The following is a 126,120-nucleotide window of genomic DNA, read 5'->3' on the forward strand; positions in this document are numbered from 1 at the left end:
GCAAACTGAACCCTTTGACTCTCAAGTTATCGAGCGCAAAGAGGTAAGATCGCGTCGATGGTTCGAGATGTGAAGGGTTGCGGCGGGGCAGGAACAACCGGGAGGAGAGAGTCGGCGCGGTTTTGGGAGGAACCTGGAAGAGGCGTCACGATGTTTTTGGATGCACGCGCTAGGCAAGCAGGACCGACAGCGGCGATGGCGGGAGATGGAGGTACTGGAGATATCGCGAACTATCCCAGAAAGAGATTCGAGATTGCGCCGACGATGAGTGACGATGCGCAATTGATTATATGGTAGTGTCGCAAGTTGAGGCGATCGTCGGTTGCAGCGACGATGAAATGGGCGAAATGGTTAATCCGGCCGTGTCGCGTCGCGAATGGGCAGGTGCGAGGTACTTTTTTTGGCGATACGGGAAGGTGGAGGACCTGGGCGGAGGAAATCGCGTGCACGTCAGTGGTTTTTGGCCGAGATGGCGGCGCGTCCTATTTATGAGAAAGAACGAGCTTGGGAAGGGTGGTCCCCGGACAGCCGGTTATCTGGCCTTATCGGAGGAAGGCGCGCACTCGCGACTGGGCGACGGGTCCTGCTTCAGAAGGGGGTGCAGCCTGAAAACAGCGGCAGAGGAAGAAAAAAAAAAAAAAATTAAGTAGTGGCGTAGCGTTGGGCAGGAAGCCACGGGTGACAAGACGACGAGAAAGAGGCGGGAAGGAGACCAGGGGGGGAGGTCAGAGAGGGAAAGAGTGAGTGAGGGAGAAGGTGGTCAGTGCGTCTGGGTGATCGACGACTGGGGGTATGGGTGGTTGAAGCCAGAAGCGTCAGGCAGGAAAGAGGTCCGAGTTGGGAGGAGGCACGGAGGACGGGAAGGACTTGGGAAAAAAAAGAGGGAAGAGATCGTGAATTTGCGAGGAAATGGTTGGAAGAGCAGTTGAAGGAGGACGAGAGCGGAGCAGGGGGGAGGGGGCCACAAGGTGACATAAAATGCATATTTATGCAAGTTATGGAGACACTGGCCAATGAGGTGCTTTCTCAGCTCCCGGATCTGGCCTAAACGCGCGAGGCTGGGAAATGTGACTGGGGCCTGGGATGCCATGTGGACCGTGTCCGCGTGGGACGTGGGAAATATTGAATGTGTGATGCGAGACGGGAAGGCGTCTTCTCTTGTTGACCGACCATTGAGGATTTGGCGGTCGAGGACGAAGGATAATTGTGCTGACGGAAAGAAATCCAAACTCACCTTGAGAGAGTTCGACGCGTGTTTGTGATGTGTTGCTTCTGGGTTCCCTTTCAACTATTGTTTGCTTCCTAGTATCTAAACACCCATCAATGGTTAGCATCGGCATCGTAGTGTAAGTACGCAGTGCGTGCAGCAGTAGGTAATGCAAGCTGAGGTGTGGCTGAGCTTGTCGATCGTGTAAGAGGTGCGTGAGGCTGGTGGAGTGATGAGTGAGCCAAGTCATGGAGCGCGCAACAAATGCCAGCCATCGCGACAGATTCCAGACAAAAGGAGCCAGGCAAGTCGCGACATCAATGTAAGTTGTGCAAGAGCAAACGTGGTTTCTCATTTCTGAATGTACAATAAAGGTCCATAGTCATGCAATGGTACTGGTGACAGGTCCTCTCTTGATGTGAGGTACCTAGCCAACGCGGTCCGTCCGTCGCATCGGTGGGAAGAAGATGATATTTCGGGAGATGCAAACACCGGGAGAACAGCCCAACACGACTTGAACGCGATGTAATCATGCAACTCCAAGTGAGGTAAGGCGTGTTTGGTGGCAGTTGAGAAAAGCAGAAAAGAATTGGCTTTGATGGATGCGACAGGAAACAAAATCGGTACGTACCGGAGTGATCCCCAATCGAATAACGGGAAAGAAGCTCTGAGCCACGTCCGCACCGAGGTGTCTGTGATTCTTGGAGGTCTCGTGACAGATCAGATGACCAAATGTCAGGCTTCTTTGGACTTTTTCCAGGACTTTTCTGCATCAGAAGCGCAAAATTCAGAAATCGGGGCCACTTCTTATTTGTAGGAACCCGCCAAGTCGCGTTGACCCCAGTCAGAGCTCGACAGACTACCCTTGCCAGGGCATACGACAGGGATAGCTGCATTGTCTTGAACCAATCATATTCTGGTGGTGGATCATGGTGAGACAAATATGGCATAGCACAGAGAGACGGGACCAAGCCTTCTTGAGAACCGTGTCAGCCAATCAATACCCAGCGCTCATTGCGGCGCAAAAGCTCTGGATCGAGGGTAGCTGGACAGCAGCGACCATGTACCAATCACCTTTTTCGTCTGCTTGTGAGCTTCTGATGGTCCGGCGTCCACGGTCCAGACTCTATTGCTCTAGCCTGAGGCTTTTGATACTTTTTGTGAATAGCTTCCACAAGATCCTGGCTTGCGCACTGTCGTGTCACCGCTTGCTTGACTCATCCTAGAACTTGCGTCAACCGTACCAGGCTTCGAGTCTAGACAAACTGCGCGAGTCCTGGATTCAGACAAATAGTCAAATCGAGGAGTCATCAACAGACTGCCCTTCAAAGTCAATAATGATCCCGTTGCTTACCTAGGTAGTGGTAGTTTTAGTGACATGCGCAGGTGCATCTCGACCTCGATGGATAGAAGCGAGCCTCCAATGGCATAAGCAATCGGCCAGTGAATCTCTCGGTGAAAGGTCTTTCCGGAAACCGAGATTTTCACCTCTTCGAGACTTGACAGCCCCACCTTGATTCATTATGTCAGCGTGACCCCCCGCGGGCGGTCGTGTGCATCGAGCCGGCAAAAAAATTGGTTGGCGGCAGAAAAAAAAAGTTCAAGCAGGTCTGTCGTTGCTGGAGGAGAGGTCCTAGATCACGACTTTTCCCACCTTTTTTTCTTACCACCCCATTCCCTCGAGATACCCCCCAAAACCCGTCACCATGTCCTCAAGGCGGAGATCTTCCGGCAAATTCACGGCTCCAGTCGTCAAGTCGACTCCCAAGGCTTCCAAGACCACAATTGACGAGAGCAGAGCCGCCGTCTCCGCGACAGACTCTCTGCAGGCCGCGCTCAAGGGCAACACCAACGAAGCGATTGAGATTTCTTCCGGCGAGGAGAGCGATGAGGATGTTTCGGACGAGGAAATGGAAGGCGCCGAGGTCGAGACCGGCAACGCAAAGAAAACCGTGAACGGCACCGCCACAGAAGAAACCACCACCACACAAACCAAGGCCGATGCCGAAGCCGGCGTCGCAGAGGACGAGGAGGAGGCAGGGTCGCCCACCTTTGGCGAGCTGATCCGCGGCACAATCGACGTCCCTGCCATGCTGGCGCAACAAGAGGACGCCAACAGCAAGGCCCTCGTCTCGCAATCATCAAGAAAGGGCCTCGAACCCGTGTCGCTATCCTCTCTGAGCACCGTCCTCACCCAGGCGCTCAAGACCGACGACACCGACCTCCTCGAGAACTGCCTGCAGACTAGCCAGCCCGAAGGCATCAAGCAGACGATTGAGCGCCTCGACAGCAGCCTTGCCGGCATCCTCCTCACCAAGCTCTCCGCCCGATTCCACAGACGGCCCGGTCGCGCGGGCAGCCTCATGGACTGGGTCAAGTGGACGCTCATTGTACACGGCGGCGTGTTGGCGACCCAGACCAAGGCCCTGGAGCGGTTAGTCACGCTACAAAAGGTCCTCAGCGAGCGCTCGCGCGGTCTGCCGAGCCTGCTCGCCCTCAAGGGCAAGCTGGACATGTTGCACGCGCAGATGGAGCTCAGAAACGGACGGCCACGTAGGGGTGACGCCGCGAGACAGCTCGAGGACGCGGATGACGAAGACGAGGAGGAGGAAGGCGCCATCTATGTTGAGGGCGAGGAGGACGCCGAGACGGCCAACGGCGCAAGGAATGCGCTGCTGGGAGACGACGATGACGACGAGGTCCCTGCTGCCAATGGCTTCGTTGGCGACTCGGATGACGAAGATGATGAGGAGGAGGCTGTGGCGGCGGAGGACGAGAGTTCGGGCGAGGAGGTTATTGACGAGGATGAGGTCGACCACAATGATGTTGAGGATTCGGATGAGGACGATGACAGCGACGCGGAGGCGGCACCGCCGACAAAGGTTCAGAAGACTGCTTCTTCGTTCGCAAAGAGAAAATAAAGGGGATGAGTAGGCTTCATGGGGAGTAGAGGACGGCGGGGTAGAAACGGCACATAGACTTGGCTTGGCCGACAATTGACATAATATTGTGCAATAGGGCAGAGATTGCGTCGTATGGAGTTATTGGTCAATCAAAATCAATGGGTATTTGGCAAGCAGCATCTCGTTCTGGTGAATTCGGTGATGACTATCGAACTCGTCGATACTGGGCCTTTGAGATTTGTGCTCATACCGCCGACAACAACAGGATCAGCTGTTTCACAGATTGATCTGAATTCACCTGGATTGTGTAATCAGTCAATTGTCTGTATCGTTTTCGAAGAAGACATCGCGAGCATAATCCGCATTCTCGGACTTCTCGCATCGATGAGACCCGGCTCACCACGGCTCCACATTCCCGCTTTGGGAAACGGAGCCACGAACCTCCATGGTTCATCTCCACCGACGATCTCCTCAGGCTCTACAACACCATCCCCGCCAACCACGCGCAAGAAATGCAACCTCAATCAATTGCAATACCAGTTGAACCAGTCAAATGAAGCACCATGAAGAGCCATCAAATACTAACCCTTCTTCTACCCGTATGCCCGGTATCGCGGGGTGACCGGGGTAGCTCTTCCCAAAGCACATAAGAAGCAGCTCCAATCCCACTGCAAAAGGAACACCAGCCCTCCCCTTGGCATCTCTCCCAGATCGCAGTTCCAAGACGCAGAGTTACCCCAGGCACATCCAAAATGCCCCCCCGTCTAGCCTGGGCAACAGCCCTCCTCCCAGCTCTCACAAGCGCCGCCTCCCTCCAACACATCACAACCGACTTTGGCCCCAACCCCACCAACGTCTCTTTCTACCTCTACGTCCCCGACTCCCTCATCCCTTCCGCGCCTCTCCTCGTCTTTCCGCACTGGTGCCACGGCAACGCGACCGACGCCTTCAACTATAAGCCCTGGCGTCCCCTCGCCGACACACTCGGCTTCGTCACGATATACCCCTCCACACCGCACACCGCAGATTACTGCTGGGACGTATCCTCGCCGCAGACGCTCTCCCACGACGCCGGCGGCGATTCCTTGGGTATCGTGAGCATGGTCCGCTGGACGCTTCAGAATTACGACGTCGATCCGGATCGGGTTTTCGTTACTGGGGTGAGTTCCGGCGCCATGATGACGAATGTTCTCGTAGGGGCGTACCCGGACGTCTTTGCCGCTGGCTCGGCGTTCGCAGGCGTGCCGTTTGGGTGTTATGCTGCGGATGGTATTGCCGTTTGGTCTGATGACTGCGCGAGCGGGCGGATCACGCATACTGGGGAAGAGTGGGCTTCCATCGTGGAGGCTGCGTATCCGGGGTACGCCGGTCCGAGGCCCAAGTTGCAGGTTCTGCACGGGGACGTAGATAATGTGCTGAATGTGACGAATTTCTACGAGGAGATCAAGATGTGGACTACGGTGCTGGGGACGGGAGTCACGCCGACAGAGGTCGTTGAGGATGATCCTGTTGAAGGGTGGACGAAGAGCGTGTATGGGACGAAGGGGCTTTTTGAGGCGTTTTTGGCACATGGGATTGATCATAATATTCCTGACCAGGCGGATGAGGTTGTGAGATTCTTTGACTTGGATTGTGTTGGGGAGAGTTGCTTCTCGCGCAAGTCGTTGCCTGTGCCGGGCACTTGTGCCAAGAGACGGCGCTCCTTAAGGGCTTACTAGCCTACCTCGAATATCTTGGATATGTGTGAGCGAAGTACTAGATAGTAAGACATGAGCTTCACATGGCAAGTTATACTTATATGCGCGCTATGTGTATTATACCAGTGGCGTATGGTGGTGCCCATTTTCAGCAATCAAGATTCGCGAGCCAAATTCATGATTTGCGGCTGCGGCCTTCAGAGACGAAGTCTGCTTGTCGAAAGCCACTAGATAGTCGAAACCTAAGGTAATTATAATACTTAGGGTTCAGAGAGACCACGATCAAGCAAGTTGAGCCTGCGGTTCGTTCAAGTCAAACAGAAAAGAGAGTTCACCCCCCAGGTGTTGAACTGGGGGCTACATCTCTTGGTGCACATGCTGGGATTTGTTGTTGACCATATACCACTCCACCACTCATCCTAGTTTGACCTGACCCGTCGACCTAGACGGGCGCCTGCTGGTTGTGGTGACGGAATTGGGATTGGGGGGGGGGGGGGGGGGGGGGGATTATATAGGCTTCTTGTGGCAAGATCTGGAAAGTACGGGCTTGCTTAGTCGACTAGGTATATTTTACGGAAGGTGAGGATGTTCTTGTGCACGCCTTCCTCTGAATACTCAGGTAACTACCAACAAACACCAGACTGCGTATGCCCAAAACTCTTCACATCATTCCAAGCCGGCGCCTTCTTCGTCTCATTCAGCACTACCATGGCACAATGCTTCGCATGCTCCCACGCGTGAACAACCATATCCGCCTTCGTACCCAAATTCAGCGCCGCAGCGGCCTGCAGCAAAAGATACATGCAGTGCGTCATATGATGCCCAACAGTCGTCCAAGCCGGTGTCAAAATCTCAAACTCATCCAGCTCGTCATCTGTTATCTCCGCCCCTGGTTTACCGTCCTCATCCCTGTAGAATACGAATTCCGGCTCCTCGCCACCGCCGAGTGCTTCAAAGACGGCTTGTCGGGCGTGCTCGAAGTCTTGCGTGCAGGCTGGTGGCATCCATCTGTTGTGCAGCTTGTTAAAGGCGCAGCCTCTGCGTTTGGCTTCGATGGTTGAATTGCCGCACCAGAAGTGGCCTTGGGCGACTTCGGCTTCCTTCATCCATTTGAGGACGTTGTCTTCGCCGTCTTCTGGCTGGGGGTAGCCATCTCGGACGGATTTCGGGGCCTGGGCGGAGAACGGGAGCCAGGATATGATCAAGGCTATGATGAGCACTGCCGTGGCACAACGCCATCTCCAGAGGGAGGCTTTGCTTCTCTTTAATTCTTGCGCCCATGCATCCCCTGCATCTCCCTTTTCGTCGGAATCGTCTAGCGGTATGTACTGTAGGTTTTCAGAGGACCACCAGCGGTGTTTCTTGTTGTTTTGGATGCTTTTTTGTTACCCCTGCCGTTCGGGGGACCTTCTTCGGTGCTCCTCTCCGCGCAAAGGTGATTCATCCATCATGAACACAAATCAACGAGGTTTTTTGTTCTGTTGGGTGGGCTCACTGGGTGCTCTGCGAATATCAGTAAGAGTTCTTGTGACTTTGGCAATGCAATCTTTCCCATAACATATATGCAACATCAAGGAACTAGGGGGTGGGAAACGGTACAGTATAGCACGCCTTCAATGTCGTCACTTACAAATGACCAATGGACGCGAAGTCTTTCGTTGGTAGAATCTTAACGCAAAGTTTCCGATGTAGATGCCTCATATATGATAATCCTGTGGAGTGAGATTTAATTCTACTTTTCTCGAGAATGCCTCTCAGTTATCATAATTCACAAAGTCAAGGTCGTCTCATAATTGACATTCTCTTAATGCACTACTTCAATACTGAAGGTGGGCTAACATTATGTTAAACTATTATTGGTAGTTCAATTGACTCTCGGTCCGAAGGTTCTTAATGGCCAATTCGGACCGCAGTTGCTCCACTCTAGACTAAGTTGGTTCTTGGGAGTCGAGATAGGAAGTGGTTTCCACATGCACGATTCAGGGATCAGAGGCGTCAGCGACAGCAAGTTGTTAACTCCGGGATGATGCAATAGTTTCGCGTCTCTTGTTGATAACTTCTGTTAACCATTGTGCCCTCCTACTTGTCTTTCTGAATAAATCTCTCTTCCACTGGTCAACACCATGACCATCCCTCACGCATTTCCATCTGATTTCTCATTATCTATGGTCCCGTGCCGACGGCTGCGCAAATGCTTGAGCAACACAAAAAGCATCATCGCCAGCCATGCTTGAAGATGCCACGATAAGACCCCGCCGGTGGAGTCGATCAACAAGTGGATGCATTACCTGCGCGCGATCGAAGGTCAAATGCTCAGAAGACCGGCCTACCTGTCAGCGATGCAGCCGCCTACAGCGACACTGTCAGTGGCGGGGAGACTATGTTTCCCTCCGAGAACGAAGGCGTGGGTTTGGCCCTGTCAAATCCCGCCTTCAATACGTGCCTCCTCCGATCTTGCCATCGAACAACATTACCAGGCATACCATCCAGGATACGCCCGAAAGCGACGAAAGCCCAATCGACTGGGGAGAGTGTCCCCCCTTGACATCAGTGGAAGAAATCGAGTCGACGACTACGACTTATTCTGTTATGAACAATACAACGCACTTTGACGAGCGTGTGGCCTTGGAGGTTATATTTGGTCAGAACGCGGCAGTGGCGTCACCTTTGGCAATGCTGAGCGCTCGACATATACCGTCCCGATGTTCAATTCTCTTTGACCCCCTGGAGCAGGACGCTCTCTACTTCTTCGAGAATGTGTTCGCAAAGTGTAGTCCCAAGACCTTTCTGTGGTCCAAGCTGGCTATCCTGCTTCACCATGCCTACGACGACGCCACGGTCATGCACCTATTGCTGGCTTCGTGTCTTGGTACCGTTGCTCGGAATCACCCAGACCGTATGGTTTTGACCTCCGCCAAGTCTCATTTCAAAATGGGTACTAGCAAATTTATTGACCGAACCCAAGACCCGACATGCAATTACACCAAAACCTTGATGGCCTTCTGGCTGTTACAGCTGACGTACCGTGCAATCTGGGACGATAAATGCCGTCGGGCTATGAAGAAGCTCAGTTCCGCCATGGCAGACTATATTCATAAGCATCGCCTTCTGAAGCTCTTCCATCCCGGGGAGAGCCCTATCGGAAATCTCTCTGGCAGCACGTCTCCTGGAAAGGACTCCGTCTTTGACACGCTGTCTATTCATCTGGTAATGCCTGCAAACAAAAGTCTTGTCGCGAGTCTCTTGCTATTCATTGCGTACGAGGACCTAGACTCTGAAACTTGCGGCTTTGGAGGCGACGTTTCTCGCCTGGTTCTTTCCGGCGATGATACATCTCGCTCCCTATTTGCGTGTTCTCGGAATGTCCACGTTGACTTCTTTGGGTCATTGTATCCATGTGAGGAGCTGATGGATGACGTGGAGCGGTCGAAGCCGCTGGAATTCCACTTCTTCGCAAACGTCTGCCTTGATCGACTGCACCGACTCCGCGCATCATCCGGCGATGATGTAGACAAGCTCAAGGGCATAGTTACCACGCTGCATCGCCTACGAGAGGTAAGAAAATAGTCTTTCCTGAACTTCACTTTACATCCTGAAGAACACACGCTGGCACGAGCGACAACACTGGCTGACCTTCTGTGGCCTTTCTCCGGGGGGCTGAACAGGAACATTCGACCATATTCCGCTTGGCAGAAGCCCCAAATTCAGCTGACGCAAAGTTGATCACAACATCCTACAACATCGTGGCCCACTTCCATGCTGTGCTAGTCTGTGTTCTAAGTACCATGGCTTCCTCTTCGCCATCCGAATCACTCCAACGAGATCTTGCCGTCGCTAAGGACGATCTCCTCCGCATGATATTCCGGATGATTACACAAAGCCCAGACAGACCGTTCATGTGGAGAAATCAGTGGGCGGTGTTCATAATGGCGAAAGAAACCGACGACATAATCCATCGGGATTGGTTGTTACAAAAGCTTCGTGACAGTAGCTACGCCGTGTTATTGAAAGAGGGCAGTGAGTAGAACTCTAATCTGGCGGCCTAGCTATCGAGTAATCCTTGCTCAAGCCCTGTTGCCACAAGAGCAAAGCTTCCTGACAGGTGCGCTGATCCTAGAGGAATCCTTCGTAATGAGAGACATTTCCTCCTCGAGAGAAATCTTTAACCTCCTCTCCGTTACATTTTCTTCAAACTCCCGTTGAACCTTGGACGCAACCCCGTCGTCGGTCAACACAGCCCATGCAGATCTTGCTAGAGCATTGGCAACAACAAGAGTTCGCTCGTGTGCTGATTCGGCTCCGGCAGCTTCCGTGAAACCGGCAGTATGATTACTCTGCCCTTCCTTGGCCTCAATTCCGTAGATGGGGTGAATAACAGGGACGACACAGCCAACATTCCCCTGATCAGTTGCGCCAGAGATGACGTCCTTAGTGTCCACATCACACCACATGGGAATACCCAAATCTGCCGCAGCATCGGCAAACACTAGAGAGAGCTGCTTGTTTGGGCGCAGGGGCGCATAGAAGACATCATTCTCAACCTGCATCTCGCAGCCCGTGGCGATAGCGCCAGCCCGGTAATTCGTAATTACACGATCACGCAGCTCTTTGGTCTGTTCAATGGTTGGCGCACGTACAGTGTAGTCGACAGCAGTAAAATCAGGAATGATGTTGCTTTTGACGCCGGCATCCGTGAAAATGCCATGGACGGTGGCATCCTTCGTCATCTGCTGCCTCATCATGCTGACGCCGTTGTAGCCGAGAACAGCAGCGTCGAGAGCATTTACGCCCTCCCATGGCGACACAGCCGCGTGCGCAGGCTTGCCCTTGAACTTGATTCTGAAGCTAATGGCCGAAACGTGGTTGACAAAGACGTCGCCTTGTTGGCCTTCGTTGCCGTAGGCAAATAGGGGAGCCGGGTGGGCCATCACGCAGGCCGCGACACCGTCATATGCCCCCTTACCGACGAGCATGCCCTTGCCACAGCCGCCTTCCTCGGCCGGAGTACCGAGGAGTCTCACGCGTCCAGGTTTGCCGGACGCCTTCAGGGCGGCGACTGTGGCGAGGAAGCCCGCTAGGGATGCGGTTGCGATGAGGTTATGGCCGCATGCGTGGCCGATTTCAGGGAGCGCGTCGTACTCGGCGTTGAAGACGACCAGACGACCGCCTTCTCCGAATTCGGTCTCCAGAGATGTAGGAATGCCGTATGCGTGAGGGGTGACTTTGAAGCCAAGCCTCTCCAGTGCCTTGATGAGGGCGTCGTGCGCGTGGAACTCTTCGTAGTTGAGTTCAGGATGGTGGAATATCTACAATTTCGAAACCATAATTAGCTAAAATACACCATCTGCGGTCGTAGTTGTGCCTCCACTGGTTGGCCTCAAACGGCGGTCATTGGGACGACTCACGTCTAAGTTTACCTCTCTCAACAAGGTTTTGGCATTGCTGATGGCTTTCTCCATTGCAACAGCAACCTCTGGGGTCATGGTGGTCATGTTGGGGACGGATTGAGATGTTACAGGAAGGACGCGAATGTTCATGTTGGCTTGGTAGACTGAGATAGATTGATGCTGTCTGCCGCTTGTTGAACAGGGCCAACCTCATTACTTCAACATGCGGCGGGAAGGTCATCTTTAAATAGAACCCTCACAGCTGGCTAGCACAGGACTGATTTGCAATGACTTCAATTTCTTCTACTAAGGATGATCGAGCAAAATTGCGACATGCCGCGTCCAAATTGTCGTCGGATTACAACTTGGGACTACAGATAGGATGTGGCCCATGACTGGTCAGAATTGCCGACCGAAACAATCGTTGACTCCACTTTATGCTATCGTTCCTGGAGAACTGATTGTCGCGTGACATCCCAGTAATCTCTTCGTCACCTAATAACCTCGGAGATGTATGTTTGCCTAGATCTTGGGGTGACTTTGTCTAGTTATCATCAATGACAAGAAGCAAAGGGGCTCAGTAGTATATTATCGAACGTCACTACACCCCAAAGGTTTTGCGCGCGGGGCTGCAGAATGCAATTCCAATACACACAGTTGCGTTGTTCCTGGATTGAAGCTAAGCACAAAAGGTTTCGATCTTTTCAAGAAATTGGCCATATGATCAGAATATCCCCACCTAGTCCACTGGGGATCAAATCTGCTGTGAAGGAATCGACGCACTGTTTTCTCACACTTCCTCCCAACTCTCCACTCATCCATTTCCCCGCTCGTTGCTCATTCCTCGGCGGCCATCTGATGGCAGCACGACGATTTTCCCCAAGTTACCCTCATGATCTGTGCAAAAGTCTTATGGAGGCAGAAATCAAGGCGAAATCCCCGGACCGCTCTGGTCTCAGGTGGGTGCGGAACAATCTGGACTATCTCGAGCCTCGATGGACAATCAATCCTGACATGACAGCCATCATGGAGACCGCAAAGAGGACCCTCGACATCCAAGGTCCTTGCAGCATCGGGTTCCTGACAGATAGTACCTTCAATAAGCTTTATGTCGTCGAGTCTGCGGGTCAGGAGGTCGTGGTACGGGTAACACTCCCTATTGAACCATGGTTGAAAACCCTGAGTGAGATTGCAACGTTAAGTTGGGTCCGCCAGAACACCAGTCTACCTGTCCCAGATATCTTGGCTTACACAGCCGATCGCTCCAATCCCATAGAGTTCGAATGGATCATCATGAACAAGATACCGGGCGAGCCTCTGGCTGATGTATGGAAAGAGATCCCCTACTCAGCCAAGGAACAGCTTATTCTCCGCATTGCTTTGTTCTTCTCCGAAACCTTCGAAAGTCAAATGCGAGGCATCGGCAATATCTTCCCGGACGTGCCCTCAAGGCAGACTTCAACTTTGTCCAAACTTGATGCAGCAACAATCTCCTGTGCACTATCCAATCTCTCTGCGGCAGCCGACTTTCCTAGCCAACGGCCACATGAGAACTGTGAGCAGTTTGGTCAAGGTGATGACCTATTAGCAGAGGTTGGGACATCTTCTGCGCCTAGCTTCACTGTTCAGAGGTTGGTATCTTATTCTTTCATCGGCGAGCATCCTTACTCAAAACTTTCCTGCGGTCCTTTCGCATCCAGCAAAGAATGAATGTCAGCTCGACTGGACTTTGTAGAGCTCGATTGCAGTATTCGTCTGCGTCGTTTCCAGAATTCAGACCGCCATTACCGGCCCGGGGAGAATAAGATCAAGGAAGACAACCAAATCCGAGCAACAGCGAAGGAAGACGACGCCAAAGAGGAGATCGAGCATGCGGTGGCCGAGGAACACACAAATCAAAAAGAAGAAGAAGAAGAAGAAGATAGAGAGGCGGACGACGAAAACGAAGAAGGTCACGATGATGTGGAGTTCCTTGAGACAGCTATGATTCTTATTACAAGGCTTCGGAACCATCTGAAAGATGCATTTCCTTCCACCGGAATCGAAATGGCGTCGACAGTCATCTTTCATGGTAACATGGATAGCCGCAAAATTTTGGTTGATAAAGTGGGAAATCTCACAGCCGTGGTTGACTGGGAATGCGTTTCAGCTCTACCATTATGGATGGCCTGCCAGTATCCGCCCCTCCTACAAAGCAAACCACGTGATGTCGAGCCAAATAAGAGCAGTTATCAGCACGACGAGAACGGAGAAGTGACGGCGCTCTTCTGGGAACATCTGGAGCATTATGAACTTACTCAGTTACGTCGGGTATTTATCGTGGAAATGGAAAGGCTACAGCCTGAGTGGGTGGCCATTCATAAGTATACTCACCATCAGAGAGATTTTGAGCTCGCTGTTACACTATGCGATGATGAACTCTTTATGAATAGAGTTCGGAAATGGTTGGATGACCTGGATTCGGGCGCTGAAGTAGTTGTTGGGCTTAGAGAACGCCTAGATACTGCGTGTGATCTTTGAGAGAGCTGTTATCTTGGTTGCGGTTCGAGATAATACGATTGTAGTTGTGTCTCGAAAAGTTTACTAAGTCTTAGACACGATGAGAGGCTTCTATCCAACTAATCTTGCTATGATTATGTTCGTTGACTTAAAACATTGAAATCGTTTTCGCAGATACAAGAGAACCTCACACGGGCCAACGACATGCATGAGATCAAAAATCTCGCCAAGAATCTTTCCGTCGCAGTGGATCAAAACCTGTTGATTACATCCCTGCACGCTGTTGGGATCTGCCAACTTCGCCAGGGTACGGTGGAAGCGGCTTTATAAACCGGGCACGCCTGCTACCGCCCCCTTCGCCTTCGCTATACGGTGGCCCCGGAAAATGGCCTTGGCCATAGACATGCCTGCCATTTCCGGTGATCCCTCGCCGGTCTTCGAGGGCCACGGCGTTGCTAACATAATCGTTGTACCTGTGCATAGTGGCTTCCTCTCCAGTCTTGGCTCTCAGCCTGCCCCATACCATCAGTATTAGAAAGACAAATACTATGGCAACTAGAGAGATGCCGGCGATTGGGCCTGGGCGTATGTTGTTCCTGTAATCGTCGCCAATTTCTCGTTTGACATGGTGATTCGTGGTTATAAAGGCCATGTAAGATATTCGAATTCCGAAGGTTTTCAGGATGTTGAGAGCGGCTAACGGTGGCATTGAGACTGTAAAGTAATCCGATGCTCTTTGCACGATGTCAAGAGTTGGAAATGTTATGGAATGCAAGCTGTCTTCTTAACTTCGGTGTCAGCTTTCGCAGTGGCAGCCGGGAAAGCAATCGGCATTAGTACAAGATGTCGAATCTACGTTTTCCATTGCAACAGCCACACTTGTAGTTCAATCGTTCCACTGCTCTTATATAGAAACTTGAAGACTATTAAGGCTGACTGTCAAAAGCCTCTGCTGGTAGACCCAGATGAAGGTCTCATCAATGGTCTCATGGCCTCAAATCGGGCGAAATGCTCTGCCCGGAAGGCTGGACAACTTCTAGCAGTGGCAAAAAGCGGCCAGACGATGTTTAAATCTGTTCGCCTTGCTACGCATTTGATTCGTTAAAACATAATATGACACCAGAATCAATGGGCCTGTCGCCAACCAACGCTGAGTGCTGATGGTCGCAGCTCCCCGCCTCATTTGCACCGCCGCAGCCACGAATTCTGCCTGCTTGGCTGGCCATGACTTTTGCCCGGGCATAGTCAGATGCAGATTTCGGAAAGTTTTAAAATGCCGAAGAGCCTTCATCAGAGTGGAACCACGTAACCCTGCACAAGTTACTGGGAATTCTGGTAAATTTGAGAGGCTTCTGGGATACATGATAGCCGCAGTGATACATAGCGATCAGCCTGATAACACATGCGGCAGAAACGATGAAATCACCGCAATATCCAGGTAACCTGGCAGTCGTGCTGAAATTATACAGTCCTGATTATCTATTCAAATCCAGGCTCTGTAATGAAGACAATTACGATGCCTTCAGCTTCTCCTCCTCCTTAAGCTCGTGAACCAGAACGCGGGGGCCCTTAGGAATAATAAGCGGCCCAGTGATCCCCAACACTCTCGTCCTCGCACCACCATACCCTTCCTTAAATCTCGAAACCCACGTATCCGTCGTACTGAAGAACGCGCCATGCGTCCTCCCGCTCTGATCCCAGTACAACCTTCTGAACCAAAGGTGCAGGTTCGGGTAATCGTTTCGGATCGTGCCCAGATTACACATGAAGATCGGGACATACGCGACGTCAAAGCGAGCAATCGTCGGGAATAAGCGGACATCAGCCTCAGTAATATGATCGCCAGTCAGAAAAGGCCGGTCCTTGAGGATATCCTCCAAGCGATCCAGGGATTTGAACAAGGCGTCGACGTTCTCCTCGTAAGCGGACTGTGTAAACGCAAACCCGCTCTTGTAAACACCGTTATTAACAGTGTGATACACCCACTCATTGATCTCATCAATCTCCTTACGCTTCACCTCAGGGTACAGCCCCCCGCCGGGTCTACTCCCCTCGCGATCCGCCTCGGGAAGGAGGTGGTCAAACTCGGTGTAGAGCATGCGGATGATCTCGCTAGACTCGTTGCTGACGAGCGTGTGTGCCTTTTTATCCCAGAGAACAGGCACTGTGACGCGCCCGTCGTAGCCAGGACTCGCTTTGAGGTAGAGCTCCTTGATCGTCATGAAACCGTAAACAGGGTCGCGTGGGAGGACGCCGAATTTGGCTGCCTCGGGGCTGTCTGTGAAGTGCCAGCCTTCCTTGCCCATGCCCATGTCGGCGATGTAGAGGTCTACGACGTCCTCTAGGCGCTTGAGAGCGCGGACGATCATGACCCGATGGCACTGGTTGACGGTCGTATTAGCATGGGGTGCCTAACTTGACGAGCGCTTGGTCATCATGTGGGTTCTTGTTCTGTTTGAGTACTTGCCCATGGACACCCTGGGCTGACGTAAAGCGCATAGCGACCTTTCTCAGCTGGAAAGTCGGAGTTGGTATCTTTCGAGATGAAGCTGCGGAATTTAGCTTCGGTGCGCTCGAAGCTCCCGCCTTTCCCGGGCTGGTATCGGATGGGGTCTTTCTGTAATGAAGTCATTAGCGTGCATGTTTTTGGAATCATTGAATACATGCAGCCGTACCTCTTCACTCATATTAAGTTAGTGGTAAAAGAATAGTTTTTGAGTAAGAAGGGATGTGGAATCCTCGATAGTTGATCAATGGGCGATATCAGATCTCATATAAGTGCGATCACGTATTAACACAACTTGAACCGGTGGGATTCAAAGTGTACTGTGGCGTGATGAGGGGTCTTCTATTAGCGGCCTAGGTGGATTGCTTTCTTAAGAAGCACATGAAGGGAGTAGACGTGCTTCCAAAGGTGAAGATGACGTAAAAATAGACTTCTTCAACTTCCCCGCTCTGGAACGCTGCATCAGTCCCGCGCGGTTCGGAACTCCGAGCGCTCGTGGCGCGCGGGACCGGCAGAAGTAGTTGGGATGGAAGTCCAATTTGTCAGCTTTGTCTTCACGAGTCTACCGGTAGTCTGAAGTTCATAAGCTTTTAGCATTGTAGGAATGATTACCTTTTTGACTTCCCACATGCATCAAATGCACAGCATCGACTGTCAGATGTCGAGAGCAAACAGTCTCAAGTAATTCCTTGAGTTAAGAAAATCTGACTTGAAATCATACGGTAGCTCTTTTCTACCGGTAGTGTGCTCTAACTAAAGCAGTCTCTTTCCAGCCCGTGTCTAGACACGGTCTATCGTAAGGCATCTAGTCTAAACCTTTGGCTTAAGCCCATCAAACATGACGTCTACTCCTCTTTGACATCAAAGTCGTTGCGGCCTTAAATGACATCCCTCACAACAACTTTCCCTCCTCATCGAGCCCAGCTTTCCAAGCCTTGTAGTCAAACCCAAGCTCCTCCAACGTCGTGACCTCGTGCCTCCTCTCCCCTAACTTCCTCGACGCAATCTTGATCAAAGGAAACCGCTCCCTCGTCCATCGCTTCTCATCATCCCAGTACGGCGGGATCTTTCCCACTCCATCATTCTCAAGACCCTCCTTCTTCTCCGCCTCCAGGCTCCGCGTGTGGAGCATGTTGATGTACTCTAGATCCTTGGGAAACGCCAAGTTATGCAACATCTTACTCTCCCCCTTTTCCTTCAGCATCTTTACCTCCCACTCCCTCATCTCGCCGCGAGTCGGTAGCCGCAGACGATCCGCCCACGCGCGCGCAACGTACGCCGCCTGACCCTCCGATACAGGGAACGGCACGATGCGCTGCGGGATACCTGCGAACGCGAGCGTCGGGTCGTCAATGTAGAGGAGATGCTCGTACAAGTTCCGCGCGTAGGCACCGTCCGTGACCACGGGAGGGGAGAGATCGCGGAGGAAGGGGAAGCTGTAGAAATAGCCCGTACAGAAGACGACGCCATCGATACCCGATTCGGTCTCGCCGTTGGCGAAGCGGACTTGCCTGTTCTCAGGAATGAATTCGAGTATCTCGGGGACGGGCCTTGCCCAGGACGAACGGTCTTCTGCGGGGGTGTTGGGGACGGTCTTTTCGGAGATGATGATGGGGAGGGCGCAGACTGTTGAGATTTGAGCGCTTAGGTCGATGCCCGAGGCCGAGTTGCCGACGATGACGACTTTCTGTGATGGTGTAAGTAACTATGAGCAGGACAAGGGGCTAGACTCATGGCTCATCTCACTTTTCCCTCGTACTGTGCGGCATTTCTGTAAAACTTTGAGTGTGAGATGGAGCCTGGGTGTGCCTCATCGAACTCGGCGAGGCCAGGGATGTCTGGGATAAAAGGGTCGTTGTAGTGTCCGCTCGCTACGAAGACAGCGTCGAACTGCGCTTTGCTCGTCTCATGTGTCTGAAGGTCCAGGCTCTCAATCTCCCAATAGACCTCACTGCCGCTCGAGGACTTTCTGACTGAGATGATTTGCGTCGACAGAGAGATGATGGGTTTCAGCTCATCGGCATAGTCTTCCAGATACTTCTTCACTATTTGATGGGGAGGGAAAAGCGAGGCGTCCGAGGGGAACTTTTTATCTGAATAGTTCATGAGGGTGTGGGGGATGTTTGTCTCCAAGTAATCGTACACGGGAGAGACGAATTGCTTGGCATCGTGTCCCTCGACTGCGATGGCCGTATCCGGGTTCTTGGTTGGCTGTGTTCTGGGAATGCTGAAGTCGCCATCAGTGACGTTCAAGGGGCTGTATATCCAGACGCCGCCAACAGTATCTCTCTGCTCAAATATTTGGACCTTGGAGAACTTCTTCTCCGCTAGCAGGTACCTGATAAGGCACAAGTAAAGCAAGTAAGTATAAGGTTGTTAGATTCGTCGGCTGGGGCCGGATCGGCGGGCTTACTTTGCAGCAGCCAGACCGCACGGCCCGGCGCCGATGACGGCGACCCGATCAATGTTAAGCTTGTCTTCCAGGTACATGGGCGACATGATGGCGGCGGAGTCAGGCCGGGTCTGGACGTGAGGAGGGGTTGTAGAGAAGCGAGAAAGCGATAATATGGAGGGGTATCTGTGCAGCACCACTGATGAAACCCTCGGACGATGACAACGAAAAGAAGACTCGGCTTTATGGAAAGAGTGACGAGCAACTCTGAGCGATTTGTGCTTTATGCTCCGCATGAGCATCAGCCGATTTACACTCTTGGGTCTTTAGATTTCTGACGAGAGTATCCGTACAGAGACTACAGACGAACCTTGGTTCGGCGATATGCTTCTGCTGGTCGGACGAACGGCCCACTAAGTCGCAGCAAAAGGAATGACTGCCAACACGAGTCGGACTTGGCCCGACCACGTCAGTGCCAGCGCCAGGCTCGGTAGGTGTTTGTGCGAGTCGGGGGCGTGTTGGGCGGGTGGGGGAAGATCACAACCGCTCTAGAGCGTTCTTGGGATGAACATTTGTTTCTCATGCAAGTCATAGTTATTTAGCTACTGTTTCTCCAGTTTCTATGTCAAACTGTTTTTGCTTTCAAGTACTCCGTAGTTGATGCTTCACTTGAAGCTCTGAGTTGCCGACTTTGACAATTTAGCAGCACAACCCCAACTGCCGGCCGGCCCCTTATCTTTCACTCTCCCTTCTCCCCCCCTTCAACACGAAGAAAAAATAATGAGGAAATATTAACTCCGAATGACGCATCCCCGACAGCGGGGCCAAACTGGGCCGACTAAACTAGAAAAACCGCTCTAGGGAGGCTTCTTATTCGTCGCCCCTGAACAGGCCGTGGTAATGGCGTGCTCTACGCCCGCTTGAGTCGTGGTCTTCCACCATCGGCAACTGTCTGGTACTCGGGTACTTTTGTACTGTACTCCGTACTCCTGGTCTCTCTATTGCCGGCCGGTTCAAGGCCTCCCAGTCCCAGCCCCAGGCTCAGTGACTATCGGATCTGCGCGGAGAGTGACCTGGGCAGAAGCAGAGATGGTGTGTACGTGTATCCGTAGTGTGTGCTAAGGTAGGACAGCCTCGTTGCGACGCTGGGGAGGGGAGAGAAGAGAATTTTCACTCTTCTTTTCTTTGCAAAGAATGATTATCACTCAACAAAAAGATCGCCATCATACTACGAGTCCCGTAGCCATGGAAACGCACAGCCGCTGAAGAACTCTCTGCCTCTGCCCTGCAGATGACGATCCATTGAGAAAGTAAAGCAAGGTGACCACAAGCGGAGAGGTTCCCGACTCAGCTCCAGTCTCGCTTCTGTTCGAAAAGGGATCCCACTCCCAGCCGACCAACCGGTTGTGTATGCGACGTGTCCAGCGTAGAAACGCCCCCAAAGTCCCCGACAGCCCCGACACGAAACGGGCGTTCAGTCGGCGTCTCGCCGTCGCCCAGTCCATTGGCATTCCCGCACCGTCGCAATGTCGCCCGAACATATCAGATCGAACATTCATCGCTTTCGCGTCCGACAGACATCCCCATCCTCGTCAGCCCTGCGTCGCTCAGCTTCCCCTCCTGCCGTACGCCCTCCACTGCCGCCCCAGACACCGTCCTCAGCAGCCCACCCGGGACCTCCGGATACCGTCCCCGATGTCTCATCGTCAGCAACAGCAGTAGCAGCCATCGCGGCGTCAGTCTCGGGCTCGGCCCCAGCGCCGCCGTCTTCAGGTCCAATCTCACCGGCGCTGACGGGTCAAAGTCCTACCGCAATTCCTAGTGCCGCCAACATCTCCGCTTCCGTAGCAGCATCAGCATCGGCGGCGGCGGCGGCGTCGTCATCCATCTCAGCATCGTCGCCAAAGGTCGCCCGCGACATCCCCGCCTGCGACCGCTGCCGCAGCTTCAAGAAGAAATGCAGCCGCACTTTTCCCATCTGCACCCTCTGCGCCAACGCGGGACACAAGTGCTCCTTCTCCACGCCCGCCGCCTCCACTGCTGCCCAGACGCACCATCTGCGCGCCCGGATAGAATGGCTCTCACGCTTCATCAACGAGAACCTCCCTGTCGCCGGCGCCCCTGGCGTAGAGACCCTTGATACAGGCACGGATATCGCCTCCGTCTTGGGATCCTCGCCGGCTGCTACCACGACAACCACAGCCGTGGGTCAGCCGATGGAAATTCTTCCAGCCACGCCGGCGGCGAATGGGGCCACGCCCGGGTCTATCATTAGTGCTGAGAGTAATCGTGGGGAACCGCGGGACACTTTCGCCGTGCACCAACAACCGCTTGGGACATCGGGGTCGATTCTGTTTGACCAGAGGAGTCTCGCGGTCAACGTAGAGTCGGAATTATCATCGTCAAGGGGCAATGATCACATGCGAGCTCTGCTTCAGCCCGCACCGGAGCCCGGAAGGATTCTTGGCATTGAGAGCCTGCGCGACGGAGAAGGCTTCACGTCATCGAGCTTGCCCCGCGACGCCATTGCTCGTAGGTTCGTTGACGCCTACTTCCGCAACGTCAACCGGGCGTACCCTTTTGTCAACAGGACAAAGGTCCTCCGGGACCTCGAGTCACTCGGCGAATCGTCCAAGCGGCGCAGGGATGCCGACTCTACTTTACTGTATCTCATCATGGCGATTGGGTGCACCACCCTACAGCGCGCCGGCCAAATCCCCAACGACACGGCCTCCAAGTTCGACGTGGCCTATGCCGACATCATCCAGGAGTGTCTTGTAAGAGAGGACCTCGAGTCGATCCAGATCCTCGTCCTAGTGGCACTGTATTCACTCTTCGACCCAAAGGGCATCTCCACGTGGTCTATAGCAGGCATCGTCTCCCGGCAGGCCATGCTCCTCGGCCTGAGCAGGAGATCCTCCGAGGACAAGAACCTTTCGGCCATGGACATTGAACTTCGGCACCGCCTATTCTGGAGCATTTACGTCCTAGACCGGATGATGGCCATCTCTCTGGGTCTCCCCGTAGCCCTCATTGACGAAAACGTCGATGTCCCGCTACCAGGCCTCACAATCGAAGAGTTCGCCTCCCCGGACCGTCAACACTTCGCCTCCATCCTCCAGACAAATCGCCACGTCATCCAGCTCAGGCAGCTCGAAGACCGTATTCTCAAACAGATTCACACCCGCAAACAATCAGAGGTCGCTGCGCTCTCGCAAGCAGACAGGCGCGCCATCGTGCAGAACATCCGCTCCGAAATCGAGAATTGGTACAGCAACGGGTGCCTCGTCTCACCCCTGGAACCAGACAACGTCCCCATTCACAACTCAGTTACCTGGCTCAGCGCGCGGTACTACCATCTTCTCCTCCTCCTTCACTACCCCTGCCATTTCAACTCGTGCGGCTCCATCGTCTCCGCCGTCGAGCTGCTGCGTTTCGCCCAGAAACACCTCCAGTCGACCTCGGTCCTCCTCCAGCAGCGCCAGTTACCCCTGAACCGCGTTACTCTATGCCGCCTCTTTCCCGTCGGTCTAGTCCTAATTCACAGCTTCATCGCCTGCGCCGCAGAATGCACCTCTTTTTCGGCGCGCGACGAGGTCGCCGTCATCGTCAGCATCCTCGAGGCCTTCCCCGAGGGCTGGAACCAGGCGCGACAGGCAGCCCAGGTCTTTCGGCAGTTCATGGGCCTCATTTCTGGCGTGCCTAATAACGGGTACACGACGCTGCATTTTCCCGGGAACAACAACGTGTACGGCGGCGGCGGCGGCGGCGGCGGCCAGTTCTCGTCTAGAGAATCGTACCAGGCTATGGTGCGGCCGCTCATCACACGGCTAGTCGCGCTGATGCAGGAGGTCCTCGGCCGGTCGACGTGTTATGCCTTTCATGAGTTCCCAGACGATTGTGGTGGGCAGCCTTCGGCGCCGGCGGGGTTTAGGGGCCAGACTGCGTTTTCGCCCACAGGGCCTACGCGGCATTCGGCAGCGATGGGGAATGATGAGTCAGCCATGGACTATGGCTGGGGTTCTTTGGAACTGGGGTTTCTCTGAGATGATGTTGTCTTGTAATAGCCAGCTGATGGTTTCACTTCCTTTCGTGCCTAGATACCTTAATGTGTTGTAGCGATGAATCAATTTTGACTTTACTGATATTGCCACACCTCTGATTCTCCAGACATGTTCAAATCATCCTGGCGTAGTGATTACATCAAATATCACAATTCTTTAGTGTCAGGAATAGCCTAGTATGGGGATGGAGAGCCTTGGCTTCCAATTTGGACTTCGCCAGGGCCTGTCTGGATCACTCATCATGATAAGAACCTGTTCATATTCCGTCCGCACCCAGAATCGTGGCATATCCACCGGAGGGCAAGGGGCTTTGCTCGAGTAGGAGGAAAGAGCATCCTGCAGTAAACTCCCCGGAATGGAGGCGTCAAACGGGCTGGGGTCACGGATTACTGTGAACTTGTACCCATAAGTCTGAGTAGTGAGGGTCTAGGAGCAAGGGGAAACCCAAGAACGCTCTAAGCGAGGGGCACCAGGGAGTCGCGTCAATCACATCATTATCTACGAAGTACTCCGTACCCTATCGGTACTTTCTGTGGAAATACCAGCCATTTGAAGTCTCCTTCACACGTCTGCAGCGTCCAACTCTCATCCAATTAGCCTATACCACTACTCCGTACTTTTGACCTAATTACTTGACCGCATGCCCTTCTCTGCAATCATGCCCATGAAGTTGAGCTCCGCCTCCATGGCCTTGGTGCCTGCGCCCATAGGGCTAGCCGTCGGGTACAGAGCCTCCAACTGTACCTCCTTGGTATGAATCTTGGGCTCCTCCTTGCTGCCGACCATCATGATCTCGAGCACGTTGCCGTTGCCGTATTGCTCCTCTGTCAATAGCGAGAACATTGCATTGGCGAGGTCCTCGGACGATAGGGCGAGGTCTTCAGCTGGCAGGCGGTCGCGGCAGAATTCTTGATCAAAGAGGGGTGTCTGCGATTAGGTTAGTTTCTGTTATTATTTGAACAGGCTTGAAGGTGCTCAACGTACCCTCGTAGGTCCAGGACAGATGACAGAGTTCCTAATCCCCACCAACTTCTTCAGCCCCTGGAGAGACTTGACGACGCTCAAAACAGCCGCCTTACTCGCAAAGTAGAATGGCGTCTGGATGGAGTGAATGTAGCCACCCATACTCGACACCCAGAGGAGATTCCCCTTCACCTCGCGGTTCTGCAGCCAGTAGTCGATGGCGATCTGCGCCAGGCGGATCGGGCCGATGGTATTGACGTTGAAGATGTGGTAGGACCCCACCTCGGCGTCCGCATCGTCCTTGGATTCTGGCGAGACGCCGGGCGGGTTCCAGAACGACGACCAAGGCGGCTCGAAGATGCCGGCGTTATTGACGACGATGTCGACGCGGCCGAATGTCGCAAGGGTTGCGGCCCAAAGGGATTTGAGCTGCGCCCAGTTTGTTGTGTCTGTTTTGTGGAAGGCGGCCGAGGGTTTGTCCGGGGAAGGGGAAGGGTGAGGGAATTTTGCGATGGTGGTCTCGGCCTCGGGGCGTAGGGCGAGGTCTGCTATCACTACGGAGCAGCCTTCGTTGAGGAGACGCTGGGCGATGGCTAGACCGATGCCTACATAGAGGATTCAGGTTTCAGTGTACTCCGTAAGCCGGTGATCAATGTGTATCGTCACTGCAAGTTAGGTAGAAATGGAAACTGCGTACCAGATCCGGCTCCTGTAACCAGGGCTACCTTTCCCTTGACCTCGTATTCGATAGTCATGTTAAGTCGTCAAAGTGCGAGCTCGATGGTATAGATTCTAAGTGCGGATCTGACTCGCTTCCGTCTGTTGATGAATAGGAAATGCACAACCATATGTTCTTCGGCACACTGGGTTGGTTCAAAGAGCAGGAAGAAAGGGGGATCAATTACATGACTTGCTAGGTAACATCAAAACCGTTGCCGGATGGTCTTATAGGATGAGGATCTTCGTCCCAGGGCCCTTTTCCAGATATGCTAAGGAAGGTCAAGACGGACGGACTTTTCAGGAGGATGGGCGGTCAACGACCAGGGCCCCGACTCTAGTTATCTCCAAGACGACAACTTGATTTGACCCCGCGTTCCTGCATCCATCCTAGGTCCAGCTGTCAAACGGGGGTAATGCGGGCGGGTGTTGGGTCAGGCCATCCGCGGGCTGGGTATCCATCCTGTTGGACTTCGAATGCCTACTCCACCCCGCATAAGTTGTGCGTGGTAGATAGTTCGAGGTCGAAAACGATCGCTGTCATGGAACTTGGACAAATGCCCATATCCCACACACTTTTAGTTAACAGTACTATTAATCTCTAGCACCTTGAATAAAAGCCAGAAAGCATCACATCAGAAAACCAAGAAAAGTCCTATCTACAGGCGGAGTCCCCCTCGCTCCCTGTTGCCAAGATGTTGTTGGTGCCGGGTTTCTATATGCCACCTTTCGCTTTGACGTCTCCCATCCCCATGCCACATGTCTAGGGCCCCTGTCAGCCACCGCATCCTATCACACACCCAACATCCCACACTGATGCATGTGCTGGGGGTTCCAATCCGTCTAATTCTCCAACAAACTCTTTGGGATTGACCCTAGCTTGAGGTATTCGTACCTGACGCGGTTCGCAGCTGCAGCTGAATCAGGCAAACGCACATGGGAACACGCTCCTTCAAGTTCAGACCAGGGATGTCAGGGGCCAAGTTACGTTGAAGAATTTTGGTCCCAGCCATGAGTGACCACGGTCACGACCTCCGCTCCAGTGGCAAGGTTTGCTGTCTGTACATTTTTTTCGGATTTCTCTTTGCTACTCGTACTAGTCTTTACAGAATGTAGAAACTGATTCAACTCCTCTTTGAGACTCGTCCCGGAAAACCGCCTTTGATCCCGTCTCAACTACCACGGAATCGACGGAGTGGACGCGTTATGTCGAGTGCGGCCGCAGACGATACGTGGCAGGCCATCGAGCCTCAGGGGCTCGCGCTGGGTCTTTTGGTCACTACCGTCACGTTGGCGATTCTAACGACTATCGTCATGGCCATGCGCATGTTTATTCGATTCAAGACGAACAAAATCGGCTCCGACGACTGGGCCATGTTGACAGGATTCGTAAGTAGACCATACTCCTGTCGGTAGACAGAGGCTAACTGAGAGAACGTCTGTTTAGTCTGTTAACTTGGGCCAATCCGCTGTTGCGATTTACGGGTCTTTTACCGGTATTGCGAGTAGAGATGAGACAATGAATCAGGCGACGAGCATTGAGGGCTACAAGGTACGCCATGACGGCATGGCGCAGACCTATCTCATACAAATTAATTGATCTAGAGTTGCTAACACTATTTCGTCAACGGCGACTAGACACTATTGATCTGGCAAGCTTTCTACGCCGGCAGCTTGTGCTTCATCAAATCCAGCATCTGCATCACCCTCATGCGCATCACGAACCAAAAAGTCTACCTGTGGATCCTGCGAGGATTGATAGGTCTCTCCTTTCTGATGAGCGGTTCTGGCCTTATCGTCATTCTGAATCAGTGTCACCCCCTCGATAAGTACTGGGACAAGAGGATACCGGGCACCTGCTGGCCACCGATCGTAGCCACCGCGCTCTCTTACGGGGCCTCCGTCGCCAACGTCATCACCGACTTCAGCGTTGCGGCAATTCCGTTCTTTCTGCTTCGGCATGTACAGATGCGTTCTCGACTCAAATTCTACGTACGGCTAATTCTGGGATTGGGTCTCTTGTAAGCTTGATACCTCGAGAGCTCTGTCATATGAAAGAGTTTGCACACAAGAGGCTTTTGACTAATTACCTTGGTGACAGGGCTGGTATCGCGAGCATCATCCGAGTCCCTTTTACGAATGCTTACATGAAAGCCAGTGATATTCTGTGTAAGAAACATGGCTACCCCGAGTAGTCTCCCAGTACTTGTTCGAGGCAGTATACTGACAGCCCGGCTACTGTAGACCACGCAGGTAACATAGTCCTCTGGACTATCGTCGAATGTGGCCTAGGCATCATTGCTGGCTCGCTACCGATGCTACGAGCCTTCTTCAAGCGGCTGGCCAAGGATACCAGCACACAGGAACCCTACAATCGTTCGGGTGATACCAATCTCGTAACCTTTGGGCAGGGCAAGGGACGACAGGGGCCGATATACGAAACGGATTTGGGAGTGACGGTGATCGGAGGAGCTGGGGATAATGAGAGCAACAACAGCAACCATGACGATGACGCGGAGAGCACGCGGCGAATCATTAAGGTCACGAGAGAAGTACGGCATAGTGTTACTGAAGAGAGGGAGACTTTACCGGTGAAGAGGTGACGCGTGTATGATTCAGAGTTGATAAGAGCGTCTGTGAATGAATAGGTACTCGTACCCAAGTAACATGGAACCTCTTGTCTACAAGATGGAGGGTGTTCCAGACAGGAATGCGACGCCATCCGTCAAGGCGTGCTGTCGCTGCGCATGGAATTCGCATGAGACTCTAATTGGTGTACCGCAGCCATTATACGCAAACCAAATTCGACCACTTGTGACTTCATTGGGACTAGATATTCAAGTGTGTTCTGATCTCTCCCAAAACCACCTCTGGCTTTTCGGCATGAACACCATGATTGGCACCCTCAACTAACAGAAGTTTGGCGCCGGGAATTCTTTCAGCAATCAACTTGGAGTTTTCTGCAACGCCATTAGCTTAACGTTGGTCAAGCTCCTCGACAACTTTGGTAAATTTCTTACCTGGAGGACAAATCCAATCCTTGTCACCAACTACTACCAATGTCTTGGCTGTGATCTTGGATAGTTGCTCGGTATAGTCAAAGTACTTCTCTTTCTCAGAATAGAGATCATCTGAGTCGATTGTTAAAAAGCCTGCACATTGAACAGATACACCTTGAGCGGGGATGTTCACTTACTGTGAGATTCGGCAACGTAAACTCCATCAAGGTTGCTTTTCAACGCTGCATCGGGGTCGAACGTTTCTCTATACAGCGGCATCATGGCGAAGTAAATCATCTGAAACTCGCGATCGCTTTCATATGCACCAAAGACCTTGTTCTTCAACATGTCGACGGAGAAGCTGGGAACTTTGTGTATCCTCGCCTCTAAAGTTCTGATGGCGCCGGCCTCATCTGGTAGTGGTTTTGTCAATACTCAGCCCCTGTACAGCTAGTGCAGATTTCAGAACTCACGGTGATGAGACGCTGCAGTTCCTCTGAGAATCAGATGTGATACCTTCGGGGCGTATTTGATGGCATAGTGTTGCGCCAGGAACCCGCCGAAACTACCGCCGCAGACGATGACCTGATCATCAGCGACGAAATGCTGCCTTACCCCTTCGATATCGTCGACAATTTGCTCAAAGGTGTAAGGCTTAGTCAAAGAACTTTGACCATGCCCACGGTAATCGAAGGAAAGAACTCGAATCCTATCGCTTAGTTGGCTGTAGATTTTGAAGTCGGACTTGTGATCACCTAGAAAGGACAAATTCTTAATCAGTAAGCCTGTCTTGGTATGCGGAGATTACAGTAATTGTACCCATTCCACGACCGCCATGTAGCGTGATCATGAGCGGTGCATTTTCTGGCCCAGTTATGCGGTATGCCAGACGGGCGCCATTGATGTTTACAAAGTCTACCATCTTGTCTTGAGCCCCGGGTTAGTGGTTTGAGAGTAGCGCCTATGTTTCCAAGGACTCATCAGAAATCCCTCAAGCTCACGTACAAGGTAGATCTTTTGCCTATAGACTTGGAGGCTTCTATCACGTCAGTCCATCCTAGTGTTGAGGACTTCTTTCGAGACGCCTTTCTGTTATCCGATAGGCGTATCGCATGAAAAGCCGAAGAAGCGGGGAGAGATCCAGCGAGACGAAGCAAGGGGATTAGCCCGGGATCTGCTTGGCGTGCGAGTAAGGAGTCACTAAGGACCGGAACTAGCCCGACAAAAACTGCCAAAAGGGGTAAAGACACGAGGCCCCATTCCGATACCACATCGGAAGGAAAAAAGATTTTGTCCTCAATGGCGCTTTGTTCGCCGCCAATGGTGAGTCGGTGACGGCACATTTTGGTCAATTCGACTTGAAGAAACGACTGCTGATGTCGTGCTCGACCCAGTAAAAATCGTTATCAAGTCTCTTTTTCGGACTATCGACCGATTCTCGAGTGTCTCTAGGGAGGGATATGCTATGATAAAGAAACTTCTGCCCAGGTTCAATCTTCACTTTGCCCAGGGAAGCTCCAATAGCTTGGCTCAATTCACCGACCGTAGGCCGTGTTGAAGCTGTCTTGTCATCGTGCGACGAAATCAGAGTCAGTAACAGCTGCATATCGAACCAGGATGGCGCTGCACCTCGATACCAACGCGGCCAATGCCATTAAGACCGTCGACCCAACCAACCGGAGCCACGTCAAGGACGGCGTTTCCGCGACCTCCGCCGTTGCCGAGGCCGATACCAAGCCGGAGCCCCCACAGCAACCTGAAGCTGCCGGATGGTTCCACTGGCACGAACCCGGCACGTCGCCGGAAGAGAAGAAGCTGATCTTCAAACTGGATTGGTTTCTACTCTCATTCTCTTGTCTTATGTTCTTCATTAAACAGGTGAGCATGTACTTCCCGGCCCCAAGAGTCGCATTTTGTTGGTTTGCTAACTCCAGTACCCCTCTGTAGCTTGACCAGAACAACATTTCTAATGCCTACGTATCCGGCATGTCGGAAGAGCTCGGCTTCGGTCCTGGCAACGAACTCTCCTGGATGAATACGTACTTCAACATTGGAACAATCATTGGCGGTTCTTTTGCCAATCTAATCATCACTGTCGTCCGGCCGCGCTTCTGGCTGACCGGATGCCTCTGCACTTGGTCTCTCTTCGTACTCTTCCTCTTCAAGTGCCAGAACGCTACTCAATTCTACGTCCTGCGTTTCTTCATCGGCTTGTTCGAGTCTGCAGCCTGGCCCGGCGTCATGTACGTTCTTGGATCGTGGTACCGCAAAAGCGAGCTGTCTCGCCGTTCCGGCCTCTTTGTCATGAGCGGTGTCTTGGGGCAGATGTTCTCTGGCTATCTTCAATCTGCCTTGTATTCGGGCATGGGCGGAAAGGGTGGCTTATCGGCGTGGCGATGGCTTTTTGTCTTTGACTTCATTCTTGCCATCCCAGTGGTGATCTATGGTGTCGTGAGTACCCTTCTTCAGCATCGTCGTATCTTTCTAACCCCATTGCCAGATTTGCTTCCCCGACACCCCTCACACTACAAAGGCTTTCTACCTAAACGACTGGGAAAAGCAGCGCGCCCGCGAGCGCATTGAAGAAGAGGGTCGCAAGCCCGTCGGCAAGATGAACTGGTCCGTCATTAGCCGCGTCTTCGGCTCGTGGCAGGTTTACGCCTTCACCGCAGCCTACTCTTTCTGGACTTTGACCTGCGGCTCCTACATCATTCAATACTTCACTCTATACCTGAAGTCTACAAAGATGTACACTGTGCCGGAGATCAACAACATCCCCACCTGCGTCGGCGCCATCAACTTCGTCTTTATGGTTTCCACAGGCTACGTCTCCGACAAGATTGGTCGGCGCGGGCCCGTCTGTTTCGCTGTCGGGTGTCTCCTCACGTTCGTGTATGCCGTTCTCGCAGCGTGGAGCGTGCCGCATATGCTGCGCATGGCCGTGTTCATCCTCGCAGGATGCTATGGTTGTTACACACCTTTACTGGCTGGATGGGCGAACGAGGCCTGCGGTGGCGATCAGCAGAAGCGTGCCTTTGTGCTTGGCTTCATGGTTTCGGTCGGCCAGGCTGTTGTAATTCCCTTCCAACAGCTGCAGATGCCGAGCGGACAAGCCCCTGCATTTGCCAAGACCCATGGGTGGGAGAGCGCGCTTGCGTTTGTGGTGTCATTGACTGTCTGGACTGGCGTTGGTCTGCCGTTGCTTCAAAAATGGAGAGAATCTCGGGTGAAGTTCAGCACTCACGAGAGTCATAGCGATGAGGCTTAATTGGTTTGCAAAGTGAAGGATCAAGAACGGGAGAATGTATGATCGAGAACAGGTTCTTAAAGCGCTCATGTCAATGTGTTTTCAGGGTAATGGGGTACTAGTGGAGTTTCCAAACGTGGGCGAGATGAGACACTTATACCTTTATGATAGACATCATGTGAGTAATTAGTTTTGCAGTTTGAAGTAAGAATCAGTGCCATTGACTAGGTTGGTGTATTCAATACAAGAAGGTTAAAGCCATACTGTGAAGAAAGGAAAGTTCCAGACATCCCATCGTGTATCCATGCCACAAATCCAGGGCTCCCTTCAAGCATCTACAAGTAGATACTCCTCTGATCAAGACGCATATGCCCTACTGAAATTGCACTTAGGCGAGGGCAGTCTTGAGGAAAGTGCCTGCGGTGTTGACATCAGAGCCATAACCAAGGTGACCAGAGGCGCTAGCGCTCGAGCAGCTTCCGGAGCTGGCGCAGCCACCAGCAGAGCATACGCCGTCGCCAGCAGCGCAGAAGCTCCTGAACTTGGCGGTAGCGACACCAGTGACGGCTTGGCCCTTGAACGGGTCACCAAAGGTGACGGCCGCGGCGACGGCCTTGCCCGAGAGCTTCTTAGCGGCGTTGTGGACGACCATGCCGCCCTGGCTGTAGCCGGTGAGGACGATCTTGGTCTGGGGGCACTTGCTCAGCCACGAGTTGGCCTGGTTAGCCATGGCGACGCTGCCAGGGCCGGAGCCAGTGCTCTCAGACATGATGCCGCCCATGTCAGCCGGGTAGGTGGTGCCCTCAAAGACGGAGTCCGGGACATTGGAGGCAACGGCCTTTTGAAGACCGGGGCCGACGACGCTGCCGAGGGTGCCCATCTCGGTGGTGCCGCGAGCGAAGAGGACGGTGAAAGCTTTGCAGCCTGAGGTCTGGCGGATCTCAACGGGGCTGGCAGCCGCAAGGGCGGCGAAGATGACGGTGGTGATGGCGGCGGTCTTCATATTTGGTGAGGTTGTTTGGTTGTTTGTCGTGGTTTTAGAAGTGAATGTCTTGTCAAAAGAGCGATGTTTATTATGGCGATAGTCGAAAGAGTGTGTGCTGCACTTGGTTGGCAGATGTGTGACTAAAAAAAGCGAAGGTAAGAAGTCGTGAAGGGACTGGATGGTTCTTGATGTTCCTGATGATCCTTCAACATCTTGTCTTATGCTCAGTGATATCTCATGCTCTTATACCTCAAGGCCTGTCAGTCCAACTCCCGAAGCTCAAAGTCTTCACATATCGATAGGAGGATCAGGGATAGCCTCATAGGAATCACGATGTCATCCCAAGTTTGAGGCGATGGAGCCTAGTTCGTCCAAAAACGATGTTTCTTGCGATTCCCCCGTTTCATACTGATTGGTGGCTTCGTCCGGAGACACCAATGTCTCAACCTGTCGTTCGCAATCAAAAAATATCGGGAAGCATCTGTGCGGATTGACACGGCACTCCCGTCGAGGATCAATGCGGCTTGACACTGGTCTCTCTGCGGCAATACCACCGGACGGAAGACCGTGCATAATGTTCTGTTCCTGTTGGAATGCAGGCATCCTGACAAGCCAGAACTGCCTTAGAGCGCTTGGACTCAGCCATCACACCTGTCAGACCCAGTTGATTGGTTCTTAGTTGGTCTGTCTGGTCGCACCATTCACGGGGTTCAGGAGATATTTCCCATTTCTCAATATGCAAATCGTTTCTTCTCCAACACCCATGGGCTCACAAACGGGCGATGTGGGCACAGCTACCACACCGTTGTCTTGGCCATGAAGACAAAACAGGGAGGTTTCCCTTTTTCATACCCCACAGTCAAGTTGGTTGCTCCGAACTAACCGACTATTGGTAAAAAAAATACTGGAGATTCTCGAAAGGGAACCATTCATTGGATTGTTCTGGACCGAGGCTCTGAAGCCTTAGTGCGCCGCTCGGTCGGTAAGGAGGATGCCGGGAAAGATCCTCCCTGAAGGAAGATCACGGATCAAGTGGGCGCCAATCGCATCTCATCCTCCTCGATATCAGGCTCGAAAAGTTCCGAAACAAGGATATCCATCTTTGTTGTACTCAATGAGTCGTTCTCAACTTGATTTACATATCACATATCTCAATCATGTGCATTTGATGTGGAGGGCTCGTGTATAGACACAAGCAAGTTTGATGATGTGGCGGGCGTCATTGCAATAAATTGAAGTGGGAAAACAATATGAATCATAATGGTTGTCCTATTATATGTGGAAGGACTAGAACGTTCATATTGGCACCGGTCGGCATGAAAAGGATGTTGATCCAAGGCCCGGCAGATAAGCATACAACCCACCGTGACTTATCGATCCTCTTAATTGCAGGGGTAAGTCAAGCTATTCAGGTTCATCTCCGTCGATGGACACTAGAAGAAACACGCTGGTGGCCTGGAACTATTCTAAGCCATCTTCGTACTTGGCTCTATGATCATGAGCTCTGGAAGGATTATTAGAGCCGATCATGAATTAATCAATCAGAAGTGGCTTGATCTTCTTCGCCACTGTCCCTGCAACCCCTCACCCAGTATTTGCCCGCACCGCCTCACGTCAAAGTAAGCCTTCCTTGCAAAGGTTCGGCAGGTTTGAGAGAACAACTCAGCCTCTACAGACCCTGGCCTGTATGGCAAAAGCCTCACGTCACAGGCATACTCATGATACCCAAAGCAGACTCGGAAATCGCCAGCGGAAAGGCATCACCGACGCAATGAGTGCTTCTCGCCCTGTCTGACTCAGAATAATATCGTCCTGCCTCACTCTGAAGGTGCCTAGTCTAGACAAAGCAAGGCTTACGAGTGTGTCAAACATCGATACGACCTTCCTCTTCATCGCAGAGTAGCCCTTGTGTCCATCAAGGTGACGAATGCCGTCCATTCCGCGATCAACCTCGGTTCGTTGCAGTTGAAAGACACGTACCAGTGGATCATCACAGTCCCAACTGTCACAGAGGTCGATCCAGACGTTCTTCATGACGGGAAGGAGCCTGTTAGTCACCTGCACCAAGGCAACGTATGCCCAAATTCAAAGGTCGCTCAGATTGGAGGGTAGGAATCTGCCCAACGCTATTACAGTCCTTAAAGGATCAAACTGCAGCAGAATGTCTTGGTAACATGCTCCCATGAAATCAAATAAATCGGCCTTCGTTCTTCATCTAAGCACCGCCAAGCCCTACATGAAGCGTGGCGTGGGCAGCATTTTAACGAGTATTTTGCTTTTATTTACGCCCCACAGCGTTATTGCCATATGCCGAGAGCCGAAGAGAATGAAAGGGGGTTCGTTCCTGGTCTGCAGAGCCGTTTGGACCACCTGGAAAAAGCAACAATAAGACACCTTGTGGGACGAGGCTAGGTTCTGGATGCCCACAGTCCGAGCCCATTCCCAGAGCGTTCCACCCCAACGCTCTCCCACCATCTTCTCACAGACTTGGCGCCCGAAATTGTCCCCTTGTAAAGGCTCAGAGAGACACGCACCCATCCGCGCTGTTTTCGACAAAGATGCCACCCAGTATTTGTCCCTCGTTGAGATTGCTCTCCTGGAATCCATCGTTTACAACTGTCTTGGTCTCGGTGGGCTTTTTGAGCAAACCGATCTGCAACGCGCCGCCGCCTGCGTTGTTGTTCGGGAGGACCTCGGTGACGGACTTAAGCGGATCGTTTCCTTCCGAGAAGAAGACTTGGATTGTGCTAACGAATCATTAGACACCGAACAAGACCTACATCCTTCCGAAGCAACGAGGATGGGACGATTAAACTTACTTTTTGGGGACATCGAGGGTGACCGCCCAGTTTTGCCAGACATCAAACTTGAGGGCAGTCGAAAAGATAACGCTGTTATTCCTGTCCAGCATCTTCCAGTCGGTTGAAGACGGCCCGCCTGCTGTGCTATTCTGGCCGAGGGGTGTGCCAATCTGCAGAGCAAATTGCGCACCACCCGAGTCGTTCGTCTCGTGGAAGGACGTTAGGTACTCGTGCGTCAGGTTCAGCTTTCGGGTCGAGTCTTGCATGGAGCTCCAGTGCGTCGTCATGACACCCTGATTCGAAGCATCGGAGCCGTTTCCAAGCAGCAGTCCGGCGCGGCGGCAGCCCAGCTGCGGGCTGTTGCCGCTTGGATTGAAGAGGGACTGATCATTGATGGTGACTTCGAGGGGCTTAAAGTTGCCAGTCGCATTGGAGGCGTCGAATCGCGAGGGCGTCGGCACTGTCGGGAACAAGAGGATCTCAGACCACGGCGCGGGGCCCTTGGTGAATCCCGGGTTGAATGGGCTGGCACTGGTGTCAAAAACCTCCAAGGTGAAGTTCTGCGGGATTCGCCCGTCTAGGACCACTGGGCACTTGACGGGGGAATCGAGAGATGCGCGGGGCGCGTTCAGCGCAAGCGCCTGCAAGGAACGGACAGCTGCATGTGGCAGAATCATATTGGTAAGAGTTTGAATAGAAAAGAATGACTGAAGTTTGTATTGTAAAGAAGCGAATGACGACTGAACCTGCGAGAACCTATCCTAGACTTTGGTCATCTTTGGTGATGTTGATGAGAAGTTATACGGAACATCTTGGTAGTCGGCTTCGCCCCACTCATCTGATACTCAACTTTATTGTGGTAAATAAAGGGGAGAAAGCTTATTTGACATCGTCTGAAGATCATTCCCAGGATGCCGCACATGGACTGGAGCCGCAACCGTTGAACTTTGCTTGTTTCAGTGTCTTTGGGAAAAGTTGATAGCGGGGCTTTAGGCTATTCCCAATGACTCCGGCGGACTACTCCAGATTAAAACACAGAAGGAAAGCTGTTTTTTCCTCTTGGCAGAACGTCTTGAGTCATGGCTTCAGGGATCATGGGCAGAACGGGCAGAAAGCTCGGCATCGTGATGTTACCGCATTCCCGCTTGAGGCGGTACGGTCCGAGCTTTCAATTTATTTGGTGGAATTGCATACTGCATCCAGCAGCCAAGTCCACCAAGAAGCAGTGTATAGTATCAAGTAAGGACAGTCCTCCAAGAGAGCAGGTGCTAGAACTCTTCTAGCTGATAGGACTTAGTTTATACTCTAGTGCCAAATGCTAGGCTTTTTCCATAGCAGCATTTAGTTGCCAAGCTTAAAACATCAGTTTCCAGGACGAAAGACATATCTCCCGGGTCCACCGCCATTGTGCTCGATATTATACTGTATACTGTATTCCACGTATCCAAATCGTTCTTCCAGGCAGTAACCGGATTGTCCCAGTCGATCAGTTTCTTCTAATATGCTCACATCCTGCTAGGACATAGTGAGTAGCATTTCCGAGGCCCAGCAAAATAAGGTACGAGAATGTTGTTACAAAATCTCAATGAAGCGTTGGGTAAAGATCCTCGATAGTATATGGTTAAAAAAGATGGACCTTTGTGAGGTACTCAAGGTAGTCAAGGCTTCACGGCTAGAGTATGACAGCATGCGAACAAGCAATATCAAAAAGGCACATAATTATAGTCGTTAGTTATAAGTGTAACGGTCAGAGCGTCCAAGCTGAACTTCATTGAATGTACTTGCGCTTCTCCATCTGGGATTAAGTGAGGGTAACGGGGGTGGTACAGAGGTGGTACGGAGTTGGTTGCTGGAATCAAATCAAAATTACAGCCGAGCTTGAAATATGCGGAAGACTGACCGTGAGTTCCGTGACAAGAAAGAGTCTATGTCTTGTTTGGAACCGGAAAACGGGCTATCCGCAACTTATACCATGATATAGTTGCTGAGACGAAAGGCGACTATGTGCACCTGAGTCTTCTCGGGTTCGGTGCTAAGTCTCCGTGCGCTTGCGAAGTTTTGATTTAGGATGTAGCGACAAGCAAATACCGATCGTAAGTGTATCGGCCCGTGTGGGATATTCAAGTAGGCAGGCCTAGATGGTGCGGTAAAGACCTCATTGATACAGACGGATAGAGAGTGGCATCTTAGCAGTCCTCAATTCCACCAACGCCGATGTATTACAATATCATGATATTTCTCCTGTCTTCGGGCTTTCAGAGTGTCCTTTTTGTCCTTAGAAAGCCAGTTCTCCTTCGACGATGCCGATCACGATCATTGCTGGGCGGAGCTATTGCATACTTACCCTAGTCTGAAATCATACCAACAGGTATTATACGGTACCAACCATGTGCAGCTGCAGGAACAATACATCAACCATTCATCTTTACCCTATTAATCAGTAAAATGGGTACGAAAGAATTTGACCTTCCCGGTTGGGAAAGTCATGCGAGCTTGAAATTCGTTGGTTGTTGGTTCTACATGTACCATCCATTGAATGTGACATATTATCCCTACATCCCCTTCGGCTAACAACCATAAATATGCCCCCTCACCGTTAACCGCCAGAACACTTTATTTACAGAATTACTTCTGGGTGGCTATGAGAGGAAATTCTCAGATTCTTCACCACTACAGATCGGGGCACATATTGACGATTGCATCGACTAAGCAGCTCCGGAACCATGCTCTTCACCGATCCAGTCGTGGTGTTCGGGGCATTCCTGACCATCTGCGTGCTTGGTCTCTTGCGGGTAAGTCAGATCCTCAGCCTCAAATCAGATATGACTTCTGATGAACACTTAGCTCTATTCTCTATGGCTGGGAAACCCTCTCAAAAATATCCCAGGGCCATGGCACACCCGCATCACGCACTACGCGCTTAAATGGCAAACCATGATCGGTCGGCGAATGTACTACGTTCACTCTCTTCACGAAAAGTACGGCACCGTCGTACGAATCTCGCCTTATCAGGTCGCAATCTCCGATCCCGACGGCTTCGTCGCGATCCACCGCATCGGATCCGGCTTCCTTAAGTCACCATGGTACGAAGAGTTCGTTGGAGATTCAGGCATCGGGGTTGGTGTTTTTGCCACGGTGGACCCGGTAAAACACGCAGCCATGCGGAAACTGTTCTCTCGAGCCTTCTCTGCTACCAGCCTCCGTCAGAACTGTGAGGTTGTGGTGAGGGAGAAGGTGGCAAAAGCCGTTCAGCGGATCAAGGGCGAGGCCCTCCATGGATCGGTTGATGTTCTTCATTGGTTAATTCTCATGACTTCGGATGTGGTTGGTCAGCTGTGTTTTGGTGAATCCTTCGAATTATTGGAATCCGGCAAGGTGAGTCTCGATACTATTGACGCAGCCATGATTCTGCTCTATCATGCGTTGATCATGCATCTCCTGCTAATAACAGATATCAACAGAAAAATGAATACATCGAGACGTTCCAAATGGTCGGGGTAGGAAGTTTCCTAAAGCACGAGCTTCCGTGGCTTTACTCGATCTCTCAATACATCCCGGTCAAGTCATTTCAACGAATGCTCAATGCTGGAAACTCTATCCATCAATACGGTGGCCGAGCTGTCGAAAACTTGAAGAGACATCGCGATAACAAGTCGAATCTCTTTGCCACTGCGTTAGCAGAGTCCGATGCCGGGGAGAAATTCCAGCTCTCGGAGAAATACATCCAGATCGAGGCGTCTAATTTGATCTTTGCTGGAGCAGATACAACGGCGTCTACTCTTACCTATCTTGTCTGGGCTGTCCTTAAGAAGCCGGATCTCCAAGCCCGCTTGGAAGCAGAGGTTGCTGCAGTTGATGAGATCAATCTTTTCAATGATGCGTTTCTCGAGAAGCTTCCTCTTCTCAATGCCGTCATCGACGAGACTCTCCGCCTTTACGGCAGTATTCCAAGTAATTTGCCACGAGTTGTTCCACCAAAGGGTGCCAAGCTTGGAGGCTATGATATTCCTGGAGGGCTAGAGGTCGAGACTCAAGCTTACACTCTACATCGGGATGGCAATGTGTTTCCGAACCCACTCGAGTAAGTCGTCGGTTCACGTGAGCTGCGCCAGTCTGCCAACTAATATGAAACAGGTTTGACGAGTCGCGCTGGATTGACCCGACTGTGCTCACACCTTATCAGAAAAGCAGCTTCTGCCCTTTTGGTGCCGGTGCGCGAATTTGCATCGGTCAGCACCTTGCCCGCATGGAGCTTCGGATGGGTGCTGCTGTCTTGTTCAACAAGTGCCCTGGCCTGAAGTTGTCCAGCAGTACGACGGACGCGATGATGGAGATGGAAAACTTCTTTGTTGTTGCGCCTATTGGGCATCGTTGCGATGTCACGATGCAATAGCCCCGTTTCTTTGGGTCAAGCCTTTCTCTTTTCACACGCGCGGGCCATGTAGGCGTTGGGGATTGCAACGGACTCTTACGATATTCGGATATTGTAAGATTTTCTCCTAGCTACTCATGATAAACCCGTTTGATCCAACGGTCTGGTCCAATCAGCGCCACGAGACCGTTCAAGATATAATTTCCTCGCTTGCTGCGTGACTACGGCGGCCGCCCCCAATGCATATCCCACAAAAACCCCCTGCCACTGATCATTGAGAAATAGCGCACCCCAGCTAGGGCCCTCACCAAGCGTAGGCTTTTCACTTGTCGCGACGCTTTCTGGTGCTAAAGCAGGTGAGCAGAGAGTCCGAAGTGGCCGCTTTTCCGCGTCCCTAGCTTGAAAATGGACTTGGCTACACCGCATACAGTCCGAATCCCGGTCTGAGTTCCATTCGAAGAGCGACACGTCGCACGACATCACAGTTGCCTGGTATCTGGGAGGGGTTGAAGAACGTCTGCAAGTGACTGGGTCTGGGGTGAGTTCGCTATTAATATCGACTCCGCAAGCCTCGCCAAGCCACGTGTGTTGCAACTCCTTCCAGTCTCAACGACATCGCATTCGTGTGCACCAACAACATGGCTGAATTTCTCATCGAAGACAAGGACTTGGCCGGCCTCAAAGGCAAGGTGGCCATCGTGACAGGCGGATCATCAGGCATTGGCCTCGCTGCAGTCAACACATTGCTCGCCCAGGGTGCCTCCGTCGTCAATGCAGATATTCAACCGCCAGCTGAGCAACCCGAAAGCTCTTACACCTTTGTCAAGACCGATGTCATAGTCTGGGCTGAACAAATCGCACTCTTCAAGAAGGCAAAAGAGGTTTACGGGCGTATCGACCATGTCTTTGCCAACGCTGGTCTCGGCCCTCGCGCCAACTACTTATCTACGGAAGTAGATGAGAACGGCGATCTGAAGGAACCTACACATCAGCTTCTGGATGTCAGTCTCACGGGTGTAATGCACACGGCTACGATTGCGATTTACTATATGCGGCAACAAGCCGAGGGTGGCAGCATCGTCATCAACGGTTCTACAACAGGTCTTCAACGGCTTCGTGCCGTGGACTACTGTGAGTTTGGAAGCTTTTTCAGGCTAGTTTTCTCAGCTAACAACGAGTTTAGCCACGGCCAAGCATGCGGTGCTTGGATTCGGACGTGGTCTGATCCCGCTCATCGCATCTGCCAACCTGCCCATCCGAGTCAACACCTTGGCACCGACGTGGGCTGACAGCAGCGTGCTGCCGGACTTGAAAGGTCTTATGGCCAAAATTGGAGTTGAGATCCAGACCGCTGAAGCCGTTGCCCGTGGCGCAGCGTATCTGATGGCTGATGCCTCCCGGAACGGAAATGTGATCCACGTGCAGCTTGGAAAGTACAAGGAGATTGACGAGGCTATCTTACTCCCTGCATTTGAGTCTATCAAGGGACCTGATTATCCTGGCGAGGACGAGGTTCTGCGTCGCCTAACGGAGCTCATGATGGCCGCTTGATGAGTATATTACATGCTTGAATAGGGCCTGGGCAGAGAGAGGTTGGCGTCGAACCTGCGCAATCTTAATGAATACATCACGATGAATTTGAAAGTCATCGGCACAGTAAAACTACAGAGAATGCCTCAAAACGTCAGAGAAAGTTATGAAGAGCAGTTGTCTACGTCTAGCTTTGCTACAACATTGAGAACCCCCCAGAAGCGGAGATAGTTTGCCCAGTAACCCAATTCGCTTGCTCTTCAGCAAGCATTGCAACAACAGACGCCACATCCTCCGGTCTCCCCATCCGATTCTCAAAAGGCGTCATGGCCACAATCATCTTGACATGCTCCCCGTGCGCCTCAGACGCCCCCGACTCGCGCGCCATATCCGTCTCCGTGACACCAGGCTCAACTGCATTGACAGTGTGTCCCGCCGGGCCCAGCTCCGCGGCCAGGGCACGCGTGAGGCCCTCTAGCCCAGCCTTGGAAGCTAGGTAGAGACTCGCGGAGGCGTAGCCGCCACGTGCCGCGACGGAAGTGATGTTGATGATGCGTCCTGGCCGGCGGAGGCGCGGTATGACGGCTTGGGACATGAAGAAGGGCCCTTTGAGGTTGACGTCGATGCTTTCTTGGAAGTCGGCTGGCGTGACGGCTGAGACTGGTAGTTTGGACGTTATACCAGCGTTGTTTACGAGGATGTCGATGTGTTCTCCGAACACTTTGACGGCGGCCTCGACGATCTGCGTGGGAGAGTCGGGCGAGGAGATGTCGGCTTGAACTGCGATGGCATCCGCTCCGTTGTCCAAGGCTTTGATACTGCTCACTACATCTTGCGCAATACTCTCGCTCTTTTCCGAGACGTAGGTGACGACAACCTAGGGATTGCTGTCAGTGATTCTTGTTCATCACTGATGGGGAAAGTTGGCTCTGGACTAACGTTTGCGCCTCTACTGGCTAGCTCAAGAGCAATAGCAGCACCGATTCCTCTAGAACCGCCAGTCACAATAGCGACTTTACCGCCCAGAGACTTAGCTTGCGTAGAGGCCATTTATTGCAGATCTTAACTGAATAGACAGAGTATCCAGAACACAAAGCTGGGGCTGCAACAACGTGGAGGTAAACGGTCAAATGACAAAGCGGGGTCCCGCGAATCAAAGACTTTGTTTAAGCTTTGAATTCTTTCCAATAGTAGTTAGGCATCTAGCGAGATCCGGAGAGAAACAACGGGTCTTGTAACACAGCTCTCGGATGAGACGTTGAGAGTGAAGCTCCTTAATTAGCACAACTTGGGCTTGCTTGTCAACAAACATTAGCTCTCCGTTCCAGGCCCCCGAGTCACCATGAAGGGCGGAATGCGCCATCAGTCGGAGGTAAGGCGAGCGATAACACGAGGCGTTGTCCCTCAGAGAGTTGCGATAGCAGTCATACTTTCGAGAAGGAAATCTTCGTATTGACAATGTCATCTTTGTTTATCTTTGCGATAAAATGCCAAGTCCAATTCAGATTGGCCTATCTTGACTGCGGTTTTGGTGCAGTGGTTGCCCCGATTTGCAGCCTCCCTGCATACATGCTGCGACAAAATAACAACGCCATCAACAATGCTAAAAAAAAGTCATCCTTCCCTCCCTCACACTCCGAAATGACCAAACATTGAATTCAGCCCAGGTAGTCTAGACGCAAGCAACAGTCTGCGTGCAGCTGTCTCCACGCTTGAGGTCCTTGCAGGAGTCCTCGTTGGCCTTGGTAGCCGTGGCGTCAAAGGTATCCGTCTTGCCCTTCTGGCAGACGTTCGGATTGCCGGAGCAGAAGAGGTTGGTGCCCTGCTGGCAGACGGACAGGTAGTTTGCGGTCTCGTAGGTGGCCTGGGCGGAGGCGCCAGCGACCATGATGCTGGCGAGGACGGCGAAGGTAGGGAACTGCATTTTGGCTGTTGTTATGGTGGTTGTGGTTGAGATTGAAAAAGAGGCAAGTTGTTTCTTGGGAGTGAAGTTGTAGCGAAAGAGACAGTTGTTGATGTGAGTGATGTTGAGATACGTAGAGAACAAATATTATGCCATTGAGGGTTTACTTGATTAATTATATAGAAGTTCTGCTCGTCAATCCACGGAGAGCTCTTGCCGTCCAAGCCTTTGATAGATCATCACAATCTCGCTGACTCGAGCCGATGTCTCGAGGCCGTCCTAAGCGAAGCGACGCACTTCGAGAGCCCCGAGTGGGATGGAACGTCGGGGTCGCCGTGGAACCGTGAGCGCGGTGCGTGGTGCGTAGTGCCGCCCAACCGAGAACCTTAAAAAAGACCCGTGTGCTGAGACGAACACTTTAGGCCAACTCTGGCGTGGCTTTGCCCTCATGCGTTCCAATTATATTAACAATGACGTTTCAACTTGAACGCGTGGTGTCTCGCAGCCCTGGTCAGTAACCAGGTCTGTATAGCACCTCCTAGAAAACAGTTGCCGGACTAAGCAATCGGACGGACAATGGCAACTTTATTATATTGCAAAGTGGAGTGTTGTTGGAAGTTTGCGTGCATTGTCTTAGAGAGCCTGGGGCTCGTGGGTGGAGAGCGAAAGTGACCATCGCCTTTCCCCAGATTCAATTGCGGATACCGAGCTCTGGGAATCATATGCCGCTTCCAGATGTTTGGGTCTATTTACCACGAGGCGCGCGCGTTGAGCAAGATTAGCAAGTCTTGATAAGACTTTGGTAAGTCTCAAGGTTTGTGCATGACCTAGGTGATGTCTAGCAATCCTGAGCAAGCGAGCTCAGAGGCTAGTCTTCAGGCCCTCTTCGCGGTGGCCCTGAACAAGCCGGCTACCGAGTAAGTCGTGAAGGCTCGGGAGATTCAAGGGTCGTATTGTTGAGTCAACTGCCAGCAAGGCTGTGTTGCCGATGAGCTCGCTCGAAGTGGGAAGCGATTGCTGTGATGATGCAGTTGGTGGAAGGTTCCATCATGGCTAGTGATTCTGTTGACCCTAGCGACGTTGCAAGCGCGCATTGCTGAGTTCGGTGTCGAAGTTGTTGACTGCCATTTCACTGCACTATAATGCAGCCATATGAATTGATTGTACGGACAAGGTGACGTCCAAAAGTACGATCTCCAGAAGACTCCTCAAAGGGAGAACCAAAAAATGATGAAAGTTGGTACAGGATTGAGTGCCTGACAGGGTTGTCTGCCCAAGAGTGCCAAGTCCCTCGAGTGATCGGCGTGTCTTTTGGCCTTGGACTCAGTCTCCCACGTTCTTCCGTCCGAACTGCGGGAGACTCGCCACGCGGCCTCAAGAACTCTGCTCAAGCATTCTGCTCGTTGCAAACACAACCGCCAAGATCCGGATAACAGGCTTTACGCACCGGCCCCGGAGACCGGATATCGTGGTATTCATGTGGGAGGGGTTGGTGATCTACCCGTCATCCCGGGAGAAACATCCGGGGACGACTCGGGGCGCATCTTCTGTAGGATCGATTGCGCCATCATCCACCGTTACCTCCGATTGAGCCTCAAAACATGTGGAAAAGACACCGAACCCATACAGCCGGTTATACTCGAAGGGCGATAAGCTTCCACCCTTTGTCGGGGACGACCCGACGCTGGATCCGCAAAAGACGGACAGCGTCCGGTAGCACGCGATTGTGCCGCCCGATACGTCCGACCAGCAGGCGCTTGTTTGTTTTGTGGTGTCTTTGAGGAGGGGCGGAATCGGCGGACCCTTCCACCAGGCACTCGGCATCAATTACCGCAGAAGCTGGACGAAATAGACGTCCTATGAGATTGTCCTATATACGCTCATGAGATCTTCTTTCCCGACCTTAAACAGCGTTGAATTATGAGTGCATATGAGAAGTGGAATCTCATCAGCTCGACCTCACTCATGAGCTCTCACTGGAACGCCTTCGGTTCCTCCTGTCTCACACGCCACAACACCAAGGCTTAGTAAAACATCATCACCAAGAGGGCTTCCATACCTCATTCTCACATCATGGCGGCCGACATCAGAGTCTCAATTGATCGCGGCGGCACATTCTGCGACGTCATCGCTGAAATCGACGGCCGTGAATCCCTCATCTTCAAGCTTCTCTCCGAAGACCCAGCAAACTACCCCGACGCCCCGACCGAAGCCATCAGGCGCGTCCTCGAAGCTGTAGAGGGAAAGCCCATCCCCATCGGAGAGAAACTCGATGGCTCGCGCATCGGTAATTTCTCATGTCACTCCTCCTCTTGGATCCTGTATCTAATACTCTGCCAGCATCATGCCGCATCGGCACCACAGTCGCGACGAACGCCCTCCTAGAACACAAGGGCGAGCGCTTCGCCTTCCTCACCACAAAGGGCTTCAAGGATGTCTGCGTAATCGGCGATCAGTCCCGTCCCAAACTGTTTGACCTCAACATTCGCAAACCCACGGCTTTGCACTCGACCGTCGTTGAGATCGACGAGCGCATCGTGCCAGCAGATTATGACCTCAACCCAACGCCCCTGGACAAGGAGGCTGCCCTGAATGCCGCTTCATCATCGTCGCCAACCTCATCATCTACTCCCCAAGAAGGAGACCTCGTCCGCACTCCCAACGGGGACCTAATCCGCATCCTCCGCCGCCCAAACCCAGACCTCATCCGCTTCCAGCTCCGCGCCCTCAAAGACGCAGGCTACACGTCCCTCGCAATCTCCTTCATGCACGCCTACCTCCATCCCGCCCACGAAGACCTCGTCGCCTCCCTCGCCCGCTCCCCCGAATTCGCCTTCTCTTACGTGACAACCTCCTCCGCAACCTCCCCGACCATCAAATTCCTCAATCGCAGCACCTCAACATGCTCAGAAGCCTACCTCTACCCCGTCATCCAGCGCTACGTCGCCTCCTTCCACGCAGGCTTCCTCCCCAATGCGCCGCCTCGCCGCGTAGACTTTATGTGCTCCGACGGCGGCCTCAAAGCGGCCTCCCGCTTCCGCGGCAACGAGGCGCTCCTGAGTGGTCCAGCAGGCGGCGTAGTCGGCATCGCGCGGTCCTGCCATGACCCGCAGGACGGCACGCCCGTTATCGGCCTCGACATGGGCGGTACCAGCACGGATGTCTCGCGGTACGACGGGAAGTATGACTACCTCACCGACACCTCCATCGCGGGCCGCACAATCACCGCGCCTATGCTCAACATCGCCACCGTAGCGGCAGGCGGCGGATCGATCCTCTTTGCGCGTAACGGTCTCTTAGCTGTAGGACCCGAGAGCGCGGGCGCGCACCCGGGACCAGCATGTTACCGCAAGAACGGGCCCCTCACTGTCACGGACGCGAATCTCTTCCTCGGGCGTCTCGTCCCGTCTTCCTTCCCTTCCATCTTTGGACCGTCAGCCTCTGAACCACTTGATACTGCCGTCGTCGAAGAGAAATTCAGACAAATTACGCGAGAGTTCAACCAACAGACGCACCAGGCCCTCCAACCGCACGACGTAGCCCTAGGCTTCCTAGATGTTGCAAACGAAACAATGGCACGCCCGATCCGCAACGCAACCGAAGCCCGCGGCTTCGCCCCCGAAAACCACAACCTCGTCTCCTTTGGCGGCGCGGGCGGCCAGCACGCCTGCGAGATTGCAGATAAACTAGGCATCCGCCGCATCCTGATCCACAAGTTCTCCTCATTGCTTTCGGCGTACGGCATCGCGCAAGCAGAGCTACAAAGTGAGACCCTCGAGCCGTACGGCGCCAAATTCAGCCACAGCGAGGATGCTGCGCAAGAGGCTGTGACATTTCATGTCACGGACCGTCTCGCCGCACTGAGGGGAAAGGTGACACAAGAGCTAGTCTCCCAGGGCGCGGATGAGGCTTCGCTGGTTTTTGATGAGAGTCTTGTACTGCGATACTTTGGCACCGATACGAATCTTACAATCTCCCGCCCCGAGGACGGTGATTATGCCGCCAGCTTCAGGGCTACGCACCTCCGCGAGTTTGCCTTCTCCATGGATAGAGATATCGTCATTGAGTCGATCAAGGTCCGTGGGACGGGCAGTGCGGCGGGTAGCGCGTTCGGAATACGGGAGACGTCTCCGGTCAAGGAGCTCGCGGACAGGAGGAGCCGCGGTGGCGGAGATGTAGCTGTCGTCCCGGAGCCGAGCGTGAAGCAGAGGGTTTATATCGACGGCGGGTGGTGTGATACGGGCGTGTATCGTCTGGATGAAGTCCCCAAGGGCGTTGTGATCAAGGGCCCTGCTCTACTCATCGACCAGACGCAGACAATCTTCGTGTCCCCGACATTCAGCGCCTACATCCTTTCCTCCCACGTCCTCCTCGAGAAGCAAGCACCAGCCACGGCTTCATCACCGTCACCGCTCCCCACCTCTACAACACAAAACCGAACCCCCCAGCCCGACGCACCAGAAACCACAGACCCAATCCTCCTCTCTGTCTTCGCCCACCGCTTCATGGCCATAGCAGAACAGATGGGCACCACCCTCCAACGCACCGCAATTTCCACCTCCATCAAAGAACGTCTCGACTTCTCCTGCGCAATCTTCTCCCCCGAGGGCAAACTCGTCGCCAACGCGCCCCATATCCCAATCCACCTCGGCTCCATGCAATTCGCCATCCAAGAACAACACCGCCACTGGAAGGGACGCCTCCAACCCGGCGACGTGCTCTTAACGAATCATCCGCAGTGGGGCGGGACGCATCTCCCGGATTTGACCGTCGTTACGCCCGTCTTTGTCGACACCGGGTCCGGGTCCCCCTCCGATCCGGAAGATGGCGACAACACCAACACCCAAGAAATCGCCTTCTACGTCGCCTCCCGCGGTCATCACACAGACATAGGCGGCAAAGGAATCACCTCAATGATGCCCGAATCCCGGCAACTCTGGGAAGAAGGCCTCAACGTACCCACCCTCAAAATCGTCTCCCGCGGGAAATTCCTCGAATCCCAAGTCATCGCCGCCTTTGAGAAAGCAGGTTCCTTGCCAGGCTGCTCCACCTCCCGCCGTCTCGCAGATAACATCTCTGACTTGAAAGCCCAAACCTCGGCAAACCAGCGCGGCATCCTCCTCTTGCAGAAACTCTGCGCCGAGCAAGGCATCGGGAAGAAGGGCGTGGCAGTGGTACACAAGTACATGTCCGCGATCCAAGACAACGCAGAAGCTGCGGTCCGTAGCTACTTCAAATCCCTAGCCGCTGACCATCCGGCCGGTCTATCCGCAACAGACCACCTAGACGACGGCACCCCTCTCCACGTGAAAATCACAATATCCCACGACACCGGCACAGCAACCTACGACTTCTCCCTTTCCGGCCCTCAAATCTGGGGAAACTACAACTGCCCCATCTCCATCACCCACTCGGCGATAATCTACACCATCCGAAGCCTAGTAGGTCTCGACATACCCCTAAACCAAGGCTGCCTCAACCCTGTGAACATCATCCTCCCACCCGTCGGCTCCGTCCTGAATCCCGGTGCGGGCGTAGCGATATGCGGAAGCACCCTCGCCTCCCAACGCGTCATCGACGTCATCCTCCGCGCGTTCGGGACACACGGCGCAAGCCAGGGGTGCGCGAATAGTTTCGGCTGGGGCATGGGCGGACGAGACCCGGAGACTGGGATGGTTGTCAAGGGGTGGAATTACGGGGAGAGTATCGGCGGCGGCGTGGGTGCGGGAGATGGGTATGAGGGTGAGCATTCGACGCACGTGCATTCTACGAATACCCGCCAGACAGACGCGGAGGTCATTGAGAAGCGCACGGCCGTGCTCGTCAAGTCCTACGGTATCCGCAAGGGAAGCGGTGGTGTCGGGAATCATCGTGGAGGTGACGGTATCACGCGTGAGATACAGGCGCGTATTCCGCTCAAGTTTAGTATCCTCTCGGATCGGAGGGTGTATCGACCGTGGGGCATGGCTGGCGGCGGGCCGGGGCAAATGGGGGAGAATTATGCATTCTTGTTCAACGAGGAGGGAGGCATGGAGAAGATTAATCTTGGCGGGAAGGCGATTATCAACCTGAAGGAGGGCGAGTATATCCAGGTCAATACCCCTGGCGGTGGAGGGTATGGCGGCGAGGAAGTAGAGGATAGACATCGGGGGTATGTATGAGATGAGAGATGCACCATGAAAGACCAAAGAGATGGATCAATAAAGCTTGCAGCAGATCATCACCACGTTTCCCTCGAGACTTGATGTAGCTTGATAAAGCCTTGGCATTACATATAAACGGACCTAATCCAACATTACAACATCCAATGTGCATGGCACATTATGGTATCGTCATCCCTCGTCAACGTAAAACTCCCAACAACTCCTATGGATATCATGCAGGCATCACCCTCAGTCTTGATTGAGCATAACTGCTTACGCGACCTCCTTTTCCAACTTGGTATCGACCGTTCCAGGTGCGGCAACGTCCGCAATGGTCTCGTCCGAGAACTTGAGATCCTCCTCAACGGTGACAGTGTCCTTGATCTTCAGGAAGATAATGGGTGCACCAATAACGAGAGCGCCGGCAAGGCAACCCCACGTGGCGCCGAAGATGGTGTTGTACTCGGTTTGGACACCATCGAGACGCCAGAAGACGGCAGCGCCAGCGGATTGAATACCTATAGTTCTATCAGTATAAATGCGCCACTAGAGTAGAGGAATGTGCGGCTTACCCTTGTAGAAACCTGCCAGGTTGGCAGCCTTGCGGGAAGAGTTGGAGAGAGCTCCCATGTACCAGTAGATGCTCGTCTGCCAGCAGGCATCGAAGAATCCGTAAAACATGTACAGGAACATAGGGCCAATATAAGCCTCGCCGCCGTCGGTCCAGTCAATGGTGGGGTAATCCAAGTTGCCCTCAATCTCGCCGCGAGGAGCCTGCTTCTTCTGCCAAGCGTACCCACCTCCCCAGATGGCCATGGTCAGAACGAAGAGCGTAATGTAGGAGGCCTTTGCGCGCACACTACGGCGGACCTTGGGGAAGTCGAGGGCGTAGCCAAAGATGAGAGCACCGATAATCTGGGAAGACCAGTACAACAGGTTGTTCAGCGAGCGAGTGCGAGTGTTGAAGTGAGGAGCGTTCATGTCGTTGGTCTGGTAGGTGTAGAAGACGTTGGATGTGAAGAACATGGGGAACAAAAGGATGATCCACGGGTCTTGTGCGAGGGTCTCCCACAAGCCCTTGAACTCGGACTGCCACGAAGGGTTCTTCATGACGATAACCTTGGAGCCGTCCTCACGAATGATCTTGGGCACATCGCACATGAAGAGAGCAAGGACGGCACCGAGCAACATGAGAACAATGAAGGCAGCGTAGGTGCCGTCAGTAACAGTGCTTCTCGACGTGGTGTTGATGTTTTGGCCGAGGGGAATGAGAGCACCAATGACGGCGCCGAGGTTGAAGATCATCCAAAACCAAGAGATGTAGCGTCCCTTCTCTTTCTCGGAGGGGTAGGACATCATGATGGCACCTTGGCCAGTCCACAAGAGACCAGCGCACACGCCGAGGAAGGCACCAGCAAAAATGACGAAGCCTTCATTCTGGTTGTGAGAGTAGGACAGGAAGGAGGCAGCGTAGATGCAGTAACCCAATCCGCCCAAGCTGAGAGTCAGACGGAGACCGAGACGGTTGGCAAAGGTACCGGCGAAGAAGGCGGCAACGGCAAAGGTGGAGTACAAGGCCGTGTTGGCATCGTTGGAAGCCTTTGTGGAAACCTGACCACCGCCACCGAGACCACCGAGAGCATTGAACATTCCGGGGCAGAGGAAGCAGACGAAAGAGACCATGAAGAGCTGGATACGGGGTGAAGCGTACCAAAGCTCCTTGCCACCGATGCGGAAGCCACGATACATGAAGCCGGCAGGGCGGGGAACGGGGCCGTCAACAGCGGTTGTTGTCGGGGCGGCAGTGGCAGGCTCGATATCGGCCGCGGCCGCGGGCTCGGGAGTGTGTTTCTCGTCGACTGAAGACATCTTGGCGGTGATGTGTAGTTGATGGGGTGGACGTTCAGAGGAGAGACGTGAAGGTTAATAGAACGGCGTTGCGCCTTGGCGGGACGGGAGGAATTGGGGCCGGTGGTGTGTGGCTGCCGCTTGGTGCTTCTCTTCAGAGTGTCGCAGACTGGAAACTCAATCGTGCCAGACGATGGGTGATGGTGACCCAAAGTAGCGCAGGCACAAGGCTCAGTTCGATGAGTTTGGTCTGGAAAGACTGGACTGAAAGAATGAGACGGCGAGCAAAGACCAGAAGTAGGGTCCGGGGGAGGTGTGCAGCTTCTTTATGGGACGGTTTATCGGGCTGCAGGTTGCAGTTGCACTGGGCGATGATCGTGGGTGGAGCTATGGTCAAGGTCGCGGTCCCGACGTGCCAGGGTGAGGCGTGGCGGGTGCGAGAAAGATGACAAGGGGGGGCGGAGACTGGAGGGAGTGGAGAGTGGTACTGGTGAGGATGATGTAGGTAGTATCCGTCGCCGGGATTGATGTGTTGACTTTGAGATATTGAGAAAGATGTTGATGGAGCGAGAGGGAGGGAGAAAGGAAGAAAGATAGCAGACTGGTAGCGAAGTACCTAACGTTACCCCGGAATACGCAAATGTGTTTATCGCCGCTAATAGACCCTTGGTTTGAGAAGAAGGGATGAGATTGGAAGACGGCAAGAGCAAACAACGATGGTTATTTTTCATGCAAAAGATACCTTAATAATCCAGAAGCTTTGAGGATTCGATGCTCAGATGCAGGGCAGGTGTAGATGGGCAGATACCTCTGGTGGGAAGGAAGGAGGCCGGCAGCCGGGAGGGCACTTGGGGTTGATGGCAAACGGGAAAGCGCGTCCATGGGTGGACGGGCTTGTGAGGTGTGAGACGATGGAAGGAGAGATGTGCAGAGCTAAGGAAGGTGGCGCCAACGCCCGAATGGGACGGGACGGGTACGGAGGTGAGAATTTGGGGGAAGGCACCTCACACGCACACGCACCACGGCACCTTTGGGAAGCACTGGCTGGAAGGCAGGAGCTACCCCAATCTGCCACTCTGCCACTTTGACTTAGGGAAGGCACGGTCAGCTAAGGTAGGTGGCTAGGCAAGGTAGCAATGGGATCTTTAGAAGGAGTGGCTTTCTCGTGTGCGTCTCATCTGACGTGTGGCCGAGGTGCCTATCAGGACCATGAACGAGAGACCTTGTGCCAGGTCTGATAGATGGGCTGAGAGTACTCCGTAGGGCGTCTCCAATGTGTCAGTGTGGTGGTGTCCGTGCTGGTGGTAGGATGGGGGTGGCAAGCTACGTGACAGTCAGAGGCAGCAAGATACAGCCATCGATCAGCCCTCTTCACACGGTGAGGGACGCCTACCAAGCAAGGTCAAAGTCGTCAAGGTTTGCTTGTCAAAAGTGCTAATGCCAATTCGAAGGTGACAATAGAATTGACTGATGGTGTGAGCATGGGGAAAGGGGACCAGGATCCGGCCGCTGGGCAACGGGGGAAACAGCCGATGGGTTGAGAGGAGCCACTCACCACCACTGTGCAGGGATGCGATTGACAGACCCAGGTAATCCACAGATACGGATGGGGAGGTGCGGTTCGGAGACCTGACCGTGGACCTAGAGCTTGAAGGTTGAAGGTCCAGTCTTGATAAGAGAGATTCCGGCCCGGTCAGTGCCGAATGAAGGATGGGTGAGCAATCAGTCGGTCAAACTTGATATCTGCTTGATGATGATGAGTGCTTGAAGATGGGTCTGTTGGACAATCGTTCGGATCCTCAAAGACACCTGCATGGCATTGTCGAGTAACGACAATCAAAGAACGATGCAGTCCAAATTTAGACAAACTTCAACGGCGCCGGACGGCACGCGGTGGCGTCCTAAGCCAGGACGAAGAACGGCTGTTCGCGGTAACGCGCGAGGCATCAGCATCACAAGGTGCAGCTACGGATACATACTGCAAAATTCGTTCCAACCTGCGAATAAGGTAGGGAGACTGGGTGATAGACCACGGCTGGAAGTTGGAATTGAGACATTCGTGTTGTCAACCTGCTGCTGACTGGCTGGGCAAACCTCCCTCTCGCATCACACCACATCTGCAGATGCCCCTGGCTGGTATCAGAGGCTGGCTTACACCACGGAAGCCATTCTTTCTTGTTTAAATGGATATTCTATGGCCAGTAACAGTGGCATATCAACTTTTGTTTGCCAGTCTTGGTCAAGTTTCATCCCAAGTCGCCAGCAGAACGTACTTTTTCTGACTTAATTGTTTTGACATGTGTGCCGCGCCGGGAGAAAGAAGCGAAATTCATCAACAAATTCCATGGTTCGTTGCGTCCCCACTCTACCCCAATCGATAAGCCCCACGGCAAAGGACCGATTTCTTGGGGTTTTCCATTGGTCGACAGTCCGGAAGGTCACGAGGTGGCGCTTCCTTCCATCTCAGATGTTCTGATCGTAATTGGCTCTTGAGGCTTTGTGCCTCGGCCGATTGGGGAAGGAGAAGGAAAAGATGACATGCATCCATCGCCTGCCGGCCGCCCGCACTGTGCCTTGTCAGTGCCGAAGACGCATCAAGTGCTGACAGCAGCAGTACAATTGCAGCGAGATGGATTCATCCTGCGGACCACGGCATGCGGCTGATGTGGCGCTTCTCAAGTAAACGAAGTGTCTGCCCAAATACGAAGAAACGAGCACTATTCTCGTTCGTGCCTGCAATGTGTTCAGAGGGTCGAATTCCAAGGTCCAAAGGCTCCTCGCGTTTATGATCTCGTGCCTTCCTCCACACAGCAAACACAGTGGGACGGACTTGCCAGCAACGGCCACCACACCACCACCCCGTGCGGAGAGATTTTAAAGTGGCGCCCAGGGCCAAGATAGACAAGCGTCAACCAACCAGCGCGCTAGTCCTCGTCCCCGCCCCCTGCCTACTGAGGTCCGTGCGTGATGGAGAGGTGCATGTAACGTTTCCCTGAGATTGAAACTCAAAAAAGAAAAGAAAGAACAGAGAAAAAGAGGGACCAGCAGCATGCAGCTGCCAGACGAGAAGAAGCTTGTGGCTTTCGTAACAAGCGACAATCGTTGTCTGCAGAGGCCCAGCTATGCACCATCTAAGGATACAGATAAGTCGTAGCTATTCAACGCTATCCCCCGTGTTTGGGGGATAACCCGTGTGCCTCCGCCCACGAAGTGTTATGGAGCTGGCTGACCGTGCCCACGGTATGGGAACCGGCCAGTTGCATCCGCGACACGACGGGGACTGATAGACTCAAATCCAGTCTCCCTCCTCGTGGGTTTGTTACACGGATAAGGAAGCTTGCATTGCACACGTTTCCCGCCCTACCTTGCTTGCAACTCTGATTCTACTTCAGACGGCCTCCGGGGTCGCACAGCAGTATTTGCGTAGAGCGTCAGTATTCAACGGAGTGACAAGCAAGACTCGTCTTTGAGGTCCGGGTCGGGCCATTCGAAGAACGCAAGGCAAGTAAGCAATGGAGTCGATTTGTATTCGCCCAGCTAGATCCTCTCATTGCCTGATCTGTTTCCTGCTTAATCTTCTCATTTGCGGGTCGGCGCAGAATAGATGCGGATAATCTTCAATCTCAGAGACCTCTATCTGATTTCTCAACGTAAGGTAACCTTAGATATCTGCCCAAATCTTCAGGGAAGCCGACCGTTGCTTGTCTTTACCCCACACTATCCAAAGGTTACATCCCCACTCGTCCCATCGTTCGTGACTCCACGGTCCATTCCATCCCCAGGCCAACGGCTGTGGAAACCATGGGACAAGTTGCAACGGTCACCGGTGCTGTCTCGCCCAGCAATGTGGCATCTACTACGTACGGATTACGGGTACACATGATAGGTAGACTTCTCCAGAATCCATCCAGTATCCGAACCCGCTGATATATCCAACGCGCTGAAGAGATAGCTACCCAACATCCAAACAGGCCTGCCCAAAACCTTCAGCTCCTGGTACAGCACACGTTTCCCGATCCATGGACCTGGATATTACGTGACAAACGCACAGTACATGTTGGCCCAGCTTTATCTTGTTACCCCATGTTCCTTCTTATGAACCGCTTTCTTATCCGTTACTCGTTGAGGAGTCAGGACGCACGCTTGGTTGGGGTCTTCATGTTCCGTTCTCCGGCCCCCGAAAGTCTGCCCCGTAGTAGCCAGGAATAGTACTTTAGATGCCCGTGAGATGCCCCGTTCCATCATCCGAACAGACTACAGCGCCGGTACGGTAGAGCGGCCGAGTACCACCGCATCCCTCCGGGGCTTGTTGCTTTGAAACCCCTGCCTCATATTTCTTTCCCGCCGATGACCACCCGGCCTCAATTCACACGCTGTGGAGACACAAGGCAAAGTGTGCTTACCAGATGACCATCGATACTTGCCACAGCCGCTACTGGTTCATTGGTGGTCAGCTAGACTTCGATATCCTCTCTCACCAAGAAGAGGGACGGGCGGTCGATTGCGGGATCAAAACGCCGCCAAAGGTATGAGAATTTCCCCTTGAGGCGCCGGGGGTAGGGATCCGAATCGGACAGCTCGGAGAAAAGGCGTATTCTGGACAGTAAAGATGGCACAGTAGCCATGATACAACTTACAACTAAGTCCAGCATACAGACTTAACAAGAGTCACTCTTGCAGGCTGGCAATTCACGCCCGGGGATGAAGGTTCCGGGGATCGGATCTTACACAAACTTCCGGCCCCCGAAACCCCCGTCCGAAGCTACGTCTCTCCACAACACTACTTCCACTCGACACAGTCTCTCGTGCAGCAATCAGGGGAGGTAGACAATACACTGATACATTTGCTTCAACTTTACCTTGGTCACTGTCTTTGTGTCGTCCAGAGCGGCATAATCGGGAAGGAGGTGTCGCTTCAGCCTTCTCATGTTCCTTGCTGAATAGTGATACCCATACATCTCATGACTTCGCGGCCTGTCCTGGGCCCAGCTTCTATCATTACCAGAGACTCTGGCCCATCATCATCCGAAATTGCAAGATGAAGAGCAATCAACGTCAGATTAAGGACTACATTACCGAATGATCTGCGGCGCCATTTGTCCAAATCGGCCCAAGCAGGTGAAGTTTTCTGTCGGCCTCCCACCTAAGCAAAATTCCTCCAAGGCCAATGTCTAGTCTCAGAAACCTTAAAAAATGGCCGCCGGACTTGTACGAACATCGAGGTGCGGACTCTTTCGGCCCCGTGCACCGATTTACAGATGCATAACGGTATAACCAGCAGGGGTACACCTTTCCAATCAGAGCGAGTCGAGACAGAGTTTCTGCAGATTGAGTAGTTATTCCAACTTCAGAGGATGAGCATTGGATTGCCAAGACTAAAGACGAACCACATTGATTGCGTTCATCAAATGAACACCGTCTTTTAGCAATTAGACTTACTCGTGGGGGCTATTTTCTGCCCGAGTAGGTTGTGTAAAGTCCGCGGAGTACGCGCTGTATTGACGCGTATAACAGCGTTTATAAATCCATACGGGTCTGTAAAGAAGATATAAAAGAGCAACTATACCTCCTCGTCTTTCGATTCGAGTTTCTATCAGGTCATCGACTCAGGCTCTACAATCACTCAAATCACTCACAATCACCTGCAATCGAACTTCGCCTCCAGGTTCTCTTCTTCCACTCAACTACCAGCGTAACCTCACCACCGTTCGACGCAATGCAGTTCTATATCCTCTCCCTCCTATCTCTCTCCGCTCTCGCCCTCGCAGCGCCTCAAGCGAACGTTGCGCCTACATGCGGAAGTGACGGCGACTGCACTAGCTTCTGCAGCGGGGGGCCATGCACGAAGCCATTCTGCGGACTCTCTGCTTTTGGGTACGTGACGAAGAAGGAGCAAACTCTCCCTCGCCCTTATGGAAACTTGGAGAAAAGCCTCGGTACTAACATTGTGGAATTTAGTGACGACCGCTGCTTCTGCGGTGGATGCTAGACAGCATGACTACATCTCCCTTCAAACGCGAGAGAGTCTATGCGCCGAGGGATTGTGCCGGGAAAACCAAGAAGATGCGGCTATTGTATATATTCAAGGCCATGGTTAAGCAGGCGCGAGGATGGGCTGCGTGAAGCCATTGATATCTTGAAGGGCGTGCATTAGCACGTCATATTTCCGTGCTGGAGAGCATTAAACCAAGCGCCCATATGAGATGACGTCTGTTTTGAAAATTTGAAGCGATTTTTCTGTTATCACGCTTCCTCTTTGAGTGAGAATTGGAATCGCCTGAAGAAACAAGAAAAACCACACAGAGATTTTGGAATGATCGGCCGTAGCAACTGAATACTATTTCTTGGAGTTGAGGTTGTGAACTCCATCTTGGATTTTGACCATGCTCTAACAAATTTTGGTTTCTTTTGCTCCAGGGTACCTGACAGTTCTAGGGTACCTAGCAAGCCGCCAATACGGTAATGCCTGGCGCTTTTACGTTGGACGCATTCCAGGTCACAGCTGACAAAGCCCCGCCGGGTAAAGCCCGGGCGACTCCCACAGCTCAAGGTCGAATCAATTGAGTCTTCTTGAGCTTTCCAACACCGTTTGACATCTATGCAAAAGCTCACGCAACAGTTGCTCTCATCAATTAAAGTCCTTTGCATCGAGTGCCAAGATGGACACGCTCTCATGGATGTTCCTGGCTTTCGCCGTTTTCATGATCGCAAGAGTACGTACCCCACATCCAGTCCCTGACTCCCGGAATGGCGCCTGTCTCCCCTCTGCGTGAAAGGTCGTTGGCGACGCTCATCTTCGGACATGACTTCAACGCTGCTAACCAACCGCAAACCCTATAGACACTCTTCGCAGACCGCTCGCCCATCCCCGAGACATCAGGCAAAGTCTACAAAGTCGCCAGCGCCGGCGAGCTAGACGCTCTCCTCGCCTCAACCACTAATGTCGTCGTCGACTTTTACGCAGACTGGTGCCCGCCATGCCGCGCCATCGCGCCCGTCTTCTCCGGTCTGGCTGATAAGCACGCCGCGGAGGGGAAGCTTGCTTTCGCCAAGGTCAACGTCGATCACGTCAACAACGTCGCCGGCCGCTACGGCGTGTCTGCCATGCCGACGTTCATGTTCTTTCAGAGTGGGAAGCCTACCGGTGTGGCTGCCAAGGGAGTGACCCCTCGTCAGTCGGTTGTACTCACTGATGATGGACGGGTTGATAAGATTCGGGGAGCGGATCGGGCTGCGTTGCAGGCTGTTGTGCAGGCGCTGGCTGGTGAGGGAGAGGACGCCAAGAAGGAGTGAAGAGAGCTAGGATTGGCGTGTCGCCCTTGAGTAGAATACATCGTGCTCTAGTCGAGGATACGAATAGCTCAATTTTATTGATCAGAACCTCATGAGCATTTGTAAACGGAACATCCCGGAAATTTCTTGACGATGGCTAGTATTTCGAGTCTCGGGAACGAACTCACAAGTTCGGCATTCATATCCCCCTGTTCAAGATTCATTCATCGATCCAGAGATGACAAAGCACCCAGGTACCCTAGAGTGGATGCCCGTCGGGTTTTCCAACTCCCGCTCAGGGGTCTAGGCGGCAGAACCGGTAAAAACGGGTTGTCGGTGGAATGCCCAGTCATCTAATTCGCGAAGCAGTCAAATCAACAAGGGTGAAGTGGCACGACCACGCGGGCTAGGCAGCTTTCAGCATCGCTTGTGCTGACATGTTTGTCTGCTAGAACCTCACTAAGATAACCGACTAACGTTCCTTGATGTTGCCTGGAACAGCACTCTTTCATCTTCCAAGTAAGAAAAGGACGCCACTGTGTTTAGATTCATCGTAAATCAGCTTCGCGGCATCCGACGTCAGAACAACCCATCACGATGGCCACTTCTCGCCCCACCAAAGTCCTTAGCGTCGGCCTTCCTCGCACGGGTTCCTATTCCATGATGCTCGCCCTGACCGAGCTGGGCTTCAAGGCCGTCTACCACGGCCTCAACGCCATCGACAGTCCCGACGACTGGCGCTTCTTCGGCCGTGCCTCAGACGCCCTATTCCCTTCATTACCTTCCTACACCGGCAAGGGCATGACCGCCGCCGACTGGGACCACGTCTTTGGACCCTGTGAGGGCATCACCGACATCGCAGCCCCCTTCACACCGTCACTCATCGATGCCTACCCAGAAGCCAAAGTCGTTCTCGTCATCCGAGATTATGAGAAGTGGCGGGTATCAATGAAGGAGGTGCTCTCTGGAATCTTTGGGCCCCTGACCTGTTTCATCCGAGACTACGTCGAGCCTAGGATGGGCGCCGACAGTACGGGGAATATCCAGAAGATGATGCTGGGCTGGGTGGGAGCCAGCAACGTTGCAGAATTGGAATCGAAGCTCAGCGAGGTCTATGAGTGCCACCATGAGTATATTCTCAAGACGGTCCCCAAGGAGAGGCTGTTGGTATACAAGCTTGGCGAGGGATGGGCACCCTTGTGCGAGTTCCTTGAGATGCCTGTACCGGAGAGGCCTTTCCCGCACGGAAACGAAGCTGCAGCACTCAGAAGCAAGATCTTTGATAAGCAAAAGCGAGTACTTCTGGAAGCCGGGGCGCGCTTCGCGCCGTGGCTTGTTGGCGCTGGGGCTGTTGCGGGAGGGCTTTGGTATACCCTGTCCATGTAGTTTAGCCGAGAGAGAGACGGTCTGTATGCTGGATCGTACAGCTCTGGTTTGCTTCACACTCTGCCATCGACATCACGTCTGTTCAGAAGCCTCTTGAGTGAGAAATGGTTGGCTATGTCTCGTAAGAATCCAACAGGAGGTTCAATTTCACTTAGTAGCTCCTCGTATGAGGTTATCCGAGGGGCATCCCAAACGAGATCGACCTCGTCCGGCCGCAGAGTCTTTGTGTGCTTGTAGTATTTCCAGAAGCAGAACAAAAGTGGTGCCAGAAGAACCATAGTGTAGTGGATGAAGAATGAAGTTGGATCAAACGGGTTGAGCGACCGGTAGCAGTAGCATATGACGACACTTGTCATCCAGACTAGGCTAATGTACGCGCTATACGGCTGGAACCGATCTATATAGGGGAGACGAGAACAATCAAAGTTTTGAGTCTTGCAAGCCCTGTGGAAGCAGATATACGTGACGCAAATGACAATGTAGTCGATTAAAGTCGCCGCGGTCGTTAGGGAAATCAACCAGTCGAGGACTTTTGCCGAAGAACTTGAAAGCTGCAGTAACGAGAAAAGGGGAAACACCATGACCACCCCAAGGCAATTGATAGGGGCACCCTTCTTCGTCGTCTTTGTCAGGAAGTGCGGTGCCCTCCCCTCGAGTGCTGGACCATAGAGCGTCCTTGTCGAACAATAAGTGTAGGCACTGCCGGCCGAGAAGATGGTGGTCGCCAAGAAGAAAGTGACAACATGTGGCAGGACGCCGATGCCGAGGTTACCCATGGCGATGATATACGGCGATGCAGCCGCACTGCCCGCAGAGCCTCCCTTGCCGGTGTATATCGCGACGAGAGTCGGATCCGTGTGACTGACAACAATACCAGCTGCCAGGGCACTTCCGACAAAGAAAATCCAGATGCGCCAGTAGACTGCTTTGAAAGCCGTTTTGACGTAGATACGGGGATGTTTGGCTTCGGCGGCCATCATGGAGACGTACTCGGGTCCGACGCAGGGGAAGGATGCGGTCCAGAGAGCGGATAGAAAGCCTTCGAACTTCCCGAGAGAACCGGTGCTAATGTACTCGGCGAAGTAGCCGGCGAACCAGGCTCGGAATTTGTAGGCATCGTGCTGTGGGTTACCTCCTGCCATTGTGACTAGGGTAAAGGCGAGAAGCATCGCGAGGAGAACAACTTTGCCGCTCGAGAGGTAGAACTCAGCCTCCCCATAAACTCCGACGGCAAAGATATTGATCAGGCTAAATGAGAAGTAAGGTTAACTTTGATCTACTTCCTGAGCATCGCTTGATATTGGGCGGGTATGCAACGAGCCTTTTGGAAAACTTGACACGTACCCATAGAGACAAATGCATCCCAAACAGATGGCAAAGACTGGGATCCTGTCATTCCAGTATGATATCACCAACTTCAAAGCCACAATCTCAAACGGGATTAGGAAGACTTGGTAAAAGAAGAAGTTCCAGCCAGCCATGAAACCGAACGCGTCGTTGACCCATTTCCCCGCAAGTCTGACGAAGCCGCCGCTGACAGGCATGTAGACAGACATCTCTGCCATGCAGTTGTTGCAAAGCGAAAGTACGATCGTATAGATGACAAACGCCAGCAGAAGGCTACCCGGCCCAGAGCGCTGGAGAGCACCCCCTATGCTGACGAAGACGGCTGTGCCTATGGAGCCCTCGATCGTGACGAGCTGGACCTGGCGGTTGCTGAGACGGCGGTGGAGGCCATCGGTGACCACAGGTACTTCTTCGGTCTCGATGCGTCGAGTGGATGTGTTCGAAGGATCTTCGATGGATGGTTTGGAGTTTACCGTTTGCCCGACGATGGGTTTGGTCCAGTACGTTGGAGGGCTTGGCATGATGAATGTAGGTAACGTTAGCTTTGGCATGGTATTACTGCGATATTGAAACAGGAAGAAAAAGAACGGGAATCTTTGCGGGGCAGAATTTTCTCGTGGTCAGGCCATAGAACCAGCAAGGTGCTTGGCTGCTCTTAGAGTTATGGCATTGTCGCTTAGGAGTGAGTATACATCTTCGCTCAAGGTGGCCGCGAATGGTCCGAAACCTTACCGCAAAGGATGTTCAGACTAAAAACAGCCTGCAGAACTCGAAGGCGAGGTGGAAGATGCATGATATGGTGCCGAGAGGGAGTCATGTTCGGGATTAATTTCTCCGCTGCCGTCCATACTTGACAAAAGTGCAAAGTGTCTTAAGCACTGGAGGACTTTGGGAAGTCAATACCCCTTGATTTGATGCCACCCGTCCTAATCCATATTATTTTAGCTTCTCTTGGACCATGATGACGGTTCAGTGCTGTTATCATCAAGTAAACGCCACGACCTTGTCTCTGTAAGGCTGAATTTTCACTGCTTGGCCGACAAGAAGTTGACCGAATAGACCCGAGGACATAAATCAACGACTTGGGTGTCGTGTGAAATCACCAATCCTTCCGTATATGAGGGTCCAATCATCATATGACACACCGGGCGGTCGAGTGTATTCTTTCCCGATCTCCTTCTCGTCGGTCTCCGTCGTCTGAAAAAGCCCTTTGAAAGCTCTCAACCGGATTCAATCGTTTGGAACTCTTGCATTGACGCGCATACATGGGTAAATGTGAGAATGTCACGCAGCAGCTCAGGAGCAGAAGACTGATGACGGGCTGTTAAGAGATTATTAGGCTCGCCTACGAATTTTTAACTGCAATCAGGTACGTGAAAGCCTCTGCTTTGTTGATCTATGGTGGTTCGGGACGCGAAGCCCGATTCAATGCATATGGAATCTCAGAAAGCTAACCATGTCATCCACACCCTGCGGCTCGTTCACCCAGTGACCTCCTGACTGATACTCATGCCATTCCACTGTACACGCACTGGCGAATGAATCAAGAGTCGTCCGCAACTGCCGACCAAGTTCGATGTTAATGACTTCATCGTCCACGGCGTGAGCGAGGAAAACAGGAGTTTTGGCTATTGGTTCTGTGCCGCATATTCTGCGATAAGGTGAACTCTCCTCTGCCAACTCATTAATGACCTCAGCCGGTGGCATCCAGCTGCATAAACCGACCAGCCCACCCAATTTGGCTATTCTTGGCGTGGTCAGAAAAGCGGTGATTGAGGTTGCAAATCCTTGGCTGATACCGCCTAGGAATATTCTGTCCATCGGGACCAAGGCGGATTCGCTCTCGACAAGGTTAACGAGATATTCGATACTTCGTCTCAGGCCGGCTTCTTGGATACCAAATTGTTCTTCTGGGTTCTCCAACGACCAGGCATCGAACCACTGTGACATTTCGGTACCAAACCTCTTGGATGGATGCAGCGCGGCCCCGGGAAAGACCCACCGAATGGACGGCAATAGGTCTGGAAGAGTGCGTGGCTGGTTTGCTGGCTCTGATGCTTCGCTCTCGAAAAGCTCATCGGCGAATTCGTCGCAGATGCTGTCTCTGCCGTGGAGGAAAACGACTGTGTGGGTGTGCGCCGCCCGCGGCTCGATGCAGTGCGTGGTAAATTCCATATTGATGATGTCCCGTGAGGTTTCCGTGGTGGAGCCTTGGGGATGAGTCAGGAACAAGTGGCGGTATTAATCAGGTGTGAGAAGGGATGTCGGTTGGGGGGCCCCGAAGGCGGCACACATTTATTTACCTAATAGTCAGGAGTATATTTGTTTGGTGGTGGATTGTGCGATTGTTTTGTCTGAGTTTGATGGAGTTTCTGTGCGGCATGTAATGATGATGGAAAGAGTCCTGCGAGCTCTGAAAAGCAAGATTTTGGCCCTTTTAGCCCTTTCTCCGGAAGCCTCTGTTGTGCCGTTAGATTTTGGAGCGTCTGCGGTTGAGAACCGCCTTCGACCTTTCCGGCCGATCTTCCCGGCCGGCATTCCTGTATTAGTATATCACATTTCGAATGAAATGACTATGTCTAAATCAGTGCGTACCTAGAACGTATTATATAAACCGCATAGCTCAAATTGTATACTGTATCATATGATTTCCTCCGAAAGCGTGATCCTGTTAAAGTCGATCTGTTGCGCCTACAAAGCTGGGAGAAACCCACCACATATACCTATCAGAGCAATGGATACTTATGGCGCGATTTTCTCTATACGGCCAATCTTCCACGTTAATGTCGGTGGCTACAAAGCAAATTTTCATCCTTGAGCGGCTCTCAGCGGGAAGTTTCTCACGATACCTGAGATGTCACTTACGATTCCATCTCCAGGAAACAGATGTCAATAAAGTTACATGTAAATTGCACTTATATTGCTGCCTCAATTTACCTTTTCACATTGTCGCATAGATGGCTGCAACATGTTGAAGCTGTTATTCCCGGCATTGGCTAAGCAGCAATTGTTAGATATGTCTCCAAGACTTAACTGTGCTTCGCCGTCGGACCAAAGCATTCCGTACTCTCATGAGTCTTGTTCCAAGTTCTAAGAAGAGTTGATAGATACGACTAGAGGGAATCCTAGCTTTCAGTCCCAAAACCGAACACCCAGAGAACCAAATCCCGCCAAGATCATGATGGATCAGTCGCTCAACGAAACCGCCACTCGCACATATCATCTTAGCTCTTCTGATAGTGCCGGAAAAAAGCGGAAAGCTGGCCCAAGAAAGTTCTCAGCAACATCGGTTAGGAGCCATCCGAAAACTCGGAGCCGTGTGACTCAGATCAAGAGAAAATAGTATTTAGATGTTGAGAGCTTAGTCCCTCCATTACTCATGTGGAGAGTTACTCAGTGCTCAATCGAGAGTCTCCGTACCTAGACGACACGAGGCTTTACATAGCCTACCTTCGAACCCAAAACACACTGGGGATTCGACACAAAGACCTGAAGAAGGCAGTACTTCCCCGGCATCATTGAAAACATTACAAACTAGGCTTTCTAAGCCCTCCGTAGCTGCTTTGGACCGTGCTTCAACTGCTGACATGGAAGAATGCCACGGGGTATTTCATGATCCTATTGCTGAAGAGATCTACGACTTGAGCAGCCGTATATTTGGGCATTCCAGTGCGATTCTAACCCTGTTTCTGCCACTGAAGGATGAAGAAATTAGGCTTTACGTGCACGAGCATGAAGGGTATTATTGACTGTTTCTAGTATGCCCTGGGCCTCATGGCTATGGTGATTTCCGCACAAATGCTTGAAAGCTTGTTCTCCGAGTCCTCTGATATGAACGTCACCAGCCAACTTAGGACTTGAACTCTGGTCCTAACAACTCATCTAGCATCTCCGATTCGCGTCAATGATGAATGAAGTCAGAGATAACCAATCTTGTGTCATAAGGGACTCCTTCAACGATCGCGACGCAAGTGAGACTGCTGATATGTGCGAAGCCTGCGACAAGAAATCAGAGTACGATATAATCGACGCTTTAAAGCACCTTCAGGCAAAGCGTTCACGCGCTCAATACTCAACCCGCAAAGTTTCCAAATTTCAGAGCCTCGGTATCGCCGGAGATCAAGACCTTCCTAGTATCTAAGCTGATTTTGATTCTTTCAAGGATTTCATGAAGTCTAACATGGCTCTTACTCAAGTACAGATGTACTACTAGATTAGAAGTTGAAATGCCAAGAGCTCTTAGCTCTCGACATTGAGTACCTTTTGGTTAAAGAAATCCGAGACCGGAAACCGTTTCCGTCAAAAATTCGAAACCGAAGGCTTAAAGTCGAGTGTTTGACCACGTGCTAGGCTGTCGTAAAGTCTGAGATATTCCTCAATTCAAAGAGCCAATAAGTGAGAGTCGATACGCCAAGAGCCCAATACTTAAAGCCTTTGCGAAGCTCCATCGAGACTAGACTTGTGCACGTTTGTCACGATTCTCAATTACTCTGACTTTACACTAAAAGGTTTGCGAAATTACGCCAGGCCAGACGAAATTAAGCTTTCACAGCCTCAACTAAGGCGTTATGCGGATCCGTCGCGGTGAATGGGTCTTTTGTGTAACTCGGAAACCTAAAGCTTGGTGGACACATGACAACTGCTCCATTTAGCGGACTACTCCGTACAACTTCATCTTCAATACTTGTGAATTTTGCCTAACGATGTCTAATAATGTTCCAGCCACTGTCAGCAGTACACTGCCAAGGATCTAATCGAACCTTGGACTCATTGCCCACGGCCGTAATATTGATAAAAGTTCCATCGTGAATTCTCTATAAAAGGTCTTGTGCCGTCAAGAATGTTCTGATTACACTACATCCCAAGACACCGGATATTTAAACCACCATCACTTCTCTTCCTACTAGACTCGCTCCTTTCGATATCCATCATACACCTACACATACCATCGTTCTACCAGACATCCACGAAATCTTCGCAATGAAGTTCTCTGCCGCTCTCCTTACTATTGCCACTTTGGCTACTTCTGTATTTTCCACGGCCTTGAGTCCCCCCGACAACTCAGTCGTTGGTGCTGTTAACATGGACGTCCGTGAGGTCGCCCCTCTCGATTCCTCTCCCATTGAAGCCCGTCAGAGCTGCTTCTCCCACATTCTTCCTGTTCTCAGGATCAACCGAGACAACCGCCGAGATATCCAGGGTGATCTCGACGCCCGCCGCTCCATCGAATGGAATCCGAACCGTAACGTTCGCGTCATCATCGACTTCTCGTCTACGACCACCCGGAACCGCCAGCTGAGGTACCAGATCACCAACCGGTCCCAGCTGTTCGGCGCGGCCATCATCTTCAGCAACTACCAGGACACCATCACCGGCACGGTCAGGGAGACGATCAGGGTTCCGATCGGTCGCGCTACCGGGATGAGTCTCAGCCCGACCCCAACCACCGGCGCCGGCTGCATCGTTCTCGACCGCCTGGATGGTACTTGGTATGCCCAGCTAGAGTAGAGCAATCCTAGCGTCACCGTCCAACAGGGGTAGCTCGTGCTACACATCAACCTTGTCTCCAGCTAGTGTCTCTTCCAGCCAGCATTTCGAGAAGCACGTGCTGTATTCAGTCGAGGAAACAGGAACGCAGGATATTGTTCAACCACTCAGCAATACCCCCCGGTTTAGCTTCAGTGCCAAATGACCTTAAATAGCAAGGCTCTAAGGCTGTATCGTTATATGGAAAAGGATTTGAGCCGTGGCAACTGCGTCACATAGATGCTCAGAACTCCCTTTTTCCAAACTTCTCCGTATGGTACTACTTTAAGTACTAAACTTATTTAGAGGCACCAAGAACAAATACAGTCACTATTAGAGAGCTACACAGTCAAGTATTGCTTAGTCAGATGTATCGATAACATTTGCGAGATGCTGCGTCAGAGCAAGGAAACATTCAAAACTCATGTTAGTTGGATTGTGACAAAAACGTACACAACGCGCCGCTGTGCTGTTGCCATAATAACATCCGGGATCTTGTCTGTGGAGCTCAGCTTGACGGCAAATGAGCAGGGTATGCTCACTGTAGGACCGACAAGTTCCTGATTCAAGTTTAACGGAAGCTCGTGTATTGAGGTGCACCAAGAACGAGACGATGAGGAAGCAATTTACGTGCTCGTGAGCAGGATATACTTCAGCCAGAAACCAATTGAGTCTACGCTGGACCCTTTTCGAGACCCGAAGAAACAAGGTAGCGCGTTGTTCCAGGGTGGCAGAGAAGAGACAATGAGCTCCGAATACAACATGCCTGGGGGCGGGGGTGTGAGGGAGAGGATATCGTAATTCAAGTAGAGTTCTTTCCGCCCTCGATCAAGGACTGAGCTTGAGCTGGCTCATATTGCAGTGGGGTTTGATAGAGACTTAGGGCCCACGATTGGCTCCAAGCTTGTGATTGGAAATCGAAATGCATAGAGTAATTGGTCAAAAAATTGACGATTCACCACTGGCTTCAAACGTTCCAAATGAAGCTGAATCGCAAGAGTGACCTACTAGCTAACAACTTGCTTGTTAAGAAACAGGGTCTGCACGTTGCAGAACCCCTTCAGGCCATTTGCGCCCCACTCGGTCCCAATGCCACTCTCCTTGTGCCCTCCGAACGGAGCGAGGGGTGAGAGATCGAAGTGTGTGTTGATCCAGACATTACCGGCTTGAATTTGCCTGGCAACTCTTGCTGCTTTATCCAGATTGTTCGACCAGACGGATGCTCCAAGACCCATCGACGTATCATTGGCTCGGGAAATAACCTCGTCTTCGTTGCTCCAGGATAGAAGGGGAACAATAGGTCCTGTTCGAGATGTGTCAGAGATCCAAGATACATGCAGCAGGACGTTACTTGAGGAACTTACCAAAAGGCTCCTCGACAACCAGACGAGACTTCTCGGGAGGCCGATCGATGATGGTAGGAGTTATGAAATAGCCTTGGGACTTCTCGATGCTGCCCCCAACGGCAACTTTCCATCCTTGAGACTCAATATCCGAAAAGAATGTCTTGACTCGTTCATACTGCATTGAGTTCTGTAGAGGACCGTGAGTTACCCCGGGTTGCGAGCCATCACCAAGGTTATACCCCTTGACGTGCTTCACTAAAGCCTCCTTGAATCGATCAAAGATGGACTCGTGCACATAGATACGTTTGAGATTGAGGCAGATCTGATCGAAGTGTATCGGTGAGTAAATGTAGTCTTGACGATATGAAAATGAAACGGAACGGGAAAAATAATACCTGGCCGGAGTTGAGAAAGGCGAAGAATGCCACCTGTGTTGCTTTAGTAAGCGCGAGCTTATAGAACCTTCAGGTCGAACTCACCTTTTCAGCGACCTTGTCAACATCTACGTCCGGAAACACGATGGCGGGATCGTTTCCTCCCCTTCTGGCGTTAGTCTTTGCCTCAATGAACCAGATCTCATGGTACACTCACAACTCCAATGTAACCCTTTTCAAAGTTTTGCTAGCACTCTGCATCACCAGTTTTCCGGTCGCTGTGGATCCAGTGAAGCTGATCTTATCAATGCCCGGGTGACTTGTCAACCAAGGGCCAAGGTCATCGTCTCCGCTCAAGGACTGCACCACACCCGGCGGGAAGAACTGTTGTGCTAACTCAACCAGCTTCAACCCACAGTACGGTGTGAAAGGTCTGCGTGTTCATGAGCGGTCATATCAAAGCTTTAAAGTGTGTCGTATCCTTACGAGGGCTTCACAATGATCACATTTCCGGTCAGGAGAGCTGGCGCGATCTTACCTGTGGCCAGGAGCAAGGGAAAGTTCCAAGGAACAATAGCCCCAACCACACCCAGAGGAGCGTAACGAGTGATGATGGTTCGGTGATCGTTGTCCTCTACAACATCCTCTGGGAGCGGAATATTGGCCATGCCACGGATCCAGCTGATAGCAGCATCTGTCTCGGCGTCTGCTTGAGGGATCTAGGCGGTGTTAGCGTGGCTCGGCAGTTCGCTGCTGCGAAGATAAATTCACGCAAGGGTTCGTTGTTCATACAGGCTTTCCTTGCTCAGAGATTAGCAAGTCCCTGAACTGGGTTCTGTAGCTATCAACAGCATCCGCATACGCCAGGACTGCCTTCTTCCGGTCTTCATAGGGAACCTTCGACCATCCTTTGAAGGCATCTTTTGCTGCGGCGACGGCAAGGTCAAGATCCCCGCGTGTAGCAATAGGGACCTCTGCTTTTGCTCTCAGGTTCGCTGGATTGATGCCATGTCGATTCTTCTCCGTTTGAGAAGCTTTTCCATTGATAATTTGGACAAAGCGGTCGCTGAGACTCAGCGTTGCGAAGTTATCACTATTGGTGGCGGCCATGATGCGCTATGCTTGGAGTTTGGAAAGTAATTGACTTTAGAAATAAGTATCGTACCCCGCACAGGTTGTTGAGGTTTTCCTTGCAGCTCCTCAAAAGCAGATCGGTACGAGGGCATCGTTCAACAAATACATATCTAAGACATTTCGGTTACTCAGCTGGCTGAACCAAGTACCCCGCATCTAGAGACGCTGCAAAGACCGGACCGACCGCCGACACATCGGATACCATTCGTTTGGAGATCCTCGGCTATCATAGATATCTCTGAGTTAGTACCTAGCCTACTTCTTGTGCTTGTTAGTCCACAATATGCTTATACACTATTACGACCTCTCTTAATAGTACATGTAGAACAGGGAGTTCGGGAAAGGAAGTTCACACCTACAAGTTGCTCGACAAGAAGACTTCAAGAATTTTCTACTTCAGAGACAGTGAGCAATAGTAGTGGTAGAATTGCGTTGGTCTATTTGGTTTGATATTAGAGGCTTGAATCTGCGAATAGAAACCACCTGAAGGTCTGTCTAGAGAGAAGCTGTTACCAAGGTTCGACTTTCGTCCAGCCGTTTCGAAGGCTTCAATTACGACTTGCACGCTGGTCGTCGGACGTACGACGAGAGACAATGTACCATAGATTGTGTTCTTCCTTCATACAAATAACTACTCCACAATCCTAGTATTAGGAAATACAATTCCGAAGGACTGCCCGATTACATCCTGCAGGCTACATGTAGCCTTCAGTCTTCACATCAAATCATACAGACCAAACGATATACCGGAGTCAACCCCGTAATCAGTCCGCCACATTGTGCAAATAATCATCGATCTGGGCATCGATCTTTCTCGAAGTCTTCCAAAGAACAAACATCGCATATCCGGAAATGCTTGCCGTTCCTACAATAATGACTGGCCAAGCAATAGGAAACACAGGTACAGTAACAAGCAACAGCCCTCCTCGGATCAACCGCCCACGCCACGCAGAATGATACGGTGCCTCTGCGTGCTCTAGATTCTTGATCCTACACTTCCCCCGAAGTCTCTTCTTTTCGGCTCCATCAGGCATGAAACGAGTGAAGAGAACGGTGAAGGTTTGTCTAGCAAACCACCAACAATTATGGTGAAGGAAGGTGTAGTCGGACGCCACTTGGTGGATGATGGAGAGTATGTTGGCCATGTTCGCCAGAGTTGGCGGGGAAGATTCCAGGTCGACATCATGTATAGTCTTGTCGTCATGGTGAACAAGACTCGACATAGTAGGTGCCGGTATAAACATCAATTTCGCTTCGCTGTTTGGTGCTTGCTTGCCTAAGTCGCCCATTCGTTCAAGTCTAACCCATGAGATCTCTGCTACATCTTGGACTTTGATGCGCAGTAGGAGATACTCGTGTTGCAGGGTGCTATGCTCTCTGTTCCATATGACGCGGATAACGGATCCAGGTGTCTGATGGCTGACAATATGGCGGATGATGCCCAGACCTCCTAATCCCAACATCCCTTCCTTCTCCAGTTGTGTCTGCAGCGCTGAACCTTCAACCATAAAGAATGAGAACTGGGGGGCTTTTGACAGAGTTTCTAACCATTTTAACTAACCTGTGACACCTTGGGGAGTCGTGGGGCCTCGACTTTGTGACGCACCCATGATTTACTCGGAAACTTGGAACTCTTTCAGGGTACAGTGATGAGTAAGAACGAAACCGGCGATAAGTGAAGTGTGTACAGTGTGTCACAATCCATGAGTTTCTCGGAGTGCTTGGAATCGTCTTAAATGCAAGTGAATTTATGTTGCGATGGTCTGCGCCTCTATGATCTCAGAACGGCACTGCTCCATCTCGGCGTTTTTACTCAGTCGAATTTGGTGTAGTTGAATAAGGCAACCAAGGCTAAAAGTGAAGGCAACGAACCCGGAGATCGCTAGCTCGCTATACGATGACCCGTGATGCGGTAGCGTGTTGAGCTCGACATAAAGAGGCAGTGTCCGGCGTCACATTTGAAGTCATGGGCCATGCTTCTACACTCTCATCCACCACACCACCTCTCCATTTCTCAGACTTCCGCGCGCTTTGACTGCAAATTGGTTCAAGGCTGAGGTTTTTTGTTGGGGCCACGATGGCTACGAAACCAGCGCCACGATCCCCAACCAGGGGCCAAGTGCCATCAAACGTGTTGGGAGCGACAGGCACCTATCAGGAAACCCCGCATGCTACTCTGTCACGACCACATAGCCCACCATTCTCTGCCTACCTTCAGCTCGTCGCTTTTACTGCCACCATCACGGTTTCCGTTTCTATCTCGGCTAGCCAAGGATTTGCTACGGGAGGCAACTTCTTCGGTATTCCTCTAACTAATGAGACTGATCCAACTATAACGACCGCCGTTCGAGCCACCGCAGACGCGGCGTATTGGCTTTCATGGGCAGCAGCAGCATCTTCGGTCTCGTTGATGATCGCACTCATGTTACAGCTGATGCAAACAGATGAGATGTTTCTGGATGCTCTAGAAAGAATAGAAGGAGGCCAGAGTCTGAACCTCCCAAGAGTAGTTGTGGGATTTGGGAGCTGGGTTGCTCTCTTGTTGCAAGCAAGCGCATTAGCCTTTATAGGGCAAGCTCTGAGGGCAATTAACAACAAGAGTGGGAGTATGATACAGGCAAGTACCCTCTCTTATGGAGTTCCAGGCGCATAGTAATTCTGATTGCGTTCCAGTGGGCATTACTTGCCGTGGGGACAATTTTCGTGTTCTTTTACCTACACACCATCAAGTTCTGGAAGACGTTCAAGAAGTTCATTTCAGGATTTCAGACTTGAAGCGGCAGGTATTGTTCTTGTCTTTCTACTTGGCCGTGAATTTTGAAACAAAATTAATCACTCTGGCAGGCTATTCACATGGTGCGAGACTCGAGAGGACGGGATACCAATTACTCTCGTTTGATATCTTAGTCAAGAATCAGCAAAAGACTTAAGCAAGGCCCTACAGGGAGAAGGCGACGCTGAGCAAGATATGGAGAGTCTCAACTACATTTTCGGTCAGCGCCGAGGAACGGCTATGTACGGCGACAACCAACGTTTTTGACGGGCCTCTCAAGATCTCGGCTACCAGAGGAAGATCTCAACCAGTTGTGCGATACTAGGTGGCTCTGAAGCAGATCGATGGGATTTGAAAGCTGAAACGCCATGTCCGGCAAAACACCAAGGCTTACAGGTGCTAAGCATTTGAAAGCTTTTGTTTCCAAGATCCAGGCTCAGTATGAGAAACTGACTTGTCTCGTAAATGTCCTTCGCCGTCTCAATGTCATCCCTTGCGTTCAGAACGCCACCTACTTTTCAATCTTTGCGTTGTTTGGAACGGCGATAAGAACTGCGCTTGACCTCTGATACCTCTCGTTTGTTGTAAATTGTTTCCGGCGGGTGACTCTCACAGCCGTGACTAAGGAGCTTAGCATAACCCCATCGAGGGGCGGGCCAGTTTCACGATGTCACCCCCATCACAACGGCCTCCTGCGTGGAGCGTGAAACGAATAGGGCTGGGTGAATAAGTGATGTGGTCCTAGAGTCCGAGGCTTCGGGTCTTGGAAATCTACAACAAAACACTATTGGATTTTCTTTATGTCTCGTTTCCGGCGAACTAGCAATCAGCTGAACCTCAGCTCCAAGCCATGTCTTGGCTAGGATTTACCGAGCCTTGCTGCTTACATGTACCTATGTTACCAGATTGGTCCGAACACTTCTCGTTCCTTCAAGATTTGGACTTTTTTTCTTCTTCTTATTGACGCAAAGACATAGTACTGTGAACTTGTGAAGGAGGCGGCAGGAACCAGTCATGTCAGGCGCCAAATTCCTCATCTCTTCAGCCTCAAGACACTAAGCGCCTATGCCCCCTTCCCAGCCTTCCTCTCTCGATGCAGAAACGTATTTGATTGAGAGGCAGGAGGTGCCAACTGAATGGCATACCAAGTATGCAACACGCCAAAATGCCAAGATTCTGGCATGTGGACCAAGACGCCTTGTTTCACCACTCGAAATCAAGATATCCCTTGTAACAGTTCGCATGCAGTAAGCCGTGGATCCCAGCTGAATCCCTATTCAGTGTTCAAATTGGGATCAAGGTTGATTGGTGCAAGTTAGAGATAGCCTGCTAACAAAGTCGTTCAGCACTGCCTTTACTATGATACGAGACCTGCTATCTCTTCCACGCCGACATGGTCTGGAGTGATTGACTACATGAAACCCGGATACCCCGAAGAATTTCAGGATGAAGACTGGCTACTATCATTACACCTCAAGGATTACACCAAAGCGGAATCTCTTCCTGCTACCTCCGGTCTTGTTGTCCTCACATTTGCCACGCCGGTCGGTTTCCCTGTGTCCCCCGCTTTGGAAGTTGCGTCAAAAGCAAGAGACCTAACTTATTTCCTCAGCATCGGGTTTCTACTTTAGAGCACCATGGGTCTAAACGATATCTGCCAACACTTTGACGAGGGCGAGTACACTGCCCGGATTATATCAAGCACAGACGAAGAGCTTGTACAAAGAGAGGTCGTGAAGACCCGTCAACAGATTACGGCATACTTCAGCGGAGGAACATACCTGGGAATGGCCATCCCAACTTGCGGCGCATCGTTGATCATGGCTCCATTAGCAGCTCGTAAATTCTACATCTCCAGGAAGAAGCTCAAGATCGTGCAAACTGAGCTAGAGCGCCGCCAGATACCCCTGTATGAAACCCGGAAACGCGACGTCGCCATATCCGCCATCACCGGAACCATCGGTCTCGCAGTCGGCATGGTGACACTCGGTGCTACCGACTGCCTAACGGATGGACTCATGTTCACGCCGTTGGGGAATTCGGGGGCTTCAGGGGCTTCAGCCATCGGTGCTTTGTCTGCAGACCCCGTCGGTGCGGTAGGCGACGCCATCCAGGGGGCGGCCGCGCAGTTCCAGGAGGTCGGTACCAATATCACGGGGGACACCATGGGCCAGACTATCCTACCGGAAGTTCAATTGATGGAGGTGCACGACATTGACACAGGAGCGACGGCCGAAATGCTCGTCGCTACACCGGAAGTAGCCGGCGCATGGAATATGGGTGTCGATTTGGCGCAAACGGCTGAAAAGGCATTGGCTTCTTTCCTGGCGACGGCAGGGTCGGCATTGGTCATGGAAGCCGCCGCAGGATATGGAAAGGCTCGAGGACGATGCTGCCCCCGTCTTCTGGGTGTGTTTAGTGCCATGAACTGTGACAGTTATGGAGAGCAAATTGGAAAGGGACAGTATCGGCGTAAGTTCTCCGGCTCCCCTTCCCCGTGTTTTTCAGTCTATCTTGTAGCTTTTGAGTTGAAGTACGAAGAACATGTTCGCAGCTCTTGATTCGCTAACATGTACCGTGCTAGATTGCTGCCTGTGCGAGAACGATAATTTCGACCTTTGCCAAGCCTGCTATTCCAAGGGCTCGAGATGTCGATCGGCTTCCCACAACATGACCTTGCTACAACCAGCCATGAATCAAGACCTATCTCCAGAGACACCTATCATAAACTTGTATCCAAATTGGGAGAATGAAATCGTCCAGTTTGTCACACGTTCCCAACTCTCTGGTGGAAAGTACACGTTATTTGGGTGTGACCACTGTGGAGAGGCAATACGCCAAGGTAACTGCTATCGTAAGTTTCCTCCCACAACTTTGAAAGGTCCTTGCAACTGATGTTACATACAGATTGCTTTGATTGCGGAAACTATGATTCCTGTGAAAAATGCTACAAAGATGGTTCCAGCTGCGGGGTTACAAATCACGTCCTCTCGGCGCTTGTCTGCGCAGTCGACTGCTCAACTCATCGGTATTGGGTCAGTGACTGCCGATGGTCCAAGGGCATGTCTTCCGCAAAGCAATGCAGTTGTTGCCATGAGATGGTCAACCAAGGGCGATACTACCGTAAGTGACTACCGACGTTGCTAGCCCTAGCCGTTATCAGACTGCTGATGACGTTGTGGTACAGATTGCTGTAACTGCGATGGGGACGACTATGATCTCTGCCATGCATGTTACAAGGTAGGCGAGAGATGCAGGAATCCTACGCAGCATACATTGCAGCTACACCTGGCGGGCAACGACCTGTCTCTTTGGGCATATCCCGAGACATGTGCAAGGCACTCGCACTCCTTTCAGTCAGGCACCGTCAATTGCGATCATTGTTCAGAAAAGATCACTCGAGGAAATTTCTATCGTAGGTTTGCCCTTTCCAAAGACCGTAGAAACCGTAGAGAAAGATTCCACTTGCTGACCTACCGACTTCCAGACTGCTGTGAGTGTGAAGAGAATTACGACGCTTGCGCGAGCTGTTATTCGAAGGGCAAGGGTTGCAAAGATGTGTCACATTCGCTGAATATGCACTATGTAGAGTCTTGAGGTTGTTTTTTTCTCTATTTCTAACGTTCTCCCAACTTTCCAATTTCCACTAGCAATTTGTAATTGATAGTCATGAAGCAGAGTTTTGCTCTCCGGGAGGTGCCTTCTGACTACCCAGGAGCGATCCGGGGTTGTAGTGATATTGTGCGTCACGGTCCACTTTCACAATTAACGAGACGAGACCATAATCGAGTACAACACGCTTCGAGACGTGAGGGGGAGAAGACTAGGGAACAATGGAGAGCTACCAAGACGCGTAATACAACACCAATCTCCGCCCAAAACACGACCAAAACAGCCCGAGATCTTGCGCTGCCCCGACTGGCCCAACGCCCTACCGCCTCACAACAAACGCAATCTTCCAAAAACGTCAAAAAAACATACAACACCAGGTATTCGCTGATCGTCACCGACTCAACTACTAATCCGGCCCTCACTGGCTTATCTATGGGAGAGCGGACGGGATCCCGAGTTTTCCAGTGGGTATGGTCGTATGTGGTGATTCGGGTTCGTAGAGTACCCAAGTAGAGGGCAGACACCACTGGGAAAGTTCTCCATGATGCTCATCACATTTCTGGTCAGCGATGAGAGATTGCCATGTAGAGTAATGACCTTTGTTTTCTGTGGGTCTCCATCTGTCCTCAAAACGCCGCTCGCCCCTAATGCTTCTATGTGTATCGTTTCCGGGTCTTCCGGACTTCATTAAGAAAAGGCCGTGAAAGGGTATGGTTCAGAGGAAATGAAAGAAAAAACAGCAACAAGACCACAACGCCCCAACTACTCTGCTGATTTTCGGGAGAACCGAGAGAAGAAACTCTTCTTGGGCTCTTTGTCCTTTTCCTTTTCCTTCTTGAGACCCCTCGATTTGCTGGCCTCTTCCTGGGTATCGAGCTGCGTAGTGTTGTCGTTCATGACCTTTTGCGCATGCGAAACGGTTCCAGGATGAGGACCAGGCGGTGGGCCCGCCGGTGGACGAGGTGGGGGCGGTGGTGGTGGAGGACCCGGAGGACCCGGCGGCGGCGGTAGCGGAGGGAGACCGTACTGGTACTGCGGCGGATACGGGTTCTGTCCAGGCGGTGGCGGGAACGTATACGACATTGGCGGTCCACCGGGGGGCGGAGATGCTGGCGATGGCGGCAGAGCGTAGCTTTGCGGCGGAGCCTCGAGCATCGGTAGCTGGTTCTGCTGCTGCTCTTGCTTCTGCTCGTCCGAGAAGAGGTCAATGACCTTGCCGGAGCTGAAGAGTCTCTCGTACACGGCGAGCGTGGTGCCAAAGTCCTTGTGCCCGTCGACTTTGACGGCGTCGAGGAGTTCCAGGACGAACGTTTGGCAGTTGTTGGTGATGAGGTTGTAGGCTGGCTGCCGTGACCTGATGCTCTGGATGACGTACTCGCCCGCGCGACGGATGGCGTCGTCGTTGAAGGTTGTTTCGCCGACGGTGAAGGTGCGCCATTCTTCGCGCTTGTATCGCTCATTGGTGTAGATGACGTGAAAGCTCTCATCCTAGATGGGGTGGGTTAGGTCATGAATGAAGAGAATGGGTGGGCGGTGAGTGAGTGAGTGAGATGAGAGGACTCACCATCCACAACTGGTGAGCGTAGTCGCCGATCAGGACGGCCCAATGCTGAGTGGGATCAGGATACTTGTTGATCTTTTCGGTGATCATCTTCCCCAGGCCCGTCTCCTCGGCGAACCACTTGCCAGCGAGGCCTCCGACGGGGTGCCAGCCGACCTCGACGACGCGTGAGGGGCCATTGATGACGGGCTGTGTGACGGGGACGACATTGGGGGTCTGACCCAAGCCGACGGCATGCTTCAAGGCGAGTTCACCCTTGTTATAATTCTTCTTTCTGTCGTTGAATCAGCGCAATTGCCTCAGACCATTATTGGTGAGCATGGCGGTGTAGTCAAATGATGGTTGAGAGTGAGGGGTTGGAGCCTCATAGGGCTGGGCTGGGATGGGGGAGGGGTCGCAAGACGCGGAAAGTGCATATGAGGGAAAGATGACGCGCATACAGGAACTCTCCCACTTTGTCCCGCTTTCTCTTCCCTTCCTCGTCGGATCCCGGTTGTGACATTGCGATATCCCAACGGCGCGGCGCGGGTTTAATTGGGGGGGTCAATGTGTGTGTGTGAAGTCGGGTTGCGGGGGGGAGGAAGGATTAAGTGAGCGCCGATAAGCGGCCAATTGGGGTCGATCTGCTAGCTCAGGCACAACAAGGAACGGCGAACAGTGACAGACAGGTTTGTTGTGTTTGTTTGTTGGTTGGATCAGGTAGGGCGTCAGATCTTGGAAGGTGAAAGGGAAATAATCGGGGGGGGAAAGGCTGGGCGTCTTACAAATGGGAGGAGGCCTTTAGACGGGAGGACGGAATACACGGCAAGTACGACCATCGATAAGTCACAGAAAACAAAACCAAGGCAGAATAGACCGATTACCGATTGCGAAACTTGCCATCGTTCACCAGTCTACTGCCTCGATTCGATGGGCCTCGATGGCCGCGGGTTCGGGCTGACCGACACGTGGAGGCGCATTAACAATTTTTTTTAATCTAATTTCCAGCTGCACCGCACCTCAGCTCGACCAATCAAATTCACGATGCGACATCGAGTTGCTCACTTCGGGGGCCAAAATCCACGCGGCCAAAGCGGCGCAGGCCTTGTTTTTTGCAACCACAGCAAGGCACAATTGAGGCTGGCGCTGCCGAGCATTGGTAGCTGAGATGGGATGGGATGCAAGCAACAGCAGCAAGCCGCGGGTTCCGTCTGTCCATCCAGCACTGGTTGATCTCATGCACCCTTAACGGGTCGGTCCGACAAGGCTTCTTTCAACCTCTTTTTAACATTTGCTTGTCGATGACGGACCGTTCAGGGCTGCTGCTGCCGCTTACCGATCAGGTCCTGAGATACTCGTCTCTTGGCAGACCCCGGTGTTCTCGGTGTGGACCTGAATACGTGTACTCTGTACGACAAGTCTCCCGCGCGTACTTGGAGTCGAAGGGATTTCACAGGACTGCCCTCTCACTCACCACTCATCCCATCGTAGTGAGCCGAGAAGGCCGGGGCCCGGATATACGGCAACGCATGATCGGGCCTTATGAGATGGATCGAAAGCACCAGATCTACGCGAAAGCTTAACGAGCTAGGGCTCATCGTTCATAAGTCACACCGTCATACTTCTTACGGGACCGTGATATTCGCCACCCGCGCAAGTCTTCATCTTAATATTAGACTGAGATGGGGTCAGTTCGAGCACTTGGAGACTAATCTCATAACTCTACGGCTTCATTTACTTGATTCCACGATGAGGATTTCCAAACATTCGCCCTCGTATTTAGCAACTTCACTGACCCTTGTTGAATTCGAGAACAAAGTACAGAATATTCAGGTTGACATAGTGAGACTTGAAATTTCCCTTCGCATTCGCAATTGCAACGTCTCATGTAAAGAGACGGCCCAGGTGCCCTCGTTAGCTCATAGACATTTCAAGCCAATTATTCGGGGTATACGGAGTGATGCCGATGAAGAAGCTTGAATAACTGCACGCATACTCTCGTGTTCAGTGAACAGTTCTTTGCACATGACCTCACAGGTGGTGATTTGCCGACGGAAGCATGTCAAACCCTGATCTTGCAAGTTTTCAGATCGTGGCTTCGTATTGTAATGATATCGGATAAGATGTTTCCACATGAGGTGTATCCTAGATTCCCTTCTCGGCATACAATCCTCCAAAGGCTGAGGTCAATTCATCACATCTAGCCGACCCAAGCATCAACAACCTTCTCAGCCCTCACCGCATCCTCCAAAATCGCCCTCCGTCTCTCCTCGCCCCTCGGCACAAACTCAACCTCAAACCTCTCAGGCCCCATGACAAGATCAGAATGAAATCCCGTCTCAATGCAGGTATCCAACCTCTTCCCCGGCGCAGGAACAACATCAAACTCCCACGCCAGCTTCGCAATCGTCATCAAGATCTGGTTCTCGGCGTAGTCCGGCCCAGGGCATATCCGCCGTCCCGCCCCGAAATTATACGTCGGATGCCTCTTCTCCCGCTCCGCCGCCGCCGCCAGCTCCGGACGCACGCCCCACGGATTCTCCATATACCGCTCCGGCAGGAACTCGTCCGGCCGGTCGTACCATGCCTGGTCCTTGTGGATTCCGTACGTGTTGGTCAGGAACCGCGTGCCTTTGGGGAACGTGTAGCCGCAGTAGGTGTCTTCCCTGGCGAGGACGCGAGGGACACCCGAGGGCGCGGCGGTGCGCCAGCGCATGGCCTACGTTGTTCAGTCATCGTCAGTTCTCAACATCATGAAAGTCCCACTGGGACGCGTAACAAACAACTTACCTCATTGAAACAAGCCCTCAGATACTTCGCCTTTCCAAGATCCTCAAACCCAGGCGCCTGCCCAGGCCACACAGCATCAACCTCCTCCTGAAGCCGCCTCTGCATCTCAGGGAACGCACCCATAATGAGCACCACGGTACTAGTCGTAGCAATGACAGTATCAACAGCAGCATCCAACGTCCCCGCCCCCAAAACAGCAAGCTCATGATCCCCATACGTCGCCCCTTTCCCCTTGACCTTACTCTCCTCCCCTTCCCGAATCATCCTAGACATAAGCGACTCCGTCTCCTTCCCCCTCCTCCCACTCGCAATCTCCGCGGCCTGCGCTTTAGCCCCGTCAAGCATGTGATACATCGTCCTCATCATCCCTTTCTTCAGCTCTGCAGCCTCCTGCTTCCAACCAGCCAAAAACTCGGGGAGATACTTCATCACAGGAAACAAATCCACCGGCGGCGCCTGCGCAGGCGTAAGAAACCGCAACCACGTATCCTGCGTAGCAAAATACGTCCCCGCCGACGCAACCTTGCCCTCCTTCTCAACCCGCTGCCCACTAATCACAGAAAGCGGCGTAGCCAGCGCCCAATGTCTCAAATGCACATGAAACCGCCCCGGCTCCTCCAAAATCATCCTCATCAGCAACGCGGCATGCGCCTCTTGCGCCGTCACAACGCGCTTCAACTCGCCGGGCCCAAACAGGTGATTCCGCAGCGCCGTGCGCAGCTTCTTGATGTGTTGGTCGTTGTTCATGAAGAGGATCGTGCCGGGGTTGATGAGCGTGCTCGTGATGTACGGCTGCGGCCTATCCGAATAGATCGCGCCGCGCTTCTCGTAGAGTTCTCTGATGTGTTCTGCGCTCGAGAGGATGACGTAGTTCTCGGTGCCGATTTTGATGCCGAGGATGTCGCCATAGGTTTTGCTCCATTCTTGGAATTTGAGAAAAGCCTTTTTGGGCGGGATTTGGAGGACGTTGCCGAGGATTGGGATTGGGGTGGGACCTGGGGGGAAGTTGGGCGGTCGTCGGGTTGAGAGGATCCAGATAGTAAGGAAGTAGAGGAGGACTGCGGCGGAAATGATCAAGATGACTGGGGAGCCGATAAAGGACGTGAGGCCCATGGTGTTTGGTAATGTCTCTCTTGTTGAAAGGGGGAGTTGTCAAGCAGAGATGGATGCGATTATACGATGTGGATGAGAGTAGGGAGTTATTAGTTGTCACGCAACGGCCCTCGAAAAGCCAGTAGCCCCTCTTCAACGCTCTCTTTTATGCTCTTTATGATCATCCATCTCTATCAGTAATCTCATCCACATCTTTCGCCACCGAAAATTTGTGTAACCTTCGCCAAACACCACCTCGCGCGGCTCACAACATCTCACCCGCATCATATCGTGACATCGGCACTCTTCCCCATACCCGACTGGTTCGATACCACTCTTCTCCACACGAGATTACCGTTATGATGACCATCCGACGTTACAGCAAGAAGCGGGCTGAGCAACGGCTGTATGGTGTTTCTAAGGTCGATCTATCGTTGGGCACACTTGGTCTAGCATGCTCTTGCTTGAGCAGGGAAGCTTACCTTGCGGTTGGTTACGTGTAGACAACATCCAGTCCCCCCCCCTCCATGCGGAGTTGGCTGCAAAGATCAGATCAAAGAGCTGCAAGTGAATGCGGGCCGAAAGGATTTTGGCTCGAGTTACATGCAGTCAGCGACTGAATATACGACGCTGGCATGCGAGGACAGGCATGTGCGGCGTAAGCAAACTGGAGTCACACGAAAACACTCTCCCAACGACATTCGTGTATGTGAGTTTCGTCCAATCACCCCGTAGGTTTTGGCAACCAGCTCATCTACCCTTGAGAGATCTTTGCCTAATCTGCTAGAGTCATAGACATGCCGACGGATTGGCAGTGAATTGCTGTTGCCCAGACATGATCACGGCGCTTAATGAGCACGGAGCCTATGGCTTGCCACGTTATATGCCATGAGGAAATGCCGCTGTGCCCTGGCGAGATGTTGACGGACGTCGGAAACAGACAATTTAACCAACAGCCCCGCCATAGGAATCAGGAAAAGCAAAAAGATTGACGAACAGCTGTTGCTAATGATTTCCGAAACCGAGAATCGAACTCGGGGCTATGCCTAACCTCTCACTGAAGATGAGAGGGCATCATGTTGGCCACTACACCATATCGGATGGATGGATGAAGATTCTGCTTCTGTGGAGAACTATATCTGGTGGACACTTGGTGGAGCGGACCCTCCGCCCATGAGGGCATTCATTCATCACGATGTGGGGTTGAAGGCCTTTAGACAACCCACTTGGAAATCGTTTCCTGGAAGCTGAAAACAACGAGGAATCATCACAGTTTGTGGCATAATGGGGTTCACAGGACATTGTACACAGACATTGATGAACTCTGAACATTAAATCGTCATCAGGATGCGTATCCTATTCATGATATCTGTCCCTGCTCCATCCTCAGAGGCAGCGTGCAGATTAGCCTACATATACAGTGTACACTTTTTGGTCTTTTAGACTCCGAGCAAAAGCCTGCCGCATCACCCGCAGCAACACCGGTGTCCAACAAAGGCACGAAGGCCTGGCCTGGTATACCTACAACTCCGGTCCATCCATCCATCTAGAGACCAGACACCATCCAAAACTACCAAAGATAGGATACACAATGGAACAAAACGTCCTTCCTCCAGCCAATTCTTGGGCAGTGAAGGTCGAATCCAAAAAGGTGTGTAAATGACTCCGATATCCACAAACAACCCACTGCTGGTCGCTGTCGAACAAGGGAGGATGAGATATTTCCCAGCATGCAGAAAAAATGTGATAAGTCGGTTCCAGCGCCGCGCGTTTTCGGGTCCGGCGGATGAGGCCTCAAGCCCAGACAAGAAGTGCAGGGCAATAAAGCAGATTAACGCCGTGTGTAGTGCCATCATAGGGATGGGACTTGTCATGACATAATACCTCGACGAGAGGTTAGAAAAATTGGGTATCAAAAGTGAAGCAGAATAAGGAGTAAAGTATGTCGCCGAATATAGGGAGATGATGTTCTCCGTTCGAACAAATGTTGTCGCGATGTAGGACGTTTCATCCGTAACCTCACATCGGTGTAGGTGTCGGTGCACCTCGGTCTCGGCTCATCCAGCCAAAGAGGTCGCCGCGACCCTGGGTGCTAGTGTTGCTGGTCTGAGGCTCAATGGGAGTTCGCACTGCCATCTCCCGAGGTTCCAGAAGTAGACTCTTGCGGTAGTAGCTAACTTGAACATTGCCTTGGTCGCTCTCGCGAACACGCACAATCTGCGCCGCCATCCAATCCTGCATCTCGGGGATCTCGGTCAATCGGTACGGGATCTGGAACCGCTGGAGCTCTCCAATGATCTTTGCAGTGCGCGTGTGCTTGTCGAAGTTGACGACGGTGAGACCGCCGCCATTCTCCTCGCAGCCATCGCCGCCAAGGGTAGGAATCTGCTTAGTCGCAGGGTTGCCAATGTCGACGAAAGTCAGATCCGTCAGGAACATGCCGAGGAAGGGCAGGCAAGGAGGGACATGGTCGTGGAGGCGGGTCCGGAGCACTTTGTTGTTTTGCGCAGGCTCAACAATGGCCTGCAATGTGCGGAGCATCTCACGTCGCTTGACAGAAACGATATCCCAGGTCTTGCGGAGACGGCTGATCGTGCTGCTGTTCAGACTGCAGATGATGGCCATCAGACCGTCATAGTTGTGGAGTTCCAGGCATTGATGAGCCACCTTGATCCACTGCTTGATGACGGCGGCACGCTTCTTGACTTCCGAGTGTTGCAAGATGGTTTCGGCGACGAGGTTAGACAGATCTGTGGACAGGGCCGACATAGCCTTGACATTGGGGGCATCAACACCACCCTTCTTCATCCACTGTGACGCGAGAAGTTCCTCGGGCATGATGGAGCAGAAGATGTTCATCTGTCTAATGGTGAGCTGGCGGGCGATCTCGAGAGGCTCGAAGTCCAGGACAGTAGGGTTGCTGCCACCGTTCTTCCAAGCAAATAGCTGGTGAATCTGGCTTTTGGTGAGAGCCAATGGCGGGTGCGGTGTGTCGGCCGGGATATACTGCGCAATGGAGGTGTTCGTCTTGCCCATGGACGACACAAGGCGCGGGACGAGAGCAATGTCCTTGGCTACGCGCTGAGCAAGCTCCAAGAGTCGACGACCAGCGGAAGGCAACACTGCGCCAAGCTCGTACTCCGCAAAAGGCTCAATGAGGCTGAGGGCTTCGCGGTCCGTCTCGTCGCGCCAGTGCGACTCGAGCCAGCCCTTGAAAGCGTTGTAAACGCGGAGCCTGACTGGGCCGGCCATGTGAGGTGCCTCGGCGACGTAGTGGAATCGGTCGATGAGAGTCTCAGCCAGCTTGAGCGGGCTACTAAACAATCGGAATGTGAGATAGAAAGTTGACACAAAAGTCGCGTCGGGAGTAGATTCGTGTGTTGTCAGACGCTCAACTAGGGCTGGGAGGGAGCCGCCGGTAACCTGGCCCTCCTTGTTGAAAATCAGCTCGTGGGCGTACGTCTTCTCGAGCATCTTAGACTCGACATCGTCAACTTCTTCGTTAATGGCGTTTGCGCTTCCAGCGTTGCTAAGCTCTGACATGGAAGGCTTGAGTTTCGGTGCCAAAGAGTGATCCGGTGTGGTCGCGCGAGTAGATGTTTGAGAAACCAAGCTGGCCTCGGAGTCTCGGCTGAGATAAGTGCTACTACTACCCGCACTTGAAGCAGCCATACTGTCAACACGGGAGGAACTGTTGTAGTCGCCATCCTGGTTTTCGATGGGGCTGTACTCATCTCCCGGGAGCAGGGATGTAGACAGTTTGGGAAGAGGCGGGAGAGTCGGCCGCATCGACGATACGGAAGACATCATATTCGCAACATGGTCATTGTTGAGATTGAGTGATGACGGCCGAGAGTTAGGTGCAGAGGAGTTCTGGGAGGAAGGCCGACGTCGGTGGCCGTGAGTTTCACTGCCATCTACGGGTGGTAGTTGAGGCAATGGTTTGTCGTTGGCGACGAGACTCGGGCGCTGCTGGTGGTGGGGCGTTGGCGGCACAACCGAGTGCATAGAGTCAGAACTTCTTGTAGACCCGGCTACGCTGGTCGCCTCGGTGGTTGTCGTTTCTGCAACGGATGGTGCAATCGATGGCCGACGGTATTGCAGCTCAAAGGCAACGTCCAAGACACTGAGATCAATGCCCAGCTCGCCGGCCTCGAATTCGCACTCAAAGTCGCCGACGCGCTCAATCGCCCACTTAGTCTTGGCTACACACTCGCCGGCAGCCTTCACACAGCCCGTTGCGGCCATTAACAGCAAGCTGTTGTCCTGGGGCATGATAACGTCGGCATCCTGGAACGCTGCGTGTCGGATGATTTGACCAGCCGCGATAACCAGTTCCCTAATGCGCTCAAACATCATATCCCTTGCCCTGGCTAACATGTCAGAGCTAGTACTCTGACCGCAGACAATGTCAACGACAGCCAGCAATTCTCCGCCCGACGTCGCCGAGAGTTTGATGGCGAAGGCTAACTCTGGCCGAGATTGGGACTGCAAGTGCAGACGGCCAATGAAGGAGCCCAGGTGGGACAAGAAAGTATCGTGGCTCTTGTTGAGGCGTTCCGAGACAAGATGATGCGGTCTTGACAGCGGAGAAGGGCCGGCCAATGAGACGCGATGTGAGATGCTGGATGACAGCCGTTTGACATTTTGAGACATACGGTGCGAGTTGGGACTAGCCGGGGACTGGAGGATAGAAAGCCGCCTGCTATTCGGTGCGTTCGACGTTTGTGCCGCGTCGCCTGTTTGCGAGGGCGTACCCCTGGTGGATGTGCCGTTCGCCGGTCCTCGGGAAGCTGCATTCTGAGTTGCATCAAATTTGATGTGATCTGCAGGCGGCGTCGGTGGTATGTAAGATTCTTCAATGACGGTAGCCATGACAGTCACTGCGGGGGCGCGTTGCCTGCGATCATCCTCAAGGATGTCGAAAAACCTTACACCCTTGGTCACGATCTTGAAAGCCTTCAAAATCATCTCGTCAATGATGTCGTTGACATCTTCTGTCGGTTGGCTGATGCCCTTCTGGGCTTCTTGCAAACGCTTTGCTGTTTTCACCAAGGCTGACAACTCGGAAAGCAATGTCTTGCGTGCGCGCCGTAGACTTTCGTTGCGGGTTATGATAGCCGACTCCCTCGTCAGGCAGTGCGTGCGTTCCTTTTGCGTTGTGAGTAAAATGCAGTGGGAGGGAGGGTAGCACGAAGTGAAAAAGCTTACCAATAGATAGCGTACTCCCGCAATGATGCCCTTCATGAATTCTTGGTTTCCAAAAATCTCGCTATCGTTTACGGATGTGCTTCGCAAGAGATCCCAGAAGTTGAGCAATGCTTTCAATAGGTTCCTCATCTCTTCCGGGTCATATGCCTCGCAGTAGTTGGTCGGAAGCCATCCCCTTGCGCCTGATACCAGCAGGGTTCCATCGGCCCATCCATTGGTGTGAATTGAGTGCACCAAGATGACATCTCCCTCGTTCAATGGAAGGGTAACGCTCGAATCGGTCATGGCGTAGCTTGGATGGAAAGGATAAAAGGCTCGCAGGAAGTTGTGGAAGACCGGCGGTGGCAGCTGGTCCGCCGCCAGGTCTTCCTGCGAGCCATTGGGTGTTGCGGGCGGTGTCATGTGTGATGTTGTGTACGACTTGGAACTGTAGTGGTCTTGTTTCGAAGACAGAGCATCGCAGGATCTGGATTTATGAAGCTTGAGAGGGGCCACTTGGAGGCTGGCACGCATGGAATGGTCGCTCAGTATTACCATGGCTGCTGCTGGTAAACCTCGTAGAAAAGCATGGGCAACAGTCGTGTAAGCGACGTGCGCGCGGTTAATAGTCGTCGGGTTTCGAGGCCGCCTCCTCAGTAGGGTCCAGGTCTGATGCAGTCGTCAAGTCAAGTCCAACCTATCCCTCGAATACGATACTGTCCTGCTGCGCCTCTGCTGTGGCCTCGTGCGGGTATCGGATAGGTCAATGGGTGCCGGTGCTTCGTCCACGCAAAGGTCCAGTCGGTTCGATCCAAAAAGATGCGCTTCTGGCGTAGTGTGTGTGTGTGTGTGTGTCCTTCCCTGAAGAGCAATCGCAAGTCGCAAGTCCCTACTTCGAGTGGGTTGATGTTGTTGTTCTTGTTGCGGTCAGGTGTCGAGATCGAGCTGTCAAGCTGATGTTGACAGTCAGTTGACGGCGGAAGAAGTGAACAGAGGAACAGCCCGCTTGGCCTGTGTGCAAGGTGGTTTTGATGGGAAGACGTAGAAGTTATGGAATGTAGGGAGGAGATGACGGGCATTGATGTGGGAGGGGAATAGGAATAGCAGGAATGTCATAGCCCTGGGACGGACGTGTTGGAGGGATCCTTGCTCGTGCTAATGGTGGATAGCTGCATACCAGGACCAGGGCTTGACTCAAGGTTTCGGGAGCCCAAGAAGAGGCCCTCCCCATGTGAGTGCCCAAAGCGAGGGACGATCACGTAGTAGGGAAGTGGAGGGTGGACTTCTGTAGGGGGGGTGACCAGCCAGGTCAGGCGTCCGGGAACTTTAGAGGGTGTGTGGAATTAAGATGGAGGGATGGGTAGTGGGTGGTGGATGTACCGTGCCACACCACATTGTTCCCCTGTAGCCGTACGTACCTTTTTGCCTTGCTCGACGGGACGGGGTTCTCTTTGGTTTGATTTTTTTTATTTATTTTTCTTTTGGGCAGTTTGTCGACGTTGAAGATCAGTTGGGGCCGTCCGCAAGACTAAGAGAGTAGCGTGCTGGTCGAGGACTGGCCGGGCTTGCGACGGAGGCAAGCTTGGTGTATGGTGCATCAGTCTGGCGTCTCTTGTCTCCCGAGGGACGGCAGCATGCGACCCTTGAGAGGAACAAAGAAAGAGGTGGAAAGCCTTAGCTGCCGGCTCGCGCGTTCGTGGTGCGGATGGGATGGATGAATAACAGGCGAGGATAGCAGTGGCATGAATTGAATCGAACGGCGTTGCAAGGGTACGAGAGAAGCTGCTCCGTACCTGAGTGCGTACAGTATCCGTACGTGGAGGAGAACGGCAGAGGCATGTCACCGCCGTGTTGACCTTCCCTTCCCACCCCCGTTCAGGTGTGTGGACGGAGCATGTATTGTATGCAGGAAGCTGGTGAAGCGCCAGCGCCAGGGGGGAGGACGGGGAAAGAGAGAATGCGCAGAAGAATGAGAGAAGGCGCGAGGAATGCAATAGTTGTGATGTTCTGCTCGTACCTTATGCATGTGCATATGCAGTGAAGCTCGAGCGAATGTGACGCTGAGTCGTCCTTGGGGGTGTACCGTGTGACAAGCAGACAGGCAAGACAGACAAGATGCCGGCCGAGGCGCCGCGGACGCAGGATGCAGACGCAGGTTCCGTCCCGTATCCCATCCACCCCTTGACCAAGGTACAGTAGCTCTTAGACTCGGCCCTCTTTCTCTCTCTGTCTCTCTCTCTGTCTCTCTCTCTCCAGTTTTGCACCGTATTCTCGGAGGCAGAGGCAACCTAGGAGTCGGCAATGCAGCACCGCGGCAAGGTGAGCTGCAGATAATAGGTAAGGTAGCTGGGTCGACCTAAGACCCAAAAGAGGAGAGGCAAACGACAACGGCAAGTTCTTGGACGGCAACTGGGAGAGGCAAAGCAGGAGTGTTGGGACTAGTGCAATATGCCTGGTAAACTGCACAGGACCGGCGAATGTTGCATCATCAACGAGGTCTCTGTATCTTGGACGGCCCTCGGACGGTGCTGTGACCCGTGAGGTTTGGAGGGAGGCGCAAAAACCGAGCGCACTGATGCCATGATATGATGACGGGAAATGGCAAGTGGCCGACTGGAGGTGCCGTGCGCGCGGCTGCCTTCTTTGCCTGCCGCCGCCCATTGGCGAATAGCCAAGCCATTGCAACAGACTTGACGCGACGGGGCCAGATGAGGTCAGATACTCGAGGTCTCAATTTCGCAAGGCGGAGCGCGAGGGGGGAGGGAGGCGCCGTGGTGAAGTGTTGAGCTACGGCGATGCGCTCGGATTGCTGGTTTGTAGCATCAGACGACAGGTGCCGATGGGAGAAGGCAGTTTTGAAAAAACGGCGGCAGTAACCGACACGTTGTTCGTCAAGCTGAGCCGTGGAATATTTTGGAGGATATATCAGCTCATGGAGTCAACTGCCACACTGCCAGCAATGTTCCTGCATTGCTTCCCGATATGCCGCGGCAAATTGCTGTTGTCGACAAGCATCGCAACCACAAACCCCGGCATCTCCTGCTGCGGCGTTAACTGCGTTTGTTTCCTTCTTGCGCAGTGACGGCAACTTCCTGCCAATGCTCAGGTCTTTCTCCCTCTTTCTTGACTCTCTTGACTCTTTCTCACGGACTGCGCCACCAAAGTGCGAGGCGCAAAGGAAACTTGGCGGTGGGCAGCGGCGGACACCAGCAAGTTTCCCAACCCAAATTCCAGGAACCTCATCCGTCCGTAAGTCATTTCCCCTTCTGAGTTCCAGCTTCCTTGGAATCCACGATTGCTTCCAGCTTCGCGTCGACGTTCCAATCCGGAGAGAGTCCCTCGGTTCCCAGCTCCACCACGCTCCGTGTTGCGTTGCTTGCCCACATGTATTCGGAAGGCGAGGTAAGGTGAGCCCGGTACTTTGCAGCTTGCTTCGTCAGCTACAAAGTGTGATTCGTACACTTGCTGCGTCAGTGGCCTGGGTTTGCGTAGTTGCTTAGACTCAACCCCTTGCTCGCAGCGGTCTGGTCGCAGCGGTCCCTCCCAACCCAACGGCTTACTCCTTGCCCTTGCTCGACGTTTTCCCTCCTCCTCGTCTTCTTTTCTTTTTCTTCCCGCCCAGCTCCCTCCGTCCCCCTCCCCCGGTATCCAGACCCTCACACGACACGCCCTTGGGCGTGCCCTAGGGAACAACCGGCCCAGTTGACAAAAGCCAATTGCACCAACATGTGTGTGCCTGGAGCGGGTGGCCTGGGATCCAGGTCCATCGACAGGGGGGCTGTTAGTGAATGACGGGGTCTCTCCCGGGCTTTAGTCTAGGGCTAGGGAGGAAACCTTTCCTGGCTCGCTCACCCATTCCCCTTCTCTCATTGCTCATCAGCGAGGAAATATTACGCCGAGTTGTCGATGGTCGTCGAGGAAGCGTGGTGATAAATAAAACTTCGTGACCAGGGGCAGGCCGTCGACCGTCTGGGGAATGCCCATCCTGCTGCAACAGCGCTGAAGGCTGCCGTTAATCCACCGCCCTGATTCTGATCCTCTCGTCAGACTCACGGGCACTTGTTCAAGACGCCAAACCTTCGTCTGCAGCCCTCGAACAGAGCTTGTGGCGTTGCCTCCTTCTCCTACTCGTTTCCCTTGCTGTTTGCTGCCTGCAGGGCAGGTTCCGCTTGCCAGGGAGAATACGACGAACGACACATCCATTCAGCTCAGGGCAAAAGTTGGCAAGGAAGTTGACGTGTGTTGCGCAGCGTGCGATGCAGACGAGTCAACCCACAGAGCTCCTCTCTGGCGGGGACATGGACCACTTTCCTCCTCCTTCTTTTTTGGATATCTTGGTCTCGAGTTCTCGTGAGTCGCGGTCTGGGCCCTTGTGGCCTGCACTTCGTTATCATGCCCTCCCCCAGATTGCTGGGTCCAACGCTTCCAGTCTCCAGTTTGTTTGCGGGCTGGCTCATGGCAGTGGATGCTCTTGGCTCTCATGAGCAACATCGTTAATGATATGTATGGCCTTGCGAATAGCCTTTGTTCGCAAGTGCTGAGCTAATAATCGATATCTGTTGACGGGGGACCCGATGAGCGGCTCCCACACGAGGCTCGATCGTACTCGCCTGCGTTGGACTCCCTTGTCATGCTTCCCATCTCGCCTCTTGCGTAGGGCCGTAGTCCCAAAGAACCCGACCTGGCGACTGGTCGTGTCACGGATAGACTATTCGAGAGCCTGCCGCCTGCCCCCGAGTCGAGTCTCATTTTGACTACGCCATACCACCGGCCTTGCGCTAGATCCCCGGTCTCTTCGGCCCTCTGGAATCCGGCTTGCTGCCGACTGTGGATGTGTACCCAAGGATCAAGTGGTTGATCAACCGTCGTTGTTCATCGACTTTTGTGCAGACACCAGACATGTTCCGGCTATTTTTGACACTGCCCATCCCCGGCGGGCGAGCGGACGAGAAGTACGGCAACCTATGCGCTGAGGCCTTAAGGTCACGACCTACCGGAACCTCGCTTTCTCTTGCAGACAAAGGGATCCGGGGTGGTAGGAGAGAGAGTGTGTGGATATGCCGCAGCGTGCCCATCGATTCAGTCAATACTCGGGCCCAATGAGCCCTTTTCGGCCACGATTCTCCATTGAAATCGGGGAAAGCCCACTGAATCCGACATCATGTCTGCTCCATTGCTCTTTGCAGTCGAGCTGTCTTGAATGCTAATTAATAATAAGCGACTCTCACAAAGGAGAGCCAGCGGAGACACAACGAGTCGCGCGGGCATGCTTATTGTTAGACGCCCGCTTGACATGGCAAGGCTGATCGGCTTTTTGTTGCTTGTTTTGCCACAGCAACCGAACCGCAATAATTGGGCGCATATTTGTGCAAGTCAAACCAAGCGAGGCTGTCAGGACATCCTGTTTTTGCTTGCGCACGACCATGAACCATGTTTTTTTTTTCTTCCCGAATGCACATTGCTTCTCTTACATTGACGACTTCGTTGACACTTGGTCTTGGCCCCTCGTCAGCCGTACCACAGGGCGAAGTTGAGTGAAGCTAGGAGCGCAGGGCATCTCTAGCTGCGATTTGTGTCTCTCAGGACACCGCTGTCAGCTTGTGTTGACGGCCGCTGTTTATTTGCGCTGCCAGCTTGAGATTGAATGCTCCCCCAAGGCCGATGAATCCCTTTACTGTCTATAATTGGATAACGCCGTCACTGAATGTAGATTTCCCGTTGCGACCAAAGGATGCCTGACTAAATCGTCTCCGCCCGCACGGCTATTGTTTGAATCGCATTCTCAACCGCAAGATAAGATTTGCTGGTCATTGATCAACAAGCAAACGCAAATGCTTCTGAGTCGCTGGCGTGCGCCGCCCACAAGCCGTCAGCCATAGATGTGGCCTCATCTAAGACTGTTTCTCGGCTCTAGTGCAAGTAGCTCATTCCGGGTTTGAGGCTGTCCCGTGCTCGCCAGGGCAGAGTAGCCAGAGACAGTCCTGGTCAGATGTCTTTGAGTATCATGCCACCTGGAACATGCTGAGCCGCCGGGCAAACTTGGCCTGGGGAAGGCGGCGAAGCGAGTGTGCGCTCTTTGCTCAGGGATGGAGGTTGAGCCATCGTAGAGGTGTTCAGGACAACAAGCCGCCTCGCCGGTATCGGGTACTGATCATCATTGAACGGCAAGTCGGTTCTGCAAAAGCATATGCGGCAGATGAAGATGGGAATATATAGCATGCACGGCGCAATGCGATGTAGGTGATATGTGTGATGGGCGACATGAATAGAAGCGGGATTTGCATCTATCTGGAATTGGCGCCATGCCCTGGTGTTCCGTGTAGTTTCTCTGGCGCCTTTGCGAAGGAAGGACTGGCTGGTATTATTCGGCTGTGATGTTGCATGCGCCAGGGTGCAAGTATGGTTCAGAACGACGCTTCACGGCCCAATCTTCCATTTGACATCGGGCAACGGTACAGCAAATTTGGATGTCTGGCACAATGGCACTGTCGCGGTGGCAAAGAATGGCTTGACAAGTTGCTTATTCAGGTGTTGATGTCGCATTCGAAGTGGTCGTCGAAGCCTTCTTTGCTTATTCCTTGATATGTCACTTCATCCCGGGCCGCCCACCGTTGCGCGCCTCATCTCCGAGATGCTGCACGATGCGGCGAGTGGTTGGGCCTAAAGTCCTGCAGTATTTCCAATAGCGGGAGGCAGTCATCAGGCGAGCGTCGTATATCGCAGAGAGGAGGAAGAAAGAAAACGGAAGAAACCAAGGCGGCAGTGGCTGTGGTTGTTAAATCTTTGGCGTTGTTGAGGTTACGAGACTGTAAGACTTTGAGGCGAAGGAGGAGGAGGACGACGACGAAGAAGAAGAAGAAGAAGAAGAAGAAGAAGAAGAAGAAGAAGTCGATGATCTTGGCGGCAACGTCCCTCCCATGGAGGTTCCTGGAAGGAGACAGAAGCCTGAGGCAATTGCGCCCAATAGGTGTCGAAGCCTGCCTATTCCAAATCGGCAGGCATTGGATGGTATTCGCACCTTCCTCGAGGTTTACGGATACATAGCTCCTACTATTTTTTGGGGGTGCGCACTTCCCCCTCTTCCAATATCGGATGCTTACGTAGTACAGCCGCTAAACTGCAGCTATTCAGTGGGCACGACCGCTGTAGAAGGCGCTGGACAAATTCTCGATTATGTAATTCATACATCTGAGCACCCTTCTGTCCTACCTTCCCAAGCTTCTCTTCCTCAATGTGATGCACCCGAATTTTGACCCGCACCGTAGTTGTGGCTCCCGTACTTCACGAAAAATTCAACTTCTGTACAACTCTGGCTGACCTACGATGAATAGCCAGATCCATATCCGTACGGTGTGCCCCGTATCGTGTCCAAAACTGGAATTCTCGTCCTCAGGGGTTCTTCTTCGCCAAACTCGGATGTCCCGTCGTCAGTTGTCAGTCCTCACCGGCCCTTGCGGGCTGAGGCTTAGCAAACCCCGTTTCCAGCTCCATCTCGCCCGTCACATATCCATATTCGCCCCGTATTCCACCCGACGTCACCGGGTACCTGACCTGGCGGAGCGGCCACCAGCCGATTCCCTGGTCGTCTGAACTTGCAACGGACAAGAGGCGAGACCCGGCTGCCGCAGAAGGGGAAAGAGGATGAATCCAGGATTCTAGAGTCCAGATAGGCATGACAGGGTATCTCGTCAATCTTGCTGGCCGACCCGTTGGACAACGGTCTATCAACCAGTTGGTTCCAGCTCCCAGCATTTGACCCCTTCCCCCCGCTGTCCAACGCCGCCATCCGGATCCCCGTCCTTGGCCTCCTCTTGGCCCTGCAAGCTTGGGTCATTGCTTGACCATATTCAGACACCAGAGGCAAGCCAAAGCACACTAGAACTCGGGAGCTTCGAGCACTGTCCCGGCCGAGTCTGTCACCAAGAAAGTGAGGAACCTCCGGCATCGACTTCCTAGCGCGCTCGTTGTAGCCCAGCGGCACCGCTACTGCACTCTTTTCCGTCTATAGCACCTGCAGCTCCAAGCTCTTCTCAGACCATAACTTCGCACAGCCTGGGCGGCCGGATGTGCCAATACAGTTCCTCGATTCAGTTCTCGTCACCTCGCTGCGGGTCTGGCTGCCGGGGTGCACACCTTTTGGGAAGAGGACAGACTGCAACTGAATATGGCCCCTGTCTGCGAACCGCCTCGTCATAGGCATGTGCGGACCACCCACCAAGACGGAAGACACCGTGCAGATGTGCCGGTGCCAGGCCTTGATCCTGCCCCAGCTTGAAGCACTGCAGTCTGCAGCGAGCTCTCGCGAACTCTCCGCCATCCACGCTAGACAAGCTATTGTCAACCTTGGTGCCACCTCTTTCCTCGTCGACTGATCCCGTATCAACGAGTCTTCCAGGTGGGCGAATCCGGGAATCTGAATACCGTCGCCGGCCCCAAAGCATAAAGAGTGCAGAAGAGCATATGGACCCTCAGCACATCACAGTTGAATATTCTTCACGACAAGGTGTCGAGCCCATGTACGGCTACCTTTGACCGGAATTCGCCGTGCGTCTTCAAGGGTCCCTCATTTCCAACGCTGCAGCGGTGACCAGGGAGCTTCAATCATCTTGACCGGCGCGCCGGATCATCCAACTGTAACCGGGTACGGTTACAAAGATATCACGCCCTCATTTGCTCATCCTTGATCGGCAGCAAATTTTCTGCCCTTGGCCGACCTGAATGACCCGCAAGTTGACCCGCCCACTTACAGTGGAAGAAATCTCACAAGTGTCAAGTTGTCAACACCAGCTTCATCGTAAAGCTACGCCTTACAACGGGCTTCCGGGCTGTTTACGGAGTTTTGACATAGACCTCCTTATCGGAGAGGGGGGGGGGAAGTGCCTTGCTTTTCAAGCAAACTCTGGTGATCTCTGGCTCCTCCATACAGATGATCGCGTGGCATGCCCACCCATTTGTGAGGATGAGGTAACCAAGTGATGTGTCTGGAGGCATACAAATGGCTCCTTCAAAGACAGTGAACTAGATTCGTCAAGCTCCAATAACGAGCAGATTTTGAGGCGACATCCCACCAAGAGACCTTCCTCTTTTTATTACTATCTAGACCGATAGTAATACCGACGGCCCACGCCTTTTGACTGGTTTTCGTCAAACTACCCACCATGGCCAGGCTAACGCAAGGGGAGAAGGATTCCGACTCGCTGTCTGCAGCACCAATGCACATCCAGGGGTTCCTAGGCCTGGGCCTTGAGCCAGATCAAACTCAGAGCTGTCGCTCCCTGGTCAGTGCCCAGCACTCACCCTGCTTGTTTTCGATTGGTTCGCATCTGTGCCGCTCGATGAAGAGCTCTGAAGAAAGATCATTGTCTCATTTCACACCTCACATTCTAAAGGTACTCTGGGGAATGAAGGTGTCCCAATAAACGGTCACGACTCATTGCTTTGCATTTTCGAGCAGCTATCCGCTCCATCGGGACTCTGGAGAGCCCGTCACGCAAGTTCACTTTAATGTATAGCATCCGGCAGCCACTTTCCAAACAACGCGGATGTCAGAGGGCCAGAGGGATTGCATAACGTCAGGTGTTTGACATCGCCTTCAAGCAGTCTCATCACATGGGAAATCCGGCGAAAGTAATGCAGAACCTTCGAACTGGGCAACTGGCACATTCCAACGAGGCGTTCTTGTGATGGTCCCCGAAATGGCATAGCGGCCTTTTTCCCGTTAATCAGCAAATATTCGGCAGCGTTTTAGGTCTGGCAAACATCACGTCAGTACAGGTCGATCGACCTCGTCCAACATGATCAACCTTGATAACCAAGGGACGAGGTGCAAGTTACACGTCCTTTATCAATGAGTAGATCGGTAGCAAGATCCGTAATTGCAAAGGCCTTGCCTACTAATCCCAGGAGCCCGGAGGAGGTTCCTTTAATGGCCAAGGTTTACTCAACTATCACCTGCATTTACGACAGCAATCCAACAGGAAGCAAACATTTCGCCCGGAATGGAACGTGCTCCACCACAACTTCATCATCACCAATAAGTCCACTGTAGCGCCAAGTGTAACCAGCGCAATCCAACTTGCTCTAATAGCATTCGGGATCCTCGGGCTTTCTCACTACACTGGTTCCTGGCTCCTGGGTTCGATGTTGCCTCGTCACGAAGTTGAGAACTGCTTATATGCATGCTAAGCATGTAGCAAGGCACGGCGAAGTTCATCCTGGCTTCCGGCCATGATCGCAGATGCAACAGCACCAACCGGGGGCTTCTAGTATGTCATGAGTGGTCTTGGCTCGTCTATTCCGCTCGTTTTGGCCGTTCCAGCTCGTCATCTGTATGTCATCTGCAAAGCTGGATGTTGAACGGCACGAATCCGGCCCAAACACCTCACGAAGTTTATACTTGTCCGTGCTCTACTGTTTAGGACTCCATCTTCGTCTCGACACGCTTCCAACCCTACCAAAACTCGTCTTCGAGGCGTGATATCAACGTTCGGCAGACATGGCGGAGGTTAACAATAGGCTTGCAGACTGCAGAGACCGCCGCACTTATGGCGCTCGGGCGGGCATTCGACGTGCTTCCCTGGAGCGGCTGGACCCTGAGTAGCGGGCGTGGCGGGCAAACTGATCCTTCGGTCTCCACCCCGACCTGCCCGCCCATCCAATCTCTCACAATCATCTCGACGCCGTCTCATCTTAGTAGCACATCGCGTCATGTTCCGCAACTTGGCTGAACTCTGTTCTCCGGAAAACATAGCATCGCGGCTGCAGGGCGCTGGCCAGACTTTTCCAATATGGCAGATTCGACCTTACTTGACGTGGACGCTGTTTCGTGCACTCGTCATCACTAACATAACGCAAGTTGGACTGGATTCAACGGTGAGTGTGATGTTCATGTATACGGGTTTCGTTCGAATATCCCCGTTGGCATGTTTTCAATCTTAAATCGCGCTGGCACCGCGCACTCAGATTGGATGGCTGGTGGAAAAGTGATTCGCAACACGGCAGCCCGAGAATGTGCTATGACGTCTTCATCGCAACTTCGACCAGAATCGAATCTTGACCCTCGAAGCAAGATCCTGGAAGCGAGCCCAAGGGAAGCCGCCAACTCGTCCTCTTCACACATCTCATTCCTCGCGTCGTTCTGATATAGATTGAGCATCCTACTATAATCTAACGCCATGAATCACTGGGAACGTCCAAGCTCAGGAAGCTAAGAGAGTCTCGCGCTGATCAGAGGCCGACAAATGTTTGTCGAATTGAGATGGCAGAGCTATCAGGAGTTATGGCATCCGGGGATCTCGGCCTAAGGTAGTCAAGATAGGATTCGATGCTGTCGGCACTCTCAAATCTGCAGTAGCGGCAACTCGGCCTTCATGTCAGAACTGCAAATGTACCGCAGTGAAGGTATCTACTCATAAGACGTGAGCTGTCTGCTTCAAGTCAGCCGCCACCAGAAGAGTCGAGGCGTAACTCCGTGGCGATTGCTTGAGGTTGCCCTCGACTTTAGTGAAGGCCGGTCGAAGGAGCCTTGCCACACCCAACAACTCTCACATCGGACAATGCAGCTCACCATTTGTGAAGCTCGGTGGCAGCTAACACACGGGCCCTCAAAGGGTAGCTGGTTTGAGCTGGGATGACGCCGTTCGATCCAGCCTTCTGCCCCCATGAACGCCTCCAACAGTAAGTCCAGACATCAATCAGCCACTCTTGGTCAATCGAGTTCTTTTGTCAAAAGCCACTGCTCTTCAAGGCCTAGTTTAAACCAGCTCAAGGTACTGTTACAGGTTCATGCCAAGATGCGGCCGTCGCATGGAAATGAGACATCTTCTACAAGTAAGCCGGCAAATCGGAGCGACGGACGTGCGAGCCTCTCTGGCGCGGTGGCCAGAGCGTGTTCGTCTGCTTAGCTCCGAAGGCCGACGCAGGTCCCTGAAGATCATCTTTTTCCGTCTCGATCTGGGGATGGACGAGAAGAGGCGCTTTGGCTGCCTATTGGCTGGTGAAAAGCCATATCGAATGGTCTATCCTCACCCGGCCCTTTTTCTTCTGGAGATTAACGAACTATTACCTTATCAAAAGAGAGGATCAAGGCAACCTGGCATATCCCGTTAGCGTGACTTTTAGAGAGACCGGTATATGAGTATATCTGCCATGTGCATGTCTCGTAATTCATTGTCGCAGCATGCTAAACTAGCTAACTATTTTGGTCGCTCCCAACGGTGAACGAGAAACCGCTGGAGGGAACGTGACAAGGAACAAGTGATCGACAAAGAAGAACAAAGATCTAATTTCAAAGTCCCCAAGTCAAGCCTGGCTAGGGCCAGCCGTTCGTGCCTTTCTAGAAAAGGGGGCGTGTGTGTCTTTTCGTTGCCATGGTTTTTCAGACGCTATGCCGCGTACAGTCATCAGGCATCAAGCTCTCTCGCCGATCCGTACGGCTTTTTCGTCCTCGGAGCAGACTCTGATTCATGAATCGCGTGGTTGCTGGGGTCGATGGACTGATTGCCAGGCTTTCCTCGGCCGAAATCGCACCGCACTGAGCAGTTGAGGACCTTGTGTTTAGAGATTACCTCAAAGTACACACACCCCTGGTGCTGATCTTGAGTGACCGCTGCAACGGATGATCAGGAATCCGGGACGAATCAAGACAGGACAGAGCAAAGATCGACGGAAGAAAGAAAAAATCATCGTACGGATACACAGAATTCGATATATCAGAGACAACCCGGTGGGATTTAAAGTTAATTATCATCGGTATCTGATTGCCGAGCTCCGCATTAAAAAAAAAAAAAAAAAAAACTAAAGAACGCAAAAGGTCAATTATTTTACTGCGGCGCATAGACAAATGCCAACCTGTCAATCTCATCCCCGTCCCGTCCCAAGTATCCGACAATCTGCCATCCCGAAGGCGCCGTGTGCGTCGCGCAATCCGACGTCGTCGTACCAGCTGAGACCGTTCGGCCCGTGCTGGTCGTCGCCTGGATGTAAAAGTTGCGCGTCTCGTCGCTCTTCTTGCCCCAGCAGAGCTTGGCCGCGGTCCAGTACTCAGTCGCAGCAAGCGTCAGCGTCGCGGCCGTGCCACCGGTACCGCCGTGCGTGAAGACGGTGCCGTCGGTGAGCGTGACGGCGACGGAGTCGAGGCGGCTCGCGCCGTGGAAAGTCAACACCGAGGCCTTGGGCTTGGACTTGCTGGCCAGGGCTGGCAGGTCGGAGAACCAATCGCCGTGGGGCCCGCCGGAGAAGTCGGACTGGCGCAGGGTGGAGGAGAGGGACCAGGTGAAGTTTGCGGTGATGGGGTTGTGATCGGTGAGGATGCTGCCGTTGGCCTGGAGGAACTTGCTGCTCTCGTAGTTGAAGTAGGTGGCCTCGAGGTTGACCACCGCGTTGCCGCGGTAAAAGGCCTTGTCGACCGTCTCGCAGTAGTTTGTGGTGCTGGGGTTGGCGCAGAGGGTCTCGGCGGTGGGCACGACGCCGGCGCGCTCGAGCTGGAGCCAGACGTCGCGCATGCCGTTCTGCGAGGCGAAGACGCCGATTTGGTCCGACGTGCGTGTGTAGCGGGAGTTTGTGTCGCCAAAGACGAGGACGGCGTTGCCGACGGACCAGGTGTCGATGTAGGTGGCCACCTGGTTGAGGTTGCTGTTGCGGGCCGTGAGGTCGTCGGCCTCGGTGCCGGCGTCGGTGTGGAGGTTGTAGACGTCCACGTAGACGCCCTCTGCGACCCGGAGGCGCATGAAGGTGAACCCCTTGGGGGTCAGGCAGTCGGACCCGGAGGCATTGGAGCAGGTTGACCACTTTACGCGCTCGAATTCGATCCAGTCATAGTTGGCGAGGGTGTTGAGACCGGAGCCGAAAGGCACGCCGCCCGAGGTTGCCGTGCGGTAGGGGTGCGTGTCTGTCTCGTAGATGTAGGCGTGGTAGTTGAAGTCCTTGTTTATGGTATGTTAATTAAAGTGCCTTTTTTCTATTTTCTGCCATTTCTTGGAGGTTCATGGCTAATCATAGCAGTAGAGTTCAATCTTGAAACAGTGACATATGGGAAATGCTGGGATCGCGAGTCGTGGATGTCCTTGCATTGACGCAGGGACGGAGCAATATGTGGCTCATGCGCTTCCCCCAGGACCCCAACCCACGCGATCAATAATGAGAAATAGCTTTTCAGCTGTCGGGAATAGATTGCTGCATTGCTCTTTTCAAGACTCACCTCTTGAACGTTGATGATGTCGTAGTTGTACTTGGCAAAGTACGACCCGATCGTTCGCGAGTTGGTCGTCTTGTCGCCGGGCACCTCGTTGTTCTGGAGGATCTCGGGCAGGCCAGCGACGTTCATGGCAAGGATGGTGAGATCGCCGCTCGTCTGGGCCAGGGCGCCGGAGGAGAGGGCGCCTCCGGCAAGGAGCATCTTGAGGCTGGTGGGCTTCATGGTAGCGACTGGATCTTCTGCTCTTTTCGCAACGTGAGAAGTTTGATCGGACGGAGGGAGAGAAGAAAGATCGACGGGTGAGCGAGAGGACAAAGCGGCGCTGGCTGGAGACGAAATCCCATCTACCTGCGAGAGAAACGGCGAGCAGTGATGATATATAAAGCAACCTTTCTGCTTAACCTAAATATAATTAACTACGAACTACCCTCTTGGCAACACGAGGCGAACCAGACATTAACACCCTGGTTAACCTTGACGATGTGGCATGTGCTAAAGAACCAGGGCCATAAGCAAGATTACAACAACTTTACAGTTGAATTTGGGGAAGGTGACAAGCAATAGCCACAACGTGATCTACATTTGACTCGTGATGGGTGGAACATCTCTACGGTGGTTGATGCTCATCTCCCTCGAACCCCTCACTGCCGCGGCACTGGTGCCCGAATCGGTCGTTCTACCCCGTCCTTATCGACGTATCGACGTGACGATGTAACCTCTCCCACCGGTCAATGCTGCACATGTCCGAGCCGTTGGATGCGGAGCGGTCGTAAAAGTCGGACAAAAGGGGGGCCCAGCACCGGACGAAAAGATGGAATATGGTATCCGTCTAATATCGACACGAAATATACACACACGTGCGGTGAAGTAGCATCGCTACACTCAATAATGACACTTCAGTGCCATGGTACGTTTCTATCAATTTATTGAAATTAGGCCTGGCAGACATGCTGACCGTGCATATCATAGAGAGAGGGGGGATGTTATATTCCGAGATCAACATGTCATTCACAAGTATAATTAGACGGTCAGCTGTTTAGATGACACTGATTATCCTGATGGAGCTGAAAACGTACTTGGATAGAATCAGACACCGACCGCTATTATTATGCAGGGGAAAGCTTCTTCAGGGTTCACTTTTGGTATTTGCCGTGCTGCCCGGCAGGCTCAAAAGTTGCACGTGGATCCACGTGGAGAGTCTTGGCTATGAGATTCGTCGACGAGGGGTTCTCCTTGTCGACATTATTCCTTCAAACGACTTGGCCCTCCCCCCCGGAGGCCAGATATTCTCACGACGTTTTATCGTCCCTCGGCGACCCAGCCGGAATCTTGGGGTTCCTCAACGACATATTGCTTATTCGGTTCGGTCACTATCCTCCGACGGCCGAGTCTGCCGAGAGGGAGCTGCAAGTATCCGCAAACAGTGGGAAAACAGGGGCAACTCGGCTCATGCGTTCGGTACCGAGTTTGGATTGGGTCGAACACTGCCAATCTCATATTTTGAGATGAAATGACGTGTCCCTGCGGAGGCGCAAGTTGAACCATCCGAGTTTTACCAGGCGAACCATTGTCATGCCGCTCTTGCAGCGAGCAGCAATAGAAGAAGATATCTCGCTCTCGGTAGGCATCCGTTGGCAAGATTCGGAACGACCTTGCGACGGCTCGGCTTGCGAAAGAGAAGTGCGGCTTGGCGGAGGTGCGGTGGTCGGCCACTCGGTGCCTTTGGGTCATGCCTGGGTTAGACGAGGGAGGATGGTCCGTCCGTCGGTCCTCCCCGCCGGCGACTTTGTTTCGGCGCTGCCATGGGATGGCCGGGTTTCGCAACGGCCGTTGGGCCCCCAACCCTCGAACCCGGTGACGTTTTGCGAGGCGGCGCGCCGAGGTCCGAAGGAGACAGGCGGAGCCTCGACTCTGCTTTCGCAACCGGTAAGTTCCATGGGCCCGAGCTGCTGGGTCGGCGCTGAGTCTCACTGTCACTCTATCTATGGTCCCAACTGAGCCAAGGCGGAACCAAACTAAGATTCCAAACCGACTTGTGGCTTTTCCACACGCCCAGAGACCTGGGCCCTTTTTCTGCCGTCGCCGGTACCGCGGTAATGTGAGTCGCCGTTATCAACTGTTGCATAACCCCGAACTTTCCAATGTTAGAGCAGAATGGGTGTTTAGAGTGTTACCCAAAGCCTGAAGGTGGTTGGGAACCTTGGAATTCCAGTTTGGGAGCGAGGAAAAAAGCCAAAGTGGAGAGAAGAACCCATGGTTGCCATGCTAACTTTGGTGGTGAAAACCGAGAGACTCGCGAGAGGCGTAAGAAACAGCGCCCCGAGAAAAGCATGACGCCCTTTGTTCCTGGATGGGTGTTTGGGACTAAGAAAGTCTGGTGCCACACGGCGTGGCGCCACGGATGGGGTTCCTGACATGATTTTTTGGCTGCTAGCTAGCCTCATTTCCATGGTTCATGGCGAGTGAGCGCAACCGCGACCGCGAGCGCGTTGACGACACTACTTGGTTTCTGTCTGCTACGGATTATTTTGACAAACTTTGGTAGAGGGGTTGCGCCACGGTTCAGGACTTTCATCATGACTTAGCGGAGGTGATTCCCAATGGTTGATGTCCTCTATGTGCAACCGTTCAGACGTCACTCAATTCACGTAGCATCGCCTCGATGATCAGAGGGAGGCAAACCCTCTCCCTGTAAAGCCCTGCAAGGCAAAACTACTTTTTCCAAGGCGGAAGGCAGACAGGACAGCTGAATCTGGGCCTTGGGGCGGATAAGGGAGGGTGAGAGAGGACAGTGTGGGCAGGACTCTGACTCGGTGCTTGTTTGGGAATGTCTGCGCACGGCCCTAGCGGTGATCAGGGACCGCCAGGCGAGCTTTGGTCGGGAGGACTGAGCTCCGGGTCTCAGGATGGTCTTGAGCAACTCTTCATGCGGAGGGGTGATGTGATGGATGGGGGGGCTGACAAGGCAGGCAAGATACGGGTTCCGTGGGCTTGTTGGATGATGGCTGTTTCTGAGTTGTGAAATTTCGCATATTAGTCACAGTATGTCATTATGCTTCGTGATGGGTGCGGTTGTGGTTGTGGAAACGGTAGGTCATAGTGACCGTGTTATTGACACTTTTGGGGTCGAGGTGAGATTTTTTAGCCCTACAAGGCACCACAAGCCGACGGTCTCGTTCGATGAATGAATGAATCAGGTGGTATGTCCGGTATTCCTTTTGGGCGGCTCTCATGGATGGGCCAAATTTGAAATCTTCCCCTCGATTCCGGGGTCGTTGATCGGAATGAGCATCATGGTCGTTGATCTTGGTGATCGGTCATCACCGGGTCATTCAGGATCGCCTAGGGTAAGTCCAAAGGCCTGTTTCGAGGTCCTGTATGTTGCGGCAAAGGAGCGAGAATGAATGCCTTTCAGCTGGCATCGTGATGATATTTGCCGAGAATTCCCAATGCCGTTTGTTTACCAAACCAGTCGTAAGCCAGATTGGCGAGTCCCATGCATGCCTTCGCGATCATATGATGATATCTGGATGTGATATTCCTCACCAAACGGAGAGGGTCTAGACTCGAGTTACCATCCGGCCATTTCTCTGGTGGGGCCCCGTCTTTGACAGCGGCATGCCGGCAAGGGAATCTTGCCCTTCTGTGGATGGACGATGAGGTCTTCCCTCGAATCGCCTGGAGTGGTACAGTGCCAAACGGTACCGTTCCAAGGTGCGAGGTCTGAGTTGGTGAAACGCGCCGGACGCTAGGTATTCGTATACTACGGATACATCACCTGTCCAGGTGATATCAAGCATGATAAGGTTACGGTCGGTCGATTTGTTTTAGACGGTTTCTTTTTCACCCCTGCTATGGGCCCCCGATGAGTCTTGAGGTGGGCGAGGGATAGAGGTAGGCCTGTCCATGTTGAGGTTGCTTGCGTGATATGCGTGAAATCAGCGAAAACTTCGGCACACTCGGACGGGTCTTGACAACGGGTTCCTTGGGAAGCTTGGGTGGGCGTTCTCCAGTGTGCGCTTAGTCTTCTCCCTTCTGCACTGCCATGGAGGCGGCCCAGATGATCAGTCCGGTTACCGGTTGTCAATAAACCCTAAGAGCTTGGATGTGGAGCATTACGCCCGTTCGAACGTATCCCTATAGAATTCGTCATCGCGATGCTTGACAATTGTGGAAATGGAGCTGGGTCCAAGAGCAAGGGAATTGAGAATCCGGAATGAAGGACTTTGAAGCTGCTGGGAACATGGGGACATGTAGGGTGTTGCGCGGGCGTGATAGAGTTGCATATGCAGTGGTAGGGAGGGTGATGCAGATATCGAGGTGCCCTGTGCAGGGGGACCGCTGACAATCGTTCTTGGGGCTCACCCTGTAAAAAGCGATGAGGACATGCTGTTGAGATCGCTGGACGAGATCAAAGCTCCTTGACACCAACGCTGGCTGGAGAAACTTGCGAGGAAAGGACTATCCCCGCGGAATCCACGTTTTCTTCCTTCTTTTTGTCCGATGCGTGGGTTTCTGGGAAGCCATTCATGCGTAACTGGGCACATCATATCTCAACCCGGGATAATCACAGTGCGGTTCTTGCGTCCAGTCTAGAGAAAAGTTGGACGGATGCGTGGTTACGCTCCGGAACACGCCGGTAGTCAACGGTGAGTGCTGCGGTACCTGTTCTTTCGCGAGCGTCTAGAAAACGTGGAGAAAAGGAAAGTGATGGATTCACAAGGTGAACTAAGTTACACGATACCAACCAGACCGAGAACTTAAGAAGAGACGTAGGTCTGTGTGCATCTGAACTCTCGGGAAAAGTCAAGCGAAAAGTTGAGTTGACTTTTTGAATTTCCCCTCTTCGAGAACATTGCTGTTTTGAGATGCTACGAACCGGACGCCCCGAAAACCAGCCGTTAGCCCACCGGAGGCTCTTGGTGGTATTCGGAATGGACTCGGTGTGCCGGAACGGATGTGGCGCTGGGGTCCGGAGCAGGCTCCGGCTTCTCCCACTCGCCGGTTGCGCCGCCCATCTTCCCGATCTTCCAAGACAAAAGAACAACGCCGCAACCCAGTCGACGTACGTAATCGAGATGAAATACAAACAAACGCATTGAAAACATGATGGCCATGTTCATCATATTTGATTGAAGCTTCATTTCTTCTTCCTTGCGTTCGGACCTCCCCTGATTGCCCGCGTCCGATATCACATTCATCCCACCAGACACGTTTCACGAACCCACGCAGCACAGTGGACATCTTGCTCTTTTCCTCCGCCTCTGACAGACTGGCTCCATCTGCACCGTGTCCGTGCGCTCAAGGATCACAAGATTCAACTTGACTTGTGGCACTTCCCGAGGACGAAGACGACCGTCGGCTTGCACCCTGCCTGCCCCTCTCTGCAGACCTGGACTGGAAATCTGGATGCGGACTGAGGATCACAGCGTCATTTCATCACATCAGAGACGGGCCTTGCAATAATCGTTAGTCTCATATTGACCAGGTGTCAAACTGTAAGCGAAGGGCACCTTGGAGTAAGAAAAGCAACCAACTTTCCCCTCTTTCCCGCCTCGTTCCCGGACATTCGCTTGACAATGCGGGGCGGCGGGCAGCACCTGGCATCATCACAAGCAGCTGAAGTGGACGCGCGGGGGTTCCATTTCTGCAAACCCATCCAAGCTCCAGCTGTCAATGCGGGCAACGAGGGCGCGGCGCGTGGTTTCGGTCCATCGAGAAGCAGAAGCGGTGGAGGGATGGATGGCCTGCCGTTTTTCTTGCATCCTTCCCGCACTGACCCTCACTCCAAAATAGGCCAGGACTCAGAATAACACCCTTGTCCCCTGATGGGGCCCTGTCTGGGTCCTGGTCAATAATTTCTTCGTGTTAAGAACTGGCATCGTGGCTGTCAGGGGTTTGTGATGCGTGCCTCCAGAAGGCGGCTGGGGGTGTAGATAGATGGAACTTCGAGGGACCTGGCAGATGGATAAGCAAGAGATAGCCTGGAACGAGGGGATTCAATTAAAAGAAGGTGAGAAACGTGCTTCGGCGTCGAGACCGGATTGACGCGGTTCGAGTGTTGATTGCTGCAGGCCAGGACACGAACCCCCCACTGTGACGCCCACCGGGCCACAGCTGAATATTGAGATCGTCCAGGAACATTCCCTCAAACTCTCGATTACATGGGAGGGATTTTGCTTGTCTTAACCGATACGCCCTAGTCGGCATCTCAGGGTCCTATCAGCTACCGCTGCACACAATCATGAATTGCTGTAACATCATCAGTCGTGATGGTGCCATGTTGGGCTACTCTAGGATGAAGCAATATTTGCTGTCATGCCTTGTCGAATGCCGTTGATATCCCGCATATGGGCCTAATCTCTGCCCTTGAGTAGACGTACAGATATGCGGTGCAACGTTCGGCCAACAGATCGGAACGTGAGGTGGGCAACAATGGTATTGCTGCATAATTGCTAACTAGGATGCGTTATCACTGTACGGGGACAAGACAGTGTTGCCGCAGCTTTACTTTTCGGCATCGCCCGGTCTAAGACCCAAGCCTCTACAGAAACCTAAAGACGATTTTTCTCGCTATTTGCCGAACATCAGACGGAGGAAGAAAAAGGCCTGGCCTTTCTATCCATCGCTTGCCCGCGGATGACACACATGGTAGGGAGACCACATGGCAACTTGATCATCCGAAGGCGAAGGCGGCTCCTGTCCGTTGAGTTGAGGGGAGAAATCTCCACCCCGCGCCGGGCTGCTGTCGCGAGGGGACTGCTCAGCAGGCTTGCGTTTCAGACCTCGCCGGTGACAACCAATTCGGCGACATGTCCACTCTGGGACTTCTCAAGGGTTTCTGTTTATGCAACTACAGAGTTTGTGAGACGGTGAACATGTTCAAGTGATTGTCCGTTGCCGTGTGCGACAGAACAAATCTGGCGGGCGCTTGGAACAGGTGGACGTTTTGTTACGGTTGTCATTCGCGTTTTGGAGGGTATATCATCTGTCCTCTAAACCTGATAAACGTATCATAAATCTCTTGAAATAGTATCGGGGATTGGAATCATGCATGACACCATGATGTAATAACAACTTAGAGACGCTGTTAACAGTGAGAGGTCCTCGGTAGTTAGGATGGCGGCGACCAATGTTCGGAGAGTTTCGGGGTGACAGCGGGTTTCAAGAAATGAGAACGATAACAGCTCAATTAAGTTGCTGGCAATGTGACGTTGAAGGATGGAAGTCAGCCTTAGGCAAACTGTTAATGGATGTTTCGCCACGCTTGCATATAGCCTCTCCACAAGTTCCAGTACATCAATCCGGTTGCTGAGTTCATGTCATATGATGGAATGATCATTGCCACATTCGGCCCGTTGACGATCTTATTAAGGGCTGGGAGAATCGTAGTCGCCAAGTTATTTGGACATGTTGATAAGCGCTTAGAAGAAGTATAATAGCACTGCTAAAGTGCTTTCAATCTTCTTCGCCGTCTGACGCATGTCCGCGTCTCCCAAGATACATGATTATGGTCAATACAATGCAATTCGCCGAAATGATCAAAGTTGCGATGAGATGTTTGCCATTGACATAACCTTCAGGGCTTGGTATCAGTCAAATAGCGTAATTCGTAATTCCAAGGTTTAATGACAAATTTCAAGCACATGTTTTCGTGAATCGTGGAAATGAGACTCTTCGAGTTGATTGCTAGGTAACTAGCCAAGACATCCTTATTGCATTTCGAAACGGCGGGTAATCAATCGCTAAACTAAAGTAGATAGTTTGGTGAAGTCGATTAATTGCCAAGCACTCCAATGGTGGCCTCATGATATTGAATCTAGGTAACTATCTACAGCAGTTGGCTTCTCAATTAGGAAATCCTCTGCAATGTGAAGTATTAAGCCTAACGTAGGAACAACCTAACAAGGAATGCTCAAGGCGCACATTTTCCTATTCCCTAGAGTATCAGGAAGAGATCAAGATGTCGCTGCTTTGGCTTGATACGCATGTTTTTTCTTGTGGCGACGATTTAGGTGGTTTAGCCTACTTTACTTGCTGGCACACGAGTTTCGAGAGGAAATGAAATTCACCACCGGTCTTATATTCCTACTCTGTGGAAGACCACGTATGAAGAAGATCACAAGTCAAGTCCATGATCACGCTAAAGGTAGACCTCATTGGTTATAGACTCGTTCAATCCACATTGTACAGCCCCGGAAACCTGGATAGAGTGATATGCTGGATGTGATCATCTGTTCCGTCCCTATCTCGAGACTGATTTCGACGGTCTGCAGATTTGTATTCAAGGATTTGGCAAGACAAACTTTCCCAAGCTTCACATAACCATTGATACGATTCGAATACAAATTTCAATCTCAATCAAATCCAGAGAAGTCACAGTAGTTGAGCTTCGGCTCATATCAATTTAGTTATGGTGACATGGATTGTTGGAGTCGCTGTATGAAACCATGGCGCGTCTTGGATATGATCAGCTTCGTGGAAGGGTTCGCTGGACAAGGCTTGCGTCTATTTAGGAAGTAGCTAAAAGTAGACATGACTTTTTGCTACTCAGAATCCGTTGTGTCTTGCAGCATGTATCGTGGTGTATCGATGTACATATGTGCAATTCAGCTAGTATCTCTGCCACTGAAACACTTCTTGCTCGACCAAGTCCCCAGTTTAGAGAATATTCCTCTCCCAGGATTGGCTATACCACTTAAGTAGCGCTAGTATGGTCTCAAGGACTTCGCAGTCGTCCGGACCCGTAGCCGTGTACCGCCAGGCCTACACTTCATTCTCGTTTCTTCGGCAAACGACTAACTTGTAACCTCATGCAAAAGAACAAACTATCGATGCCATCTTCAGATTCTCATCCAGTAGCACATTTCCCAGGTCTCTTGACCACAGCCTTGACCATAGCGTTGATCGCAAGGTCTGCGAATTATCCTATACCTGTCTAGAACGTGGCCTGATATCTCGATTTCCTATGTGTACATGTGACAAACCGTTCTGCTTCATTCAAAGGTCGAAAGCTTCTATGCCATCACAACTTTGGACGTAAACTGCCTTCAGGATCTCTTGATTCTAAAGTTGCCCTCGCCTGTGCATTCAATCTCCTCCACATATCCTTTCGACGCTCGTGACCCTGCATAAATCTTTCGAACCAGAACTTGTTGAAGGGTGGCAGCTCTCGGCCCTTGCCATCTTCCGTGGGTGGACCAGCAATTCTTCTCAACTCCTCAAAGTATTCTTCAAAGTCTGGAAATACGAGCGCAAATTTCGGGCCGTCGCCACGCTTTGCGATGCGGTCTGCTTCCCAAGCGAGCTGGGCTTCCGTCGATGGGAGGCGAGAGGATGGGACACGGCCTGCGAGCAGTCGGGCAGCGAGGACAGCCTGGTATTCGAAGATCTTGAACGTAAGACCTGCGTTGACGGCACCAACAAACAAGATTGTGGGATCCGGAGTGTATATTGTATGGAGGTACAGATTTGGGATGCGGTTGTTGCGAGGGGTTGGAACCGAAGTGTTCTTGACTTCGATCGAAGAGCCGGACGATGCAGGCGTCAAGAAAGGAAGTGTCCAGCTGTATCCAGTGCCGAAAATTATGTTGTCCACATTAGGAATGGACGATCCGTCTATGAAATGAACGGTCCGAGAGGCCGGTTCGATATGGGAGATGGAAGTAACCTTGTGGATCAAGGGATGGTTGAAAGCCTCATCACCAAAGTAACCGTTGAAGGTATGTCCCTTCACCACGGCATGAACAGGTGCTTGAGCCACTGAGGTCAGATCGAAAGCGATGTCTCCTGCAGAAACAGAGGCGCCGACCACCACGACCTTCTTGCCCTTAAATGCGGACCGACCTCGGAAATGCTTGCTGTGAATTACGCTCCCGGAACGATCTCTAGCAAATTCAGATAGACCGTCAATGGAAGGGATATAGGGCACACTGTAATGCCCAGATGCAACTATCACAGCATCGAATCTTTCCTCCCACCAGTAATCAGTGTTCTCGCCGTCTTTGCGTAGCGTGAGCTTCCACTCTTCACTGAGACCGCTTGATGCGGGCACCTTTTCAGCTCGTTCAACAGTAGTGTTGTAGCTAACAAAATCGCCGTAGCCCCTTCGATCGACCAAAGAGCGGACATAGTCCTGTACCAATGACCAGTGGCGAAAGGGCGTGTTCTCTCCGTGGATTGATCTGGAGTGTTCGGACTGCTGAGTCGGAAACGGCTCTTGAGTGTATTGCATAGGGACGAAGTCCACGTTCGTCTCGAGGTAGGGGTAGACAGTAGATTCAGAGTACCGCGGCGAGGGCGACTTGGGCAGTTGAGCGGGGATATTGGAGGGAATCGTTGGCAGTTGAGGGTCTGCCGTTCGGGAGGAGAGAAGATCGAGCTCGTTTGGTTGAATAATTGGTGGTGGTTTGTCTTCACCGAGCCTGTGGATATTGTGAATACGGGTAACGGCTCAGTGTGATGGACTCTTAGCTCACCAACATCCTCCCGGAGCCTCACGACGCTCAAAAACGCGGATGATGTCAAACGCCTGCTCTTTAGCAAGAGCATCAATCGTGATGGCACCGGAAGGGCCAAGACCGATAACTGCTATGCGCTTGGCAGGCTTCGCTTGTTCCGTCATCTTTACAAACTTACAACGGCGGGGTTGGGTCGTTATGTGACTGGCAAGAAGTTTTCCCACGAAGACACTCGATTAATATATTCTCGCCGTCTTATGAGTGAGGACCGAGTGGTGAGCCGATCGCCGGAGGGATTTGCCTTGAAGTGATGCCCCACACAAACCTGCTCATCGGGATCGAGCTCGTCAAACTTGGACTAGGTCGAAGGCATAGAACCCCTACGCCGTCGGTCACCGCTCCCTCTCTGTATTTCTGCCAAGATTAGGTAACTACACAACGGGGTATGGGTTCATCAAGGCAACTCCCATTGCTTTTCTCCCATTTCTGCACTTTACCTATGTAAAGGTGGGCACTTTTCGATGGTTGATATAGGCGCTCTTTACCCATGCGGATGGAAGCGGCGTTGAGCAATCAAACAATGCAGCAAACAAGCAGACAAACAAACCAAGGACGAAGAGGCAGTTTCAGCTTGACAGTACTTTGCGAATTCAATGAGCCTTTGGAAAAGCCCCATCTCAGGTCAAAATGTACATGCCCGCTATCTAGTATCTATCTTCCACCGCCTAGAGATTCAAAGCCCGATAACAGTGAGTAAAATAGCTCGGGGTTTGTCTTGGCGCGATGGTGAAAGATTGCGTGCTCAGTAGGATGGCAGTGATAGCCACTAAACCACAGACCAAAAGTGGGGAAGCTTCAACAACATCTAGCCATCAATCGGGGTGTCTAACCGGATCGAACTGACTTTGCCGGCATGGCATGCCCTCGGTCTGCGGCTTGGGGGCGATTGCGTGCTGTTCCCAAGACTGTGGCACCGAGCTGGGCCTCTAAAAGCAAGGATATGTTGGAGTTGCATCCTCACACGAACTATCAATATGCCCGGGGTTTCGTGAAGCTAAAGATGGCGTGAAAGGTAGTCTCTGAGTCCCAAATGCCGGAATGAGACATGGAGGTACGATGAGAACGACCTGCATTTGAAAACATGACCAGAACCCTTTCGCCGGGAAAAAGAAATACCAGTTTCAGATCTCAGTCATCTCCTCACTTTGAGCACACAACGATATGAGTGAGTCGAAGCAGGAAAGCCTACAGTCTATCGACTTGCCAGGGCAGGTGTCAGCAGTCACCGAGCAAGACTGGACGCAGTATGAGGAGGCACGAGCTCGTCGGAAGTAAGTCGATACATGGAAGGAAAGGTCAATCAGGCAGGTAATGGATTCGCTGACATTTTATCTGGCAGAATCGATAGCTCAGTGCTTCCACTATTGTACTTGGGTCTGCTCGTCTTTCAACTTGACCGCATGAATCTCGCAAGTGCCCTCACTGGCGGCTTTGCGAAAGATATCGGGGTAAACCAGGACACCATCAATCTCGGAAATCAGCTCATGTTTCTTGGAATCGTCATCCTGGAGATTCCCTCGAACATGCTCTTGCAAAAGGTGGGTGTGGTCTCCGCTTGTACATGCAGGATCACTGTACCCCTTCGAAGGCCAATGGTGCTGACCGATGTACGATAAGATTGGACCGCGCAAATACATCTCCAGCCAGGTTATTCTGTTCGGCTTCGTCGCGACTACACAAATATTTCTGGTTGATCGCAAAGGTTTCTTGGCTTCACGTATGATGCTTGGCCTTGCGGAGGCAGGCTACATTCCAGGGGCTTGCTATACTCTTTCTACATGGTACACGAAGAAGGAACTAGCCAAGCGCATCGCAATTTTGTTGGTACAGACTGATTGATTGTGTTGTACTTTTTCTAACCCTTCGCAGCTTCTTCGGGATGTTCAGTGGGAACGCCTTGAGTCCCATATTAGCATCGGGTATCCTGAAGCTAGAAGGCGAGCGTGGCCTTCGTGGATGGCAGTGGCTTTTCCTGAGTACTTCAACAACCCCTGCCCCCGATTTCTTGATGGCATACTAACTCTGAACAAGTTGAGGGCATATTCACTATTTTCGTGGGACTTTCGCTCCTGTTCCTCTTGCCCGGTTCCCCAGACACGCCAGACCCGCTGTTAAGCCCAGGCCTCGTCCGATTCAAAGGCTCAGAGAAGAGTATCATACAAAAGCGCCTAGAGATGGATGACAAAGAGAAGCGAGGAGGTGCGCAAGGAATGATAATTTCTCCAAAGCTCGTATTGAACACTGTTCTGCACTGGAAGCGATGGCCACATTTCCTAAGCAGTTTTGCTGTCTTCTCTACCTGGAGCCCTCTGACCACTTACACACCTACCATCATTATGTAAGTCTCGAAAAATCACTTTAATGGGATCTGGAAGATCATGGTCTTGAACAGTCCATAACTTACATGATTGAATCAGGAATCTCGGCTTCAACCGCATCCAAGCCAATGCCCTTGCCGCGGTGGGCGCATCACTCGCTCTAGTTGTCGTCTTCATTTTTGCCTACATCAGCGACAGGACCAACAAGCGTGGATTCTCTGTGATTGTGGCCCAGTTTTGTTATCTACTTGTCTTGGTCGTTGCGCGTACGGCACACCCTCATGTCGGCAAGTGGTCCCGCTGGGGGCTCTGGACAGCTGTAAACAGCTTCGCGGTTGGCTATCACCCTGTCAACAACTCATGGGTGCAACTCAACTGTAAGGAGCCAGGCGAAAGAAGCATCAGTATCGCGTAGGTTGCGTTTCAGTCTAGAACAAGAGTTGCTTTCGGATGTGCTGACGTTGAATAGGATGTGGGTGATGCTCTCTATCAGTGGATTGATGGTGGGTACGCAGTATTATCGTGGGAATGATGCCCCATTGTGAGTAGCTCAAGCTCTTAACACTACGAGGTGATCGGCTGTTTTCTTAATAAATCTATCGCTAACCTAAGTATGTAGTTACCAAACGGGACTGAGGACACAGATAATCATGGTCTCAGTGGGAATAGCATTTGCGATTCTTCAGGTTGTAATCTACACAGTTCACAACAAAAGGGTGGCTCAAGGAAAGCACAAGCCCCGTGATGGTGAAGCGCCGCGGATCTATGTGACGTAAGTAGCTACTAGATTGAAAGCGATCTATCGCAAAAAAGGATCCAAAGAGCTGGAAGGTAAAGCTGGTTCAAATTCGCATAGAGACCTTCAAACTGGCAAGCAAAGAAGAATGCAGATAAGGGATGTGGACTCACACTCCTTTTACGTTTCTCTTTCTTTTGAATCTGAAGATGTAAATGTTTGGAGTATCTAATACCATCAAAGAAGCGTCTGCGAGCTGTATTTAAACCTCAGCACTCGATATTTCCTCTTCCTCTAATGTCTTGCCGTATGATACTATACCCTCTCAGGTTCCTCCGGTGTTTGCTTGTCCGTTGGGTTTCCCAAGGATGTGGAACCGCCAGGCCGAACCTTTTCCCCGATCTCGAGGTTTTCGATCAGATATGGAAGCATGAGCAATTCGGCAAGGGTACGCTTGCACCCCTCACTAAGATCGGCCACTTTGCTGAGTACGTCGATGTCTATGGTAAACCAGTCGGCAGTCTCCATTTCGTCGGCACGGAGTACTCGACTGAGTAGAAAGGCTACATGGAAGATGCGTTATGATCCGGAGAACAAGGAGCTAACGAGGCTGTTAAGGCCCTCAACGCTCAACTCGGGCAAATTTTTGAACCAGCTGGCTTGAAACATAGAGTTCATGCCCCGGAAACCCTATATGTGGTTGAGTCCTAATCACATGCAAACATATATGCCCCTAGAGCTATAGCTGAAAGTTAATGGAGTCAAATGTGAATCTAGTTATTGATTGATACGCATACAATGCAGTCAGACAACTGTCACCCATCAGTGCTTTGCAAGATGGCCTCATAACAGTTTTCGGGCCTAGGCAATCTGTTAGTCAGTAGCGGCGCAGCCTAGGCTGCAACATGCTTCAAGCTGACCACCGAGATCTTCTCGGCATCCCACCAACGAGACCGAGCTACCGTGCCCAGTTCATTAGAATGACCTGAGCCCAAACACAATCCTTGTTGAGCGTAGTACCAAAGTAGAGCGATGACTGGTCTCTGCCTAGCACTGCCGCAAATGTATAAATGAGATGCATCTCAGTGTATCCCGGTATTGTCCGTTGACTTGACAATAGAAAATGTATTTAACAAAACTATTCTCTCTCCCTATTGTGCTTCGGAGGCCAGTCATTTCCATCACCCAATTCCAAACCCGCTTTCATAGTCCACTTTGGGTGCATGCAGTATACCCTCTTCAAAAAGGAAAGGTTGATCATGGGTTCCCAGGATTCGAAGGTCAACTTACAAAGCCTTCCAACACAATCTGACGATGGCCTGCCATCGTTTCTGGACCAAGCTGGGTTTAGAAAGTCGCTTAGCCTTGTCCAAGAAGTTCGAGTTAGTTATGCTCCTTTCATCCGCTGGCGAACGGCTCAATACTAACTGTTCTTACCTGCCAGGAGCGGTTTGAGAGTAGCGAGCCGGCAAAATATTCGACTTTTCTGGAAGTAATGAACGAGGCAAATGTGACGCCCATGGAATCACAAGAAGAGTGGCAAGCTATGAGGGCTGAGAAACAGGCTGAGGCTCGCCTAAAGCTGGAGGAGCTGTTCAAAGGCCAGGAGGACTTACTGGAAAAGCTGGACGCATTTCTTCCAGCACCAAGCACGCAAGCGGGGAACTAGAAACCTATGGCTAGGAGATGATGAGAAGGAGCTGAAGATAGCCTGTGAAAGGATATTCTTTGATAGTGATGGTTGGTTTGAGAGTCAAGAGTAATCCCTTGGTCGAATCCAATAGAGCTACTGAACGTCCCCACTTGAGCTTTGAAAACGGTGCGCCAAGGGACTCACCTGTGACCTGCAGCAGCCAAGCCCCGGATTTGCCCAAGTAAGAATAATTTAGTATGGTTATGAGATCTATTTCTTGTGTTGTTGGGACTGATTGCAGATACGAAGCGGCACAGCCATTCAACATGACTCGAGATGGGTTCATCGCCTGCAGGTGTGGCCGCGATCAAACGGAGTGAAATGTCCCCGAAGTGGTACCAGCATTTGGTAAATTTCGTGAGTGTTCGACGCGTGGATATGTATTGAACGAAGCTGCTTGCCTTCAAGACAGAAAGGCCTATATATTGGTAGTAATTCCGGCTACATTCTACATGACAAAAACCCGAAGTTTCGGGATAAGTGCAGGCCAAGTAAGCCGGTGTGTATCCTGCGACCGGATTCTTCTCAGAAAATCCAAAGCTTTGGGGATATTCAAGAAATTGTTGCGATGATACTGCCTGAGTAGGAAATTTTCAAAGAATAGGCGCTGCTCAGAGGTATGGCACTCAAGCGCAGCAATGAACGTAGGCCAGATAAGTATGTGTTCGCCTAGTGCGCCTTCTGGGAATGCCTCCAAGCTCCTTTGAAAGGTCTCGGTGGCATCGACAGATGAGGGCGATGGGGTGTTGTCATCAACGTTAGTCAACGCTCTGCGGAGGTACATGTTAAAGGCCTGCTGGCGAATGTCGGCGATGAGGTCAAACGTTGGGCAATGGCCGGGATATAAGCTGTAGTAGTAGTAAAGACAGTCAAAACTCTTCTGGGCGTGGTATGATAACGCCTTCATCCCGGCATCTTGGCTGACCAAGGGTGCAGCGTAGGCCCGCATCCTAGTGAGTCTGGGTAAGACGCAGTTTTCAAGCCCCCAGCAGAACGAACCAAAGGGGATAACTTACTTGCGAATCTGTCTCAAGAGAAAACCTCCCATCTCTCCTCCGTCAGCCAGAGTCTCTTCACCACCAATAGCTTGGATAGATGCCTCCAGCATCTGGAAGACTATGGGGAAATCCGGCATGCCGTTGACCATGACAGAAACCAGAAGGACAACAATGGCAAGGACCACATGTTGTCGGGTCTCGTCGCTCCAATCTGTCAGGTCCTTCCGATACAAGAGTTGGCCGATTGCCAAAGCATAAAGCCTGTCTGGATTAAGATGCGGTAGCAAAATGGCTCTACCAGAGAGATGAAATGCTGACACGGCAAGGACAGCGTCCATCACCATTTCGTTGGACCAAGCAACCGGTAGGATCAAGTGTCGCCAGCCGTTGTAGATGTCATCAACTACAACCATCTCTGGTGCGATGGCGTCTGAAACTGAATGGCACTATTAGTGTACTTTCGACAACTTGCGAAACAAAATCGAGGAAAATGCCGAGGACAGTGATTCTGGAAGCTTACAATGTGTCAGCAGGAACTCTTTCCACGGTTCCAGGATGCTGAGATTTACAGGCGAGAATGGCTGCATGGAAGTTTTGTCGAAAGACACATAGACATCGTCGATGATGCATGTATCAAGTGATACCCCATTTGCTTCCTCGTTGCTTGAGCCACTGATAACACGATCTGATTCTGTACCCGAACCTTCACCCTGACTGGGTCCCTTGACTTCATATCTTTGGAAACAAGCTGAGCTGTTCCAGTACTCATCGTCCCAGGCTGATGCCCGAAACGTTTCTAGGACCTTTGACGAGGTTCTCAGAGTTCCATACGCCGATGCCTGGGCAAGAGCGTCCTTCAGCAGCGCGCTTCGACCTTTAGAAGTGGACTTCCGCGGCGACGAAAAGCCATCAAGGAACTTGTACCTCAGATGGAAGCCGCTGCAAACGATTCCGCGGTTATTACACTTTGCGCAACTAGGACGTGTGCCATCGCAGTCGATACGACGTTGTGAACACTCGTAACAGCCTGCCCACCATTTAGCCGACCCCCCAATTCTCGAAACCTAGCACAAAGGTAGAGCAGCACATACCTTTGACTTTGGGTACGTAATGACGCTTCTTTCGAGCCATGAATGCTGTCAAGCATCAAGCCGCTCCCTCATCGCGGATATATCGCTTTGTTGTGGCCAGGATTAGAAGCATTCTCAGGCCGAAGTGCGGGGAGTTTGTCTCTCCACGATGAGCCTCAAGGCCCCCAACTTCATTCCCACTTGCAACCTATCAGTTGAAAGGATCGGGTCACCTTATCGCGCTTTCCCCGCAATGGTGTTGACCGCGGTTGCCGCTCCGAAGATCGGCATGCTTCAAGCGACCGCATTGCAGTAGTGTCTGGTCATTCTCCGCTTTCTGAAGACGTCCAGAAGGAGTAATTGAGATGAGAGCACACATTGTTCGGACTGACTCCCTCTCGAGATCAGCCGAATTCGCAATCCTCTAGGGGATATATCCTCTCCTGGCATTTGGGACGAAATATGGTCTAATTTGGCCTATCACAAACAGTTTTGATGATGCACCACGATGGCACAAAGCTTTGGGAATGAAATAGATCAGTAGCTCTTTTTCGTGCCCCGCGTTGACATTGATGTGCCTGATGAGCTCGTCGAATAGTCAAGTCTTGCAACTGTAATACCTTCATCGTAGAATTGAGCGATTTGAGAGCTTCGTTAAGCGGAAAAAGTTCATGTCCTGCATCAACTTGTTGGTGTTCACCTTGCCATCCACCAGGATGGCCCTCGGTGTCGCCAGCCCGGAATTGAGCCCCTGAAAATCACCCCCAGCGTCTTACCCGATTAACATATTCAAGGTAATAAGTCGATATACTTTCTACTAAGTAAAGTAGATAAGTCAAGGGACATAGACTCAATTTAAGTATCAGGAAAGCACAGACTTCTCATAGATGCAACTCATTCGCAGCATCCCAAGCTAAGCTTTCCTAGCAAGGATCTCCAACCGGTCCCTGGCCTGCGCTCCCTCGTATGCAATTAATTATCCTTTCTGTTCCTTGCCAAGACCATCTCTCCATGCCGTTCAGAGTTCAACAAGGCTGAGCTGGAAATCACACGGAAACATCCATAAAGCCTCTTAGATTGATCAATAGAACCTGAGTTCCCGCCTGCATCCTTTTAGAAAAGCTTACACGGCCATTACAATACGAACCTGTCGCTGGAACGCGAGTAGCGAATTGCAAAGACCGAGATCTGCGGATATAAAGCCTTTAACACTGTCGGTCACCAAGAACGGCTTGGACTAATACCTGTGCACACCTACACGATCCTTACCATCAAAAACTTTTTTTCTCGCGAGTCACAAGCACCAGCATCCCATACATCATCCCCACAACAATCATCAAAATGCTCCCCTCCATAACCCCCCTCCTCCTCCTCGCCGCCGCAGGAACCTCCCAGGCAATCAACATCTGCTGCTCCTCCTTCGCAGGCAACACCTGCACAAAAGACCAGTACAACAAGCACCGCCAAAACGTCATCCTGAACCAAATCATCAACGTCGACGGCCAGAACTGCGTCCGCAAAGGCGCCGGCCCCGGCGCCTGGACCAGCAAGAAGGACTGGTCCGAGTGGTACGATTGCCAGCAGTGGACCGGTCCTGAGCAGCACCAGATTGAGGTCGGAGAGTGTACTCTCTTTTGCGTGATGCCTAGTGGTCTTCTGAACAGGCCTTGTATTTAAGCTTTGCTCTTGTTCGAGGTACCTTGTTAGACAATAGATCATGCTGAAGATTTTGAAAAGACGAGGTGTTATTGATCTCCCAGTTCCTTTCGTATCTCGGAAAATGCAGAATAACTGTGTGAAAGATATATCACAACTTCGCAAGTACCTGTTCCTACTTTGAGCAGAGGTTTAGTTCACAACGACATGATGGCACAAGATTACACTAGCTGCTGGAGAAAGAACTATCGAGATGATGTTCGTTCAATCGCTGGTCGTATCAGGAGTGTTCACATTTGATTTGCGAATAATCATATCACCGGAAGCACGATGGTCTGTACAGGAGGCTTGAGAGTTCCAGCAAGTGTGACTCCAATCTAAGGTGGCCGAGCTTCCTCGGAACTCAGGAGACCAATCTGTCTTTTTGGCTTGCTGGTGGGGCGCCTGAACGCTGTATTACACACCTTGTTCTTGGAACTCATAATCCATGTCATCGCTGTTCGTGTAGACTAGTCTCAAATTCATTGCCCTGGAAGTTCTGCGCTGCCATAACTCGTTGTTCCTTTCCATCGTTTTGCGTTTTAATTTGTAATACTCCACAGACGGGATGAAGTGTAATATTGTCATGACCTGGTTCTGAATTCGTAAGCCCTCGGGAAATCATGATGGCGTTGGGGAGGGGCTATCTTTGTGCGTGGGGATTGGGCTTACACCGCTCACTGAGTTAACAACTTCCCACGCCTGATGATCTACGGTCCGCCTGACCGCAATCATTCCGCAACATCAGGAGGCTGCGCATCATTCATGCATTTGCATTGGCCGGCATGAATCTTAAAGAGAATCCGATGAAGAGGACAAACCGAGATTACAGAAGCCACCAATGTAAAGCAATGCGAGGCGGCCAGCCAAGAGTCATTCCTTTGAGCGTGGCGTCTAAAGCTACAGAGGCAAACCACGACCACAGCGAAGTTGATACCGCTGGTTAAGAAGAAATTCACCCGGGATGGGCACGAGATGCTATGCTTGTTGAAGGTCCCATTGCGCTGTCCAAGTAGGTTATACATTGTGAATGCGGTGATGCATCCGCCGAGAAAAGCGCCGAATGTTCCAACAAAAAGGAACTCGATGCTGTCGGCGTTGTTGCTGGTATAGTTGTAGTGGATCAAAATGATATCGCACGTGAATAGAATAAGCGACGTAAGAAACCAGGCAGAGCCAAGGACGTATGTAAGCATCTTGTGTTGCTTGACGCTCATTTCCTCTGCTGTCGCGACTGCGCCGCGTGCTACAGGTGCGCCTGATGCTGCACGTACGCCTGGGTTTTCTGGATCCATGTCGTGGAGTTCGTATGGAGGAGGGGGTGAACGACTGTGAATAGACATGATGAAGATGTCGTGATGTGTCCAGACCTGAGTGGGAAGAACGAATTGGTGCAGAAGCAGGTACTCAGCGGGCGGGGAGTTGACCGGATGCAACGAGGTCCTCGGCTTGACGATGTCTTGTGGTGTTTGTGTACAATATTCGAAGTAGTGTTGGTCCAAAAAAGCAAAGATGGTGTGTTCGTGGTGTTGATTGTGATCGGGAAGAAGTGGTGGCTGGAGATGGGAGCTGAGGCCAGTGTGATTTGTCTATGCTAAGGTAGTGTAGAAGGGGAAGTATTGCAAGGCTTCTTCCTGTTTATGGCAAGAAATGCCATCTGCTGATTCCTCCTCCTCGGGACATATCACGAGCTAACATCTACCGGGAAAGCAGAGAGCTGTCTTCTGCTAGTCTGTGCAAGGCAGTCCTCGTTCGCGAGAAGGTAAAGCAGGTCAACGCCTGTGTCCAACGGCCCTTCCACTAGAGTTACAATTATAACTCTATGCCTGCCTTACTGTCATCTTCAGCCAGTGTTCTTTGAGCTGTCAAGTCTACATCTATTGCTCTGCCTCCGGTTACGAAATGTTGGTCGACCACAGCTGAAGGAACGTTGTTCTTCTCAATCACTCTGAGCAAGTCGGCCGTCTTCAGTGAGTGGGATAGATCACGACAGACTGTCGTTCTCCGCAGGACTTTCCAAATATCAGACGCATCGCAACACCTCGCCAGGATTTGAAGGCAGGTGATGAGGGGTGGGAGATGATTTTGAACGACACATCCCCTCAAAGAAAATATGGTCCTGGCCAGATCCGTACTGTGCGTGCGCCGAGCGGGCTGATAACCTTACCTCGATCATGCAGGCTGTCTGGAAAGAGCAAGTACCCAGTCAGGAAATGGGTATGGATCCTGTACGCACTTGGGCTTTCCCATCAGGCTGCAGGTTTTTGAGTTGCAAGGAAGGGGAGCTGCACCATGGACGCGGAAGGCACAGGTGTACTGTCGTTTCGGAACATGCCCGACCAGTGACGGGCTGGATACAGCAAGGTGCGAAGCTGCTGAGGAAATTAGGAGATGGGAGAAGTTGATTAGGGTTAAAGGAGGCGGTACTAAAAAAGAAGCGGCACCGTCAAGAAGGAAGGAAGGTTGTGTTAAAATGTTGGATTAGGTTCGCTACATATCCTCTCGGAGTCCCAATTCGTGACGGTCATGTTCAAATAATGCGGAAAAGGCAATGTTTCCCAGCGCCAGAAACTCCAATCCTTGTCATGTCTTATCTTGTGTTGTCGTGTTTTCAAACGATCCAATCTGTCCCCTGTTCCGAAATACCTTAGTCGCTTCCCCTGTTCAGGCCTGTGCTACGGTGTCGCGAACAATCTTGTTGCAGTCGACGGGGTTCTCAAAGACGAACCAATCGTCACGAGGAATGTTCTTGAACGCCTTCTCGAAGCGCTCCGGCTCGTTCTTGGCGGAGATGCCGATGGCAGCAATGTCAGTGACCTTGCGGATCAGGATGAGCTTGATCCAGCCCTTGAATTCGCGGTAGCTGTTGCTGCTGGTCAGTTCATGTATGAAAACGCTCGAGGAAAGGAATGGAGATACTCACATGTCGCCATAAGCCTCGGGGTCGGACTGTGTAGAGTCGCCAATGAGGATGAACTTCCTCTTGGGAAGCCAGTCGTGTACCTTCTTCATGCGTTCTACCTTGTATTGCTCCGTGGCCATTGTCAGCGCTGACAGCAGGCCTGCAACCGTCTTCCAGCTTGAGTCGCGGAGGATGATGGACCCAGGCGGGTAGTACTTGTCACGAAACTCTCTCAAGAACGGGTACAGGTTGTATGGGGAAGCCGATAGGTAGAACCACGGTGATTCCTGCGGCAGGAGTGCGGAAATGTTCCGGTACAGCTCCGGCATGCCCTCGATTGGTCTCGGTTCGTTGACAAAGGTCTCGCGGAGGATGCCGATAGGGTCGCTCGTTTGCGTCAACTTGATCGTGTCGTCGATGTCTGTGAGACACCATGTTAGTGAACCGTCGCGGAATGGTTTTGGTTTTAGGGGTACCGCGCCTGAAATGATTGCCCACCCCTCTGGAGCAGCGAAGAAAGTCTTCATCTCCAACAAGCCTGTCGCACCACGCGGCACCGCTGCGCTCGACGTGACCGTCGACCCAGTCGGTTGCTCGTGAATCTTGAGTGTGTCCGTGGTAATGCCATTCGACCCCGAGGGACCCAGCTTGAGCTCCTTCTTCTGATGCACGATGCGGAGGTGCCGCGCCGGCTGCACGTCCCAAAGGAACGGCATGATCCGTTCCTCAATGGTCTTACGCTCTTCTGCATCGTCCGAAAGCCCAAGCTTCTCAGCAACGCCCTGCACGATATCGACCACCTTGCATTTCGGCTCCTTTTCGAAAATCGCGGCGACGAACTCGGCCTGCCAGCTGCCTAGACGGGAGGGCTTGTATGCTGTGTTATCCAGGAGCCAGACGATGTCGTCGTCGGTCACGGGCCTGCCCCAGGGGTTGTAGCTACCGAGATGCGACAAGATGCCGCTGGCGCTCGCGAAGGCCGCCTGCAAGGTCGGCACTGTTGGGTTGGGGAGCTGTGCCTCGATCTCGTCGAAGCGACGTTCTTTGCGGGTCTGTTTCTGCATCTCGTCTGCGAATGCCGCGGGGCTCTTGCTGTCGTCTTTGGCCGCCATGGTTTCGATGTTCGGCGCTGCTTACAAGTCTTTATAGGGATGTCGCTCTGTGTGCGTCCTTCGCCTTTTTGACAATGAATCAACGGTCACTTGGTCGGCGAGGTAAGCAATGTGACTCGAAAAGGATACTCCTGGTGCCTTGGCGGCGAAGTGGTTGGTAGGCTGATGATTCAAGGCTGAAAGGCAGATGTGTCTCGAGGGGAGCTGTTCCTAGTTGACGGGAAACGGTGGAGGAGGGTGGGAGATGCGGCACCTTAGGTAGGCGACCTAGAGCAGATGAATGGACGTAGACAGTACGGGGTAATAGGCGTATGTCTCAGCTGGACGAAGAATTGCTGGGAATATGACCTTTCAGCTACGACAGCCACGAGCCGTCGGTGTCGGAGAGAGGGGGGCAAGGCGAACCGATGCATTATGTCAGAGCTAGAGGCGCTGGCTGCATCGTCTGTGTGGGAGGTGTCCGTGACATGGTTTAGGGCGAGCTGTGACAGGTCGGTCCATCAGATGGCCACTGGCAAACTACCCTAGTCGGTCGCAACGAAGGCTTGGCTTAATATGCGCTTTCGAGACCCTTGTGACCGCCAACCGTAAATGACCCAGGAAAGGGCAGGCAATGACGATGGACGGATCTGCTTGTAGGCGAAGGTGTGTCGGAGGCGTAGGAAATGTGGAGGGATGGAGGGGTTTGGCAGTCGGAGCAGTCGCAGTCGCACCGTGACAATGGAAGAGGAAAGGTTACACGCGGGGGCGGGAGGCATCCGGTGCCTGTCTTCCTCCTGCCTTACCTCATCAGGCTCCCGTCAACTGGGGAGGGAACCCCTGCGGTTCGACGGTCATTAGAAAAGGCATGATCCGAAAATGTCCCGACGGCACGTGTTGGCGTCACTCGTCAGGGATCCTTCAGGACAAGAGAATCGCGTTGCGCTAGCTCTCCCAATCACAAAGACAAAACAAAATGACAGTTCAAAAACGACATATAACGTCGTAGGCATCCAACAAAGGATCCTGAGGCAAAATAATTGTCCCTGGCAAGGCTCGAACTTGCGACCTTTGGATATCCCTAGATAGTCTAGCGTCATATGTATGTTATATGAGACCAACGCTCTACCGACTGAGCCACAGAGACTAATTGATTGTGGCTGAGCAGAGCAGTATGTTCACCATGAAGGGTCAACGAATTCCAGGTCTGAGCAACTCAGTCGTAGTCGTTCTACCATACCTTATCGAATGATCAACTTTCTGTCTTGATTTACTCATCTTAGACCACTCTCAGTTTTTGCTGAATCGAAATCCAGTACAAGCGCTCTCTCGCTTATTGCGGGTTTGGATGTCTTGGTCGGACTAATCGGACATGTCGGTGCAAGCATTTGTCAGGTCGTCAGACGGAATAGGCTACAGATAGGCTATGGCATCGCCAGAGACCCCTTAGACGACCGAAGACCCGGTTACTGTGACTCAAGCTTGGAAATCCTAGCTATAGTTCATCGTGGTATATAAGTAAGTAATTTGGCATTTCTTGGCATTTTCTTTTCCAGTTCACTGCAAGAGAATCGTCTACCATACCACAATAACTCTACTGCTTACTACGGAAACCACCCAATTCACCACAGAAATGACTACCACTGTCGAGCCCTCTTTCTCCATCACCCACATCACCACTGCCTCAGCCATACTGGACATAAATGGCGTTATTTTCCTCACGGATCCCGTCTTCTCCCCGGCTGGCACTGAGTGGGACATGGGCCCGATGGTGCTCAAAAACACAAAAGGCCCAGCCCTTTAACTGGAAGACCTCCCTGTCATTGACGCCGTACTTCTAAGTCATGAAGACCACCCTGATAACTTGGACGAACTCGGCCGGCGTCTCCTCGATGGCCGCAAGGTTCTCATGACACAAGACGGAGCCCAGAAACTTGCACCCCGCCCTGGTGTCCAGGCTCTCAAGCCAGGGGAAACCACGATCCTTGCTATTGGAGGGCAGGGATTGAGTTTACTGGAGTACTGTGTCAGCATCCTCCAGGTGAAGAAGTCACAGGCTTTGTGTTGAGGACAGCAAGCTTCGGGGAAACAAATGGCTTGCCCAACGTTATCTACATCTCCGGCGACACAGTCTACCTCGAGGAGATCCCAAAATTGCTCAAGAAATACCACGTCTCCGTTGCGATCCTCAACGTTGGTGCAGTAGAGGTTGCAATCACAGATCATCCTTTGCTGGTCACCATGGACGGGAAACAGGCAGCGCTGCTGTTTCGCGAGATCGGTGCGGATGTGTTGGTGTCGATGCATTACGAATCTTGGGCACACTTCGCGGAAAATGGAGACCAGCTCAGGGCTGTTCTTGAAGAGGAGGGTATTGCTGACAAGGTACGCTGGCTAAAGCCTGGAGTCGAGACGAAGATACTTTAAGTATTCAGTAATAGCCTCTCATTACTAAGTACATGTACCAAATGGCCTTTAAGTTCTATGGCCTGCCTGCTTGATGTTAGCTGCCACCTTTGATGGCGAATAATCTGCAACTTGTGATGCTATGAGCCTAGATACGCCAAGTTTTCGGGTATCAACACCAAAGGTCATCTGAAAAGGAGAGCTATGATCCTCGTCTGAGGCTCGTTCTCCTCTTGAGTCTTGTGGAAAGTGAATGGACCTCAAAGTATCTTTGCCTACTCCTTATGATCATTGTCCACCTTAGCTGGAGCCACACCCGTTTCAGGGTCAACAACGCCATGGCCCATATGTGCCGAGTGAACGAGGGAAGGATTCTCGGCCTTGATCTTAGCAAACTCTTTCTCAGCGTCCCATGCCCAGATACTCTCGCTGGCAAAGACAAGATCCATTTCCTCCAAGGTGCGTTGGTTCGATTCCGGGTAGAGTGCCCAAACAGCGACGAGGGATATGAAGTTGACCGCGCCAAAGAGGTACAGCGTCTTTTCGTTGAGCTTTTCGAAGATTGTAGGGAGAAGAAGCACCTGTACACGGTCTTAGGAGTTGAAACAAAAGAGCTGAAGAGGGTTAAATGTCGTGCACCCACCGTCCATCCATTGCCTATCGACCATCCAACAACACCCCAAGCGTTGCCCTTGGCACGTACTTGCAGGGGGAAAATTTCCGCGGGATATAACCAGGGGACCGTCAACCAAGTCGCACCAAATACCGCAGTATATAGGAAGACGAAGAAGGTAGCGGCACCACCCAGTCCTGAACGGTTGCCGGGATCAGCATTGAGAGTTGCTCTTGCTAAGCCTCCGGCGCAGAACATGCATATCCCCTGCGCAACAGCACCCCAGTACAGTGTCCAACGTCGACCAATGCGGTCTATAGTGAACACGCAAATCAACGT

General features: G+C 52.2%; 45 protein-coding genes and 2 non-coding genes across 47 annotated transcripts in view; 21 read left to right on the top strand and 26 right to left on the bottom strand.

Annotated features, from left to right (window-relative positions):
* Positions 1-2,913: 2,913 nt before the first annotated feature.
* On the top strand, positions 2,914-4,128 carry BDP55DRAFT_559613 (Dip2/Utp12 family-domain-containing protein; the record flags this gene model as incomplete). The annotated part of the gene is made up of 1 exon (XM_060569915.1): positions 2,914-4,128. The coding sequence occupies one exon, from the start codon at positions 2,914-2,916 to the stop codon at positions 4,126-4,128; it is 1,215 nt and encodes a 404-aa protein (XP_060425795.1).
* Positions 4,129-4,578: 450 nt separating this feature from the next.
* On the top strand, positions 4,579-5,933 carry BDP55DRAFT_674858 (feruloyl esterase B). The gene has a single exon (XM_060575688.1). It carries the CDS (start codon positions 4,863-4,865, stop codon positions 5,826-5,828), a length of 966 nt encoding a protein of 321 aa, XP_060425796.1. The 5' UTR covers positions 4,579-4,862; the 3' UTR covers positions 5,829-5,933.
* A 497-nt stretch (positions 5,934-6,430) lies between these two features.
* Positions 6,431-7,362, bottom strand: BDP55DRAFT_752081 (uncharacterized protein; the record flags this gene model as incomplete). Its single annotated transcript, XM_060580653.1, has 2 exons — positions 6,431-7,135; positions 7,303-7,362. The coding sequence occupies 2 exons, from the start codon at positions 7,360-7,362 to the stop codon at positions 6,431-6,433; spliced, it is 765 nt and encodes a 254-aa protein (XP_060425797.1).
* A 474-nt stretch (positions 7,363-7,836) lies between these two features.
* Positions 7,837-9,555, top strand: BDP55DRAFT_718562 (uncharacterized protein; the record flags this gene model as incomplete). Its single annotated transcript, XM_060578412.1, has 2 exons — positions 7,837-9,362; positions 9,473-9,555. Coding segments are annotated over exons 1-2 (1,410 nt in total), but the record flags the coding sequence as incomplete, so codon positions are not given.
* BDP55DRAFT_674863 (uncharacterized protein) lies at positions 9,539-9,945 on the top strand. Its single transcript, XM_060575689.1, has one exon. The coding sequence runs from the start codon at positions 9,593-9,595 to the stop codon at positions 9,830-9,832; it is 240 nt and encodes a 79-aa protein (XP_060425799.1). The 5' UTR covers positions 9,539-9,592; the 3' UTR covers positions 9,833-9,945.
* Positions 9,872-11,113, bottom strand: BDP55DRAFT_559520 (uncharacterized protein; the record flags this gene model as incomplete). Its single annotated transcript, XM_060569907.1, has 1 exon — positions 9,872-11,113. A coding segment is annotated over one exon (1,242 nt), but the record flags the coding sequence as incomplete, so codon positions are not given.
* Positions 10,870-11,508, bottom strand: BDP55DRAFT_674864 (uncharacterized protein). Its single transcript, XM_060575690.1, has one exon. The coding sequence runs from the start codon at positions 11,433-11,435 to the stop codon at positions 11,196-11,198; it is 240 nt and encodes a 79-aa protein (XP_060425801.1). The 5' UTR covers positions 11,436-11,508; the 3' UTR covers positions 10,870-11,195.
* A 77-nt stretch (positions 11,509-11,585) lies between these two features.
* Positions 11,586-13,714, top strand: BDP55DRAFT_696521 (uncharacterized protein; the record flags this gene model as incomplete). Its single annotated transcript, XM_060577582.1, has 5 exons — positions 11,586-11,592; positions 12,117-12,749; positions 12,783-12,878; positions 12,912-12,956; positions 13,146-13,714. 5 exons carry the CDS (start codon positions 11,586-11,588, stop codon positions 13,712-13,714), a joined length of 1,350 nt encoding a protein of 449 aa, XP_060425802.1.
* Positions 13,715-15,013: 1,299 nt separating this feature from the next.
* BDP55DRAFT_674866 (glutathione S-transferase) lies at positions 15,014-16,662 on the bottom strand. The gene is made up of 3 exons (XM_060575691.1): positions 16,369-16,662; positions 16,161-16,310; positions 15,014-16,074 (listed from the first exon to the last, which is right to left on the bottom strand). Exons 1-3 carry the CDS (start codon positions 16,378-16,380, stop codon positions 15,205-15,207), a joined length of 1,032 nt encoding a protein of 343 aa, XP_060425803.1. The 5' UTR covers positions 16,381-16,662; the 3' UTR covers positions 15,014-15,204.
* A 429-nt stretch (positions 16,663-17,091) lies between these two features.
* Positions 17,092-18,698, bottom strand: BDP55DRAFT_559689 (thiol-specific monooxygenase; the record flags this gene model as incomplete). Its single annotated transcript, XM_060569920.1, has 3 exons — positions 17,092-17,886; positions 17,946-18,537; positions 18,613-18,698. The coding sequence occupies 3 exons, from the start codon at positions 18,696-18,698 to the stop codon at positions 17,092-17,094; spliced, it is 1,473 nt and encodes a 490-aa protein (XP_060425804.1).
* A 1,055-nt stretch (positions 18,699-19,753) lies between these two features.
* BDP55DRAFT_617038 (fungal-specific transcription factor domain-containing protein) lies at positions 19,754-22,637 on the top strand (the record flags this gene model as incomplete). The annotated part of the gene is made up of 3 exons (XM_060571275.1): positions 19,754-20,193; positions 20,350-20,795; positions 20,874-22,637. The coding sequence occupies exons 1-3, from the start codon at positions 20,118-20,120 to the stop codon at positions 22,635-22,637; spliced, it is 2,286 nt and encodes a 761-aa protein (XP_060425805.1). The 5' UTR covers positions 19,754-20,117.
* Positions 22,638-23,140: 503 nt separating this feature from the next.
* BDP55DRAFT_283673 (uncharacterized protein) lies at positions 23,141-24,612 on the bottom strand. Its single transcript, XM_060566495.1, has 3 exons — positions 24,316-24,612; positions 23,640-24,223; positions 23,141-23,582 (listed from the first exon to the last, which is right to left on the bottom strand). The coding sequence occupies exons 1-3, from the start codon at positions 24,371-24,373 to the stop codon at positions 23,280-23,282; spliced, it is 945 nt and encodes a 314-aa protein (XP_060425806.1). The 5' UTR covers positions 24,374-24,612; the 3' UTR covers positions 23,141-23,279.
* A 734-nt stretch (positions 24,613-25,346) lies between these two features.
* BDP55DRAFT_752105 (uncharacterized protein) lies at positions 25,347-27,184 on the top strand (the record flags this gene model as incomplete). Its single annotated transcript, XM_060580654.1, has 6 exons — positions 25,347-25,385; positions 25,452-25,724; positions 25,783-25,887; positions 25,974-26,356; positions 26,437-26,504; positions 26,589-27,184. The coding sequence occupies 6 exons, from the start codon at positions 25,347-25,349 to the stop codon at positions 26,936-26,938; spliced, it is 1,218 nt and encodes a 405-aa protein (XP_060425807.1). The 3' UTR covers positions 26,939-27,184.
* On the bottom strand, positions 26,924-28,439 carry BDP55DRAFT_589233 (Alpha/Beta hydrolase protein). The gene is made up of 5 exons (XM_060570906.1): positions 28,154-28,439; positions 27,808-28,089; positions 27,532-27,747; positions 27,356-27,466; positions 26,924-27,295 (listed from the first exon to the last, which is right to left on the bottom strand). The coding sequence occupies exons 1-5, from the start codon at positions 28,254-28,256 to the stop codon at positions 27,165-27,167; spliced, it is 843 nt and encodes a 280-aa protein (XP_060425808.1). The 5' UTR covers positions 28,257-28,439; the 3' UTR covers positions 26,924-27,164.
* Positions 28,440-28,646: 207 nt separating this feature from the next.
* On the top strand, positions 28,647-30,780 carry BDP55DRAFT_674876 (major facilitator superfamily transporter). Its single transcript, XM_060575692.1, has 3 exons — positions 28,647-29,212; positions 29,282-29,785; positions 29,835-30,780. Exons 1-3 carry the CDS (start codon positions 28,952-28,954, stop codon positions 30,600-30,602), a joined length of 1,533 nt encoding a protein of 510 aa, XP_060425809.1. The 5' UTR covers positions 28,647-28,951; the 3' UTR covers positions 30,603-30,780.
* Positions 30,781-32,036, bottom strand: BDP55DRAFT_674877 (cutinase). Its single transcript, XM_060575693.1, has one exon. It carries the CDS (start codon positions 31,582-31,584, stop codon positions 30,970-30,972), a length of 615 nt encoding a protein of 204 aa, XP_060425810.1. The 5' UTR covers positions 31,585-32,036; the 3' UTR covers positions 30,781-30,969.
* Positions 32,037-33,666: 1,630 nt separating this feature from the next.
* BDP55DRAFT_674880 (uncharacterized protein) lies at positions 33,667-35,108 on the bottom strand. The gene is made up of 2 exons (XM_060575694.1): positions 34,386-35,108; positions 33,667-34,313 (listed from the first exon to the last, which is right to left on the bottom strand). The coding sequence occupies exons 1-2, from the start codon at positions 35,042-35,044 to the stop codon at positions 34,085-34,087; spliced, it is 888 nt and encodes a 295-aa protein (XP_060425811.1). The 5' UTR covers positions 35,045-35,108; the 3' UTR covers positions 33,667-34,084.
* A 1,892-nt stretch (positions 35,109-37,000) lies between these two features.
* Positions 37,001-38,885, top strand: BDP55DRAFT_752127 (cytochrome P450). The gene is made up of 4 exons (XM_060580655.1): positions 37,001-37,159; positions 37,212-37,742; positions 37,829-38,448; positions 38,502-38,885. The coding sequence occupies exons 1-4, from the start codon at positions 37,091-37,093 to the stop codon at positions 38,758-38,760; spliced, it is 1,479 nt and encodes a 492-aa protein (XP_060425812.1). The 5' UTR covers positions 37,001-37,090; the 3' UTR covers positions 38,761-38,885.
* Positions 38,886-39,023: 138 nt separating this feature from the next.
* On the top strand, positions 39,024-40,388 carry BDP55DRAFT_589246 (short-chain dehydrogenase). Its single transcript, XM_060570907.1, has 2 exons — positions 39,024-39,870; positions 39,923-40,388. The coding sequence occupies exons 1-2, from the start codon at positions 39,378-39,380 to the stop codon at positions 40,288-40,290; spliced, it is 861 nt and encodes a 286-aa protein (XP_060425813.1). The 5' UTR covers positions 39,024-39,377; the 3' UTR covers positions 40,291-40,388.
* On the bottom strand, positions 40,389-41,665 carry BDP55DRAFT_674886 (short chain dehydrogenase). Its single transcript, XM_060575695.1, has 2 exons — positions 41,209-41,665; positions 40,389-41,146 (listed from the first exon to the last, which is right to left on the bottom strand). The coding sequence occupies exons 1-2, from the start codon at positions 41,317-41,319 to the stop codon at positions 40,466-40,468; spliced, it is 792 nt and encodes a 263-aa protein (XP_060425814.1). The 5' UTR covers positions 41,320-41,665; the 3' UTR covers positions 40,389-40,465.
* Positions 41,666-45,162: 3,497 nt separating this feature from the next.
* On the top strand, positions 45,163-48,398 carry BDP55DRAFT_674889 (Hydantoinase B/oxoprolinase-domain-containing protein). The gene has a single exon (XM_060575696.1). It carries the CDS (start codon positions 45,172-45,174, stop codon positions 48,331-48,333), a length of 3,162 nt encoding a protein of 1,053 aa, XP_060425815.1. The 5' UTR covers positions 45,163-45,171; the 3' UTR covers positions 48,334-48,398.
* A 190-nt stretch (positions 48,399-48,588) lies between these two features.
* Positions 48,589-49,998, bottom strand: BDP55DRAFT_559693 (major facilitator superfamily transporter; the record flags this gene model as incomplete). The annotated part of the gene is made up of 2 exons (XM_060569921.1): positions 48,589-48,833; positions 48,888-49,998. The coding sequence occupies 2 exons, from the start codon at positions 49,996-49,998 to the stop codon at positions 48,589-48,591; spliced, it is 1,356 nt and encodes a 451-aa protein (XP_060425816.1).
* A 5,373-nt stretch (positions 49,999-55,371) lies between these two features.
* On the top strand, positions 55,372-56,499 carry BDP55DRAFT_674896 (uncharacterized protein). The gene is made up of 3 exons (XM_060575697.1): positions 55,372-55,626; positions 55,678-56,037; positions 56,122-56,499. Exons 2-3 carry the CDS (start codon positions 55,880-55,882, stop codon positions 56,150-56,152), a joined length of 189 nt encoding a protein of 62 aa, XP_060425817.1. The 5' UTR covers positions 55,372-55,626; positions 55,678-55,879; the 3' UTR covers positions 56,153-56,499.
* Positions 56,500-56,822: 323 nt separating this feature from the next.
* Positions 56,823-57,456, top strand: BDP55DRAFT_559732 (thioredoxin; the record flags this gene model as incomplete). Its single annotated transcript, XM_060569924.1, has 2 exons — positions 56,823-56,876; positions 57,004-57,456. 2 exons carry the CDS (start codon positions 56,823-56,825, stop codon positions 57,454-57,456), a joined length of 507 nt encoding a protein of 168 aa, XP_060425818.1.
* Positions 57,457-57,632: 176 nt separating this feature from the next.
* Positions 57,633-58,848, top strand: BDP55DRAFT_283824 (uncharacterized protein). The gene has a single exon (XM_060566496.1). It carries the CDS (start codon positions 58,033-58,035, stop codon positions 58,819-58,821), a length of 789 nt encoding a protein of 262 aa, XP_060425819.1. The 5' UTR covers positions 57,633-58,032; the 3' UTR covers positions 58,822-58,848.
* Positions 58,849-58,874: 26 nt separating this feature from the next.
* Positions 58,875-60,689, bottom strand: BDP55DRAFT_731905 (amino acid transporter; the record flags this gene model as incomplete). Its single annotated transcript, XM_060579881.1, has 2 exons — positions 58,875-60,069; positions 60,166-60,689. 2 exons carry the CDS (start codon positions 60,687-60,689, stop codon positions 58,875-58,877), a joined length of 1,719 nt encoding a protein of 572 aa, XP_060425820.1.
* A 797-nt stretch (positions 60,690-61,486) lies between these two features.
* Positions 61,487-62,649, bottom strand: BDP55DRAFT_674902 (Alpha/Beta hydrolase protein). Its single transcript, XM_060575698.1, has one exon. It carries the CDS (start codon positions 62,341-62,343, stop codon positions 61,594-61,596), a length of 750 nt encoding a protein of 249 aa, XP_060425821.1. The 5' UTR covers positions 62,344-62,649; the 3' UTR covers positions 61,487-61,593.
* Positions 62,650-64,911: 2,262 nt separating this feature from the next.
* On the top strand, positions 64,912-65,923 carry BDP55DRAFT_617082 (EC13 protein). The gene is made up of 2 exons (XM_060571276.1): positions 64,912-65,232; positions 65,305-65,923. Exons 1-2 carry the CDS (start codon positions 65,149-65,151, stop codon positions 65,674-65,676), a joined length of 456 nt encoding a protein of 151 aa, XP_060425822.1. The 5' UTR covers positions 64,912-65,148; the 3' UTR covers positions 65,677-65,923.
* Positions 65,924-66,701: 778 nt separating this feature from the next.
* Positions 66,702-68,524, bottom strand: BDP55DRAFT_635451 (aldehyde dehydrogenase; the record flags this gene model as incomplete). The annotated part of the gene is made up of 7 exons (XM_060572776.1): positions 66,702-66,997; positions 67,059-67,362; positions 67,436-67,468; positions 67,520-67,580; positions 67,632-67,847; positions 67,901-68,133; positions 68,207-68,524. 7 exons carry the CDS (start codon positions 68,522-68,524, stop codon positions 66,702-66,704), a joined length of 1,461 nt encoding a protein of 486 aa, XP_060425823.1.
* Positions 68,525-69,308: 784 nt separating this feature from the next.
* On the bottom strand, positions 69,309-70,158 carry BDP55DRAFT_752145 (uncharacterized protein; the record flags this gene model as incomplete). Its single annotated transcript, XM_060580656.1, has 2 exons — positions 69,309-70,046; positions 70,110-70,158. The coding sequence occupies 2 exons, from the start codon at positions 70,156-70,158 to the stop codon at positions 69,313-69,315; spliced, it is 783 nt and encodes a 260-aa protein (XP_060425824.1). The 3' UTR covers positions 69,309-69,312.
* A 387-nt stretch (positions 70,159-70,545) lies between these two features.
* BDP55DRAFT_283899 (uncharacterized protein) lies at positions 70,546-71,537 on the top strand. Its single transcript, XM_060566497.1, has 3 exons — positions 70,546-71,165; positions 71,222-71,331; positions 71,393-71,537. Exons 1-2 carry the CDS (start codon positions 70,626-70,628, stop codon positions 71,321-71,323), a joined length of 642 nt encoding a protein of 213 aa, XP_060425825.1. The 5' UTR covers positions 70,546-70,625; the 3' UTR covers positions 71,324-71,331; positions 71,393-71,537.
* A 1,225-nt stretch (positions 71,538-72,762) lies between these two features.
* BDP55DRAFT_283952 (uncharacterized protein) lies at positions 72,763-75,141 on the top strand. The gene is made up of 5 exons (XM_060566498.1): positions 72,763-73,793; positions 73,906-74,175; positions 74,229-74,444; positions 74,509-74,736; positions 74,809-75,141. Exons 1-5 carry the CDS (start codon positions 72,959-72,961, stop codon positions 74,916-74,918), a joined length of 1,659 nt encoding a protein of 552 aa, XP_060425826.1. The 5' UTR covers positions 72,763-72,958; the 3' UTR covers positions 74,919-75,141.
* Positions 75,142-75,707: 566 nt separating this feature from the next.
* On the bottom strand, positions 75,708-76,996 carry BDP55DRAFT_523383 (uncharacterized protein; the record flags this gene model as incomplete). The annotated part of the gene is made up of 3 exons (XM_060567789.1): positions 75,708-76,421; positions 76,498-76,768; positions 76,935-76,996. Coding segments are annotated over 3 exons (1,047 nt in total), but the record flags the coding sequence as incomplete, so codon positions are not given.
* A 1,566-nt stretch (positions 76,997-78,562) lies between these two features.
* BDP55DRAFT_283979 (cytochrome P450) lies at positions 78,563-80,498 on the bottom strand. Its single transcript, XM_060566499.1, has 2 exons — positions 79,264-80,498; positions 78,563-79,192 (listed from the first exon to the last, which is right to left on the bottom strand). The coding sequence occupies exons 1-2, from the start codon at positions 80,374-80,376 to the stop codon at positions 78,674-78,676; spliced, it is 1,632 nt and encodes a 543-aa protein (XP_060425828.1). The 5' UTR covers positions 80,377-80,498; the 3' UTR covers positions 78,563-78,673.
* Positions 80,499-81,368: 870 nt separating this feature from the next.
* BDP55DRAFT_t265 lies at positions 81,369-81,456 on the bottom strand. Its single transcript has one exon. It is a non-coding gene; the product is annotated as a tRNA-Glu (tRNA).
* Positions 81,457-82,374: 918 nt separating this feature from the next.
* On the bottom strand, positions 82,375-85,968 carry BDP55DRAFT_559567 (RasGEF domain-containing protein; the record flags this gene model as incomplete). Its single annotated transcript, XM_060569911.1, has 2 exons — positions 82,375-85,506; positions 85,567-85,968. 2 exons carry the CDS (start codon positions 85,966-85,968, stop codon positions 82,375-82,377), a joined length of 3,534 nt encoding a protein of 1,177 aa, XP_060425829.1.
* Positions 85,969-98,366: 12,398 nt separating this feature from the next.
* On the bottom strand, positions 98,367-99,940 carry BDP55DRAFT_559730 (endonuclease/Exonuclease/phosphatase; the record flags this gene model as incomplete). The annotated part of the gene is made up of 2 exons (XM_060569923.1): positions 98,367-99,467; positions 99,743-99,940. The coding sequence occupies 2 exons, from the start codon at positions 99,938-99,940 to the stop codon at positions 98,367-98,369; spliced, it is 1,299 nt and encodes a 432-aa protein (XP_060425830.1).
* Positions 99,941-108,764: 8,824 nt separating this feature from the next.
* Positions 108,765-110,363, bottom strand: BDP55DRAFT_706594 (uncharacterized protein; the record flags this gene model as incomplete). The annotated part of the gene is made up of 2 exons (XM_060578058.1): positions 108,765-110,163; positions 110,218-110,363. The coding sequence occupies 2 exons, from the start codon at positions 110,361-110,363 to the stop codon at positions 108,765-108,767; spliced, it is 1,545 nt and encodes a 514-aa protein (XP_060425831.1).
* A 1,057-nt stretch (positions 110,364-111,420) lies between these two features.
* BDP55DRAFT_706595 (inner membrane transporter yfaV) lies at positions 111,421-113,559 on the top strand (the record flags this gene model as incomplete). Its single annotated transcript, XM_060578059.1, has 8 exons — positions 111,421-111,530; positions 111,599-111,797; positions 111,877-112,079; positions 112,129-112,235; positions 112,291-112,597; positions 112,677-112,988; positions 113,047-113,118; positions 113,197-113,559. 8 exons carry the CDS (start codon positions 111,421-111,423, stop codon positions 113,351-113,353), a joined length of 1,467 nt encoding a protein of 488 aa, XP_060425832.1. The 3' UTR covers positions 113,354-113,559.
* A 746-nt stretch (positions 113,560-114,305) lies between these two features.
* Positions 114,306-115,144, top strand: BDP55DRAFT_674939 (uncharacterized protein). The gene is made up of 2 exons (XM_060575699.1): positions 114,306-114,695; positions 114,758-115,144. The coding sequence occupies exons 1-2, from the start codon at positions 114,537-114,539 to the stop codon at positions 114,980-114,982; spliced, it is 384 nt and encodes a 127-aa protein (XP_060425833.1). The 5' UTR covers positions 114,306-114,536; the 3' UTR covers positions 114,983-115,144.
* A 223-nt stretch (positions 115,145-115,367) lies between these two features.
* BDP55DRAFT_674941 (uncharacterized protein) lies at positions 115,368-117,373 on the bottom strand. The gene is made up of 4 exons (XM_060575700.1): positions 117,096-117,373; positions 116,525-117,031; positions 116,023-116,440; positions 115,368-115,956 (listed from the first exon to the last, which is right to left on the bottom strand). Exons 1-4 carry the CDS (start codon positions 117,133-117,135, stop codon positions 115,455-115,457), a joined length of 1,467 nt encoding a protein of 488 aa, XP_060425834.1. The 5' UTR covers positions 117,136-117,373; the 3' UTR covers positions 115,368-115,454.
* A 1,042-nt stretch (positions 117,374-118,415) lies between these two features.
* On the top strand, positions 118,416-118,751 carry BDP55DRAFT_731917 (uncharacterized protein; the record flags this gene model as incomplete). The annotated part of the gene is made up of 1 exon (XM_060579882.1): positions 118,416-118,751. The coding sequence occupies one exon, from the start codon at positions 118,416-118,418 to the stop codon at positions 118,749-118,751; it is 336 nt and encodes a 111-aa protein (XP_060425835.1).
* Positions 118,752-119,271: 520 nt separating this feature from the next.
* BDP55DRAFT_284225 (uncharacterized protein) lies at positions 119,272-119,885 on the bottom strand. Its single transcript, XM_060566501.1, has 2 exons — positions 119,442-119,885; positions 119,272-119,360 (listed from the first exon to the last, which is right to left on the bottom strand). Exon 1 carries the CDS (start codon positions 119,792-119,794, stop codon positions 119,501-119,503), a length of 294 nt encoding a protein of 97 aa, XP_060425836.1. The 5' UTR covers positions 119,795-119,885; the 3' UTR covers positions 119,272-119,360; positions 119,442-119,500.
* A 1,548-nt stretch (positions 119,886-121,433) lies between these two features.
* BDP55DRAFT_696548 (uncharacterized protein) lies at positions 121,434-122,783 on the bottom strand (the record flags this gene model as incomplete). Its single annotated transcript, XM_060577583.1, has 3 exons — positions 121,434-121,632; positions 121,693-122,092; positions 122,153-122,783. The coding sequence occupies 3 exons, from the start codon at positions 122,781-122,783 to the stop codon at positions 121,434-121,436; spliced, it is 1,230 nt and encodes a 409-aa protein (XP_060425837.1).
* A 1,020-nt stretch (positions 122,784-123,803) lies between these two features.
* BDP55DRAFT_t264 lies at positions 123,804-123,909 on the bottom strand. Its single transcript has one exon. It is a non-coding gene; the product is annotated as a tRNA-Met (tRNA).
* A 486-nt stretch (positions 123,910-124,395) lies between these two features.
* Positions 124,396-125,189, top strand: BDP55DRAFT_696549 (uncharacterized protein; the record flags this gene model as incomplete). The annotated part of the gene is made up of 3 exons (XM_060577584.1): positions 124,396-124,514; positions 124,605-124,771; positions 124,804-125,189. 3 exons carry the CDS (start codon positions 124,396-124,398, stop codon positions 125,187-125,189), a joined length of 672 nt encoding a protein of 223 aa, XP_060425838.1.
* Positions 125,190-125,443: 254 nt separating this feature from the next.
* Positions 125,444-126,120, bottom strand: part of BDP55DRAFT_752186 (general substrate transporter) — a gene marked incomplete at both ends in the record, with an annotated part of 1,559 nt that continues 882 nt past the window's right edge. The window contains 2 exons of the mRNA XM_060580657.1: positions 125,444-125,749; positions 125,812-126,120. The exon at positions 125,812-126,120 is cut by the window's right edge and continues 6 nt beyond it. Coding sequence (XP_060425839.1) covers positions 125,444-125,749; positions 125,812-126,120 — 615 coding nt within the window. The remainder of the gene's footprint in view (positions 125,750-125,811) is intronic.

The sequence above is a fragment of the Colletotrichum godetiae genome (genome assembly GCF_030913485.1).
Source record: "Colletotrichum godetiae strain CBS 193.32 chromosome Unknown BDP55scaffold_43, whole genome shotgun sequence".
NCBI classification, from domain to species: Eukaryota; Fungi; Ascomycota; class Sordariomycetes; order Glomerellales; family Glomerellaceae; genus Colletotrichum; species Colletotrichum godetiae.

Excerpts from the sequence above, each read along its gene's own strand:
- BDP55DRAFT_674858 (XM_060575688.1), top strand. The coding sequence starts at position 4,863 with ATGCCCCCCCGTCTAGCCTGGGCAACAGCCCTCCTCCCAGCTCTCACA.
- BDP55DRAFT_674863 (XM_060575689.1), top strand. The coding sequence starts at position 9,593 with ATGGCTTCCTCTTCGCCATCCGAATCACTCCAACGAGATCTTGCCGTC.
- BDP55DRAFT_674864 (XM_060575690.1), bottom strand. The coding sequence starts at position 11,435 with ATGACCTTCCCGCCGCATGTTGAAGTAATGAGGTTGGCCCTGTTCAAC.
- BDP55DRAFT_674866 (XM_060575691.1), bottom strand. Across the intron at positions 16,075-16,160 it reads TCAGCCCAGGGTGTCCATGG|TGCCATCGGGTCATGATCGT; the intron begins GCAAGTACTCAA and ends ACCGTCAACCAG.
- BDP55DRAFT_283673 (XM_060566495.1), bottom strand. The coding sequence starts at position 24,373 with ATGACTATCGAATACGAGGTCAAGGGAAAGGTAGCCCTGGTTACAGGA. Across the intron at positions 24,224-24,315 it reads GGTTACAGGAGCCGGATCTG|GCATCGGTCTAGCCATCGCC; the intron begins GTACGCAGTTTC and ends TCCTCTATGTAG. Across the intron at positions 23,583-23,639 it reads TCTGTCCTGGACCTACGAGG|ACACCCCTCTTTGATCAAGA; the intron begins GTACGTTGAGCA and ends ACCTAATCGCAG.
- BDP55DRAFT_589233 (XM_060570906.1), bottom strand. The coding sequence starts at position 28,256 with ATGGTAGACTTTGTAAACATCAATGGCGCCCGTCTGGCATACCGCATA. Across the intron at positions 27,748-27,807 it reads AACTGCAGCGTCTCATCACC|ATGAGGCCGGCGCCATCAGA; the intron begins GTGAGTTCTGAA and ends AACCACTACCAG. Across the intron at positions 27,467-27,531 it reads TTACGTTGCCGAATCTCACA|ATGATCTCTATTCTGAGAAA; the intron begins GTAAGTGAACAT and ends CAATCGACTCAG.
- BDP55DRAFT_674876 (XM_060575692.1), top strand. The coding sequence starts at position 28,952 with ATGGCGCTGCACCTCGATACCAACGCGGCCAATGCCATTAAGACCGTC. Across the intron at positions 29,213-29,281 it reads TTATGTTCTTCATTAAACAG|CTTGACCAGAACAACATTTC; the intron begins GTGAGCATGTAC and ends ACCCCTCTGTAG. Across the intron at positions 29,786-29,834 it reads CAGTGGTGATCTATGGTGTC|ATTTGCTTCCCCGACACCCC; the intron begins GTGAGTACCCTT and ends CCCCATTGCCAG.
- BDP55DRAFT_674877 (XM_060575693.1), bottom strand. The coding sequence starts at position 31,584 with ATGAAGACCGCCGCCATCACCACCGTCATCTTCGCCGCCCTTGCGGCT.
- BDP55DRAFT_674880 (XM_060575694.1), bottom strand. The coding sequence starts at position 35,044 with ATGATTCTGCCACATGCAGCTGTCCGTTCCTTGCAGGCGCTTGCGCTG. Across the intron at positions 34,314-34,385 it reads ACCCTCGATGTCCCCAAAAA|CACAATCCAAGTCTTCTTCT; the intron begins GTAAGTTTAATC and ends ATGATTCGTTAG.
- BDP55DRAFT_752127 (XM_060580655.1), top strand. The coding sequence starts at position 37,091 with ATGCTCTTCACCGATCCAGTCGTGGTGTTCGGGGCATTCCTGACCATC. Across the intron at positions 37,743-37,828 it reads AATTATTGGAATCCGGCAAG|AAAAATGAATACATCGAGAC; the intron begins GTGAGTCTCGAT and ends AGATATCAACAG. Across the intron at positions 38,449-38,501 it reads GTGTTTCCGAACCCACTCGA|GTTTGACGAGTCGCGCTGGA; the intron begins GTAAGTCGTCGG and ends AATATGAAACAG.
- BDP55DRAFT_589246 (XM_060570907.1), top strand. The coding sequence starts at position 39,378 with ATGGCTGAATTTCTCATCGAAGACAAGGACTTGGCCGGCCTCAAAGGC. Across the intron at positions 39,871-39,922 it reads GCTTCGTGCCGTGGACTACT|CCACGGCCAAGCATGCGGTG; the intron begins GTGAGTTTGGAA and ends CAACGAGTTTAG.
- BDP55DRAFT_674886 (XM_060575695.1), bottom strand. The coding sequence starts at position 41,319 with ATGGCCTCTACGCAAGCTAAGTCTCTGGGCGGTAAAGTCGCTATTGTG. Across the intron at positions 41,147-41,208 it reads TAGCCAGTAGAGGCGCAAAC|GTTGTCGTCACCTACGTCTC; the intron begins GTTAGTCCAGAG and ends AGCAATCCCTAG.
- BDP55DRAFT_674889 (XM_060575696.1), top strand. The coding sequence starts at position 45,172 with ATGTGCTCCGACGGCGGCCTCAAAGCGGCCTCCCGCTTCCGCGGCAAC.
- BDP55DRAFT_674896 (XM_060575697.1), top strand. The coding sequence starts at position 55,880 with ATGCAGTTCTATATCCTCTCCCTCCTATCTCTCTCCGCTCTCGCCCTC. Across the intron at positions 56,038-56,121 it reads TGCGGACTCTCTGCTTTTGG|TGACGACCGCTGCTTCTGCG; the intron begins GTACGTGACGAA and ends TGTGGAATTTAG.
- BDP55DRAFT_283824 (XM_060566496.1), top strand. The coding sequence starts at position 58,033 with ATGGCCACTTCTCGCCCCACCAAAGTCCTTAGCGTCGGCCTTCCTCGC.
- BDP55DRAFT_674902 (XM_060575698.1), bottom strand. The coding sequence starts at position 62,343 with ATGGAATTTACCACGCACTGCATCGAGCCGCGGGCGGCGCACACCCAC.
- BDP55DRAFT_617082 (XM_060571276.1), top strand. The coding sequence starts at position 65,149 with ATGAAGTTCTCTGCCGCTCTCCTTACTATTGCCACTTTGGCTACTTCT. Across the intron at positions 65,233-65,304 it reads TGAGTCCCCCCGACAACTCA|AGCTGCTTCTCCCACATTCT; the intron begins GTCGTTGGTGCT and ends GAAGCCCGTCAG.
- BDP55DRAFT_283899 (XM_060566497.1), top strand. The coding sequence starts at position 70,626 with ATGGCTACGAAACCAGCGCCACGATCCCCAACCAGGGGCCAAGTGCCA. Across the intron at positions 71,166-71,221 it reads AGAGTGGGAGTATGATACAG|TGGGCATTACTTGCCGTGGG; the intron begins GCAAGTACCCTC and ends ATTGCGTTCCAG.
- BDP55DRAFT_283952 (XM_060566498.1), top strand. The coding sequence starts at position 72,959 with ATGGGTCTAAACGATATCTGCCAACACTTTGACGAGGGCGAGTACACT. Across the intron at positions 74,445-74,508 it reads CAACCAAGGGCGATACTACC|ATTGCTGTAACTGCGATGGG; the intron begins GTAAGTGACTAC and ends GTTGTGGTACAG. Across the intron at positions 74,737-74,808 it reads CACTCGAGGAAATTTCTATC|ACTGCTGTGAGTGTGAAGAG; the intron begins GTAGGTTTGCCC and ends ACCGACTTCCAG.
- BDP55DRAFT_283979 (XM_060566499.1), bottom strand. The coding sequence starts at position 80,376 with ATGGGCCTCACGTCCTTTATCGGCTCCCCAGTCATCTTGATCATTTCC. Across the intron at positions 79,193-79,263 it reads TGAGGGCTTGTTTCAATGAG|GCCATGCGCTGGCGCACCGC; the intron begins GTAAGTTGTTTG and ends TGAACAACGTAG.
- BDP55DRAFT_674939 (XM_060575699.1), top strand. The coding sequence starts at position 114,537 with ATGCAGTATACCCTCTTCAAAAAGGAAAGGTTGATCATGGGTTCCCAG. Across the intron at positions 114,696-114,757 it reads GCCTTGTCCAAGAAGTTCGA|GAGCGGTTTGAGAGTAGCGA; the intron begins GTTAGTTATGCT and ends CTTACCTGCCAG.
- BDP55DRAFT_674941 (XM_060575700.1), bottom strand. The coding sequence starts at position 117,135 with ATGGCTCGAAAGAAGCGTCATTACGTACCCAAAGTCAAAG. Across the intron at positions 116,441-116,524 it reads AGAGTTCCTGCTGACACATT|TTTCAGACGCCATCGCACCA; the intron begins GTAAGCTTCCAG and ends AGTGCCATTCAG. Across the intron at positions 115,957-116,022 it reads CTCTTGAGACAGATTCGCAA|GATGCGGGCCTACGCTGCAC; the intron begins GTAAGTTATCCC and ends CAGACTCACTAG.
- BDP55DRAFT_284225 (XM_060566501.1), bottom strand. The coding sequence starts at position 119,794 with ATGTATAACCTACTTGGACAGCGCAATGGGACCTTCAACAAGCATAGC.